This window comes from Lemur catta, chromosome 20 (assembly GCF_020740605.2).
Source record: "Lemur catta isolate mLemCat1 chromosome 20, mLemCat1.pri, whole genome shotgun sequence".
NCBI classification, from domain to species: Eukaryota; Metazoa; Chordata; class Mammalia; order Primates; family Lemuridae; genus Lemur; species Lemur catta.
Window position 1 is genome coordinate 10,131,318 of NC_059147.1, and position 144,179 is coordinate 10,275,496.

Here is a 144,179-nt window from a genome sequence, read left to right on the forward strand (position 1 = left end):
TCATTTCAGCTCCTTCCGTAAGCAGAACACCTTAGTTCCTGAACGTGAGGAAATGAAACCACCATCTCCGTTTATGCACAACAGAGTAGGCACAACCCGCAGTGCTGCCCACCTGCCACCAAGGGATGGGAAGTTTGCTTTCCTAGTGGGAGCTTCAGCCTTTCCCAACTTCACCCTACAAGCAAAGACTTGCCATGGAGCTCACAGCTTTTCAGAAGGAAGAACAAGAGCCTTCTTCAAGACGGATAGAAAACACTGCTCTGCACAAGTCTGGTTTTTGTTATCGCGATAAGCTACCATATTAGTTGCAGTGCCCCATCAACCGCACCCGTAGTCATTAAGAAGTTTCTGGAGTTAGATCGATGTTGGAAACATTGATCTCCTCCACCAGAAGCTTTCCGTCTTCCATCTATTAGATGCTTTGACCTTTTCTTAACATCATTAAGAGATAAAAAGTTAATCTACTGAAAAAAACACATGACCTTTCAGAAGAGAATGGATATCACTATGTAGCCTCCCATCACTGAAGAATTTTATGCCCAGGAGGCAGGCAGGACGTGTACCCGAGCAGGACAATTTTGGAGAATAACATCATGGCATCACCAGGAAAGTCTATATCTCATCTAAAGCAGCTGAGGATCAGGCACAATGGGCCTGGAGGGACAGGATCCAGCTACCTTGTGAGGCCACCATTCACATTCATGACCAAGCAGCTTCACCTTTGAATGCAGACATTGGTATAGAACATGGTATTTACTAACAAGAAACTGCTGACTAATGCCAGCAATCTTTAACTAGGATCTAACGGCCCAGAGTTCTCTCCATTCATTTATTTACTTATTTGACAATTTGCTCAGTGCCTGGTGTATACCAGACACTTGTCTAGGTAGTAGGAATATTGCAATGGAAAGAAAACAGTCAAAAGCTCCTGCCCTCTAGGAACTGGTATGGTATATTGTATATTGAGAGGATAGAAAATAAATAATATACAATAAACAGAGACAATAAATAAGTACCATATATGGTAAACAGGCCAGGCACAGGAGCTCACGCCTGTAATCCTAGCACTCTGGGAGGCTGAGGCGGGAGGATTGCTTGAGGTCAGGAATTTGAGACCAGCCTGAGCAACAGCAAGACCCATCTCTACAAAAAATAGAAAAATTAGCTGGGTGTTGTGGTGCACACCTGTAGTCCCAGCTACTCGGGAGGCTGAGGCAGGAGGATCACTTGAACCCAGGAGTGTGAGGTTGCAGTGAGCTATGTTGATACCACTTGACTCTAGCCCGGGAAACGGAGTGAGACTCTGTCTCAAAAAAAAAAAAAAAAAATATATATATATATATATATATATATATATATATATGGTAAATAAAATAGTGAAAAGTCCTAAAGAAAAAGTAATACTTCAGGACGTAGGGGGAGGAAGTATCTGAATAATGCAAGGTTGAAATTTTAAAAGGGGAGCAGGGGACAGAAAACGGGACTTGGAATTGTTTTTCTTATTCTCTCTTCTGAGAGAGCAGAAAAAAAACAAGCTGCTGGCCAGGACAACCTATGGCCAGTGGCAAATAGCTAGCCTCTCCTTTGCTCTGTGGCTGGAAGTCCTTATGATACAAATTCACGTCTGGGATGAAGAAGCTGCAAAGTCTGCCAAAATCCAGGAAACCTTTCTTTAGCAGGTGAACCAAGCAAATGGAAACAGATTGGAGAGAGATTTATAGCAACAGTTAAGTAAGGAGAGTCACAAGTAGCCTGAATGTATTTAAAAACAAATATGTTTTACAACCAATGGAATCTAAGCATCTCATACTCTCTGCAATCTGTGTTTTCCTTTGCTTGGTTCACTTGCTAAAGAACGATTGTGTCCTTGATCTTGGCTTCAATAGCTCTAGTGCTGAGCAGTAAGAGATCTATCTATAAAGTCTACGAGCCTCCTTGTAAACCGGGAAAAAATACACAAATTTGTCCAGGTCCTTCCTGTGAACATCAGGCTGTGGAGCCTCCTTTGCTAAAGACAGTCCACCCCTTGGCTTCTTGGTCCCACTCACTCGAGCCAATGCCATTGGGTCATGGTGCCATGTTTCGGGGTGCTCCTTTTCAGGTCCACGTTTGGGGACTGAGGGCTCCATTGCCACCAAATCCTCCTCCTTCTCTTGGTTGAAAGCCACCAGCTTCCTTATCAACATGAGCTTCCAGAGATTTGAGGCAGCTGTGTGGTGACATAAGAGACATAAGTGGCCAGATTTGGTTTTCTGGATGCTGGTTATGGCTTGTCCTCCCTTCTGACTGTTTTCTGAAAGGTGACAATTAGCTGAGACATAAACACGTTCTTTTCCACTAAAGAAACACTCAGATTTCTCCACGGAACCCTTTCTCAAGTCGTAGTCTGAGAACCAGTGAAATCTGAATATACCGAGCTTGTTAAAAATGAAGATTCCTGGGCCCTAAACAGACTTACCAAGCAAAACCCGCTGGGTTGGGAGCCGGAGAGTCCAGATCTTAACCAGCCCCCGGGGTCATCTTGTGCATAACCAAGGTTGAGACTCTGTATCTCCTGGTGTTTGAAAGCTCCCTCAGAGAGTCAGGAACACCTACTTATTTTGTGTTCCCTGTTATCCGTCTAGATCCTCCAGGAAACGCTTCCCTTACCACAGAGGGGAGTCATTTTGCTATGTGACCTTGCCACACTAATCATAGCTGCTTGGTCCAGAAGTGGGCACCTGACCAGGCTGGACCAATCAGAGTCTTTGCTTGGGATTTTTGCAGTGGAAGCAGGAAGGGAGGCCAAGTATCTCTGGTGAGGCCAGGAGAGGCCCAGATCTGTCAGTGGCCATTTTCCACCAAGTGGAGAAGGAGGCACAGCGAGAAAGAAAATGGACCCACCAAGCAAAAGGCAAGACAAGAGATGGTGTGAGAAAGTCCTGGGGGCCCAGATGTATTTCTGTCCCTCCTGTGGTTTGGTTGGTCAGTCCGGCCAGTCTTCACCAACTTCTTTGGATTCTGAGAGCCAGTAAAGCCCTCCTTTCACCTAAGCCCCTTAGAGTGGAGTGGAAATTGCAACAGACTTTCCGCCATTTTCCACAAGTCCAAATGGGTGATCTCAAACCCTTATTCTCCCCTTTACTTCTCACCTCTTCAAATCAGAGCTGGAAGCAAATTCGGAAGTCATTTATTCCCGGAGTTGTCATGCAGTGCTCCATGAAGTTCTAAGCTTCCCTGAGGATTCTTAGGAATGAGCGAGCTCTCAAGTGTTGGATTCCTAGCTCCCTCCTACCAGCTGTACCTTCTAATCTGTTAAGACACTGAGTTTCCAGATACAATTTTGTTTGGGGAAAAAAAAAGATTTCTCCTTCAAGGTCAAAAACAACAACATTGACTTAGCCCTTCTCCCATTATACAGTTGGGAAAACTGATGGACAACCACTTGCGAAAGGTCAAATAGCCAATTCTAAGATTAAAAACCTTATGGAAACCCATTATACTTCCTAGACTTGGTCAACAGAAGCCTTTTCCTTTCATATACTTTGAAAGGTATGAATTAAGAAAAAAAAAATCAGCGTGAGTTTTTTTAACCTAGGAACCTGTTATCTGGCAGAGCAGCTATTTTTAACTAGGGTGGTCCCCTGTCCCAGTCATACCTGTCACTGTGTTACCATCCAGGCCACCCAGACTTTCTGCCACCCCAAACTGCTGCCATTCGACACATAGTAGGCCCTCCAGAAACATGTGTTGAATCAAGGAATATAAGTCTCCCTTTATTCCATAAGTGAGTTAAAGCACACTTTTCTGTGTGTCCCTCCAATAACAACACCAAAATGCAGCTTCGTAGTTAGGGTGAAGGGGCGGGAGTTGTGGGGGAGGCTGAGTTCGGGTTCCAGCTGCCGCTCCAAGGGCAAGGTCGGCTGCCTTCCCTGCCCATCTCGAGAGTGAGAGCAGGTGTGAAAAGCAAACACAGGATTTCAGAACTATAAACTGTTTATTTGTGTGCCGAGAAAACCTATTCATCGCCGAAGCAGCCGCTCAGTCCCACGGTTCCTTCCTTCCGAACGGGTGTTGGGAAGTTGTATTTTTTCCTCGGTGGCGGTGTGAGTCCCGTGTGGGTGGTGGGGTTCAGGCTGGGCTGTGCGGCGACAGTTCAGGAGAAGAGACCGGCCAGGGCGGGGCGACTGCCTGCTGCCATTAACCTTTAGTGAGTGAGCACTGGGATTTTACCTAGTTTATGCCTGACAGCCACCCCCTGGGGCCAGAACGAGGCTTGCATGGCAAGAAACACCACATCAGGAGAATCTAAAGTGGGGGTGTCTGCTGGAAGCGGGGTGGTTGCCCTGCTGAGACTGCAGCCGGTGCCACTGAAATCCCAAAAGAATCATCCTGGAATTCGCCTCCTGTCGGGTGCCGGGAAGGAAAGAAGGAAGAACAGGGACTGTATGCATTTGGGGCCACCGGAGCCCCAACTTCTGGGAAAGGGCAGCACAGAACAATCATATGGTGCAAGGCCAAGAATGGACCTTGACTCACAGACTCCACCACTCACTTATTGTCTGACTATGGGCAAGTCGTTTGCCGCCTCTGGGCTTCTGGGTTCTCATCTGTAAAATGGGACAATAGCAGTACTGACCTCTTAGAAGTGCTTGTGAGCATGAAATGAGAGTATTCACGCAGGGTTCTCGGAAGAGCTCCTAGCACATGGCGAATGCCCGACAGACGGAAGCTATCGTTGGTCTAATCATAATTATGATGTAGGTTCGGGCTCTGGAGCAGCTGCCTGCCCGTCAAGGGCTGAGCGGGGCTCCCCAAACCCTCCACAATCCTTCCTCCTCCTCGCCCCATCTGTCAGGGCGGCTCAGCTCACCTGACGCTCTTACACGGCAGGAGCAGATGCTGCCTGGGAGGGGTAACGTATCTGGTATGTTCTACGACTTCCTAGCCTGGGCAAGTCTCTCCACCTTGCCGAAGCTCCATTTTCCACCATAAAACAGGGACAATAATCCCCACCTTTCAGGACTCCTGTGAGCATTACTAGAGATAGTGAATATAAGGTCACACTAAGCAGGTCTCTAACCCTAATAGGACAGGTTACTCCGGCTTTTCATATTCAAAATCTCATTCTGTCCTCGGAGAAGTCTCAGTAAGGAGGGAAGATTACTAATAGTGATGCCCACTTCCCCAGTGAGCTAAGGGAGGCTCGTTCAGGTCACTGTTGCGGGATCCCGCAGCCTGGCGAGGTCAGGCTCCAGACCTGTCTCAATTCTTGAAGCCCAGGGGTCCTCCTGCTACCCCTGTGGGTCTCAACCAGGAGTGATTTTGCCCCCAGGAAACATCTGGCAATGCTCGGAGACTGTTTTCGGTTATCACACTGAGGCAGGAGTGCCACTGGTCGTCGAGTGGGTAGGGGCCAGGGATCCTGCTGAACATCCTGCAATGCACAGGACAGCCTCTGCCACAGAGACTCCTCCACCGAGAAATGTCAGTGGTGTCACGGGTGAGAAAGTCTGACCTTCCCTGTGGCTGCTCAGGTGAGGTGTCCTGACCAACAGAGAGCACTAGGAGCCAGACAGGGACATTGGGTGGAGGGGTGGTACCAGTGCACATTTTACCTTCCCGAGCTGAGCTCAGAGACTGGCGTCTGATTGACCAGCTCTATTTTGAACAGTGTTTTTAAAAAAATGTGTTAGTTGTTGCCATAGTTGTTAGTTCTTCTTATGAAAAATTTCCAGTTCTTGTTGGCATGTGGCAAGGCTGCCGTTCCCTGACCCCACAAAGTTAGGGGTGGCCACATCATGTGCTTTGGCCAATGAAATGTGAGCAAAAGGAGGATGCCTTAAGACCCAGAGAATGAGTCACCATGTTCCCATTGCTCTGGCTTGGACAACAGAGGGAAATGGAGGGAGAGAGAGAGAGAAAAACACTATCCTCACCCTGGGTCCCTGAGTGATGATGAACCCCAGCAGAGCCCCCAGCATACCCCTGATGACATGTGCTGTCAACAAAAAACAAACTTTCATTGTTTCAAGCCACTAGTACTGGGGCCTTCCTTGTTGCCAAAGCACAGTAGCCGGATAGTTCACCTATCCTGAACAATACTGTTGCCAACCTTTGAAACTAAGGAGGTTTCGTATAAAAACCTGGATTTCCCAATTCTCTGCTTAAATGAGAAACTGTGAAAACTCTGAGTTTTTGGTCCGCACGGCAGGAGGAGGGACACCTGCTTTTCAGTTGGTCGCAGTGGCCACAGGGTCTACTTCACATGTCTATATGATTTGCTTGGCTGTTGGGGTATCTGGGACTATGATGCCTGCAAATTACGTTGTCATGAGTCAGATCTGACAAATTAGGGAACTAGAAACCTACTGAGCCTACTAGATTGGAGCAGGGAGCCCATGCCCTCCCCTTATCTGGGCTGGGAGAATGGAACCAGCGAGGAGAATTGGAGGAGGTCTCGCCACCTGGGATGACTGCTCCTGGTTTCTAGGGGAGAGATCACACCTCATATTTCCCACAAGTGGGGGACGGCTTGCCACCCCCATTTGAGAGGCACTTCTTCACACCATTTGTTTCCTCATTCATTGATTTGTTCAACCGTTCTACTCACTCATCAACTTATCTATTCACTCATTCACTTAGCTGTGTATTCATCTATTCATTTATTTGTGCATCTCATTTATTCATTCACATACTCGCTTATTAACTCATTCGTTTATTCATCTAAGGATATCCACTAAAGGCCTGTCATGTGCCAGGTCTTTGCTCAGTCTCCTCCGTGTGTGCAGGGTGTAGCTACTCAGCACTGCAATCTGCCTGCTTACCAGGGCATGGCCGCTGCCCCCAAAGATGGCTCCAGCAGGTGCTCCCATTTCTGTAATCACGTGCTGCTCCCCCCAACAAGAGGTGGAGTCTGTTTTCTTTCCCCTTGAATCTGGTGCATCTGAGCTGGCCTTTGGACTTGCTTTGACCAATGGGGTGCAGCAGAGGTGATGCTGTGCCCATCTGGGCATTTTCCATTTTTGCTTTCTTGAAATAAGCCAGTTTGACTTACCTGAGGCTGGATTCTCCAGCTCCATATGACCTTCCCTAGATGACACCATGTGGGGTGGGAATGAGCTATTTAGCTGAATCCAGCAAGACTGCAGAATCCTGAGAGAGTAAATGGTTGTCATCGTTTTAAGTGATTCTGTTTCAGAATGGTTTGTTACCTACAAAAAGATAACTGAAACAGTGTGAATCTAACTAATGAGGTCTCTAGGAAAATTGTTAAAAAGTGCCAATGCCTTCTTAGAGCTGTTTATGATGAAGTACAGAAAAAGATACCTAAAGAAAGGAGCTAATAAGTTTTTGAGCAGAATTTAGAGAAAATAGAGCAGGAGAAGAGATTCTCCAGCTGAAAAAAATATTCTCAAGGTATGAAATAGCTTTATGGTACAAATCATATCAAGGCATAGCTATAAGACCTTTGTTAAGAACTCAGAAAGATTTAAAGCTATTTAAACCTAGTAAACCCTCTGAACCAGGGAAAACTAAAAATTGTAAGGACATTGTCCTAACGCATGTCTCAGAAAAAATGAAGGACATAGATTTTGGGGCATGAAATAAAGACCATCAAGATTCATAAGTAACCCACAAAATTTTTAAGAGAATTATATTGGCGAAGGGACCACCTGCTTGGATTCTAAAGGAACAAGAATGATTCAAAATGAAAAGTGGCCTCTGGGTCCCCAACTTTCAGTAAGCAGAGTTACTGAGCTACAAATATGAACCAAGTCTTATGAAAAAGGAAGGACCTCTCAGAGGACAAAGCCAAGAGCTCAGGGAGCTGATGTGAAAGCTGGGAAGAAAATGGAATTAGGAAGCCTCTTCTAGGGAGAAGAACTGGGTCCTGATCAAGTAATATTCCATGGCTCCAGAGGGCGGGGCTCTGGAGACACGTGGCCAGCTGGGTTTCAGAATCTCTATGGACCAGTGAGTGCTACGTGCCTTGCATTCTCTTCCTTTTTGAAAGGAAGCATCTGTTACAGTTGCTCTGTCTGTGTTTTGCCACTGTCTGCCGGGTGTCGGGGTGCAGACAACCTGTCCTTTCACTTTATAGCTCTCTGAGGAGCTTCTCCTGAAGAGCCTCATCTGAATCCGGCCCTGAGTTATGTGACCATGTATTGGGCTCCTAACTGATGTTACAATGGCACATGACTTGTACATGAGAAGGGGCTGTATCTTGCCTGCAGGATGGGTGTGACTGTGGTGACTGTCAGAAGGACTGTGGTAGACGGTTTTGAAGACGGTTGCAAAAACCCCTCTGACCCTCAATGCCCTTTTGTAACATGAGTTAGTCACCTTTGCCATCGAGAGATGGAGGCTATTTCACCCTCCCTTGAATCTGGGTGGTCTTGTGACTTCCTTTGACCGTTAGCCTATGGCAGAAGTGACGTTGTTCAACTTCTGAGGTCAGGCCCTCAGGGACATTGCACCTTATGCTTCTCCTTCTGGATCACTCTTGCCGCCATGAAAGGAAGCTCAGTCTAGATTATTGGATGTCAGGAGGCCACATGCAGACAGAAGTCACATGTAGGAGAACCAAGGTGCCCTATGTGACAGCTGGCACCAAGGTCCCATGAATGAGGCCATCTTGGATCCTCCAGCCCCAGTCAAGCCACCCCGGCCAACGCCACATGAAGCAGAGATGAGCTCTCCCTGCTGAGCTGAGACTTGCCCAAATTGCCAACCCCCAGAATCACAAGTAAGAAAAGGTTGTTGTTTTAAACCCCTAAGTTTTTGGGTGATTTGTTACACAGCAAGAGATAACCCAAACAGGGGGTTTGTTAGGCACTTTCTTGGCTTGAACTGATGCAATTGCTTCCAGTTCACTCCAAATCAAAGCTGAGCTGTCAGAAAGGACGTCTCAGAGCCCCACACCTCATCTGTAGCCTCACTTCCCGACAGGCCTTGAAACAGCTCCCAACATGTGCGCTAGGAAGCTCACCAGGGAGCCAGATGCTGCTACTGAGAACACTTTCTTTGCCAAGTTGACATCTTATTTCTTTAACTTCCCAGGAAAAATGAGGAGTGAAGAATGAGAAAGGAAGAAATGACACTGGCACTCTCCTAGTTCCCAAGTCCAAGGGGGACTTCTTGTATTGTGCTAATTTTTCTTTTTAGCTACCATTTACTGACCAACTGTTATGTTCCAGACATATTATTCATGTATCTGTTCAGGGAAAGTTCTCTTGAAATCCCCGGTTTGCAGATGACAAATGGAGACTCACAGAAATTATGTGACTTCGTTGAAGTCACTCAAGTAGGAATTGGGAGACCTGGGACAAGAATCCAATGTTTCTGGCTCCAGAAGCATTAGCCTCTGTGTTGTGTCCTGCCACCCTTCAGAATGTGGAATCTGTGCTTGTCCTCATCACACTAAGCTTTGAAAACAGAAATATGATTTGCATGTGGGGTACCTCCATATTTGAAAAGCCAAATAACAGCACAACATGGCTTGGCGTAGGGCTGGGGTGACGTGCAGTGAGGCACCGTGATGGCAGGAAGTAAGAGCAATGTTTTTCAACGGAGAAGGAAGGGCAAGATTTATTAGGGACTTAATTTGTGCTTGGCACTGTGCTAGGAAGTAGGTGTGTTGGTTCTATTTTACAGATGAGGAATCTGAGGCTTGAAGAAGCTTAGTAACTCACTCAAGGTGACTTTTGAAGCTTAGGATTCACCCAATGTCAGCCCTGTGCCAGTGAATGGCAGAGAAGAGGCCCAGCCCAGGTTTTCCAGGGCTAAAGTCCATTCCTTTTCCATGGAGCGAGGCTGGTTATTGGAGGAATGGTGCCACAGAACACTCCTTCAATGACCAATTGGACTTGGCTGGCCATACTCATGGGCAAAAATACTTTTCCTTTGTCCCCATTCCCATAAGGTTGATCCTCAATGCTCTGAGCAGCTGTGTGTGACCCACCAGCATTTTGAATTAGCAGATGAAGTTGCTAAGGATACATAAACTAGCTCAGAGAAAATGAAAGGCCTACAATCTTAGAGAATCAAATCACCTGGGAGAGTGTGCTAGACAGGATACCCAGTAACCTGTCTTTATCTATTTCAATTCCTTTATTTATTCATTCCTTTGACAGTATTTACTAAACACATACCTCATTTTAGTGCTACTCTAGTTATTGAAAATGCATTAGGGAGTAATGCAAAATCCCTACCCTCAAGAGGTCTACATTCTAGTAGAGGAGACAGACCATATGAAGTTTTCTTCTAAACAAATCTCTTTTTCTGCAAATTGCAAACAAGATCAAGATTGTTTGGAAAAGCAGGAAAATAGCAAATTCCCCATCAGCCTCCATTCTCCATTTATTAAAATCTAAATAAATTAATCTGGGATGAATGCAATCTTGATGTACAATGATTTTTATCCACCCCCCCCCATCAGGAGGTCAGGGGTAGCTAAAGAGTGTTTGGAATGACCTAACTAAGAAGCCGTCTGCCCCCACCTTCCCACTGCCTAACGGACCACAGGAATCCTCACTCAGAGCTTCCCTCTACAGCTGAGCTTCAAAGTGTCTCTTAAAAACGAGCCAGGAAAGCTCTGAGACATACTTTTCCCCTTACTGATAGCAATTAATGTGCCACAAGTCATTGCCAAAATAAGTTGCTTATTTTAAAGCGACTCAAAGGGGCTATTTCATTTTCTAGGCCCATTCATTAAGATGTTGATTCACCCTTTGCAGAAGCAATTGGAACCCTGTTTAGGAGGATGAGCACTGTTCCAACTTTAGCTTAGTTCCTTGGACTTTGAGGTTATTCACTGCTTCGTCATTCGCCATCTGAGGAGAGTGAGAGAATGTCTTATTTTGATATTTAATTCCGAGGCAGGGGTTGTGGGGGAGGGAAGGTAATAAAATTACTAGTTAGAATTGGTGTCATTAGCAAGAGTTTTCAAGAGGTCATTGAAGTGTCATCAACCCTCACAGAAGACAATTCCAAAAAGAAAAAAAAAATTGGAGTTATAAAAGGGAAAATACCAATTGTTGTCTTGTCAAACAAAAAACTAACCATTGTGTTTTGCATGAACACCCAGTGGCTTCCACCAATTTTGCAAAGCATATTTCCCTTTGGGCGGGGATTGTCAAGTCTTCCCTTCTTTTACATCCTTCCATTGACATACTGGCGGCCCCAGGGGAGGAGAAATCCACCCAGATATTTGTAGCTCTAAAAGTTCATTTGCGTCATTTGCGTCCAAGATGGGTCATTATTCTAGGCTCAAACCACATCCTGCAAAATGAAAACAACAAGGAGACCTTTGACCAAAAACTGGGGAGGAGGTGGGAGAAGGAACAAGGGCTGGAAAACTGTTAAGGTGTTAAAAGACACAGCCAGTGTTTCAGGAGTTCTGAGAAACAAACTCTCCCTGCAGTGTAATGTAATTACAACCTTCTCTTGGCTAAGTGTAGTACCCTAGAGATTACTATAAGTAACTTATAATAGAATTTTTATTAGCGGCAGTAATTTTTTATGATAATTAGAGTAATCTGCAGCCCATAAAACCGGAAGATATATAGTTATATCTTTTGTACAGGAAAAGTGTTTCTTCCAACTATGGAAACACCGTAAATGGTCAATGTAGCTTTATGGCCAACGTTGGCTTTTATGCTGAGCTGTTTGGCGTGTCCCTTTCCTTATTAACGCTCTTCATTACGTTGGCAGTAAACATTTGATGACAAATTCAAACTGTGCTCAACGGGATGAAAAGGCAGCAGAAATACCTCCAAATGCCTGCTAGCCCAAAGTCCTCCCCCTCCTCCTTTTCTCTCCTTTGTCCAGAAGTTTCTCAAAGGCAAGGTCATTTATTAACAACCCCCCAAGCCCACCCCAAGCTCAGCCCTCTCAGCACCTGTGTTCTGGGTCTGTCCCAGAACTGCTACAGAATGATCCATCTAGGCCATAATTTCAAAGAACTAATTCAAAGAGATGAGTCTGCCCAGAGGAGTACTGAGAAAGACCTGGAAAGAATACTCATGTCTGCACCGACTGCACATAGTAAATGGATGTTGTGCGAGCCACTGTAACAAATAAACCCCGCATTTTAATGGCTTAACACAACAGATGTTTATTTTTTGCTTACCTATTAGTCAAGTGCAGGCGAACCTGGTCAGAGTGTATCTTTCTTCCAAGTGAGGATTTGGAGACCCAGGATCCTTCTGTCTTATAACTCTGCCATCCCCTGGGGCTTCATAACAATCTGTGTCCATTTGCCAAACACAAGAAGAGAGAAGGGAGAAGGTACCCATTTATTTGAACCCCCATCATCCCAGAGTGATGCATTTAATGGGTGAAACCCAGCTGCAAGGGGGCCTAGGAAACTGCATCCTGGACATGGCAGCCACCCTACTTCATTAACTCCACTCCATGGAAGAGGGAGCAAGAATATGGTTGGGAAGCCAGCCCGTCCCTCCCTCCCTGGACGAGACGCAATCTATATTTATAGTCTGCTTGGAAAGAGACATGAGGATGCCAAGCTCTTCACAGGAACAGTACAACATGAGTGTAAAGTTAAAGAACTAAGTTCTGAAGTCAGACCATCTATACCCAAAGCCAGCCTTCCCCATTACTACCACCACAATGTTCTTCAAGTTAGTTCGTCTCTCTGGGATCAGCTTACTCAGCTACAATATGTGAATGGAAATAGCTACTATGAATTGATGCATAGGATCTCCTACACACTGTTCTAAGTGCCATATAAATGCTATTTCTTTTAATCCTCACTGCAACTCTGTGAGGGAGGTGCTATTACTATCTGAGTTATGCAAGGGGTGAAGCTAAGGTGCAGAGAGGTGAAGTCCATTGCCTGTGATCCCACAAGTTATAGCAGAATCAGGGTTCAATCCTCCACCTCTCAGGCACCAGTCACATAGCACCCCACAGAGCTGTTGCGAAGATTAGATGAGACGGTAAATAGAAACAGGTCTGGACAACCAGTAAGCATTTAATATTCTTACCTAATTATTTATTTATGCCACCAAATATCTCCTCTACCAGCTTATTACAATGCCTGAAATATACACAGCTAGAATCATGGTTTTGGATTAAGGCAGCATTTTTCAAAGGTTGTTCTGCCCAAGTATATTCTCAAAGGATACTCTTCCAAAAAGGGGGCTTTATGTTCAAATAAATGTGAGAATATTGAACACCCTGTCTTGGAGATTCATAGCTGTATTAGCCTGTCAAAGGCTCTGGTGAGTTCTGCAATAAAGGCCTCTGCTTAACTTGGTTTAACCTGCAATCTTCAAATTTATTTGCTTTTGCAACCTGTCCTGAAGTTAAAGTAAGAAAAATCTTGATTGGTTAATTGACCAGAAGTCAACTAATTAGAATTCTCAATTAACCAGAAACGTGTCCCTTTACAACCATTCTGGAACCAAAAAGATAAATGACAAGTTAATACACCGATAACTGTAAGTTTAAAACAGTAGCAACAAATGGGAAAATATTTTCCATGAGAATGACAAAGATATTATCCTTAATGAATTAACAGGTCATAAAAATCAATTAAAAATACCGAGGGTTAATAGAAAATGTAGGCAAAGGATAGGAATAGGTTAGGTGCAGAAAACGCAGTGGCTAATAAGCATAAAAACTCTTACTAGTAATAAAAGAAATATAAACTAAATGATAAGACCCCGTTTTTCACGTGGCAAATGAATATAATTAAGTACCTTCCATGCTGGTCATGGTTCCAAACATAAAAATATTCATGCCCATTGACCTGGTCATGCCACTTCTAGGAGAGCATCCTAAAGATATTAAAGAAGCAAATAAAGATTTATGTACAAATGTATGTCTTGTAATGCTATTTATAATACTGGAAGGAAAAAGAAGATCACCCCAACTGCAGGATAAAAGCTGGGAATATGACAGTTGTTCATGATGGAATATTAGGATGAGTCTAAAATGGTATTTTCAAAGCAGTATTAACAACATAGTCAAATCCTTATGATATAATTAATAATAAGACAAACTGTGGATGTAAAACTATACTTACAGTATTGACTCAATTATATAAATATTCCAGTGGCATAGAGGAAGAAAGGGAGGAAGACAGCCAAAGTCAATGTAACGAAAAATGTCACCAGTGGCTGTTCTAGCTTGTAAAATGACAGTTTATTTTGCTCTGTAATTTTTGCTTTTCTGTGTTTTCCAGCATCTCTACAATGAATTATGAATGATTTTTGTAATCAGCCAAATAAAGTGAAAAAACAAACAATAAAAGTTAGGATAAAAAAAATCGAAGAGGACATTCTCCGATCACTGCTGATCCACGCAGCCTCCTCTCCCGTCTGCGCAGTCCAGCCTGCGTCCTGGAGACTCATGCTCATTCCGAATGGCAGCCCAGGAGCCCTGGGAGAGCCTCAGCCACTGGGAAACTATTCTGCTGACTTTACCACACTGAACCTCCCGAGGCAAGAACGTGCAAAACCGCATCTTGCAAAGATTTTCAGCAATGAGATTTGAAACCAAAACATTTCTTGGCTACCCCTCATTGACCCAAAATAGCACATTAACAGAGAAGTCTGGTCAGGTGAGGTTCTACTGTAAAAACAGTTCTTTTAATTATCTGCTGTTCCAGCTGACTCCTAAGTCAGCCTTTTTTTTTAAAATAACATGGATAACTAAGACCTGGCTACATAACTTCATTCTGGAACACTCCCCTTCATTCTCTCCTGCAGCAGAGGTTATCTTTTGTGTTTACCATACCCCATATTTCTTCCTCCCAGGCGCACGGTTAGACTACATTTCCCAGTCTCCTTCGTAGTTAGGGGCAGCCATGATGACTACTCCATGCTGGCCGGAAGAAGGGATCAGAAGTGAGGTCCACCACTTCCGGGCCTGGCTCACAAACACTCCCGGGTGCTTAGTTCCTCCACCTGCTGGATACATGAAGAGAATCCAGTAGAAGACTCCAAAGGCCTGAAGACTGGGAACCATTAGAAGGAAGGAGCCTGAATCCCTGAATGGCTGTATGGAGCAGAGTGAGTGTGCACACGTGTGTACGCACAGCCGGCCCTTTGGGGACCATCATGAATGAGAAATAATCTCTGGTTGTGTTATATCCCTCAAGTTGAGGGCATTGTTATAACAGTTAGCTTACCCTGACTAATATGTCACCTTACTACAAACCCACTCAATGCATTGACTCTTCTGTAGGATGATGGCAGAGAACCATTTAAGATTAAGCCGATGAGTTAGAGATTATCAAGTTTGGATTTAGATCCCGGTTTCACCAGTTTCTAGCTCCAGAGCCTGGAGCAAGTTCACTCTGTGTCTCTGAAGCTTAGTTACCTGTTCTGCAAACAGAGTATAAAAACAGTAACCATCCTGTGGCATTGCCATGAAGTTTAAATAAATGTATGTAACTGAGTGCTTAGTGTAGTTCCTGACATGGGTAGGCAATCGGCAAGGGGGCGTCTCTCTTTATTATATGAATAAGATCCAGCATAGTAACTGCTTCTCTCAAAGAAAAGCTCAACTTCACAGTCCAAAAGCAAAGAGATACATCCCTGAAGTCAACCTCCCAGATGCTATTTCATCATCTAGACATGGCCCTCAATCCCCCAGTCCCTAGAACCGTGCTCATCTCATCCTCTCTCACACATCCTAAACCCAAACGTGTCTAAAAAACTAAAAGTAAGAAAATCAAGTCGAGGAGGTAGCAGCAGAGGACCCTAAATGACCTCTCCTCTGTCTGCTTGTGGCTGATGCCAGTCTTGTACCATCAGAATGAAAATCATCAAGGATTAAGATCGTGAAACAAAGAGCCTTTATTCATTCCTCCCACTGAAACATTTCTCGAGCATCACCAGGCCACCCGGCACAGTGGCCCGTCCTAGGGTCATATCAATGACAGCGGAGGAAGTGCATAGCCCGGTGGTTGAGACACAAAGGTCAAGGGTCAAAAACTACCGAGATTGAGAGTCACAACTAAGTCAGTAATTCAACGGACACTAAGCAGGGGAGTGCCAGGCACTCTTCCAGGTGCTAAGGGTTCATCAGCGAGAAAAACAGGGGGGACAATGCCTGTACTTATGAGGCTTACATTCCAGATAATGTACAGATAATTTAGCAAATAATAATAAACTCTATTTCATGTTAGAAGGGGGTCAGATCTATCGAGAAATCTAAAGCCAGCAAGTGGAGCAGGGAGAGCTGGCGTGGGATGGGGGTTGGCAGTTCAGGGTGGTCGGGGAGGCCCTCGCTGAGGGGGTGACATTTACGCAGAGGACTGAAGGAGGTAGAGGAAAGTGCCGTATTGTTATCCATGGCAAGAGCGTTGCAAGCAGAGAGAACAACCAAGGCAAAGCTTCCACGGCCGGTGCCTGCTCTGTGTGCTCAAGAACAGCAAGAAGCCAGTGCGGCCGGAGTGGAGCGAGCACCCCAGTGTGGCTGTTCAGTGCTGCCCGTCATGCCACACTTGGTGCTGCCCCGAGGGTGTGCCTGCCTCTCTTGTCCAGCAAGAGAGCCACAGCTTCCGGCAAGAGGCCCCAGGGCGTGAACGGGCAGGAGGTAGAGGAGTGTGCTGAGTGTGGATATGAAGCCAAGGATTCTCAGGATGACACGCGCTATCTTTCCTATCAAATCCAGAGACAGGAGATTACAGCCCTGAAGCTCAGCGTCGGGGAGGGACTGAAGCTCTTGCAATGCAAGTCGTGGCCCAAGGGACATAGCAGAATAAAACAGGAGAGAGAAGGGTGACATGGGTGAAGTGGGTGAGCATTAAGAGGACACAGGGCAGGGGCCAGGTCCCCACAGCAGCCCCCAGAGGTTCTTCCTGCCTCTGCCAACACCGCTTGCCAACGACACATATCCTGGGAGAGGGTGGCTAGGGAGTCATTGCATGTGTATTCTGTTAATACTTTGCAGCCAGCAAGCTTCTGGGGACGGCGTCTGGTCCTTTCTGTTGCTTCACCGATTCACAGATGCTCATAGCGCTTGGGCAAGGAGAGCATCATTCCGGACGACTCCGGCAGACCCCTCAGGAGTCTGGAATCCTAGCAGCCTGGGACGCTTCACTTTTGCACACTCAGTTTTGCATACACGTTTCACTGTTCAAAGATGGTCGGGTATGAGCTTTTAAATAGGATTTTAAAAAATAGGGACTTTATTTGTTGAATAGGCAAAGCCTATACTGATTGTATGTATAAAAACCCGAAAGTCATACAGTGAAACCTCCCTGCTGTGCTGTCCCCCAGCCACCCAATCCCCCTGCTGGACCCAAGCAATGTCCTCAGTTTCTTGGGTGTCCACGGTCCAAAAAGATCACGTTGCTCTGTCTCCCTCTCCCTCCCCACCCTTTCGTACAAATGATCGCACCTTGCTTTCTTCGCTTAACAATAAATCATTACAGAAAGAGCCTCCTCATTCTTCCTTTATGGCTGCATAGTATTCCATTGTGTGGGGAGCCGTGATTGATTTAGCCAGTCTCCCGCTGATGGATGTTTGGGTTGGAGCCAATGTTCTGCTATTACAAACAATGCAGTAATGAATAGCCCTGTGTACACAGCATTGTGTCCGTGTTGGAATATATCTGTGGGATGGTTTCCTGAACGTGGAATTTCTCTGTCACAGGGTGTGTGCACTTGTCACTTAGACAGATGCTGTCAAAATGCACTCTTAGATGTCGTTCTTCGTCACCCTCCCACCGACGACCTACGAGGGCACCTCTTTCTTCACACGCCCTCACCCACACAGCTTGTTTTCGAACTTTTCCATCCCTGCCAACCTAATAGCAGAAAAATGGAATTTGTTTAGTTTGATTTTTTGTTATTTGATTTGCTCGATTATGAAGGAGGCTGTCTCCTTGGAGCAGACTGGGTCCCTTCACATCCACACTCTGCTTTTTTCTGCCCAGCTCTGGACCTGGAGGCCTCTGTGGCTAATGGCTTCACTCAGGCTCCCTGGCTGCCAGCTGGGCTTGGCCTGCGGGAGAGTGGGCGAAAAGCTGGGGGCGGGGGTGGGAGGGTGGGCACAGAACCTTGAAGGAGGCTATTCTTCAGTGGCCAACACTCCCATGCCTTGGTGGTCCCCTTAGCCCGGTCCACACCTCTGTAAATCACATCATCACCAAACTCTTCAAACAAGCCCTTTGAATGCGCCATCTGATTTCTGCCTGGTCTGTCACGGATGCAAAAATCTTTCCAAAAAATTTTAACATGCCAATCTTCTGGGGAGTTTGGTGCTAGAAATCAATTTATAAGTTGCACATCAAAGAAGAAAAAAAAAACCCAAGAGGAAAGGGGGCCTATAGAACTTTCCAGTCATTTTTCTGGGAACAAACGCCTTGTCCCTTCCCATTAGCCACCTGCTCTCCCTGCAGAAATGCCCATCTGAATTTTTCTCCTAGGAGGAGTCTAAATACCTGCATCTGTTTGCCGCTTTTACTTTTCCTATCAAGTCAGCATCTCTGGCCCCACCACCATTCGCAGGAACACCACCCTCACCCTCCAGCCCCCCACACCTGGAGGTGGTGTGTGTTCATGTCAGGTCATGTCAACCACTGCCACCTACATCAAAAGCCTCCAATGGCTCTGAACTTCCCTCAAAACCAAGTTTAAACTCTAACTAACAAGGTCGCGTGCAGGTTAATGCCACAGCTGCTTATTGAGCATCTATCACGTACTGGGATCTGCGGGAACAAAGATAAATAAGACACTTTGCTTCCTTCCAGGTACTTACAGGCTGGGGGTCTGTGGGAGATGATAACATGATCACTGATGCTAAACATCAGGGAATTAAAAGCCTACTGGATCTATGCAAGATAAGGACACGTAGTCACCCTGAATTAGAGAATCCCACAAACAGAACCAAAAAATATTCAAAGATACAACAGCATAGAATTTCCAGGAGACAAAGAAAGATCTGAATCTATAGTTTTCAAGGGCATGTTGTGTTCCAGGAAATGCTGATGAGGAGTGATTGACACTGAGACATTCCTGGTCAAGTTCTCAGACTTCAAGTGGAAAAGAAATATTTCTTCAGGCCCCTGGGAACCACACCAAGGCACTGGCAACGGAGAAGTTGTCCCCAATGGGGAATGTTCAAAGATAGAAGATGACTGAGGAGTGTCTACAGAGTTCTGAGGAAAAGAGCGTGTGACTTAAGCAAATTATATCTAGTCAAGTTGTCATGCAAGTATAAAAGCAATAGCGAAATGTTTTCTAACATAAAATATATTATGAAATATGGCAACCCAGTTCTTTTTGAAAATTTTTAAAAAAGTGTTCAGTGATGAAATGTAGCCAACCAAGAAGCGAAGGGTAAGGAATTAGCATGACATTCGGTGCCAAAAGACAGCAGAACAATGTCTATGGAGTTCTGAAGAAGAGGAAGAATTTTATACCCAGCCAAATGGTATTTCAGTTATAAAGGCAACAGTTGACCTCAAGCATGCAGGAAGTCGGGGCAAACAACCCAATAATCCCGTCTGGACAAAAGCACTGTTCTTGGTAAAATCTAGCCACGTCCTTGCTCATACTCTTACACCTTATAGTACTCCCTTGTACCCACTGCCCACCCAATCCTCATATACAGAAATTTTCAGAAATTACAGGCTCCCTTTCCAAGGACATGCCCCTTGTCCAGAACAAATGTTGTCTCTCCCAATGTGGGAGCTCCTCTTTCTTTGAGCCTCCCATGGGTACCAGCGTTCCCAGTGAGCGTCTCTATCTACACGACAGAATGTGTGTCCACACCGCTGTGACGCATTTGAAGAAGGCGGAGCTAAGCCAGAGAACCTAGTTTCCACCCTGGGACGCAGTGAAGGAAGAACTCCAGCCACACCTCCCATCACACCTCTAGGAGAGACACTGTCACTTGCAACATCCCCGCATCCCTGCCCTGACACTGCTGCTGTTGCAGGACCTTTGAGAGTCCCAGATTCTCACTCTGACAGTGATAGGAGTTTTTTTTGTTTTCTTTTTCCAACTTTTTGGGTTCTCCACGTGCCAAGAGTACTCGCCAGAGTGGCCAGTGCACAGGCTTGGGGACTTCTGTGCCATATCCCAACACAGGAGACTCATCTAGGTGGTAGTGGGCCCCGTATTTATGTGTTCTAAGGGTTTGCCAACTTTCTCCCTCCCTTCCTCCCCACCCCCCACCCCAGACAAACCACGTCCAGGTCATGGGGCCGACCAGCTTTCTTCCCAGCTCCCACTCAGAAAGTTCTCCCTGGCCTTGGCAGGCTTGGGAAAGAGGAGCCAATGGGAGGCTTTGGTGGGTATCATTCATTTGTTTATTTGAGACTTAAGCTCAGAAAACCAAGATCCAATCTTCAGAAGCTTATCTTTATGGTTTCCATTTTATTGAATCTCATTTTGCTAATTCCTCGTGATTCCACACTCGCTATTAGCCATAATGGGTTCTTTATTGGTTTACCCCTAATAATATGCTAATTGATAGCTCTTATTGCTTTCAAACCCAAGCTTTCTCACATTGAGAAGTCCGAACAATGGAGCCATTACTAATAAGGCTTGGATATTGGGGAGATTTGTGGGATGCCAAACCCAGCGGGGAGAGGGACGTGTATTTGACGCAGTGATATTCCACCCCTTGCGCTGTTTGCAAAGGCGCGTTGCTCAGGCCACCGGTGTTGGAGGGGGAACGCGGATGGGCCACCTTGGCACAAAGCACGTTGCTGGCTTGAAAAGCCCCTTCCTGACAGGTAATGCTGTGGGGACTCGCGGCTTCGGCTTGTTGCCGGCACCCTGAAGACGCACAACACCAGGACTACATCATGTTCGGCTATTTGTAAACCAAGCAGGAGCCGAGGAAACATCCCGCTCACAAGGAAAACATTGATTTGAAGAGGCTTGGAGTGGGCTCGAGCCTCAACGAGCGCGGAAGGGCCTTCTTCAACTGACACAATAAATTAGTTCAAAGCTGATGACAGCCCGGAAGATTACCCAGCGCCCCACAAAGGGGGGAACGCTCTGGTCCCCTTCACGAAAACATAGATAAAAATTGTGTTCTTCTCCTCTAATGAGGCAAGCTCAGATATAAGTCAATAGAGCAATTCATTAACAAATCTAATGAAATCCCCCGGGTTGCCAACGAGATGGCAATGAAAATCTCCTTGGGCGGAGAGTCCATATGTTGAGGGTCAGATTGCTGAGTGGTTTCCTCTGGTCTATTCACTGCCCACATATGGCAGTTAAGGTCACTGTTATCAGACACTTTCTCTGTACACAAAACAAAATTTCCATATGGCCCATGGAAATGGCCCGGCCTGGCTCCTGGGCAGCTTCCCACGGCTCCGTCTTTGTGCGGGGCTGGTTGGAAGTGTGAAAAAGGGTGTGAGAGGTTACCTCGGCACTCGGCCGCCTCCCCGCTTTGTGCGTCAGTCCAATTTAGGGAAAATCTGCATCACTTTTTCCCCTGTCTTTCAGACACAAACGCTCATGTCAGTCTATTAGAACGTGAGGGAAGTACTGATCGCAGCCTCCGCATTTAAATCCTTTTGAAACCGCGGTGACCTGCCGAAGGGGGTTCCGAGGGGAAGGACCGTCTCAAGGCTCTTTCAAATCCACATAAATAAAGGCCTTTCCTGGCTTAAAGTGGCCCCTCCGATCGAGCCCCACAGAGCCCCTAAAAAAAAAGCCCAACACGATTGTCATGGATATTACATGACAGCAACAAGAACAGGCCGGGAGAGACAAGGCTCCTCGCCGCACAAAACTGGACGGGGCTTTCTGCACGATTTGGGCCTCGGATTGTTGACAGCCCAGTAAATAGGCTGTTTAACCCTTTGAAAGTGAATAAAGAAGGTGTAGACAAATGCTTTCTGATGGGGTCTGTGCATGTTACGGGCAAGAGAGTACACACGCTCGCTGGCTCGCTGGAGGGCTTTGGGGACGTAGCGGGGGGAGGGGGCCGGTTGGGGACAGGAGAAGGCTGCATTCTCCTGCCAAGGCCGGAAGCCTCCGTAGAATTTCTTATGAAATTGACGGGATGAGCCAAGGGTCAGGGAGACCAGATCTGGATGTGCAGGGGACCAGGACATTCGGGAGAACAGCAGGAATGTCTTTAATAGCCAGCCTCCTGTGGCCCCCACAGCTTGTCAACATCTGGTGCTCAGGCAAGTTTGGAGAGAGGTCCCAGAGGCCCTTGTCCCCACCACCCCCCAATACCTTCACGGTTTCACTTACTGTCTTCCTGAGACGAGGGTGGTAGCAATAATATCAATAACAACGAAAGCTGACATGCAGACTTCTGACCGTGGCAGACACCTGGCTAAGCACTAAATGTGCATTATCTCACTTGGCTGTCCCTAACAGCTCGGCAAGGTCAAAACGTGTGACCCCATTTTACTGATGAGGAAACTGAGGCACAGAGTGGTTAAGACAGGTGCAAGAGATTCACAGCTGGTAGGTGGTGAAATGTGGCTTAGAACATTCTTACCCCTTCTGCTGCCCTGTATCTAGGCCTGGTCTTTCCATTGTCTCAAAATGGGAAAACCCTTGTTCAGTTATCGCATTATTTTAATAAATGCAAGAATGCAATCTCTCTCTCTGTCTCTCTCTCTCTCTCTGAGTCTGATTTTGGGCGAAAAATATATTTCTCTTGACTTAAGAAGCCAAAATAAACAAAAGAATGAAAACTGCCTCCCAGAAATGTAAAATTATGTATATTGCCTCCAATTTCATAAGCTGTTTAGGTTACCATTGAAATGACTCCCCCGTGACCCACAATTCCTAAGGCTTGGCAGCCACGGCGTTTCCATAAATCCAAATACTACTGTTTCTAACCTCGGACTGTACTTTTACGGGGAAGGGCCCTTTTAATTCATTTAACTCATTTTAATTGTCTTTGGGGGGCCGGGAGCTTTCTTTGGCCGGCTGTGCTGGCAGGGGAAGCTGATTGCCGAGCCGGGCCGCCATTCACCAAGGCCTCTCATGAAAATGCATGCCGGCCCCGGCACCCTCGGTAATTGTAATATTTCTTCCTCACTGTTTATGTCAGAGAGTCATTACTGGGAGAGGCTGACACATCTGACATGTGAGGCATCGACACACATTAGGTGGTCCTCAGATAATTTTTAGACAAAGTTTAGTCTGTATAGCAGGAGCCCAGCCCTGTTCTGAGCAGTGTTGGTTCCTGGCACATAATAATTAGCCCTATTTGTGTGGGTGTCTTTCTCCCTACTCAAGACTGTAAAGTTCTTGGGGTCTGGGGCTGGGTCATTGTCCTGTGTGTACTCTCTCCCTCACGCCTGGAGGGTGGCGTTTCTATTGTTAGCTATGAGGTCTCCAGCATTACACTGGATAATTGACTTAGGGTATCTCCTTTAATATTCGTTTCACACTTACGAGGTCTATTACTATTTCATAGAGAAAAAGGTCTGAAGCCCAGAGAGGTTAAGCAACTTGACCAGAATTAAACAGCTCCTGTGCCTGAATCCAAACCTCTAAGTGCTTTCCACCATGCTGCCTTGATTAGCGCAGGGCCCAAAGCAGTTGGAAATCAGCATGTACTTGTCCACATTTCGGTGGGAGGCTAAGGTTCAAGTTTACAGATCTTCTGGCATTGGTCTTACCCCATCTGGTGGACCCTGGACTCGCTGGTCCTCCTTCCCGTCACCTTTCCCTCTTCGCTGCCCCTTCGGTCGCTTCTGACAGTCTGGCTTCCGTTTAAAGCAAGATCAATCCACGTTAAGAAATGTCTCATAATTGCTTGTGTTTTACTACAGAGAGATAAATGAGCATTTTCCATCTCGCGATTTAATAGCGCTCACTCTGACTGCAAGGGGAAGTAAATCAATGGCTGGCCAAGGAAAAGGAGCATTTTTTTTAATAACCCACGGTTTAGATACGTGATCTCTAAGTTATTACAAATTATAAGGTTAAGACCTCTTAGACGAATCCTAGCTGCTTAAAAATTTAAAACTCCAGGGTAAAGCAGCAAAGTACTAATGAGCTTCAGGCTACTAAATACCAAGAGCCAGGGAAGGAGCTCGTTTCACGTGAGAGAGTAAGCGTGCCACAGCCAGCCGGGGACATGGTGAGGAGCTGGACTGGGGGGGACAGCGGGCGCGGGATGGGGGTTTGAAGAGATGAAAAAGGTGACGGTGTGGCTTAGAACATTCTGGATGAGACTGGTTGGTTCTCTGATTGAGAACTGTCAAAATGTGAGATTCCTCCGAATGCTCCATTATGCCAAGGCAGTGTTAGGTTTCCATCACACATCCCTTCAGCCTCTGAGAGGAAGAAAGAAAAGCATTTTATGAACTGTGGTGCCTTCACACCAGGGCTGGAGAGTGTGTGTGTGTGTGTGTGAACTTTCCTGAGGAATCGGGATTAAAATCTCTAAGAAAATACAGCAGGCAGAAGCGACATGCAGTATTTATTTTCCCAATGGAAATGTAAACAGTGGCAGGAGAAGATGAAAATATTTAGAGAACAAACTGACCCGACCCAATTAAATGCTCCAAGAAATGCCTTCCTCACAAAGAAGGGCAGAGCGGGCCGGCTCCGCTGCATCCCTAAGGTGCGTCTCACATGTGCCCAGCTGCCCCAGCCCCCCTGTGCTAAACACCCCTGCAGCCCAGCACCACCGTGCACCCTCGGAAGGGTCCCAGGGCGCACAGAGGCCAGGGAGGACTTGACAAAGTTCAGACACCCGTTCAAAGGTTTTGCTGGAATGTCAGGTGACAATTCTCAGGTTATTTCAGTTTCCTGATTTTTGTAGGTTGGAATCACTTTCTCACGGCCCAATCTATCATTCTCTGCTTCACGCCCACACTCTTGATTCAGGCACAGCCAAGAGTGACACCCCTCACCTAGCCCTGGGTTCCTCCTCTCATGGCCAAAGTCCCCACAAGACGTCCTTTCCATGAACGATGCCACAATGGGCTATTTGGAGGGAGCTCCTGTTTATTCAACACAAACCTCCCGCTACCGGACCGCTTGGGTCTGAGTTCCACATTGAAAATTAAATTACGCTTGGGATAATATTGTCTTGAGCTCACAGTAGCCGACATGGATATTGACAAAGACTTAGTCGGTATTTTAATAAGAAAACAAAATGCAGGAAAAGGTGCCAGAGTTTCCAGGCAGATCATTAAGAAACTGCCTCGGAGGCCAGAGGCTGGCAGTGACTGCGTCACAGTTCGTCATACGACTTAAACTTCTTTTGACATCTAGTTATGTCGAGATGTGACTGATCACCTAGGGGTTGGAGCTCCTGAGAGGGAAAAGTTCACTGACAGCCAGCAGCGCGCAAGCGGCTCTTAAATGAGAATCAAGAGAAAGTAGCATCCGGACTTGCTGACAGTCTGCAGCTGCTACCTGCTCCCTCTCACTAAGGCCGGCCCGTGCTGGCGAGGAGTTCCATTAGCATCTGCACGCTTCTGTCTCATTACCACACATCTGCCCACCTTTATTCTGGTGACGCTGCCTCTCATCTGACAGCTCAGGCGTTGTCAGGGACTGGATATTGTGGGAGCAGGGTACGGCGGGCGCACCGTCTTCGCTTTTATTTTCTAAAGACTGGTGTGCCGTTTGACAGTACCATGCCGGGGAGGTAAAGGAGGTAATTAACATATTGGGCAGTTCCTAAACAAAGCTGAGATGAGGATTCTGGGGGGAAACCGCCACTGTGTGAGCTGGGCTTGTTTGTGGGGCTGGGAGATCAAAGCTTTTGGAGACCTTAGTTCTTTGCTCAGTCCCATAACAGAGAGCCACCTGCCGAAGAGGGGCCTGACTTCTTGACATTTCAAATTAAAAAAAAAAAAAAAAATCAGGCTTCGATTTTGAACAATGTAACCATCAACATCCTGACTTTGGGATTTTCTGCAGAAACAGGCATCCTAGCTGTATCTGATGCTTCCAAACATACTTCATGCTAACAGAGGAGAGAGTGGGAGATCCTGTCTGCCCCCCATTTCTCCCCATTGGGATAACAGGGCTCCAGATGTAAAACAATGGTCTCCCATAGCTACCTTGAAACCAGTAATACAGCAGCAGCACCTGCCCCCCACTCCCCCACACCCAGCCAACCTCTGGGGTGACGCTGAACATGCCAAAATGCCAGGAGGGCTTGGGGATTCTTTGCTTAGTGGAGGAACTGGCTCTCCCCTCCAGCCTGCGGGCCTCCTCATTGGAGAAAAGGCAGGCCCCTCCGTGTTCAGAGAAGCTTGGCTTCTGAAAGGGCTTTGAGCATTCCTGCGTGGAGTTCTAGATGAAGACTGAGGTCCCTGGCATGGGAATGATACAGGAAAAAACTATTGTCCCTTGGAAGAGAGGGAAACCCAGCCCCCTGCTTCCCAGAAGCCCTTCCTTACCCTGCTAACACCGAGGAAACAATAGAATTTGACAGAGAGGATGAAAGGTGCCCACTGGGACTCAAACCCCAAGGGACCCCAAAGGGACCCTAAAACAGCATCCCTGATGAGCCCCCACCAGCCCGAGAACCTAGCGTGTGCAGTCACATTTAGAGCCATTTAGGAAACTCCTGGCTTCCCTCCCGGCTCTCACGGCTTTCATCCCTCTGATATTTCTTTGTTCTCCTGCTCACTGAGGGTTTGTATGGGTTAATGGAAAAATTACTGCTATTTTGCAACAATGCAATCAAAGTCAGTTCAGCAAACCCTGATAAAGTGAGAATAGCTTATTCAGATTGAGCTGGCAGGCCTGAACTCACAATTGCAAAGTTTGAATACAAAATAAGATATTCCCCTTTTTTTAAAAAAAAAGACAGAATCCGTTGTCATTCATGCTAAAAAGGCATTACAGACTGTCGACACTGTACAGAAAAATAGGAGATGTTGACCTTTTTATTATAGACTTTTCTCTACTGTTGCCCTTCTTTCAACTGCACATCGCTCCCCCCAGATCCGCCCGCCCCTCTCTGCACTCACACACACTCTCTTCAGCTGTATGTTATCTCAAATAATTACCCTCGCTTCTGGCTGTCCCTGGTGACTTCTGCCGCTAAAAAAGCTACTCATTGTCGGAGACTGAAGAGGGATTTCAAACCTGCTTCTTGTGGCCGGGCAACGGCTCTTAATTAACCACTCAGGTATTGTGGAAGCTCCCAGCCCAGCTCGCTTCCATATGGCTGGAACATGTCCGCAGTGATAATCACGGGAGGAAATATTGTATCAAAAAAGAGCTCACACAACCGAAAGCTTGTGCAAATTATTTTTAATGATTCTTCTCTGGTGAGTCGGCTTATTTGTTATTGCAAGCAGAGAGAGGACTGCATTTGTCCTTGACCTGTATCTCCCCAGCCCACGCCCCTGGCTCCCACCCCCCCCCAAATCTTATCCCGGGACTGTCATAAAAAGTATGCCCCAGGTAGCAAAGCCCCTCCAGATGCCCTAGAAACCTGTCCTCGCTATGATTTTCATAAGCTTTTGTTTCTATTGGGTGCCTCGCTGTTCTGAAACACACGTGTGCACACACAGATTTCACAGAATTTCCATCGAGCAAGTGATTTTAAATAACTCGAGGAGCGAGCTGTTTGGCAGTACCTCATCTATTCCGGCTTCTTGTATTTCTTACTTGAAATAATCTGGAAGGGGGGGGTCGAGTGGAGGGGGTGAAGTTTATAAATCTAATTAAAAATGAAGTTGCATTTACATTTTAAAACCTACCCATTCGCCAGCGTACTGTGTCACTAGACATTATGTACGATTTTACTTTGCGACAGAAACCATTACATTTAAAAATTCATTACAGCAAGGTTAGTTAGACACATGATGGATGCAGCTTTAATCCTGCCATATATTATTACAGTTAAAATGTAAATGATGAAAAATATTTTGTGCTTATCAGCATTTATGTGGAAATGTGTTTTACAGTGATATATGGTGTTATATTTCTATTATTGTGATGAAAAGAATGCAATACAAAAAGATGAAGTGTTTATTAAAACATGGTTACTTGTGATAACATATTCCTGTTGTACATGACTTTAAACATATTCACTGAGGGCATTTGTCCAAAACAACTGTGAAATGTGTTTGCTGTGCGAATCAGGCTAAGTTTTTTCTTCTGATTACAGCTCTTTTTTAATAGAGTAATATTAATTCAAAATCATGTAGAACGCTGTGAAGTTGGCAGCCCTGTTTCCTTTCTGACGTGGTTAAAAATGCACGTGTATGTGTGTGTGTGTGTGTGTGTGTGTGTGTGTGTGTGTTTAGAGACACAGTGTGCAGCTATGAATAGAAGGCTTGCATGTTTATTTTGAAATCACCCAGAGGAAAGCAGGCCACCCAATTGAATGATGTTTCCAAAGTGATGTCGTCGAGGACACAACAAAATCCTATTAGAGTTGTAATTAACATAATGGAAAAGTAAGATCAAACTTCACTTTCCAATCAGGTGAGCATTTAAAAAAAACAAAATGAAAAGGCCAGGTTGGGGACATGCACGAGGGCACAGGAATATTTTAGATAGGACCATGGAAGAACTGATTCCCCAGCCACACTGCAAACCTCAGATACTGTTCCTCCCGGACAAGTCACCTCCTAACTCTCCTTTTGCCAAGTTCACTCACAATGTGGTTCCTGCCTCCCGCTCCCCTCTCCTTTTTTTATTGCCAGCCCAGAACAATGGTCCATCCAACTACAAAATGAAATAGAACACAAAAAGAAAAATAAACCCTCATCAGCAACCAAAAAAAACAAAAAAAAAAAGGAAAAGAAAATTTATTACTAAACCCCATTTAAAGACAAAGGAACAAAAGACAAAAGGCCTTCCTACGTCCAGTGGTGTATCTCTCATCATTTTGGACAAGGTGCTTAGTATTAGTATTTCTCCCATGTGTCTCTTCCCCCATAACCTTTAGAGGCAGAGTGTTGTAACAATGTTTACCTGGGTACCCAGGAAGTATTTCTGTTAGGGCAGGTTCCTGTTACCTGATTCCCTGTATAAATTGTAACTCTTCCCTGCAGCCCCCTCGGTTGATGACAGATCTTGTAATAGATTTGGAATTGACCAGACTTGAAAATCAGTTCCACCTTCCCTTCCTTTCATTCAATGTCCACGGTGTCTCCCGGGGTAAGGGCAAGGCAGGCTTAATGCAAATTTCTACTGGGGTTTTTCTCCGGGCTTCTTTTTCTTCATCTTCTAACATCTGCTTGTAGGAGGATGTTGTTGTGTACATTAGCACTGTAAAGTTTAGCACCCTTCGGGGCTACCTTTGGCACAGGAAACAAGGAAATGGCGAGCCAACGACAATACGGGCGGTATTTCCTATCTCAGCACTCTCCCTAACTCTGCTTCTCGGCTGCCTGGAGTTGTTATCTTTAGGAAGTGCAAGGTGGAGGAGAGGGAAAGCTTATCTGGCTCCCATCCTAGTTATAAGACATGAAGCTCCTCCCTATACACCTTGGGAACATTGTCACGCAGGGGTCACATCCGCTCCGACTCCACGCCTGCGACTGAACTTGGGCCTGTGACCTACGCTGTCCTCCACCTCCCTTTGTTTGTGGCATAAAACCTACTCAGCTGATTTCCTTCAAAGCACAGGTTATAGGACTCTTGCAACGCACAGCCCCAGCACACTCTCTGCCGCGTGGTCTTTCTCTTGCATGTCTCTTCCTTTAAAAAAAAAAATTATTTTAAAGAAATACACACAAGCTTTCTCCAGAAAACGAGCTCTCAAAAACAACTCGGGCAAAGCACACGCACACCCCTTCAGTCCATTTTCCTGTTCAAAGAATTTCCCCAAGCCAGGATCCGTGAAGCTGCGGACTGACCTGGGGTTGCCCTATTAAAATGTATTTATTTCTTGGAGCTGAAGAATATTTGCTGAAAGCTGGATTATCACTTGGTAGACCACCAGCAGCTGTTGAAAACCAGGGCATAAAAGCTTGTTTATGTCTTTAATGGCCCACTTAATGATGGAGCAAGTATGTTATTCATAATAAAATGCCAAGGAATAATCTTAATACCCCAATGCATGGCGCTAGTGAATTAAGAAACATCTGCTATGTCATAAAAGAACATTTTATTTGGGGTCTACATTAAAAACATGATTCCATGGAGTTCTACTGATTTATATTGTACACAACAAATTATGATGTCTTGAAGTAATTATACTTTACAATTAAACCTACAAGGGCCACTCTTGGAAGAGCAAAAAATTCTGTCCAGCCTTCATCATTCAAGATCATTTAAGCACAGATTGTGGCCCTGCCTCAATATATTTCACCAAAAGCAATGTTGAAAATCTCTCTTGGTATTTGTGCCTCTCTAGGAAGATATCCAAGCTGAACGGTGCTCCTGAAATCACCATTGCAGAATAAAAGGGCTATTTGGATTCACAGGGAAAAATATAAAAATAATTCCTTTCTGCCTGTCTTTTGTCTAGCTGTGAACCAGGAGCCTATTTTAATGTTACTCAGGGAGGAAAATTGAGAACTTGGGCTTAGTTGGGGACGAAGAGGATGGCCCCACCCCTGCAGGCTTAGTCTGTGTTTTGGGTGGGGGAGTGTTCCCCCCAGAAAGAGATATTTGAGGAGGCTGGGACAGAGCGGCCCTAGAAATGTCCCTGAAAGGGGGGTAGGTGCTGAAGGGACCGGGTGTGGCTAGCCCGATCTCAGCCCTCATCCCCTCTACTCCAGATGGCGTCTGTCTCTGACACGCCAGCTATCACACCAGGAAGCCATGTGTCACCACCTCCATGCCCAACACCCCTCATGAGCACAGGGACACGTCTCTTGCTTCCTGGAGCTGGGTGCTGAGAAAAGTCCTCTTGCCACACAAAAGACAAGACAAATTATTTTAAAAGCTTGCTGCAGGGCAAGCAGGTTGTTCAAGGGCAGCGTCTCTTGACCCTGGCTGCTTTGGGGACCGATGTGGGACAATGAAAAGAATACCTGCGCCAGACCCCACCCCCAGGGATTTTCCGATGTCATTGGCCTGAGGTGCCCCTCCCTGCCCCGATGTCGGTGTTTTTTAAAAAGCTCCCCAGAGGTTTCTCATATGCAGCCAGGGTCAAAAACTACTGTTCTAGGGAGATTAGGTTTTTTTTTTTCTTTAAAGACGGGTAGCCCTTTTGTCAGGCAAACACCTCCATGAGCCTTTTTGGTTTTAAAAAGGGCAGCTGCCATTCGTGGGAATGTTCAAGAGTGTGATCCCTATGGAAAACTGTGTGGCACTTCCTTAAAAAATTAAAAATAGAATTACCATATGATCCCGCAGTTCCACTTCTGGGTATGGACCCAAAAAAAATTGAAAGCAGGGTCCTAAAGAGATCTTTGTACACTCGTGTTCACACCGGCATTATTCACAAAAGCCAAAAGGTGGAAGAAACCAAGTGGCTGTCAACAGATGAATGGATAAACAAAGTGTGTTGTGGTCCTATAAAGGGATACTGTTCAGCCTTAGGAAGGAAGCAATTCTGATACATGTTACAATATAAATGAAACTGGAGGACTCTTTGCTAAGTGAAATACAGCAGTCACAAAAAGACAAATACCGTATGATTCCACGTGGCTGATGTACTTAGAATACTCAAATTCACAGAGACAGAAAGTAGAATGCTGCTTGGCAGGAACTGGGAGAAACAGAGAAGGGGAGTTATGGTTCAATGGGGACAGAATTTCAGTTTGGAGGGATGAAAGAGCTATGGAGGTGGATGGTGGTGAAAGTTGCACAACAATGTGAATGTACTTAATGCTGCTAAACGTTTGCTTAAAAATGATTAAAATGATATATTTTATATTATGTGCACTTTACCAGGATTTTAAAACATTTTTTTTTTTAATTTCAAGCAAGGCTCTCTGGGCTGCTCTAACGAGAGGCCAGCGAGAAGAAGAGCGAACTAATGACTCTGCATGATAAGTAACATGAACTTTGGGTTCCTTGTGTCCCTTGCTGGCTCTGGTGACCCGAGAGAGGGCTTGGAGCAGTGGCTGGGAGATGGGAGGAGGACTTGCAGGAGGAAGGGAGTGGGCAGGTGGGGAGAAAACTATTTAGGTTGGGATCCCAATCAGTGAGTTTTCTGTGTGGCAAGGAGTGGCCTGTGAATTTCTAGAAAGAGCAATGTCTGTCACTCTAATTGAAGATGATTATTTTCTGTGATGGGACTCTCTCCCACCAGCCTTGTACCCTTAGACCCTGGCAAGGGGGACCCCTGCCCTGAGTGCTGCATTTTAGAGGGCCCCACTCTTGTCCTTCTTGGGCTGTGGCCCCTCGCCTGAGGCGAGAGGTCGTGGTGCCCGCCTGAGCCTCCAACCTCTCCTTCGCGGCCTCTCCTTCTCAGTAAAAGGCCAGATAGTAACTATTTCAGGCTTTGCCAACCATTCGGTCTCTTTGCAAATGCTCCATTCCAGCACGAATGCAGCTAACGGTGATGTGTTAACATGTAAATGAATGTGCCTAGTTGGATTCCAATAAGACTTTATTTATGGACACTGAAATTTGAATTCCACGTTATTTTTATGTGTCACAAAATGTTTTGCTTTTATGATTTTTTTTTTGAATCGCTTAAAAATGCATCTGAGGTTGGCAGGCCATACAGAAACAGATGGTGGGCTAGATTTGCCCATTGGCTGTAGTTTACCAACCACAAGTCTAGACTCTCCCCAGGACCCTAGAATTGCCCCAAGCCCGTTTCTGGGGCTGCTCAGACTCGCTTTCCAAGAGTTAACTGTGCCACGGTTTGCACATCCCCGGGTCCGAGGGCCGCCAGGGGGTGGCCGTGTGGGGAGTGTGAACAGAGACTGCACGTGGGGTCCACACCTGTGAGCCAGAGGTCCCTCCCTGTGTGCCAGGGAGCTGGGGGCTGGAGAGAAGGGAGGTGAGCGTCAGGTTTAACTTTGAAAAGTCACAAATCCTAAATTCAAGTAAAAGGTTTAAGTGCTTACACTGTGATTGGGCGTCCTTTTGCATTTCAGGGTATACAAATGTTAAGAGTGGCCCATTTTTCTGAAACTTTCAACAGGGTCTGTGTCTCGCAGCAGACGGCTACTTTGCAGGATGACAGTACAGTGCTGAGCGGGGCGGTGCGGGGACATGGTGGCAGGTGGCCGATGGAGGCTCCAAGGTGGCACAGGACTTCAGAGTGAGAGGAGATAGGCCCTGAGCTCCAGAGTCCTTGGGCTTCTTGGCAAGAGGCTGTCTTCCCTTCAGTGGGCGGGTGCTCAAGCCTTTTTATATTGATATTAAAGAAAAGCAGAGCCTTGAAGGATCAGGGCACACTGAAGGTCACATGAAGATTCCTCGCTTCTCAGACTGTCCCAATCTGAGGTTCCCCTGCCTGCAGTGGGGTGTTGACAAAATCAAAGATTTGACTTCCCCACCCCACCGCCATCATCGATCTCTCTCTGGGTCAGTTCCACCCTTTTCTGCCTAGCTCATCTCTTAATTTTCTAAGTGCAGTTAAAACCTCCATCCAACCGCCAGCCTTTGCCCAGAGGGAAGCTGGCAACCAAGAGAGAGGACACTTCCTTCCCCCAGACAGCTCCGAGGTCGGGTCCCAGCTGCGTGGAGTAAGGTGCCGTGTGGACCAGACCCGCCCTTCCCCTCCGTCGGGGCAGTTTCCCCTGCCTGGAAGAAGACAGGTGTGAAACTTTTTTGACAAGAAAGTGATAAACTCACAAAAACATTTTTATTATACACATATATCTATGTATATATATGAGTTTGATGAGCATCACCATCTGAACATTAATCTGTCGGGAAATATTTCCTACAGGAAATGGCGTCTCTAAGGCAGGAGCGTGGAAACATTCCAGGGCCCCCTCAGTCACCCTGCGACCAGAGCCAGCCTGAACAGCGAAGACCAAGGTGAGAGCGGGACCGAGCAGGCCACGGGAAAGGCAGCCTTCACGCATGCCCACGGGGGAGCACGTGATCTCCATGGAAATACATCGCAGGCATCTGATGGATTTAATAAAAGCAAAAGCAAGAAGCACACCAGCCAGCCTTCCACACGCTCATGCCTGCAGAACCCGTGTGCCTGCAGCCTGCACCCTTTCCCACCCCGGCATTCCCAGCCTCAGCCCCCACGATTCCTCCACTCTCTCCTCTAGCTCATCCACTCACCGGGGATGTTTTCCAGCCGCCATCCCTTTGTTCACACTGTTCCAGCCACTTAGAAGGCATCCTATTTTCCATTACCCCGTCCGGAATCTTCAGGGCCCGGCTCAACTACTTACGTCTCCACTGGGCTAGGATTTCACCTCTTCTTCCTTTGATTAAACCTCCGATTCAGCACTTTATCATCTGCCCTGGGTCTTGGGGTTAAGCCAGACAGTAATGCCACCCGTATGACCTTGGGGACTTGCAGGACATCCTGGAATCTCAGTTTCCTCCTCTATAGAATGGGAATGTTAACAGATGTGCCTACATCACATGGCTGATCATCAAAGGGTTTGGTGACATGGCCACCATGGTTAGTGGAGCTATATGTGTGTCTGGAATCTACAAGGTTCCCACTGGAGTGCAGGCAACCTGAGGACAGGGACTGAACCTAATGTACCCTGTAGGTGAGTCATGTTGACAGCCTCTCACTAAGCAGCTGCTCCCTTGAATTCCACCTTATGTTCTGGAGCGGGACTCACCAGATCACAAAGCATGGGCCCTTCCACCTATGTGACTCCTCTTGCTCCTCAAAAAGGGCTCTTTTCTGCTGCCTTCTCTCCCTGTCCTCCATCCTCACTCCTCCCTCTCAGTCAGCATTGCCCAAATCTAGCTACTCGCATGCTTCTGCCATGATGCTTGACACATCCAAGTGCATTTGCTGGACTTAAATTCACCTGCATTTAACAGCCCCCAAATAACAGTGGTTTTCTAAAAGATAGAGCGAACGTCTCCCTCATTTTCAGAAGTCTGGAAATAGTCAATCCAGGGCAGGACATGGTAATGGAAACCCAGGCCCTCTCTATCTTGTTGCTCTGCCGTATGTGGCCACTGTCCCCAAATCCTCATGGTTCCTGGAGCTCCAGCAGGAAGGAGGAAGGGACAAAAACCAGGGACACTCCCTTTAAAGACACAGCTCAGAAATTGTATATACTACTGTTGTTTGTAACTGGTTGGCCAGAACCTAATCACATGGCCATATTTAGCTGCAAGGGAGCCTGGATAACCTAGTCTTTATTCTAGGTGAACAAATGTCCAGTGAAGAATTGGGGTTCTATTTCAGGGGATGAAAGCATGGAAGGGTGACTGGGGATAATAAGAAGCTTTTGCCCTGCAGTTAGACACTTACATAACTTTTTGGGTTTTTTTAGAGATGAAATCTTTGTCGCACCATCATAACTCACTACAGCCTGAAACTCCTAGGCTTAAGCCATCCTCCTGCCTCAGCCTTCTGAGTAGCTGGGACAACAGGCATGCACCACCACACCCAACTAATTTTTTATTTTTTTTAGAGACTGGGTCTCACTATGTTGCCCATGCTGGTCTCCAACTCTTGGCCTTAAGCAATCCTCCAACCCCAGCCTCAGGAGTAGCTGGGATCACAGGTGTGAGCCACCTCGCCTGGATATTTCCTTCACTTTAAGTGTATTTTAAGTTTATCAAAGTAATACAGGCCCATAATTGAAATAGCCACATAATGCTAAAAGGCCTATGATGGAAAAATAACACTTTTCATTATTCACTCCAAACCCCCTCTCCAGAAGCATCAATTTTAGTTCTTTTAGTGTTTTCTTCAGGCATTTACCTCCACATTTCTAACAAATACTATGATTATGCAGCTCACTTTTGATTCATTAATTTTAGGCTTTTTCCATTGGTTTTGCACTTTGGTAAACAAGGACTGGGCTTTCCTTCTCTCAAATGTACACACCGGCCCTCTTCCTTACCACCAGATATTCCCACTAGGATCTTCTAACATTTTACAGTTAAAGCAGTATTCAGTGCTTTCCTTATTATGACCATGCAAATATTGTTCACTCTTGAACCTAGTGTGGTGCCCTAATAATGTTTCTGTTTTAGAAAATGCTATCATTCCTTGGAATGACTAATTGTCTCATTTTTTTTCATTTTCTTAGTTTTTAAAAATATCTACTTAAAATTCTTTTCATTTCCTCCAATAGCTTCTTAATATCTATGTATTTAACATACCACATCATCCATTGGTTTAATTTTTTTCCCCTGAAGACCCTCTTCCTGGAGACTTCTGTCCTCCTACTCCAATCTGAACTGGTTGCCCATTAGGACTAGGGTATGGCTGTTAACATTACTTCAAGTTGGAATTTTCTTTGCTTCTTTCATGTGATAGATTTGTTTCCTGGGTCCCAAACTCTCTTCTTTGGTGAAATACATCTTCTAGTCACTTCCTGGGAAGGGGCCCATGGGAGGTAAATTTTCCATCTCTAAGAAGCCTTGATAGTTTGGCTGGATATAGAATTCTAGGTTGAAAACTCATTTTCATTTAGTATGTTCATTTAGTATTTCCGCTCTCCTAGTGTTGTTAACAATCTGATTGCATTATTCTTTCCAGCCCTTTGTGTGTGGCATAATTTCTTTTTTTCTCTCCGCAAGTTTTTAGGGTCTTTATTTTGGGTGTTCTAAAATACCATGCTGATGTGCCTAAGGTGAGCCTTTTAAAATTCATTGTGCTGAACTTGTGTTGGGTTCTTTCAATTCACGTGAGAAAACTCATGTTCTTCAGTTCTGAAAATTTTCCTAATGTTATTTCCTTGGTAAGTTCCACTCTTCTATTTTATGTCCTCTCTATTCTTTCTTTCTAGAATGCCCAGTAGTCATATGTCAGACTTCCTGGTTAGATATTACAGTGTTTTAAAGATTTCATTTCCATTTTTTAGTCTTTTTGTTTCATTTACCAAGAGAGCTCTTCAACTGAACCTCCCGATCCTTAAATTGCACTTATTATTTCTGCAACCCTGATTTGAATTTGTAGAGTTATTTCTTGTCTGTTCTTTCATTGGACTTTGAAAACAGTGGTATCCTGTTCTTGTTTTATGGATGCAATACATTTTCTCTCTCTGCAAATATTAATTGTAATATTGTGATGTTTTCTTCTATTCCTTGCATTATTTCCGTAACCTCAAAATTTCTTTACTTGTGATTTCTTGTTTGGGCTCTGTCTTTCTTGTTGAGGGTTTTCTTTTTAATATCTGTGAATCCTTTGCAGCCAGTTTATATTTAAGAATACAGCACTAAAAGAGAAATAATAATTGGAGGTTTCACGTGCCTGAGAGAGCTTGTTGACTGGTGGGTAATTAGGTGGCAAACCAGTTTTTTAGTGTGTTCTTACGTATTTTCTCTGGTTCTGGTTTCTCCAGAGAGGAGTTCTCAACCCCTTCACCTCTGACTTATGGGTTATATGCCTGAAGCTGCATTCTGGAAACGAGGCAGAGAAAGTGCTCTGACGGTCTCAGTGTACAGGTACACAGCCTTTCACTTATTCCACCTGTTTGTATTGCAGCATCTCACGCTCACTCTACTAACTTAGTCACCTCTTCTCTATAAGCCTTTCATTTCAATATATTATGCTTAAGCGTCACTGATGGCTTCTAGTTTCCATAGCAATGGAGACTGTATTTTGGTTTCTCATTCTTCTGGACATTTGAAACTGATGTCCAACAAAAGAAAGATGCAGAAAAGCACCCTGTTATCTTAATTCTGGAAAGTCCTATGCTATGGTTTAATGAATCTTTATATTTGATTCATTCTTTTTGCTTAACTCTGTTTATTCAAAAGGAAATTTTATATCACAATGGCAAGTGGAAAATTGGAAAGATAAGATGGAAATAAATAAAGAACAAGTGAAATGATATTATGAATGCTATCTAGCTACTGCTGCTTGCTGAACATTCTGGGCTTGAGGTCTGCTCTCTCTTTGTTAATACAGGCCAGCAAGTGTCAGAAAGATATTGCTAATAGAGAAGTGTGCTAATTAGAAAGACATACTAACACTAAATGGAGACATTTTCCCTTTGTTTAACCAAACACACTAGAAAAATAATCTGAAATGGGAATAACTGGCTTCGTCTGTAATTCAAGCCTGTTTAGCTATATATCCCTCACCACTTTCCGGTATACCTTTGTGTAGGTAGCTTCTTGTCATTATTTAGGTTCCAGTTCAAATTTCTTCTTTTCAAAGAGGACGCCCCCTGACCCTTCCAACTAATGTAATCGTGCAGTCATATCCTCCTGCCCTGCCATATTGAATTCATTAGCACTTATTGCCATTTCAGACAATCCTACTGTTACTTGTTCATGTTCTGTCCATTCCATATCCCTGCTAGAATGTAAGTTTCATGAAAGGAGGGACTTTGCCCCATACACCCAAATACCCCACACCTAAAACAGAGATTGGTACATAGTAGATGCTTAATAAATACGCATGAAGGACTGGTTTCCACCTTTTGCATGCAAACTGTCCTCCAGGAATCCTACTTTCTCTACTTTTTTCTCCTCCTCTCATCCTTCCTCTCTGCCATCAGGTTTCACCCACTAGATTCACACCCATGTGATAGGAAGCAAAGTCTCAAATGGTGGCTGAAACCATGTTGAAATGCATTGACAGCCCTCACGTCACCTCTCAACTGCTCTCACAACGGCAGGCGCTGGCCAATTAGGCAGAAATACTTTTGTCTTTAAAAAGTGAGAAAAAAAAGGATTTAAAGACCCAAAGGTATGTAGGGCTGACAGAAGTGTAAGCAATGTCTTCACAAGACTAAATGGACAAAACATAAATGCCATTAAGCGTCAAGTTTCCATGCTGCCAACCCTGCCCCCCAAAAAATTGATTCAGAGAAAACAGCCAACTAGCATGTTTTATTTTTTCCCTTGTAGTTTTTATTTTATTTAAGGGAATGACTTAACATTGGGAATGAAAAAGGTTTACATAAAATTTGATTGCCAATTATCCTTCTAAAAGGAAATGATCTAGCTCCAGTGGGCCAACATTCCCAGATGGAAATCATTATGGGAGCCAAGGAGCGTCCACCCCTTGAGGTCAGGTGTGGGATCTCCAGTTTGCCACAGTCCTCACCTGGCCTCCATCACTCCTTTATGCTGGCCTTCGGAAGCATTTGGGTTTGTGAGCCCTGAAGGTGGAACCACTTCTGGGCAAGTGCTAAGTACTAAGTCTTACTCTTCTCCAGACCCCCTGCAAGACTAAGCTCATACCAGGTGTACAGTAGGTGCCCAATAAATAATTATAGAATAATTGGATCAAGTTCCTCATATTTGCCCACTTTGTAACCAATCTGTTGACTCTCATGTGTTGTACTTTCATGGAAATTGCAAATTTCTCAGCCTAGGGGATTCCCCTTAATCAATAAGATATCTCCCTAAACTTGTTTACAAGTAAGATCGTCTTCCAGAAATGAAATAGACTATTTTTTTTTTAAAGAAAAAGGCTTAAACAATTACTCTGGGTTTCCAAAACCAGACTGACAAATACTTTAATACACAAGAAGCCTTTTCCCACAGCAGAAAGTACTTTATTTCCTTTCTTATTGACAAATACAGGAATTTCCTTTAAATGAGGTGAGTGTGCTCACCTGTAAACCAAATCGTGCGCTCACTCTACATCCTGTGGCAACAGGCTCTCCCAGGCAACAAAAGGGGCCAAAGGATGGCATTTCCATGGTGACTACAGGTGGCTCTGGGCTTTTTGTGTGTGCACCATAAAAGCCAACGCCTCTCTACATGAATAAACAGAAGGTCACATGCAACTGAAGAAGTGGGTGAGTAGGAATAACTGCAGGTGATTACAGGGCTTTTAAAAAATATTAGCCAGAGAGAAAGTAAGCCACCATCCTTTTCCTGTAAAATAAGTCCCAGCTATTAAGATAGTGTACACATTTATTTCAGGTAAGTTTAAAGAACAGTTACTTGACAATTCAGGAAATTTGCTCATCATTCTTCGGAATATTGAGCTGGAATCAGGGAGGCCTGTCTCTACTTTGTGACTGTAGTGTGTGGAATCAGGCATAAAAATTAAGCCAATGAGGTTTTTCAAGTGACTGACTCTTTTACATATAAATAAGAGCCAGTCCAAAGTGATCCACAGGACAGGCTCACTCGCACTCACTTGCCTTTTTGAGTGGGAGAGAAAAGGATGTGGTTATGATACATAAGGAATTGCACACAACCCAAAGCCCAGCTTATCTCTGCCAAAAAAATGTACTAAGTAATTTTCCCATGTACTATTATTAGTCCTGATTGGTTCCATTACCATAGAGATTAGCTTCTCTGCCAAATTTTTTAAGGTTAGTCAAAGCCTGGGTTTCTGACACTCGCAGATATCCTAACAGAAAGCAAAATGTTAAAACCCAACACTCTTTGTCATAGTGGTGGATCCTTTGCCAGTTTTCCTTTTTCACATTATACGTTCACATTATGTCTCTTATATAAGAATCCCTGCAATAAATTCCTCCAAGTATTTAGCACCAGCAAAAATGTTTCTCTCCAGATAAACTTAGGTGCCTCCTATTGATCAGATCATGAGATGAACCACGAAATTCATCTTCTTGCTCTTTTTACTCCATCTGCCAGTAAGCTCAAAGCTAATATTCTTGTACAGTTGAATGTAGTGAAATGAATGCTCAATTGGGAGCTAATGATCTGGCTTCTAGACCTGATTCTGTCCCTTATAAGCTTCACGTGTCTTGAAAAATTTACTCAATCTGTCTGAGCCTCAGTTTCCATGTCTGTCAGATGATAATAATAGTATCTGCCTTCATTGGATTGGGCAGAAGTTCCCAAATGCTCACCTACCAGTTCTCCTTCCCTTTTTCTCTTGACAGCAGAGGTCCTATATTGTCCGGTTTCCCAATGGCAATGTGCTTGGAAAGGTAGACCCAAGTCTAGTGAATGTGTCATTCTTGGTCAAAGCCAAATGTGATAATCCCAGTCTCCTTTCTCCCGTGACTGCTTTAGAGATAAACATGTGACCCAGTTATGGTGAATGAGCCCTAATGAGAAGTCTGCTGGGGATCCTGGGAAAAGATTTCCTCCACAAGGGATGAGCAAGGAGAAAATCAACCCTGTCCTCTGCCCCAAGCCATCCTCCTTTTGGATGAGGTTTTGTGGGGATGTGAGAGCTGGAGCTGTGGCAGCCATCTTGGGGCCATAAGGAGAAGCCACGAGATTTCCAAAGAAGCCAACCCTGAAATCAAGGAACTGCTGAATATCCCCTGAAAACCTCTGGGTGTCTTGCTGTGTAGGACAAGAAGCATCTTCAACTTTTAAGCCGTTGATAATCGAGCATTTTACTTCTTGTAGTCAAAAGAAGATCAACTGTTAGTTACTTTGAATAATGTACATTAAAATCCTTTGAAAAACTATAAAATGCTATAATAATACAGTTGTCTCCCCTTATCTATGGTTCCCTTCCCACAGTTTCAGTTACCCTTGGTCAACCCCCATCAGAAAATATAACAGTATTTTGAGAGACAGAGAGAGAGAAATCACATTCACATAACTTTTATTACAGTATATTGTTATAATTGTTCTATTTGATTATTAGTTATTGTTATTAATCTCTTACTATGCCTAACTTATAAGTTAAACTTTATTATAAGAATAATAAAAAGCATAAGTATATATAGGCCTTGGTGCTATTTGCAGTTTCAGGCATCCACTGGGGGTCTTGGAATGTATCCCCCAAGGATAAGGGGGGAGCTACTTTATTCCAAGGATATGTATTTCTCCTTTTCTTTAAAAGCTTCTTGACCCCTGGTTTTTAATCTCTGTCTTTCCTGTGATGTTTTAAGTGATTGTATTGAAAACCAACGCTAGCAAGCATTTTTGCTGCAGTCATTGTTATATAGTATGGCTACTACTCATTGACTACTTACTATGAGCTTAGTATTATGCTAAGTGTTTTGTGTACTATCTCATTTAACCAACACAAGAACCCTAGGAGGGAGACGCCATAACTATCCCCACGTATAGCTGAGACAACTGAAGCCCAGAGAGGTGAGGAAAATCGCCCAAGTTCACACAACTCACAAATGGCAAAGCTGAAACTCGAGGTCCAGTGTAAATGGCACAAGAGGCTGTAGGTTCAACTGAATCCTCAAATGTCACTCATTTGGGAGAAGTAAATGACCAATGAATCAATAAGGAACATACTTATTAGGCGCCAAACCTTTTTAAGATACCCAAACATAAGTGTGACCTGTCCAACAACTTCAAGAAGGCTCAGTGTGTTCAACTTTGTACCTTTTCCACGCCAGACACCAGAAATCCTCACCACCGCGCTTCTACTGTGGACACTTCGCTGCCAGATGAGAGGCTCAGGCAGAACCTATGACACAGGAAGGGAGAAACCCAGACTTCTTCAATGGGAGAAAGGAAAAAGAGAAGGTAAATCAATTTCCCCATTTTCTCACCAGCCCCAAACAACACAATACAAATCTCAGAACTGGTTAAGGGCGGCCGGCAGGGAACAAAATTACCATGATGCTGGCATCACACCGATGCTTCTTGTGCCTGGCTGATGAGCCCTCCTTGTAGATAGGGCTGTCGAGAATGTATCAATTAGCTCAGATACCTACTGACTTGACAAGAAACCCTTCCCATAATCAGGATGACATGGGCATGTTCAAGAAGGTGCTGAGAGAGAAATTTTCCATCAGGCTCATCTGAATGAGAAATACCTCCCCGAAGAAATGCTTGCTTTTCAGCATGTCAGCCTCCGTTTCAACAGATGAAAAGGCAAAAGCGGGAATCATACCGAGGGGATCTGAAATTGTCTACTGTACCAAGATCGCGTTCTCCTCGTAAAGGACGCTGTCGTTCAGTTTGTCATCAGCTTTCCTCCAGCAGAATCACCAGCCTCAAAGAAACGGGGAAGTAAAGACCAGGGGGACGTGGAGATTCAGAAGCTCCAAGCAAAGGCAGTGGGCAGGATCTAGGCTCCTGCCTGTAGAGAGAATGTCGGGGTGTGAGCTCAGGGGGCTGAGCTCCTCGCGGATGCACGGTCCCATGCCCAGAGTGCTGAAAAACAAGAAAAGGGACCAGTGGCCTTTTGGAATGGGGCTAGGGACAATGTGGCCTAGAGCTTGTGCTGACAACGTAGCCGAGGCTTCAGAGACTATAAGGGAGAAAAGCTGGCTGCTCCCTGGGGAGAGGTTTCTGGAAGCAACCCTTGTCCCAGGCAATAGTGCTGGCATGAGGCTGTGCTCCTAGAACAATCTGGTGTGATCCAGAATGTGGGTGGAACTTAGCATTGGTGACTGGGAAGGTAACAAGATTCTGGATAGCTTGTAGGGAAACACCCTTAAATGAGTCAAAAAAAATAGATCTTTTCACCCATTTCTTATTACCCAGGGTCTGTTTGTCCAGCCATCATCATTCTGTGAGAAGGCCCTTCTCACTCCGAGGTGATGAGCGCCCACCCTCGCCTCGGCCCCCACCTATCCTTTGCACCATGCCCACCTCTAAGAGCCGGAAAAGAATGCGCTGGCTGGGCCACCTTCCACCCCAGGTTGGCTATTTACTGCCCCGGGCGTAAGCTTTATGGGTCACCGTGGGCTGCCAGGACCAAGTGTGTTCAAAGCTGTTTCTGTTATCCTCTGTTTAGGTCAAGCAAAGGAGCTCTTGTGAGTAATTCATAAAGTGCCTATACTCAGAGGCATTGCACAATCTCATTACCATTAATTTTTGCATATTTAACTACAGTTTTTAATTAGATGGTATTTTATTATTCATGCACATAATTTGAGTCCAAGTCGGGCTGCTCTCTTGGAGGAAAGGAAAAAAAAAAAGGGAAGGGGGGGAGATTCCTCTGAATTGAAAGTTGGTGTTGGCGTTCCTCCTTGACTGGTGAGCATGGCCGCCTCTAAGTCTGTAATGGTTCTCTTTTAATTTTGCTAATAGCTATCATGTTATGTACCTTTATAAATTTGTTCAATTCCGAGTGCTGGGAGTTGTCTCTGTATGCGGTAACTGTAAATAGTTTGTTCTGTTTGGTTTGCACAGACAAACTGTTTGCTCAGGCTCCTTGATGTATTATTAAAATGGGTAATGGACCCTTGGGAAACCATCTAGTTATATGCCTTCATTTGCAGAATAAACCATGCGTTGTTTTCATCTTTACTCATGATTGTTAATGGCACTGATGATGAGATGGGTGGGTTTTTTTTTTCTCCGCTGCCTTTATCAACACTGTTTTATTATGCAGGCAAAATGGCCAGGCTGCTGATTTCGTCTAAGGTTTTCAATTAGTCATTTGACTGAACACATCTGTGCTGGCATCCACCCAGAGCCGGACTGCAGCTATTACCGGTTTACACCTGCTGAACCGTGGCCATAAATGCGGATGGGAATAAACCTAAATTGGCCTTTTAGATATGGTTGAAAAGTTGTAATGTTGCAGTGTTTTATAGCGGTGGCAGGAAGGTGTGCACTTTTCTGCCTTGAGGCCTAAGAACCTGCCATGATATTCCAACTCCACTCAAATGACTCACTTATAGGTTGGTTATTAATATCTGTTTACTGTTTTGCAGCCCCGATGACTTAATCGGCCGACGTTAAGTAGATAAGATTATTTTTGTACTGCAGCGGGGAATGGTGCGGGTTTAATTGTGTTGGTAAACAGAGCACAGTGGCGGCTGTGGAATCTCTGCAGATGTCTCCGAATTATTCAGCAGCACTTTGGAATGTGACTCCTACATCTTCCACTGAAATGCAAATTGCTTCATGGCGGGGGCAGGGCCTTGGCTCTGGAAGTGGAGGTGTGGCATTACTTTAATCCTCCAAAGAACCTGTCACTTACCATGGAGGGGGAAGACTGGGTAGATTCCTGCAAGATAAACTGCAATCCTCTTAATGCTGGGTGCTCCTGTGTTTTCTGAGGGACACTGCTAATTAATTGCTCGCTATCAAGACATCCCCTTTGCTGGTCCTCAGGTGGCCCTAGGGGTGGTAGACGAGGCTGCAGAAAGCAGCGGCCAGGTCACTGAGAAAGAGCTAACATTTGGATGGTGAAGGTCAGGGACGTTTACGGAAGCAGCAACATTTCTGTTGGATCCAATGGATTCACTGGGGATTGGAATAAAAACATCCTTCTCAAGGTGGGAAAATCTAGAACGTTTCAGACTCTCAGGATGACAAAAGATACTGGCATTGCTGCCCGAATGGAGGTGCTTGCCACGACACCATCTCTGCCTCCAAGGCACTGAGCTTTTGTTATTCACGACCACGTGAATACACAGCCACCACACTGAGCCCCGATAAACACCAGCGCCTCCATGTTGAACACTGAAAACCCAGCTTCTGTAGTAGGTCCCGATTTCTGTGTCACTCCTCCCCGTTCAGTGCCACCACCCATCATTTTCTAACCATTTTCCTGACTGCAAGATGAGCTTATACTAATTTGGGAGAAAGAATCCAATCTTTGACTGGGTTAACACCAGCCAAGTTCATTTCTCTGAATTTTATTCTTTGTTGTTGCTGTTTGCTTGTTTTAAGTCCTTCACTTACTATCTGAGATGCATCCAAGCCATAGGTAATCATCATAATCACCAACCCATCATCCCAGCTCACATGGACTGAGGCTTTGTAGCACTGTTGTGCAGCAAACACTATGCCACATAAACCATTCTAGGAGATTTGCTTGCATTAACGCCTTTAACTTTTGTAACAATTGTTATAGTACGTACCCATGAGCAAGGTACAATTATTATCACTCTCGTGTTATAGATGAGGAAACTAAGGCACAAAGAGTCCAAGAAAATTGCCCAAGATCAGACCATCAGTAAAGGAAGGAGCCAAGATTCACGGCAAGCAATCCGGGCCAGAACTCGCTTTTCTAAAAAGTATGCTACCCAGCCTCTTAGAGTTAGAGTTTCTCAAGTCATAAGTTTGAAACAGCAAGCTGGCATCTGGCTAGAGGATCCTTGCATTGAAACCTTCTTTTATTCACTCATTCCTCTTATTGGAGGATATTTAGTTTGTTTACAGTTTTCCCTATGTTTTAATAAGCATGCTTTTACTCATCTCCGTGGGCACACATGGACAGGTTAAAAGTGATTTTGCATAATCATAGGGCATGCACACCCGACATCTTGCTAGATATTGCCGAATCACCCTCCAAGGTGGTTGAACCAATTCGTGTGGTGGATGGGAATGGCTGTTTTCCCACACCCTCGCCAACATTTTGATATCAGCAAACTCATTAAGCTTCACCAATCCAAATGCATTTTTCAAAGCTGTTTGTGAAATTAAATCTTTGAACTTGCTATTTGTGAAATTAAGCGTTCTCTCTCTCAGCCCCACCCTCACTCCCACCTTAACACCCAAGAAAATAAAGATGCCCTCTGTCCTTTGAAACACAAGTCAAAACAGCAGTTCTCTTCTCCTCTAGTTGTGTAGATACACTTCCAGAATAACTAGTTTTACCACAGCATTTTGCAGGCTCAAAACTACAGCAATAACATATTGAGTTGGGAAGTGGTATAATAGTTAAGTGTACAGGCTCTGGAGTTAAACTGCCTGGGATCAAAACCAGGCTAACCTTCCTAGCTGCAAGGCCTTGGTAAATGATCCTTCCTATGCCTCAATTTTCTCCTCTGTAAAATGGGAATATTTATGTAACACCAGTCTCATAAGGTTGTCCCCCAAACTAATGATGAAATAAAGTAGGCACAGCACTTATAAAAGTGTCTGGCTCACAGATAGTGTCCTCTACATTTTGTCCACCAGCAACTTTACAAAAACTGGATCTATAGGCTAGTGGACAGAAAATGTGTGTCTGCCTCTTGTTTTAGATTTTTTTTTTTTTAAGTACCTTTTAAAGGCTATAGTATCTGAAATGGCAGGAACTATTACAGTTGTTGGGCCCAACCCTTTCCAATAACCATGAGTGACTTGAGGGCCAGGGCCTTGCCTTCTCCCAATCCCCAGCGCCTAACTCAGTGCTTAGTGCATAGTGAGTGCTCACTAAATGATAGCTAGATAGATGGACAGACATGTCATGGCTCATTGACCTCAGTAGGTCAAATCTGCACTAGTGCAAATGCAAATGCCCAGGCCCCAGGCTCAACTCACTGGATCAGAATGTTTTCTTTGTTGGGGCCCTGGAATCTGCATTTGGAACAACTTCCCAGGTGATTTTTGGCCATGGCTGTGAGATTATAGATAATTCTGGCTCTAGAGAAAATTCTTTCCAGCACTTGGCATAGTTCCTTACACGTAGTTGGTATTCCATAAATATTGCTGAGTGAATAAATTAGTCATCTCAGGTAGTAGTTACAGCATTTTCACACTGACATGGCCCCAAGAGATGGAGGCGCATCAGACCCTTTCAGCCACAGTTCCCGGGGTGTGGATCCCAGAGGCTCCCAAGAGGAGGAGGCGGGGTCCCCTGTGGCGATCTCACTTCTCCTGCTGCTCCTCCAGCCACCCTCAGGGCATCTGCCATCACCCAACACTCTAAGCCGACATCCTGCAACCACCTGGGACCTCCATATTTCACAGACACCTCCAAATTTTACAGATGCTGTTAAGCGTGCTGGAGGGTAAATCATTTGGAGCCCAAGGTCAAGCTCACCTCAGCGACTGCCCATCACCCAAACTAACCACATCAGACCTCTTAGGATTGCAGACTGTGGCCTGCCTGGAGTCCCTAATCTGGTGGCTCCTCCTGCCTTTCCCAAGCCCCCCAACCCCACTCCTCACTGTCTCCCTGGACCCAACGACTCCCAGTCCCTGGCCTCGCTGCCGTCAATCCTGTCTGCACCTACCCCCACCTCCCTCCAGACCCTGCCTTATCTGGGGAATTCTGAGCTCCCAGGAACTGAGTCCCAGCGTAGGTCATCCAATAAAAGGAGCACATTACTCAAAACCAAGCAGCGCTCAGTACACAATTTGGGGATGGATGGGAACGTGGCTAAGCTGTATTCTTTTATTTTTTTTTTTTTTTTGAAATCACGGTTTTGCTTTATAAACATTATTTCGACTATTAGAAAAAGCACTCATCTCTTGACGCTGCTTTTAAAATATTGAGGCTTCCTGGACAGTGTTCAGATGAATATCAAATGCATGTTTTCAATGATGGCTGATGTGTGCGGAGCTCTTCCTAGTGCCAGGCAGAGCAGGGAGCCTTGTGTGCCTATTAACTCCACTGGATCTTCACAACAACCCCACAGGCTGGTCCTAATCCCACAGCCATTTTGCAGATGAGGAAACTAAGCAAGAGAACTAGGGACTGAATTGCACCGGGTTAAATCGCTAATAAGCGGGTGTTTGGCTCCATGCACTGCAGGTTATGGTGGAAGGAGCTGAGGTTGACACCCTTGCACTCCCTTGATTCCCTTCTTTACAAGGTAAACATGCCTAGAGCAGCAGAGACACAGACAGGGCTGCCCTTGTTGGAAGAGAGGTCAGACCAGTCAGACTAGCCAGGGTTGAAAAATTCCCCCAGCAGTCCCCACGGTGGGGACTTCGGGGACATGGTGGAGAGGTCATTTCAGGCTTCCTCCAGGCCTGGTCTGTGCCTCAGCTCCCCACAAGACTCCAACTCGGAGGTGGTCCCCGGCTCCCCGCTCGGGCCCCGACGTGGCTGCGCACGCCCGGGTCCCGCCAGCCTCCTTGTCTCGGTGTGGTAGTGGGAATGTACATCCCCAGCAGATGAAAGCAGGGGGCCCGACAAAGGGAAAATGAAATTTCCCTTGAGCTATTTGCCCTGGCTGACTAACCCAAACCTTCCTTCTCAGGATGAAGAACAGCTCTGATGTTCTGATGTTGAAAGCATCAAAGGCTGATCCCCTCAGCTGAGCAGTGACACTCAGTCGCCTGGCAGCCAGGCCTCGGGAGCGCCCACCCCCACCATTGCCAAAGCCCGGACCCTCGGAATCGACCCTGCCTGATTAGCAGCCCATATTCCACTAGCCAGACGGCGGCTACGCAGGCTACTCCTAGGCTTGCGTTTGTCCCTCCTCCTCCTCCTCCTCCTCCTCCTCCTCCTCTGTCTGTGACGCCACCTCTGACCCCTACCCCTCTGACAGGGACACAAACTTGTCCTTTCCTAACCAGCCCCCTTCCCCCCTGCACCAGCTGCAGAGTTCAAAGCCTGTGGAAGGAGAGCCTCGAGAAATACAAATCAGCTTCCAGAAGGCTGGAAAACACGGTTTCTAGAAAATATCATTCTCAACAGCTTCATCTCTTTTTTTTTTTTTTTCCTATTGCAAAAGTGATCCGTGTTCGCTGTTGACATTTCAACAATTCAGAAGAATATAAAGAAGAAAGCAAAGATCGCTGGTGAGCCACCGAGGGGAGGTCCCCACGGTTAATATTCTGCCAACTAGCCTGTGCCTAAACAGCCAAGTAGCCTAACAACACGCTGCCCGGCTCGGACCCCATGCTGAACGTGGCCCTGCCACCTTGCCACCTGCCCTCCTCTCTCCGCAGGATCGTGGTCACCTTTCCCTCTTGGAGACTTTTTAAAAGCATCTCTCTGAATTAAACATCAATTCTGAGGCTCTTCCAATGCTTCCCTTAAAACACAAGAGCTGCTCGCTGGGCAGCGGGCAGAGCCCTGTTCAAACTCTGCTTTTAAGCTACGTCGAACACTAAAAAGACGGCCGGGAACCAACTCCGGACAGCCACGGGCAGCTTTGTGAGAGGAGGAGCTCTCTGTGCAATTGGGTAAAGCAAAAGTGTGATCTTGCCCTCCTTTGTTTTAAAAATTAATAGAGCTTTTCTGACACACGGTGAACAGTCACATCCCGGTTTTTATTCCCAGCTCACTACGTCAAGTAAATAGAAGCTTACAGGGGAGACCGGGGAACGATAAGCAATTCTCACTGCAGCGAATTCTTAATATATAAATTCATCCAGCGGCGGCTCAGTATCAACTGGCAAAACCAGAAACAATGGGGAGCCGCCAGGCCTGGCTCTGACGAGGTCAACCATCAAGGTTATCTATATTCAATTACTGGTATCTACAAACTTGCATAGCTGTCAGCTGGTCAGGGCCCAGATGAAAACTCACCATGCACTCGGAAAGCAAATATAGTTTCCGAGGAGAGCCTCAAATTAGCTCCGCGAATGACTTGGCTTCGAAAGCACACCAGCCACCAGCCTTTGGGGACGTCTCTGCCGGCAGCGCCTCAATGTCTAAATTTGGGCATCATATTATAAATCTCTGTTCCTGAAGTAGGAAAAGGACTGGAATTGCTCCTTAACCCTGGGTGACGATAAATTATATCACTTAACAATAGATAAACTTAAGACACTCTTCCTGTACGGCGGCCCTATTGTGAGGTAACCCCTAATCTCCGCCATCTCTCCTCTCCGGTCGGGCACCACTAAAGACCTGTCGGGGGTGAGAAGACACAATAATTTGTTTTCTGACTCCTCCTCCGGAACCATATATCATGTGTGGAAACAAAGCTCTCCAACAACAGATATGGATCTGTTTCCTTTATCTGACTTTCTCTTCCCGGCAGGGGCGCTGCAAAGAGGGACAGAGGGACGTGTGTTTTCAGCGTGGTGGTCCACAGTGTGGAAAAGGCCAACAGCCCCTTCCCGGGCCCGGCTAGAAGTGGGGGACAGTTTGGTTCTCCAGGGGGAGAGAGGGTGTGCCTGCTAGAGAGGAGGGCTTTCTCTCCACTGCCACATCCTCCGTCCGTCCCCTTAAGTCACACCTCGGCTGTTCCTGGCAGGTGCCTTTCGACCTGGGCCCCTTGGAGGGGCCCCGGGGAGATTTAGCAACAGTGCAAGTCAGGGTTAATCAATGCCGAGGTAATTTCTAGATTAGCTTGGGGAGGCCATAAATTGAGGGCCTGTTAGGAGCTAGATGTCTTTGATTTTCTCCTTGGGCTGGAAGTATCTGAGTTGTCTCACTCTCCCCCCCGACCCCCGTCCATGCCACCCTTCCTCCACTGTCTGTCACCTTCATAATCTTGAATATCCCCCTCTCAGAACTTCTAGCCCCCGCTCCAGGCTGGTGTGCACGGGCCATCCGCGCTGCAGAATTAAGGGCTGTATGTTCATACGTGCAATCTGTCTGGATTAGTCAGAGCAGACTGTGGGACAGAGGGAAAACCATGATCATCTCTCTGAGAAACTATTTCACATGAGTTCATGTAGGGAGGGAGAGGCCAGATGCAGCCAGGCCAGTGTCAACTTTCAATCAGGCCAGGACATGCTCCCACCTCCAACCCGGGCCCTGGGCCCTCCTAGACGGAGCTGCCATCTGTCCAGCTGTGCAGGTTACAGACAGTACATGAGGCCGTATCTAAGGGGGTGCCAGTCATATCATAGCTTTTGTAGATTTCTATGTTTATTATGATAATTTCTGGTCAATGACAATAATGTGCTTCAACAAGATCAGTACAGACCCTCTTCTGACACATGGAAGTAAAGTATCGAGAGAGGGAACCCTCCTTTAACAGGTGCAAAGGCACCATGTAGGCGAGGACATTCTTGCACCAAGGAACACACTCCTCCCTGCAGCCCACATGGCCGCTTATTTAGTGGATCCCCTCGTACATGTCAGGGAGGAGGGTTATTATAATGAGATGGTCTGTTCACTCGTCTGTCCCCTCCCATTGGGATCTCTGTGTCCATTTCTGTGTCCCCAGCACAGAGCCCAGTGTCTGGCTCATGAAGGTCCCCAATAAATGTTTGCTGAATGAATGAATGACATTCTGTATCCTTCAACCCCTAGGGGTCTACCACATAGCAGGTTAAAAATGAATGCTTTGATGAACCAAACTGGTTCAGTCTGTAGATGGGAAATCTCTCCATTTGCCCAATAGAACACAGGGACTATTGAAACGTTAAAATGTGGGATCGTTAAAATTTTTCTCTTACAACTTGATGCTAAGAGCTTGTCCGAACAACAGCATGTTTCTTTCCACGTTCCAGGGGTCCATGGGGAAGGAGGAGATGGCCACAGCCAGGGTGACACAGAGACCTCTCTGCAGGGACGGTGGTGGTAGGCGAGGGGACAAGCTGGTAGAGGGAGACTATGCAAAAACATTTCCTGTTCTCATCTTAGGATACTGGCAAGTGTTTTCTTAAAGTGTCGAAAGTGCTAGAAGGAGCTTAAATGACATACTTTACAAGTGGCAAACTCAGCGACCCTGCTGGAACTCCGTGTTGGGGACGCTAAGTTCAACCCCCCTCAGTCAGTCAGCAAGGGCTTCCTATCAAGGATGAGCAATTCTGACGCCTCCTATTCCTCCTGCCTGGGAAGTCCCAAGTCCTGTGACCTCCTGGTACTTTCTTTCCCTTTGAATTTCCTTGGAAACCCTCGGAACCCTCAGCTGTATTTCCCCCGGGGTTGGGAACATGTGTGATCCTGGCAAAGTCACCAGACCTGGAATCTGAGTGAAGGGGCAACGTGCCAACATTAAAACCTAATTACTATGGTATTTGTTCTTTATTTGGTGCTTATGAAACTAATGATTGTTCATTATTAAAATGAATCCAAAAGAGAACAGGAAAATGTAAAAGGGAAAATTACTTACAAGCCCACCTTGCCTCTAACAAAGATTAGCGTCCTGACGAATTGGTCTTTGTCCCTCCAGACTGTGTTTGTAGCATTTGTCTACAGAAGTCTCTGTTCACTTACGCATTACCCATCAAAATAGTAAAAAAAAAAAATTCATACCATGTTGCTTTTGTAACCACCTTTTAAATTTAATAATATTGTAAACATTTTTCTTCTCAATAAAAATATTTTTACCTTACCTCGTAAAATACCTGAATAGTATTTCGTTAAATGGATGAACAGTGATGCCTTTAACCAATTCCTGATTTGGTGGGCATTTAGGTTATTTCCCTTTTTTTAAATTTTCTTGGTTATTATACACAATGCTGTGATAAAATTCTTCATATGCCTATCTTTGAGCATTTGTCACTTGTGGAATTAACTTTTACTAGGAAAAAATAAGATCTGCCTTAAGGCCCAGTATATATAAAAGTCTCATTTACACACACACACACACACACACACACACACACACACACACACACACACACACGACTGTTTAATCAAAGCACATGCATTAAGGCCCTACCAGGTACCAGGCACCATGTTGAGGATACGGCGGTAGCATAGACAAGAATCTTGCCTCTGAGAACTCACTATCTAGATAGGATAATGGTATTTCTGACGAATAACAGGTTTTTACAAACAATTTAGCCATAGAACTAAAGAATCTGAGAAAGACAGAAGGAAGGAAGGGGGGATGGAAGGGAGGGAGGGAGACAGGAAAGGAGGGAGGACCCAAGTTCATAGTCTCCTTTAAGAGAGAAAAAGGGCATCAGGAACAAAAAAGCTAAAAATTCATAATATCTTGTAAAGACATGACACAATACTTCGCATTTACTGAATGCCTGCCACGTGCCAAGCATTTTATGGTTTTACCTGGTTTAAAACTCACCATGACCCTCTGAATAAGGTGGTCATACCCACGAGGAAGCCACGTGGCAGAGCAAGAGCTCACACCCACGGCTGCAAAACTCCAACTCCAAAGGCTGCTACTTCCCCGTGTGTAGCGAGGTGGTGGAGGTGGTGTGAACGCTGTCGGTATTAGCGGCGGTGATGTTGGTAATGATAGTAATAATGGTAGTGGCCACGGTGGTGGCTGTAGTTGTGACAGTGACAGTGGTGGTGTTGGAAGCAATGGTGTGGTATTGGTATTGGTGATGGTGTTGGTAGTTGCTGATACTTGTGTTGGTGTTGGCAGTGTTGGTAACGGTTGGTGACAGTGATAGCCATGGTAGTGGTGGCAGTGGCAATGGTGGAATTGTGACAGCAGTGATGATGGTGATGCTATTTGAGGTGGTGGCAGTGGTCATGTCAATGCTGCTGGAGTTACTGGTGTGGGTGATGGTGGTGATGGTGACGGTGGCGGTGACAGTAATGGAAGTAGTGGGGGAGGGTGGGGTTAAGGATTGAATAAAATGCAAGGTTCAGCCCTACCACAAGACGTACTAGGAAACTGCCAGAAAACACAAGCATTTGGACCCCGTAAGCCACTGGGAAACTTCCAGCATAAGCTGCATTTCTAAATAATGATTAGGACCAGGGCAAGGCCAGAGTAAAGCCTGAGAAAATCACACTAGCTCTGGGGCTCTCGCCGACAACATCTTTGTTGATTGCTCTCTTTCCACTCTAAAGAAGAACCACCTCACCTTCTGCCCCACCCAATAAAACGGCTCGGTAAATATAATTACTTGCACCATCTAATCAATAACGGATTGCTCCTGGCCCCTGCTTGTTCAATATCAGTGTCTGGGATCACAGAATCCTGGTACTCCCCTCAAGATGTCAATTTCTGCTTAATGTTAGATAAACCACATCTATCAACCCCATCCGTTAATGAGATTTTATTGTGTCATTAATAATACACATCCTTAAAAAAATGTTTTCGACTAATATAACATGAAATATGAGGCTGAAAATATTCTCCACTTCCCAGTCATATAACTCCCAATTGCCAATTGAACAACCCAAATCAATGTTGTATTAAGCAATCTCAGAAAGTGATTATGGAATTTGAGAGACAACCAACGAGTAGGCGAAGAGAAACTATTTTCCCATTGATTTTTCTAAGAGAGAAAGGGAGAGAGAATTAAAAAGCAGCCTCCATCCATATTAAGAGGCCAGTTAGTGGAACTTAACTTGTAGCATTTGTCACCGGCAATGTAGGGTAGTCTTTGCTCTGAGTTTGGGTCACAGGCTCCAAAGGAACTCAAAGGTCTCTCGGACCGTGTAACATATGAACGCCAGAGCCCAGAAATGCCCTCATGAGAAACACATTGCCAATACCACGTGCCGGACGCCTGCTGGTGAAGTTCATTTGTGTACACAATAAACACCGGGTAAGCAGCCCAGCCCCGAGAGGAGCTGTCTCCACATCAAATCCCAGGACAGAAAACCCCAGGGTGCCAAACTGCATCACAAAACAAAAACAGCTGCAAGAAAACGCAGGAGACAAGCAGAGGTGCCAGAGTAATTGACAGGCCCAAAGTTTTCTTGATCTGGAAAATCCTGTTTATTTTAACTGCCTCACTGTTCTGTTCACCCTAGAAAGAATTTGGCTCACTTGCTTCTATTTCCTGATTAGAAATACTCTTTCATTTTGAACAAGATGATCATTAGCTCCATCGTCCCAGGGTTTGGGGCTCTTAAAGGAATGGCAGGCAGAGTTTGCACGAAGAGAGGTTGTCTGTAAATATTTTGTCAGTAATTTACCCTAATTTTCTACTACACAGTTCACCAATTATTTCATTAGTAACATGATAAATAGCAAGTTCCTTCAGCAAAGGAGAGCTGTAATTTGGGGTGCCGCACATACTAAAAGGGAAGAAACAAAATATTTTCTGAGTTTGCGTGAAGATGTTTGGGGTTCTCAGCCCTGGGCCACGTGGACCCTGGCCAGCCACGGCTGTATGTTCTGATCTTTGGGGCTGAGTGTCCAGCCCTGTGAATACCTGTATGCAGCTAAAGGTTTAGGGGAGTGTATGCATATGCGTATACACATGGAACATTCTAGAATCTTGGATCCATAAGCTTTATCCATACCACTTTTTACACAGTTGTGGATAGACGTGTGGCTTTGCATGTCAAGGACTGCAACTAGGTGTGACACGTGACTGTGTGTTTCACGGTTCCTTTATTCAGTCTCTGGTAGAAACTGGTTATTTCTACATAGAAATGTCAGAGAGATCAAATAGCTGCTCAGACTATGTGGGCAAAGCCTGGATATTTCTCTCTCTCCTGCCCCCTTCTCTCGCTTTATCTCTTTCCTCCCTCTCCCTCCCTCTTCTGTCTCTCTAAAAAACAAATCAATGGGAAAATATTTTATCCTTACCTACCCATTGGTTTTCTCTCAAATTTCATAATCACTCTCTGAGACTGCTTAATATAACATTGATTTGGGTCACAGGGTCCTTCTGAGTTTAGATTGCAACGATTCTAGAATTTTCCTTTCTTTCTTTCCTTTTTTTTTTTTTGACAAATAAATATTCCTCTTAAAAAATTTCCCAAACAAAGGGTAGAGCCATCCTCTACCTTCCTCTCCTGAATGTGTGTGTCTTCCTTGATCATTTTTCAAAATCTTTTTCTACTATTTCAGTGGACCCTAGAAATAACGGTGCCAGACTGGTAGATACAATTTCCAACAAGAGTTGCTCTTCCAAAGCAGTGGCAAAAAGGTGACTAGATGCGTGAGCTGCTACCTTTGTGTGGCAAAGGGAAGACACAAGACCGTATGTATGTGTTTATATTTGCATAAAGGACCCCTTTGGGGTGGAGTGATAGTCGTTCAGGGGTTTGGAACAAGATTTCCCACTGAATATATTTTAGATTGTAGAGCTATGTGGATACAGTATCTGTTCAAAAAATTAAAGACAGTACATTGAAAAACAAAACCAGGAAACCATTGACTGGATTGTTCAATTGGCCTTTGGGAGTTGTATGACTGTGACATATGGAATATTTTGTGTCAAAAATTGGCAAAATTTGAAAAAAATGGGTCAGTGTATTTGGCATGGTCTGCTGAACCCACAGATTAGCTGGGGGCCTCCTGCACTTCACAGTGACAATCGACTTAGAGCTGTGTAGACATGGCCTGAAAGAAACCCTCCGAGGCCACCTGCAACAGTGTGTTTCCAAGTATGGAAACAAGTCGGAGGAGGAAGGGCGAGAGCTAAGGAAACCATAGGATGCCCGGGTCTAAAAATAGTACGTAGGACTGAAAATTCGGGAAACCAAGGCAAGGCACCTGGGGAGACATTTCCAAGTGGTATCCATTTTCTTGTTACCCTCCATTATGCTAAACTGTTTGAGAAGCTGGTATGATTAATAATAATAATGAATGTTCTCTTCCAATGAGAAGTCAAAGGAGGTCATTTTGCAGACCGCTGTTGCAGGTCTCTGGGACGGGTGCTCGCCCAGGGCGAGGGCGTGATTTTGTCACAGTTAAGGACGAGCTGAGCCCCAGCTGTAGACCAAACAGCCATTCGCAAACCACAGCTCTCCCCTCCACTGCTCCCTCTGCTCTTTGGTTTTCCTTGTTTTTTTCCACCCTCATCCAAAACACCACCTTCTACTCTCTTGCTTTCTCTTCGCAAATCCCAGTGGACAAGACAACAGATTACTGAAGGCACACAACAAGCATTGTTTTCTCTCTTTCTTTCTTTCTTGTCTTAAAGCAAAATTTCAAACCTGTGTCTCGGTTTGTTTGAAAGCAGCATTCTGATCGATCCGCTTTATTTTGATGGCTGCAACAAACACCTGTGCCAGGAAGTCAAAACAGAACGGCGGATTCATCGGCTGGAGACGGTATTTATGTGTAAGTGATACTAAGACTAAGCTGGTAACTCAATAGTAAAATGGGCTGGTTTTAAGGCTGTGGCCATTAAGAAAATAGCACTAATACAAGACACATGTGGGTGCTGGCCAGGAGGCGTCCCCAGAGCTCCCGGGCAGCCCAGGCTGGGGATCAAGGCTGGGAGCTCAACCCTAGCTCACAACCTTTGCTGTGATCCCAGGTCAGAATCTGGTAATGTGATTTTCTGCCGAAGTGGGGGCACCCGTGTGTTCCCAGTGCCACATCACAAGGTTTTGTTTTGATCTATTAGATCACAGAATCATTGACCTTTAAAGTTTGAGATCTTTAAGTTTTGCCTGGTTGGTTTTTAGAGGAGTAGCCCAGAGAGGTTAAGTGACTTGCCTGAGGTCACGTAGCCAAACCAAGACCAGCACCTGGATATTAATAGTTGTTTTGCAGTCAGTGTTGCCAAAGAAATAAAGTGAGCCATACACCTCTATTTAAGCACCATGTTTGGTTTGGGTTCCACCGTAATTCTGAAAGATTATTACGATCGTGTATTCTCATACATCAAAGCACTGCACAAATAAACCAAAAGCACATATAAAAATGATAAAAAAATATTATCTGGGATTCCTCAACTTGTGATTGCTGCCTCCTTTTTGAAGCCTTTTCTCTACTGTTTTGCTTACGTTTTGGGTGTTGTCCTAAAGGTCCTCAGTGAGAGACACTCTCTAAGGACCCAATCCAAAGTTGGCTTTTCTCCCGCACTTCCTATCATCTTCCTTGTTTCCTTTGCTGTCTGACAGTGTCGTGTTTGCTCACCTGTTTACTTATTTATTGTCTTTTTCTCCTTTTAGAATGTGAGATCTGTGAGGGCAATGATCCCTGACCACCTTGTTCAGGGCTGTATTCCCAGTACTAGGCACATAGTAGGTGCTTTCTCTATATATTAATATTTATTTGCATGCATGAATGAATACAACTATGGATACGACTCTTCCTTCCCTAAAACCTCCGTGCACCCTCATGCACCCTCTTCCACCTTATGGCACTTGTATTCTGCCTGAAACACCCACCCCATCCCACCTCACCTAGCCCCCTCTAGCACGGTGGAAGGCCTTTGAAGGCAGATATATTTGAATCTGCGGCAGTGCTTAGAGCCATATCCTGCTCATGTTGGTTCTGAAATGCAATTGAGACAGGCACATAGATCAAGAGGTTTTGGAGCCTGTCCAAAAATAAAAGTCAGCTCACTGTTTCCAGACCACTGAGCTAAAGGCAGGCATGCATTTAAAGGGAAAGCTACCATCACAACTAATTAATAATATGTTTTGGTATCTCCCTTTCTTCTGGACTTGAAGCTGGGCACATCCAAAACATGGCGTTAAATAAAGATATCTTGCACCAAATTTTTGTTTGTGTCCCCTAAACAGCTACTTCCAGCTGGCTTCATTTGAGTGATCATAGGATAAAATTTCATCACAATCTCCAGTGAACATGACAAAAGACTGCTTCATCTGTCATCTCCGGGGCTGGTGCTCAGAGGTCCCTCAGCCCCAAAAGGGACATAAGACACTGAAGGAGCCATCACTCCAGTAGAGAGCCACACCCTCGGCAGCCAGAATACAATGCTGGCCGCTACTGCCAGTATAGAGTGGTGAGCGATGTCTTTGGAATCAGATCTGAGTTCTAATCACAGCTTTCTTATTTATGGGCCAGGTGAGTTTGGGCCATTAGATATCAGTTTTCTCATCTGGCAAATGGGAATAATACATCACGTACATGGTTGATCAAAAGGCTAAATGTCTGTGGAATGCCTGAAACAAAGTAGCCACTTAATGAAGGGTAGTTATTGCTACTCTTACTGCTTCCCCACCCTGTTCCTTGTATTTAAAATCCAAACGCGTTTCTATGCTTCCAGGCCCTATATAGCCAGAACTCGATCCCACCTCAGGACTTTGGCACTTGCTGGCTGGTTCTCATTTCATTGCGTGGATGTCAGCTCACATGGCATTTCTCAAAGAGGCCTTCTCCAACGGCCTTATCCGAGGGAACCTCACACTAAGCCCCTTCCACTGCATTCTTCTGCTTCTCAGCCTCTTCGTGCACTCCTGCATGCACACTCAGCAGCCCCTGACATCGTCCCATGTGCTCAGCCGGGTGCTAATTCTCTTCCCCTTGTGCACCTGCAGCCTAAGAGCTCCCTAAGAGGCAGGACCATGCTTGCTCTTCTCATTGCAGCATCTCAAGCACCCGACACATAGTACGTGCACAATAAAACTGTGTTGAATGAAGGCGTATGCAAACAAATCCCTCTACATGAAAACAACCCCCCAAAAGGCTGTCAAGAACCGAGGATAGGACCAGCTCTGTAATTGACAGAACCCAGTGCAAATGAAAATACAAGGCCAAGTCTTCAAAAGTATCCAAAATTTCCAGACAGTGACAGCAAAACATTAAACCAAATGCGAGACCCTTCTGAGCAACTGCACAGGTTGCCCGCCCATGAAGCCAGCCCTGCCTGGAAGGTCATGGTAGACGGAGGGAGGAGTTACTTAGATGTGGGCGTGGCCTGGGGAGGGTCTCGGATCACACCACGCAGCCACCCCAGCAGACACAGTTCAGGCCCCACTTTCTCCTGCACCTCCCGCTTGCCCCTCACCTGCAGACACTCCGGAAGGAAGACTGCTTCCAAGCGGGTCCCGTGCCTGCTCCCACCACTCTGAGGGACTCTTCCTGTCCCCAGGCCCCCCTTTCATGGCATTGCTTCGGGGCACAGTCACATTATAAGGAGCTTGCGGAAGGGTAAGGAGTGAGAAAACCCTCACACCAGAGAGGACAACAGCTTCGAAACCACCGGGACGGCAGAGGATGGGAGAGGTCCAGTAACAGTGCTGCCAGGGACGGATGTGTGGGTTACACACTGCAAGAGGCCCCTCTGAGGGGTAAGTGAAGATGGAAACACAGCCTGTGCCACAGTTATTGGCACCAAGCAGGGTACCCACTGGAGGGCTGCACCTGCCGGGCAAGCGGGCACCACCGTCCACTTGAGAAGCTGCGTGCCCGCCTGGAGAGAGAATCTTTTCTCATTTGCACAAAAGCACCGTATAGTTGAGCAAATTCCCTGCCCAAGACCAGACAGAGGAAGCTTTCCAAGCAGCTGAGAGAACTTAAGAGTGTAACCAAAAGCAAAAACAAAGAAAGGAAGGAAGGAAGGAAGGAAGGAAAGAAAAGAAAGAGAGAGAGGAAGGAAGGAAGGAAGGAAGGAAGGAAGGAAGGAAGGAAGGAAGGAAGGAAGGAAGGAAGGAAGGAAAGAAAAGAAAGAGAGAGAGGAAGGAAGGAAGGAAGGAAGGAAGGAAGGAAGGAAGGAAGGAAGGAAGGAAGGAAGGAAGGAAGGAAGGAAGGAAAGGAAAGGAAAGGAAGGAAGGAAGGAAGGAAGGAAGGAAGGAAGAAAGAAAGAAAAGAAAGAAAACAAAAAACTGAACACTCTCTCACTTCTGCTTAGACTGGCGTGCTCACCGCCCAGAGGCAAGTGGAGACACAAACATGAGAGCAGTCGCAGTCCCCACACGGTGGCCATCAGCACACGACGGGTGACTAGAAACGGGCAGCTCCTTTCCCCCTGCTGGGCCACAGGACACGGTACATATTCCTGCCAACCTTGGCAGAGAGCCCAGTGGTGGCAATTTTCTGGGTTATATTAATATTTGGAGGTGGAGTTAGGAGCAAGAAGGAGAGAACATTGGTGCAGGTTGAGATCAAAATGAGACTTTCTGGACCGTTTGCGGGGTGGGAGCCAATACCCGGCTTTCACTGACACTTGCTTTTGTGTGACTTCCGAGGAGTCTCTAAGCCCCAGTGCGCTTACTGGATGGGCTCTGTCCTCTCTTCTTGGCTGGGACCCCCCCAGGACAACGAGCAAAGGGGAGCAGGTCCTCACTCTGTTCCCCTCGGAAGCACGACCTGGGCGCTCTGTAGACAATATGGCAGCCGGCACCTAATGGCAATTTCCCAGGAACTCGCAGGATTCCCAGCACCCAAAGGGCACCTCCAACAGGAGCCTCAGGGACTCGTCTCCAATGTTCCTGATGAAATGTTACATCCGCCCTTTTTTTTTTGTGCGGAGATCCTTAAACTGGAGATGTGATGCCTGCGTCTCTCTTCAAGAAAGAACTGGCCGCCCTTTCTTTAACTACCTTTAGAAAGTCCCTGGTTTTAAGGTGGGACTTTTACCCAGACGGCTAGAACTGGAGAAGAAGCAGTGTGGATCTTTGTCCTTTATTTCAGTGGTTCAGGAACTGTGGGGTCCCTAGTTCCACGGGTTTACAGCAGGACAGAGGGCTGATGAGGGAACTAGGTGGTCACTAGTGTTCGAGCCAGGTGCTTTGTGCACGTGGCGTCACTGAGTTCTCCCGGCAGCACTGGCAGGTGGAAAGTGGGCTCCACTTTTTTACAGATGTGGAAACTGAGGCCAAGAAAGGAAACATCTCCCAAGCATCAACTCTCCCCTGGGCAACATAACAAGTTGCTCATCTCCTGTGTTAACCACTCTGGGAAATGGATATTATTATTAATTCCCATTTTGCAGATGGGGAAAATGGAGTTCTGAGCAGCCAAGGAAGAGACTCAAGGTTGGTATAGCCAAGAAGTGGTCCTCCTGGGATTTCAACTCAAGGACCCGATTCTTTCCATTCCACTTCCCTCCCAAAGTGAGGGTATCGGGAAGCATATGTTCTGGGTTAATCCATCGTGGCCCAGATTGCATGTCAGAGGCCAGGGACCCTTTCCCCCACTCCGGATGGGGGTGTAAGTAGAGGGGAAGATCTCTGTTAGCATGTTTCAAAAGTCAAGTGGTGAAACCTCCCGGCCACCATCTGGGTGGGAAGAGCTGCGTCCGGCAGTGTCATCCATGGCAACCGGAACTGAGCGAAGCCAGCATGTCGATGGCAAACATGTCCTCACTCCCGTCTCACCCCACACACGCCCTGAACCGTGAGATTTACAACTGCCAAGGGCCTCGCCTTGGACGGAAACCAGCCCAGCATCACGATGCAGGCCTCGGAGGCTAAACCTCGGGTGGGGAAACATCCCGGCCTTTGCAAGTCCGCTCCTCTCTCGGTTTTATTAACCAGAAGGCAGAGAGCTGAGGACGGGTTTGCAATACCAGTTCCCAGCTGGTGGCATCACAGAGCAAAGCCCTTTCTCCTGGAGCCAGCCTGAAGACCACGCCAAGCCACCAGATGGGCAGTAAAATCTTTTAAACAGCTGCTGTCTATGGCTATGCTACTGCTGGAGTTGTACGTTTATTTTATAGGGATCACGGGCAAGCAGCGTCCTGCAGGTTGAAAATTTAAAAAGAACATGTTACAAAGGTCGGTTCGTCTTCCCAGCATCTTCGGATCATAGCTGCTCCCTGGAGTTTAGTTGGGAGAAGCCTAAGGTTTTCTACATTCCGGGGACAGAATGAAGAACCGTCGGTTACTGGTAAGAGAGAATTACATAGCAACCACTACGTCCACGAACTGAACGCTTGACGTGTGTTTAGCAGGTGTTGTCTCGCTTAATCCTCATGACAGCCCCATAAGTGGTTACTACTATTTGGTCCATTCAATAGATTGGCATTTGGAGGCTTACAGATGTTAAGGATTTGCCCAGAATTACACAACTGGAAATTGGTAGCGATGGAATGTGAGGTTTTCCCAACGATAAAGCTTCGGCCTTTGCCTTTGCAGATACTTTCTCTGCTCACAGTGACTCACATCTGCCTGTGGACAACATCTGCCCTTGGCACAAATAGTCATAAAAGAAGGTAACTCCAGCAGGAAAAAGGGTCTGGGGCTCAGTGCTCACTAACACATGGCTCCCCTGCCTCCTGGGTCTTCTAACTCCACGTTTGATGTGCTGCCTCAGTTTCCCCAACTCTAAAGCGAGGATGGCAAGAATATCCCTTCACACGGTTGTGTTAGGAAGCGATAAGACAATGAATGCAAAATGCTTAGCACATTGCTTGATCTATAGTAAGGAACCAGTAATTGTTGGCTATAATTATTATTATTTGTCTTATTACGATTATGCATGAAAGAGTACATGGCGGCCCTTTGTTCTGTTCCCTTAAGATCATTTCAGTACGTGGGTCCTGTCTGTCCTTGGAAGAAAACTGTCTGGGAATTCTGCCTTGCTTTGTTTAAGGAGCCAGACTAGTCCCCTTTTCTTTCGCCATATTTGTAGAAAGTTCTTAACATTCAAACCAGATCGCGTTTAACCTTTTGCCCAGCAGAGCTTTACCTACTTCAAACCCCTTTGGCTCTCCGAGGCCTGGCTTCCTTCAGGCTCAGGCTGTAAATGTTTGACTTTGATTTGAGATACATGACAATAAATTAGGGGACATTTATCAAAGCTGCTTTTTGCATAAATTACCGCATTATACAAATACACTTAGCAGGATCCTGCTTCTTTGATGTTGGGAGCAAAGATTTATGTGCGATGGAGTTTTTATTTATCTGCCCTGTTCACCTCTACAAGAGGTGGACATATTCCTCAATTAGTTCCATACTTCTCGGAATGACATGTATCTCTCGCAACTCGAGTAGAGGGAACAAAGACACTTAAACCCCATCCAAGTGGCCTTTTTAAGGAGAAGAGAAGCTTTATCTGACCCAGGGTGTCTCTGAACTCTTTCTTCTGAGAACAGCTTGAAAGAAATTTAAATCTATTGCTCTGGAACCTTCCCCCAGCATTTAAAAAAAAAAACAGAGGAAACTGTTTGCCCATGATGATGATGATGATGGTGTTTAAGGGAGTCACAGAAACATAAGTATCTATCTTCCAAATTTAAGTAGCTGAAGGGAGACAGGTAACTCCTTGCCCTGGCCTTCTGACTTCTGAATTTAGCTCTACTGAACATATTCTGTGGAGTAAAGGTATGTGTGACCTGGGGACTGGGCCAAGATTTTTAGATTCATTGGCCATTAAAAAATATTCACACATTTACTGAAGTGATTACTCTAAAGTTACCATTTTTTTTCCTTTTTGAAGCAAGAATATTTTAAAAAGGAAAATTACCAACTCCTGTCACATTATTTCATAACAGCTGATGCAGTTGTCAGAACACACGGAGGTGCCATTCACGTCGTGGCTCAGATGAGCAGCAATGTCTGAACAGAGCAGGAAACCGGGCTCCGGGGCTGCTGCTGGTGGAATTCTCAGAATACAGCATAGGTCACCCTCTGCCCCCTAGACAGCAGCGGCCACTGTGAGGACAGGGAAGATGGACAGAGACGTGGGGCAGGGCGGCTGTGCGTGTCACCCCATGCAGGCAGGAGGGAGTCACTCAGGCTCTGAGCCGCAGGGCAGGGGGCACACTGGTGGCCTGCAATGGGAACTCCAGCACCAACCCGGACAGCCACGTCTCATGGCCAAGGCAGCCCCCTCTGGAGAGCACCCTGGAAATCGGGGGAAGGCAGCTCTCTCTCCCCCTTAGCAGCAAAAATTCCACCTTCCTCTTCCCTCAAGCCCCTGGGAAAAATGCCCCCATCACCATGGTTACACCACAGCATCTTATCCTCATTCTCAGTGTCGTCGGTCATAGGACCTGAGCCCCTACTGTGTGCAGGTAAAGCAGGGAGCACAAGTAAGAAAAAGGCACAACTTCAGGAAGGATTTGGTTGAGTGAAGGTGAGAGGAAATGGCACTTGAAAATGGGGTGAGAGTGAGATAAAGAAGGCAGAGATATTTACGAATAATTATGCTAACACAGTAATATTCGCATTTATTGAGCATCTGTTCTGGCCAAGCGCTAATACACTATATCATTGAACCCTCCCTCGACCTATTAGATAGGGACTGTTGTTGGCCCCATTTTATAGATGGGCAAACTGAGGTTCAGAGAAGTTACATGGCTTGCCCTATGTCACCCAGCTTGTAAATTGCAGAGCTGGAACATGAACCCAGTCTGACTGCAGACATTCCTAGACGGGGCTAGCGTGAGTGTTTGGGAACTGAGATTAGCAACGGTGAATGTCTGTAACTAGGCAGCAGGCTAGACATGCAGAGGCATAATTCCAGTCCCCACTCTCTATAGGATAACTACACCGAGTGGGAAATGACAGCCAAGGATAGAATTTGGATGTCCAATCAGGAAGGCCCTGATCACCTTATTAAAGAATTTGTGAAAGTTCATGAGCAACAGAGGACAGAGCAAGCGGGGCCCAAGACCTTCAGGCCACACCTATCTGCAGGCAGTGCTAGAATGTTCTCCCCACAAGGGGCTCCACTTATGTGTGCAGAACGAGAAAGGCCTTTCCAGTGTGTCCCAGAATCACCCCAACCTTGCCTATTCCCATTAAGCCAGGGCTCACAGCGCCGTGTGTCCAGCCACAAGGCCACCATGTCGAGCGTGTTCAGTTGAAGGTCATGGCTAACACTTCCAGACACGGGGCAGAAACACCCTCCAGTCCCAGCCCACGGCACAGTTGGTGCAGGGGGTGGCGGCCAGAGAGTCCATAATAACTTCTTGTGTATTTTTGCTGGAAAGCAAAAAATATCTAGGCTTTGTGGCATTATACTCTTCCCCACAGTAGCTATCTGACCTTGGGCCATTTCCCTACCTTCCTATCCCTTTCCACATCTGAAAAATTTGGATTATATTACATTTCCCACAAGGCTATTTTAAAGATTCAAAGAGCTCTGTTGCTCAGGGCACAAGGAGTCTAGCACAGTATTTGACACATAGTAGGTTGCTCAAGTTAAACTAACTTCATCATCCTTCCCAAACCTATTCCAGCTGGTAAATGTTGTTTGTTTATGAGGAAATAAACTTTTAATTTTTAAATAAACTTTTAATTTTAGATTTGTTGAGTTATTGTGAAGGTAGTAAGAGAATTCCTGTATACCGCATACTGAGTTTCCCTATTATCTTAACATTAATATGATACATGCATCACAATTAATGAGCCAATATTGATGCATTATTATTAACTGAAGTTCATACTTTATTCAGATCCTCTCAGTTTTCCTCTAATGTCCTTTTTCTACTCCAGGATCCAATCCAGGACAGCACAGTACATTTAATTGTCACATCTCCTTATGCTCCTCTTGGCTGGGACAGTTTCTCAGACTTTCCTTGATTTTGATGACCTTGATGGTTTTGAGCTGTATTGGTCAGGTTTTTGCAGAACATCCTCAAATGGGATTTGTCTGATGTTTTTCTCATGATTAGACTGGGGTGATGTGTTTTGGGGAGAAGATCACAGAGGTGAAGTGACATTCTCATCACATCATGTCAGTGGTACGTACTGTCAACATGACTTATCACTGTTGGTGACCCTGGTAGCCTGGCCTGGGGTAGTGTTTGTCAGGTTTCTCCACTGTGTACATATTCCCTCTATTCTCCCGGGTCATCCCGTGCTCTTTGGAAGAAAGTTACTATGTATAACCCCAACTTAAGGAATGGGGAGTCATACTCTACTTCTTTAAGGATAGGGGATCTACATAAATTGGTTTGAATTCTTCGGCATGGAAGATTGGTCTATTCTCTCCCATGTATTTATTTATTCAATCATTTGTTTATATCAGCATAGAAGTGGATTTTTTTTTCTTTTCTCTTTTCCTTTTTTTTTTTTTTTTTTTTGAGACAGAATCTCACTCTGTTGCCCAGGCTAGAGTGCCGTGGCATCAGCCTAGCTCACAGCAACTTCAAACTCCTGGGGTTAAGTGATCCTACTGCCTCAGCCTCCCGAGTAGCTGGGACTACAGGCATGCGCCACCATGCCCAGCTAATTTTTTTTTTCTATATAGATTTTTAGCTGTCCAGATACATTTCTTTCTATTTTTAGTAGAGACGGGGTCTCACTCTTGCTCAGGTTGGTCTCAAACTCCTGACCTCGAGTGATCCTCCCACCTCGGCTCCCAGAGTGCTAGGATTACAGGCATGAGCCACCACGCCTGGCCTGAATATTTATTTTATTCTTTAAATGCTACTTTATTTTGTTGCTCAAATTATTCTAGCTTTGGCCACTGGAAGCTCTTTCAGTTGGCCCCTGTATCCCTTTGACACAGCTCCATCCTTGTGGGTTGGGTTTGATGGCTTGGATTGGGTTTGGTTTAGTTTGGTTTGGTTTTTAGCACTTTCCTACTTCCTGGTGCCATAAGGTGCTTTAGCCTTATGGTATGTTCTTCCAGCCTCAGGCCTAGAGTCCTAGAATCAGCCATTTCTCCAGGCCCTGGCTCCATTTATTAGAGAATGATATTAGACACCAAGATCTGGGCACTAGATATGGGCATCACAGCTAGATATGGGTGTCATTACTTCTAAGCCTTTTTAGCTGATAGAGCAAGGAGATATATGTGTAAGAACTAACCCATGAACACATGTACAAAAATGTCTACATGTAGCCGTATGTATCTGTATTAAGCTAAATGTGAGTTCATTCTGACACCTCCAACTCTAATCCATTACCATAAAGCTTACTCTCGCCTCAGCCCGTCGTTGGTGGGTAACCTGCCACTCCAACTGTGAAAAAGCTGTTCCTGCCCTCTGCCATCGTTTACTTAATTGTTCAGTTCCCGTACACATGTATAGTGGCTTCTGATTATCAACCCTGCTTTTGCAGGAAACAACTTTATCAACTAGAGTACAGTGCTTCTGTGCACGTCCTTTGCCTTTAGTCTGACAGAGTCTGCTCATTTTTAAAGTTACTTAGGTCAGCACTTTATTCTCTCTTCAACTTCAGGGAGGTGGTTTCATCCATTTGCAATACAGTTAGATTCCTTTGTCACATTCAGCATTCCGTATTTCCCGACTTCTAATTTAGTTTTAATTTGTATACATTAAGGTTTATTCTTTGTGCCATAAAGTTCTATGGGTTTTGATAAGTGCACAATATCTTATATTTATCATTACAATTTCATACAGAATAGTTTCCCTGACCTGAAAAATCTACATATTTCATCTATTCAACCCTCCCCTCACCTCACCTTGAATCCCTGGAAACCACTGATCTTCTTATTGTCTGTATAGTTTTTTTTTTCCTTTTCCAGAATATAATGTAATTGAAATCACACAATATATGTAGCTTTTTCAGATTGGCATCTTTTATTTAACATAGTCTTTTTGAAGTTTGATAGCTCATTTCTTTTCACTGCTGAATAATATTTCATTGTATGAATGTACCACAGTTTGTTTATTCATTCACCTGTTGAAGGACATATTGGTTGCTCTCAGTTTTTAGTGAATTATGAATAAAGCTACCATAAACATTCATGTGCAGGTTTTTGTGCAGATGTGTCTTCAAATCAGTTGGGTAAATACCTAAGGGTTCGGTTGCTGAATTTTATGGTAAGACTATGTTTAGCTTTGTAAGAAACTACCAAATTGTCTCCCAAAGTGGCTGTACCATTTTGCATTCCCACCAGCAATGAAAGAAAGTTCCTATTGCTGCCCATCCAGCCGTTGGTATTGTCAGTTTTCTGGATTTTAGTCATTCTAATGGATGTGTATTGGTATCTCAGTGTTCTTTTAATTTGTAATTCCTTCATGAGAAATAATGCTGAGTATCTTTGCATATGCTTATTTGCCATCTGTGTATGTTTTTGGTGAGGTATCTGTGCAAATCTTTTTGCCCATTTTTAAACTGGGTGGTTTATGTTTTCATATTGTTGAATTTTAAGAGTCCTTTGCATATTTTTATAAATTATTTTTTCTCAACTTTGCCATACTTTTTGGGCCAGCTCCATTTGTGTTGCCCCTGCCTCCCTAAGTCTCTATCATCCCAAGTTCAGAAGGCAGGAAATGTCCCATCACCCCAACCTTGCACACCCAGCCTCAGAGAAATAGAAAGAGGCAGCTGCCCAGCTGTGATGACCGGACACTTAGCAGCCTCCCTGAGGTCCCTGAATGATAGAGTCTGAAAGAGCTCAGCCAGGCTGAGCCCACCCTCTGCCTGACATTCCTAGGGCTCCCAGGGAACTTCAGAAATTGCCTATTTCCCTCATGAGATCATGTGTCTTGGGGAGCTCCCCTCACTCCTATCCCAGAGCTGACACAGCAACTATTTCAGAGCAACTCATCAGAAGGCTACAAAGCTTTCAGCTGCAAGTGTCCTTAAAGAACATTTAGTCCATTTCATAGATGAATAAACTGAGGCTCAGCTCATAGATGTTGCTAGACGTTGCACCAGGAAAAGGCAATATATATTTAAATTATACATTTAAGATCAAACACAGTTAAACTCTTTAATTCCTTGCTACTCAAAATGCAACCACATCGGTATCATGTGGAACATACTAGAAAGCAAACTCTCAGGCCCCGCTTCACACCAACTGAATCAGTACCTGCATTTTAAAGAGCCCCCCAACCCCCACCAGTTGATTGGAATGTTCATTCAAGTTTAGGAACACTGTCTTAGTTCTGTAGTTTCTCCGGTCGTTACTGAACATCTACTACATGGCTGGCATTGTGCCAAACATTGGGGGTTCATCACAAGACAGATCGCACCTGTCCTCATGGACCTAGTCTTGAGGGGACACTGACATCATCAAATTACTTGACAAGTAACTGGCTCTTGGTTACATTTGTGATTTACACCATAAAGAAAGAGTATGTTTGAGAATCAGAGACCTGAAGGATGGAAGGATAGGATTGGGTGAGGCTAAAGACAACATGGAAAATGAATCTGTGCATGGTGGATCATGAAGAGACTGTGGCTGCAAAGACGCCCACACTTTTTTGATCCTTGCATCCCACAGATCATTTTGCATGACTGATGTTCTGCAAAGCAATACTCTTTAGAAAGTGCTGCCTTGGACATTACGTGACCTACCGAAGACCCAATAGTATGGTGGAGTGGGAGCCCAGACCCAGCTCTTCTGTCTCCCCAAATTAAGCCTTTTCCATCACACCATGCTGCCCTGTCCCGGTCACTGGGAATACCCAAGGATGACAAGCAGAACTGCGGCCCTGGGCACCAGGCTGGCTGCCAGCCCGACTGGACACACATGCGAGTTATTTTCATGGGGCAGCAAATTCTGGAAAATATGTGGTTTAGAAGCAACATAATTATCATCCTCTAAAATTAGGCTCATAGTCTAAACAACCCCAAGTCTTCCTTCTGCAAAAAAACAAACAATCGCAGGCAGGAAGCCTGCAGTGATGCGTGTCATGTTGGCCAACAGGCCTGCTCGTCTCCCCGCTGAGCGAAAAAGGCAAACAGCCTGCAAAAAATGTAAATATTATATTATTTTTCAAATACCACCTATTCCACTCTCGCCCCAGCTGGCTCTGGCTGTCCACCTCGGCGCCTTCTGTATACCTCACCCCACCTCCCCCAAGCTTTGGCCGCGAAATACATAGATGCAGTTTTTCAGAAGCCATTATCTAAACTGCTGATGTAATAAGGCCCTGGTATATGAAATTCACTTAATAACTCACGCGTCGTTATTTATTGTGAACCTGGGTGCCTTCTCCATCATCCCATTTCCCGGTGAAATATAAGTGCAGCTTTCATCATGAGCGCCTGAATTTATGGCAAACAGACCGAGTGACATTAAGAAAGCCGCACAATCCCTTCATTCAGTCTTTAATAAGGAAGCCAAGGAAAAATTATCCTAGCTGGTTTGCGGGTGACAGCACAAGAACTTTCTGGAGTCAGAAAGTTAGCACTGTGCCTCCTTGTCAGCCCATTAAAAAGCAAAGCTGGCATGGCATGATATTAGAACCATGTGTGAGAAGGAATTTCTCCTCTGGTAAGACATTCCAAATACTGTCTCCGAGCCAAAGACTTTGGTGTTAGACTAATTTAAGCAGCATGTTGAAATCAGCGCTCAGGACTTTGATCATACGGAGATCGTTTGTTACAAATTGAACTAACCCAGTCTCTATTTCTGGCGGATCAGAACTTTGGATTTGTTGAATTAAATGCCTCATTTAGTGCCGTTTGCACATGAAAAGGAACGCTGCACTCAGGAATCTGATAGTGAATTTTTCACCTAACCAACAGGTCTACTTTTTTATTACTTTTAAACCTAATCCATACTCGGTCCACACTGTTCCTAATAACCCCAAGGCTGTTCAGAGTGAAGTTTTAAATCAACTCCCATGTTATTGGGGGTTGGGGGGCTTGGGGGGTGGTGGCAGGGCAGTGGGGGTTGCTGAACCATCCTTGAATTATCAAACCATGTAATAAAGAACATATTGGAAACCTGGTACCAAAATAACAGGAAAAAAAAAAAGACAAAGCAAAATAAATTAGTCCTCAGTTGTTATTTACTGTCTAAATAACCCAGTTTCCTTTCATGACAACCATGGGCTAAAATAGCAAAATGATTTTGCAGACCTATGATTTTTGTACTGTTGCCTGTCTGGTCCAGTTGAAACCATGAGGGAAGAGGGTTAAAAGGGCACAAAATAGAGCATTTCCACATATGGCTGCACTTTCTTTTCATTTTTGAAGTTATAATATCTTTAACTGTAGATAATGATATTATAAACTGTCATTTAGTGCATTTTAAGTATATTACATACATGAAACAAAGATCTAGAAGGCGCTGCAGCTGAAGCCTTAACAAAAACATTGTGACTCAAATCTGCCAAACGGGAGACAGGTATTGGGTTTGCTGAAAGCCTTGCGTAACAGACAATCACAAACACAAATTGTGAACTGACTCCTGGGCGTAAATTGTAGTCTTAGCCAAGACTGGGCAATGATGATTTAATAGTAATTAACTGTTAATTATTATATTAACACTCGGGGGTCAACAAGCTACTTTTGGGCAAGGTTTTACTTTTGCATTGTTTGGTTCATCTATATATTTGTTTCCCATAATTTAACTCCTGGTGGGGGCGTTGGGGGAGAGCGTTTGAGAACCCTCTCTGCTACAGCTGTTAAAAAAAAATGGGTGACATCTCCTCAACTAGAAAAAAAAAAAACCTGTATTCAGGAAGATGATTCTTTCTAAAGCCCTGTATGCAGTTAATTCATAAATATTCACTTGTAGGTTTAAACATCCTGTTGGATGAGGGTTGCCTTCATAACAAAGGAAACTAATTAATTAATTATTATTTTTAAAACATTACTGCTGTTGCATGCAGAAAAATCAACAGATGATTCCTTAGTTTTACTGGCACGAAGATGAGGTTGATTCCCCCCCACCTTGGAGAAAGAAAATGGTTACAAAACAGATAACGATAATAAATGTTTTATTGGTGAAAAAAGAAAGATCAAATCTTTAATGAAATCAGGATGGGCTTAGAGATGAACTCCGTCTGAACTCGCCAGGATTCATGGAACTTCAATTAAAACAATTTCAGAAGGGCAGCTGACAGCAAGGCTCTTGGAATTGTAATTAAAATTGAGCAACATTTTCACACCAGGTTTTCCAGCAGGATCCAGAGAGTATGGCGGCCCCCGGGAGTAGGGCAGCGTGGGTGAGGGTCTGCGAGGAGGGGTGAGGATCCCAGACAACACAGGTAAGGAATCCCACAATGCCATTGAGAAGCCCCAGGCGCCAGCTAGCAATATGTATGTTTTTTAATCTACTATTTTCACCTCCATCCATATGAATGTAGAAAACTGGCTTCTTGGCCCAGAGACTGGCATTTTTAACCTGAAAATTCTTTTATAAAAACAGCTGTTTTTGTAAAGTCACACACAAGAACTCCAGGTAGAAGATCATTACGACCACATCATGTCACAGTTAAAAGTGTGGACTCCAGAGCTGGAATACCTGAGTTCCAATCTTGCTTTTCCACGTCCTAGCTGTGCGACCTTGGGCAAGTGACTGGACCTCTTCGAACCTCATTTTCCCAGCTGCAAAATGGGATGGTGATGGCACCTAACTCTTCGAGTTGTCGAGTCTTTAACAAGATACTCTGTGTAAAGCGCTTAACACGGTGCCTGGCACCTAGTTAGCACCCAATAACTGTGGGCAAATATTGTTATTTATTAGGGCTGAAAATTAGGAAAGTTAACTCCAGAAGTGCAGCCTCTCCTTTTAAGAGGCAAAGCCTTATACCAGATGTGGTAGCATCTGGTATAAGGGATGAGGAAGGGAGGGAGGAAGAGAGGAAGGAAGGAAGGAAGGAAGGGAGGGAGGGAGGGAGGGAGGGAGGGAGGGAAGGGGGAGAGGAAGGAAGGAGCAACCTTTGGTTGAAGACATTCAGGCCCCATCGCTGCTCTGCAGCCTTAGATCCCACGAGAGCTGTATCCCTGTGACAAACCTTTCTCTGACTTCAGTTAGCATGGGTAGGTTTCCATTCCCTGGCCACCAGAAGAGCTCTCTCCACATCCCTGAGCAGTTGTGCTAAACCTCAGGGAGCTGTTTTTCACAGCATGGCCCAGGCCAAGAAGCCATGTTCACAGATATCCAGCTCCATGGAGCACAGGGGAAACAGGGTTTGCACGTGGCACCCCCACGGTTCCTGAGAATCACCTAGAACAAATGAACACTCGTGAACCGGCAAAACCCACCGGGCAGCACCTGGCCTTTTTCTCTGCCCAGATTCTGACTTATAGGCTCCCTGGGTACCACCAGCCTCCTGGAGGGTAATCTGTCCTCCTGACCCCCTGCCACAGAGTGCTGGGGGCTGACTCCACAGTTTCCCGAAGTTTTAGAGTCCCTTGGGTAGGAGCTCCACATTGGCTTTTGGGAACTAGCTCACCATTTTAAGTTATGTCAACTTTCTAACGGTATAAAGAATCCCAACCTGTGAATGACAGAAAAAAAAATTAATTACACATCCTTGGGACTGCCTTCTGTGATTTTTTCTTTTATAGCTGCAGCAGCAGAATTACCTTCCAAATTATACTGGGTCCAGGTTATTAAAATGGCTTTCGATTCCCTGAGTACACAGCAACAGCCAGCCAGGCAGGGGAGCTGAAACACTGGGATTCTTTCCTTTCCTTTTCTTTTTTTTTTTAAAAACTGATTGCAGATAAGCCACATGCAGATAACTGAGAATTGACTGTTTCCATTTCCAATTAATCCATTTCCTCTGCTGTCTGGTATTTACTCCTAGACTTCCCCCGGTTTACAGTGCAAACCAACACTCTTTTAATACTTCAAATCCATTGGACACTTTTCTTTTCCCTCGTGAACAAAGGAGAAATGTTTTCGTGCAACTTTATGGAAGCCATCAATCTCCCTGAGTGGCTTGCCACGCTCAACAGAATCTACAGTATAACTTATGCAAAACAGAGGACGGCAGGCGTGGGGGGGACCCCGCTTTCTCTGAGCAGTAGCAATGCATTAAAGAAAACATGCATTTCTGCTGAAATTCATATTGGTAAATGGATTTCCCATCTGAAACATTGTTTTTCACTAAGAGAAGCTTTTAATCCCCTTAAGTTCCTTTCTAATCTGCCTTGGAAGTGCTTGTCTCAGGAATGTAACAGTGATGATATAACAGATTTAATTTATTAGAACGAGACAGCAGCCAGCCAGCGGAGCACACGAGAGTGCATGCCCGCCGGCAGTGTGGGGCTGTCATTTCGGGTGGAGAGCTTGTCCCATCTCCTCCTGAGTCCGGCCACTGTACCGCCACACACCCAAGTTCGGATGGCAGCTCCCCGGCTGTCTCTGAAGCAAACGGCCTGGCTCCACGAGGGAAAGCCTTTTATTCCCTAACGGCCAGGAGAGAGCTGAGGCAAGCAGGCCCTCAAATGACCATCACTGTCCCCTGCCTGCCCCCAGGTCCCAAGGCTCTGGAGAAGAGGCTGCCGGGTGGGAGCAGAGACCATCTGGCCCATGGGGGCCACTGCTGTAAAGCTTGGCGACAGGCCTCAGTGGGACATTCCTCTCCCACTGCCGGGTCCAATGGGCCACCTTGCATAGCAAATGGCACAGTGGGCCAAGAGTCAGAAGGACAGGAGATGCAAAAACCACCCTGACCGTACTGGATCCCACGCCCAACCAAGATGAAGAAAAAACAATACAAAATGTAACAAGCCCTATTGAATCCAAATCTGCTTGATTCAGAGAGACAAGAAGGAATTAATTCTTGTGGCTTAACTTGCTTCAGTCTCTAATCCAACTGGCTCGGTGTCCTGGTTGAACTGGGACAGTTCCAGACACTGGGTGGCTGAGCCTACCTGGCTGGCATGCGTCCAAACCAACATGATGACCCCAGGTGTGTCCACATCTAATTCCTTCTCCTCATCCTCTGAACAGAAAGCTGTTCATTTATTCATTCAGCCCCTGCTTGGGAACGATCTCACCACCCAGCCTTTCACGCATGTGGAGAACACGCTTCCAGCCCCACGAGGATGCACGTGATTCCAGCACAGGGTGTCTGCTGTCATGCGCAGTATATACCATAGTGGTCATGAACACGGCTTTGGAACCAGGTGGGGCTAGGTTCAAATCCCGGTTCCAGCACTTACATGGTAACAGACGTTGAGTAAATGATTCATCCTCACTAAGCTGCTGTTTTCTCATCTGTAACAGGGAACAGGGCCATTCACTACCAGTGAGGAATAAATGACATCATTTCATAAAATACTGAGCAGAGTGCCAAGCACATAGTAAGTGCTGACTAATCACAGCTATTATTACACATGTAGGTTTACCCTTTCTGTTCATTCATTAATTCCCCGAACATTTATTGAACATCTCTGATGTGCCCGGCTCTGTGTTAGACACTCTGTGTTTACGATGGGGAGATGGCAAGAGTGGAGAGATGACTAAGAAAAATAATCCTGGATGGAAGTGCAATTTTGTATTCATTCTTTTATTTGAATTTCATCCACCCCCCCCCAAAAAAACCCCAAAACATGGCAGATATTTAAGGCACGTATAATCATTCCTGCTTTACAGAGGAGCAGGCAGATGCGGTAAGACTAGGGGACTTTGTCAAACGACGATGCTGAGGACAGCCAGGGAGGTGGAGTCAGAGACAAGCCTCCCCCCATACTTTTCCTTGAGTGAGATTTGTCAGAAAATGAGGATCCTGAATGTAGATCATGTAGAACACAGGACCGCAAAACCCATGTGTGCATGACCCTGTGGCCTGGGGACATACCCCGTCCCGTGGCGAGTGTGTGCTTAGCTGGGAAACCATATCCCACACTCAGTGGGTGCCGGAGGTCAGCAGTCCTGAGACGCTGAGGAGGCCAGGAAAGAAAAGGAGGCTCTGGAACTTGATGCTTATTAAAAGCACTTGGTCCCAAGCTGTGTTCAGGCCCACGTGGTGCCCAAGCCCGGGAGCCTCAGCCACAGCAGGGGTCAATGCCCCGTCCTGACAGGCGTGAGCTAGCAAGTCTGGGCTGAAGATGGATGAGGGCGCAAAACACGCCCGTGACAGCGGTAATCCACACGACCCAGCAAGGCAAGCTGGTATTTTGGCCACTTCCCCAACATTTTTTATGGGGGGGGGGGCAGGGAATTTTCATTTTCGGACATAAATAACTCCAGAGAACAGTGTCTACATCAGACACCTCAAAATTAACCACTCCCTGCAACAATAGCCTTTGACCAGGCCAGATTTATTTCTCAGTCGCAGGGCTGCCTGAGACAGGGGCTGCAGTGGCATTAAAACTCGCCTGGCACTTCCATCGGGGGTCCCTGCTGAAGTCCCCGTCCTGCTCAGAGAGGTGTCCCTGTCACGCCTTCTCTTTGCGCCACGGATGTTGCGGAACCGCCTCTCTCCTGCCCTGGCTGACATCCCTGCCTCATTCTTCGTGGACCAGAGGGAAGTGATCAGAAACACACTCTCTCACTTCCCGCAACCCGACCCACAGCCCTGCCCACACTTGCACCCACTCTGCCTCATCCTTCTGGACACAGTGGAAGACACGTCCTTCTTCCCACAGGGGCCACCCGCACTTGTGTCTGGAGCCCTCTCCCCTTCCACGAGCCTCCACCCCTCGGGTTACTGCACTGACGTGTCAGCCGCGCCCCCTCTCCTGGATCCTTCTCACGTGCAACCACCACACTTCCCATCTCAAGCACCTCCCATCTCAAGAAATCAACGCAAACCAAACCAAACCAAAAAATCGCCCTTGATCTCTCATTTTTCTCCAACTCCCTTCTGTTTTTCTAATTCGCATCTTGGCAAAATGTCTTGCAGATGTCTTCTCCAAGCCCTGTCTCCATTTCTTCAACCACGTCCAACCTGACCGCACCACCACCCTGCAGAACTGATTCTCATCAAGCTCATCGGTGGGCTCCAGGTGGTCCTGGGTGAAGGAATCTCTCTCTTTCTTTTCATTCTGTCCACCCCTCATTCCTTTTGGGGGCATCTCTTCTCCTTGCTCCTGCATTCCCACTTTCTCCCCTCCCTGGCTGCTGCTCCTCAGTCTCTCGGTGACCTTCGTCCCCCAACTTCTAATGTTGGGGTACCCTAGATTCAGTCCTCAGCCCCCTTCTCTGTGCTTTGTTGCTTCTCTCTCTAGGGGAGCTCCTTCATTCCCATGGTTTTAAATACCATCTACGTACTGCTGACTTTCAAATTACAGCTCCAGCCCAGAAAGTTCCCCAGAGCCCCACCTTGTATATCTGGATGCCTTTTTGACACCTCCACCTGGACATCTAATCGGCCTCTGAACTTGACATTTCCATGACTAGGCAGTTTACAGAACAAGAAATACAACAAGCTTTTTAGACGCATTAACTCATTGAGAGTTAATAAAATGCAAATGAAAACACAAGTGAGATATTTTTCGCCAATCGGTTTGGCCAAGAGAGATCAAACCATTTAAAAACACACTGCTAATAAGCATTGGAGGGAAAAGGTGCCTTTGTAAATTAGCGGGAAATATAAATATGTATCGTCCCCTCGTAGGGCAAATTGTCAATATTTATGAAAGTGAAAAACACACATCCCCTTTGACTCAGCAATTCTACTTCTAGGAATTTATCCAACAGACATATTCAATTCATATATTTAATAAATACATTTTTTCCATTAATATTTGCCTGACAGATACAGTCATACATCTGCAAATGGATGTTGAAAGCATTCCAGAAGGCCCTAATACCAGCAGTAAGAGCCTGGTGGCATAAGTGAAAACACAGTTTCATAGAGGAATACCGTTGAGCTGTTAAAAGAATGGGAGAAATCTTTACCAGGTAGTACAGAAAAGTTTCCAAAGTACAATGTTAAATGAAAAAAAAAAGGAAAGTGCAGAAAGTTGCATAAAAGCTATTACTGGTATTTAAAAGGGATAAGAGAGACAAAGATACTCCCACATAAATGCTTATGCGCATACAAAATATTACCGGAAGGAGACACATAAAACTGGCAATGGGGAGGGCAAGGAAACTAGGCGACCGGTGTCCTAGGACAGCGGTCCCCAGCCTTTTTGGCACCAGGGACAGGTTTCATGGAAGACAACTTTTCCACGGGACGAGGGGTGCAGCAGAGCTCTCTGACCTGGTCCCTAACAGGCTCGGACCAGTACTGGTCCTTAGACCAGAGGCTGGGGACTGAAGTCCTAAGGGATTAGGATACTTTCCCTGCATACTTTTTTGTATTACTTGAATTTTTTTTTTACCTTAATTTTTAAAATAAAGATTTTTTTTTTTTATATCCCAGCTTCTCACCTTTCAGCACTCAGCAGAAATGCCCTCATTACGGTCACTTTCTAACCCTTTCTCCTGATTCTTTCTTTTCAATGCAATTATCGCCACCTGACACATCATGCATTTTTTGGTTTGTTTATCATCTGTTTATCATTGGCTTCCCCCATAAGAACATAAGTGTCAGAAGAGCAGGAATCTTGCCCGTCCTGTTCACAGCTCTGTCCCCTGTGGCTAGAACAGTGCTTGGCACATTGCAGATGCTCATTCAATATTTGTTGAATTAATGAATGGTTCTATCGCTAAGGGAAAAAAAAATCAGATCCATAAATCAAAAGACATTTAAAAGATGTGGCTCCAGAAAAGAAAATATCCAAGGCCACCCGTTTAGTGCTGGGTCTAAAATCCGTCTTTGGGTCCTCACCAGCTCCCCTGTGCAGTTCGTGTGACATCAGTTTGCTAAGCAAAGGGCCTGGGGCCGCACGGCATAAAACAACACTACAGAAAACAGAGGCCAGAAAGTCCTTAGCAGACTTCCTGGAGGAAGCGCCATTTCTGGTCAGCACCCCCCACTTCAGGGAGAGTCAGGGCTGGAGAGAGGAGAGAAAGAAAAACAAAGGGAGTCCTCCAGCCCTTATGTCACCCTGCTTGAGCCAAGTCCCAGCTTCTGATGGATGATGCACAAGGTGTCAGAGCAAACAACTGCCAAGGGAGGGAGGGAATGAATCATTAAATTACTTAAAACCCCAGCGATCTGGCTCAAGGCAGGAAGGCAATGAGTCAGCACGTTCCTGGATCAGCGATTTAAGTGCACTGGCTTGAGCAGTGGAGCACCCTGGGGAGTGCGTGCCGGGGACCCCAGCCTCCAGGTACCCCTGCGTACCGCCCTGCCTGGACACCCAGCTCCTCCCGAAGGAAAGGCCCCCTGACCCTCTTCGCTGGGGAAGGGTTGGGGTCAACACGACGGCGGGAGCCTCCCAGCGACTTCAGAGAACTGTGTTCTCCGCCCGGGAGCTCCCGCGCCAGCATCGAGCCTGCCGGGGCCTCCTGGAACCTCAGGAAACCTCATGTTTTCTAAATTGTACTTTCATGCTCAGCAAGCCCTCGGGCTACCTGGTTAAAAGTTTACATTAAAAAATCCTTCCTAATTGGTTCGTTTGAATGGTGCCCTCTGCAGAGTCATCAAGGCAGGCCGCGTTCGTTAGCAGCAGCTCACATAAAATCCAGGCAGTGAAACGTCAATCATTCCAGAGCTTCAAAAACTTCTCCGGGTTTCCTCGAGCCCAACCAAACGCCAACACGAACAAATCGAGGCGAGATGAGCTTGGTGCGGCATTGCCTAAGCTAAGGTTTCTCCACCTTGGCACTGCTGCCATTTGGTACTAGAAAATTCTTTGGGGGGCGGAGGGGGAAAGAAGGAAGTTAATTATCCTGTGCCCTGTAGGATGTTTAGCATCACTCCTGCTCTCTACCCTCTAGATGCCAGTAGCATCTCCGACACCAAAAAATGTCCCCAAACATTGCCAATTGTCCCCTGGGGGGCAAAATTCCCCTGGGTTGAGGACCACTCTTCTAAGCTTCTATCCATTTGGACAGCTGAAATTTGGGAGAGAAAAATTCAGAAAAGACATTTCTTAAGTGTCTGCTATATGCTAGGCATTGGACGTGGTCAAAATAAGGGGTGCATGTGGTCCCAAGCTGCTCTCTTAAAAGAAGGGGGGACCAAGGGCTAAGTTTATTCTCAATGGCCTAGTTTCAAGTGCCAGGTTTCCAGCAGGCGGCGAGGGCAGGGTGAGGTCAAGCTGTTTCGTTAGGGAGAGAACGGGTGGGTGAGCACTTGGAAACTCCTCCAAGGGAAGGCAATACTTGTTTTTAGCTCCTCATGTAAATGGATGTCGCAGGGCCTTGAAGAGAGCACAATGGGCATACGGCAGTGAATCATCTAAGTTAATTACAGAGATCACCGCGGAGCCCTGCAAAGCCCGGCCGAGCTTAGCTTGCAACACCAGGCAGCAGCAACAGCCACCGATGATGATGATGTTCACGTTAATAATTGGCACTGACACAGCCACAAAGCACTGCCTGCTCCAGGCCTATGCCAGGAAAAATAGAGAAGCAGTCAAGAAAAACACAGTAGCATTTATCACACTCTCCAGAGAAAGGCAGCCACCATTTTCCCCCACTGTGGTCTTTGAGACGGGCTGGTGGGCCCAGTGGGGTGTTGCTGACACCGGCACATGGATTTGTGGTGGGGTCAGGTGGGTGGGGAGGGGAGGTGGCCGAGAAAGAAGAGATGGAGGCACAGGTACATGTCGTTTCATTGCATGAAGGGTTCATTCAAGCATCAGCCAACGATCCCAAGAACTTGGCACTGACCAAGGCGAGGTCCCCCAGAGACCCGGGTGAGTAAAACCCACAGGCAGCAGGTATGCAGGGCTCTCTGCGGTGCAACGCAAGACTGGCAGCGAGCAGTGGGGCAGGAGAATTTGGTAGCCTGGGAGTCACGTCAAGCGCATGGACCCAGGAAGGGACTGAAACGTAGTGAGTGGAGAGTTAAGAAGGGGAACGGCAGCTTAAAAGCATATTTCCTAAAACATGGCACAGCTGTCCCAGGTGGTACAGAGTCGGTTTAGGATGGTTTAAGTTTGCAGCTTTTCTACCACTGAATCCCCTGGGGAAGCCTTTGAAGTGTCCGTGGGTCCATCTGATGAGGACAAGGAGAAAGTCTTGATTTAGTGCTGGGAGATCTTAATTTTAATTTATTTTATTTATTTATTTTTTTGAGACAGAGTCTTGCTCTGTCACCCAGGCTAGAGGGCAATGGCATCATCATAGCTCACTGCACCCTCAAATTCCTGGGCTCAAGTGATCCTCCTGCCTCAGCCTCCCCAGTAACTGTGACTACAGGCACATGCCACTGCAGCTGGCTAATTTGTCTGTTTGTAGTGGAGACAGGATCTCGCTCTTGCTCAAAGCTGGTCTCGAACTCCTGAGCTCAAGCAATCCTCCTGTCTCGGTTTCCCACAGTGCTGGGATTACAGGCATGAGCCACCATGCCCGAGTCTAGGAGATCTTTTTAATACAGCTTCAGTGTATGCCCATCATCTCCCTCTTTGGCAAAGAGAGAACAGCTTTGGTCTCAAACCTTGAGCAAGCAAGAATATCTGGCCAGAATGTAATGACCTTGGTTTTTATTTTTCCTTGTTAAGTCAAATTTATCAAGGTAAAGTTTATATCCAGTAAAATTCACCCCTTTTATTTGACGGTTCTATGAGTTTTGACAAATGCAGTTGAAAAACCGCAATTACAATCAAGCTATAGATTCCCATCAAGGAATAAGGTCTTTGTTCCTTGAGGTCAACTCTCCTCCCATCTCCAGTCCCTGGAAATCTGTCTTCTGTGTCTATAGTTTTACCTTTTCCAGAATGTCATAGAAATGGAGTCATACAATATGTACCCATTTTGGTTTTTACCTGGTATTTATCTTGAACTTAGATTTATGAGGTAGCAACTGTTTTTTTATTTCAGGTGCAGTGGTCCTGCCTTACCTATGAGGGATAAGTTCCAAGACCCCCAGTGGATGCTTGAAACCATGGATAGTACCAACCCTACATATACGATGTTTTTTTCCTATACAGGCAAACCTATGATAAAGTTTAATTTATAAATTAGGCACAGTAAGAGATTAACAAGAATACTCAATAACAAAATAGGACAATTATGACAATATATTGTAATAAAAATTATGTAAATGTGGTCTCCCTCTCTCTCTCTCTCAATATCTTAATTGTACTGTATTCACTTATTTTTGGACCACAGTTGACTACAGGCAGCTGAAACCTCACATAGCAAAACAAAGAATAAGAATAAATCAATAAATTGTTCTATACAGTTTTCTTTATATTTTTTAAATTATTTATTTATTTATTTATTTATTTTTGAGTCAGAGTCTCATTCTGTTGCCCAAGCTAAAGTGCAGTGGTGTCATCATAGCTCCCTGCAACCTCAAACCCCTTGGCTCAAGCTATTCTCTGCCTCAGCCTGCTGAGTAGCTGGGACTAAAGGTGGGTATCATGATGCCCGGCTAATTTTTCTAGTTTTTGTAGAGATGGGGTCTTACTCTTGCTCAGGCTGGTCTTGAACTCCTGACCTCCAGCAATCCTCCCACCTCGACCTCCCAAAGTGCTAGGATTACAGGCATGAGCCACCATGCCCAGCCAGTTTTCTTTTTAAACAAATCAATAGTTTAAAAGAGGGATCTGGTTTATAAACAAATATTAAGTATGTTATTGCACAGGTATTCTGCAGATATGGCAAAAGTCAGGAAGACTGGATAGGAATTGTCAAGAACTTGGAAGGATCTGAAATTTTGTCCTACTTGCACGTCAGCTTACTAGTTTCATGGGTGCTGGTAGAAGACCTAAGACTCTTGGGTCAGAGACAGAGAACTTGATTACTCATGGCTCAGCAAGCAGTCTGAGGATCAGCATATTTGCAAAAGTTCCCTTTGTCCCTCCACCCACTGGAGTGAGGCAGACAGGCCAGGGGGATGCCTGCACATGCGGGGGGTTGCATTATGGGACAGAAAACCCACTCTTAGGGAACCAGAATCTTTCATAATGGGCCACAGGCTTGCCTGCCCTTTGTTCTGGAGGGAGACACTCTCCATCTTCCAAAGGTGTTTGCTATACAAACATATTTGCAAAGATAACGAGGCCGGTTATACCTCCCTTGAAAGACATACAGAAATATGAGAAGCTCATAGAAAGTTATCTCCCAACAGAAATGACTGAAATCTGGGCCACACAGGCTTAGAAGACACAAGTGTGCATCAGAATTGTTCTAGAAATGGAGATCATCACATCCCACTTCAGACCTACTGAAAAAGACTTTTCAGGAGTGAAACCTAGGAATCTCCCCAAAGCCACCTTTGACACATCCTCTACCACCCCATATGCCAGGCTCACATCACCCCACAGAGGATGTATTTCAATTACCCTCCTCATCAGTTCAATTGCCACTAATCTTTTTTTTTTCCAATCTAGCCCTCACACCATTGTCTGTTTAGCATCTCTGAAACACAGTTTTGCATGTTACATGCATGTTCCAAAACCTTCGATGGATCTCCATTGCCCATAAAAAGTATCTGAAGCCTTTAGCCTGGCATTCTACCTGCAGCTTCCTTCCAAACTTCCCTGGTGCCCACTGTTCATATTCCTGATCCTTGCAGGAACCCTGGATTATCTATCCCTTTCATGTGGCATCTAGTTAATAATGTCTTGGATTGATATGAACATTATTAGTATGATCCCTGCCTCCTCTTTCATTCACTCACTCATGCACTCATTCAGTTCATTCATTCATTCTTTACTGAGCATGCATTTTGTGCAAAGCAACCCACAACTGGATTACAACCTCCTTGGAAGTGGAAAGTTATGTATTCACAAGAGCATAGTGCTGTCCCAGAACTGAGAGGTTTAAGTACAGAGTCAACTGCTAGCTGACAATGACATGTTGAGAGAGAGTGGGAAAGGGTTCACCACATAGAAAGGACTAAGAGAAAGGAAGTAGGATGTATCAAAGGAAAATTCTAGAGCTGGATGAAGGAAGTTTGGCCAGAAAGAAATGGGAGAAGTAGGCTGAGACCACTCTGAAGAGCCTCCCTACTGCAGAGTGTGGCATCTGTAACGAGTGATGTGTTTTAGTCAGAACTCTGAGTTGAAAGAAACCCACAGTCTCAACTCAGACTGACTTAAGCAAAAAGGAGAATCTATGTGTTCGTGTCGATATAAAGTCTTCAGGTATGGCTGGATCCAGACGCTCAACGATACCAGGCCTCAACCTTGCCCTTTCTCCATCTGCCTGTTTTCCTCTGTCTTAGCCATCTCAAGCAGGCTTTCCCTCATGGTGACAAGCTGGTCTCCAAACTTCAAGGTGGCATTCTCTCCTCCAGGATCCTCCATGGAAAGAGTGTATCTCTTTCCTAGTTGCTCCCACAGAGAGTTCTGGAATTGAATCTCTTTGGAGCGCCACTGAATTATGTGTCTATCTCTAAAACAGTGACTCTGGCTAAGGGATTAAATATTCTGATTTGCCAGAGCTGGCTCATAGGCCCACCCCTTAACCAATCACAGACTGGGTGGCAACTACACCTGAACCAATGGCTATGGGCGGCAGCCTCGAACACTCTGATTGGCTAGTCCTGGGCCACGCTGCCATACCTGGAAGTAGGAACCGCAGAATCAGCCCCTTGGACCCCCGTGGAGCGTGCGTGTGAGATGGAGAGGTGGGTCTCTCCAGGCGGAGCGGGCAGGATACCAAGCAAGCAAACCAGCAGACATCTCTTACACAATGGGCAGCCATGGAAAGAAGATTCTGGAGCAGTGCTGACACGCTGAGGATAGCATTTTAGGAGGAGTCGTTGGACGCATCCGTGTGCCTCCCGGTTCTCTAGAGAGAGGAAGCCCCTTCTGCCCCACTTGGAGCATTTGCCACCTAAGCAGGCCACTGCCAGCTCCAGCCACTCCTCAGGCCCAGGCAAAGTGGCCCCACACTCTGCACACGTGGGAGCGCTCGGGGCTGAAACCACCCCGTGCCACCCCAGGGCCCTGACACCCCCAGCGAAAGCCTGCCCACAGCCCAGGAGCACCCAGCACCCACTGCAGCTTCCGAGGCTGACCCCTGCCCCTTCCCTCCGGCCCCACGGCCTCTCCAGCGCAGCCTAATCTCTGCAACAGGTGGGAGGCCTGAGCCCCTGCTCTCAGCTTTCACGGCCAGGAGCACAGCAAGGGGAAACTCATTACATGGGTTTAACGGGGTTTAAAGGGCGTTAAGGAGTCCTGTGGGCCAAATTAAGAGGCCTCGACTTACAAGCTGAGTTATGAAGAGATCTAAGGCACGTTTAGGCAGAGAGCAGGAACCCAAAACTTGGTCCATTGCAGTGGCAGTGAGCAAACTGTGCACCCCAGGGAGCTACCAAACAGAGCAGAAATAACAGGTGCTAGAGGCCAGGGGGCCAGCCTGAGGTCTAGGGGGTAGAGAATGCCTAAGGGCACGGATTTCCCTTTCTTCTCCAAACATGTCACAAGAAACCAGGTACTACTCACCAAGAGTGAAATAAATTAAGGTATACCTTCATACTGGCATACTTCACTGACTCTTAAAGAATGAGAAATATCTTTAAGAATTGACACAGAATGTTCTCCAAAAGATATTATTAGTTTTAAAAATAAACAAGATGTAGAATGATGTATATAGTAGGCCGTTGTTGTTTATACACACACACACACACACACACACACAGAGACACACACCCCATTTAGGTCGAACCATGTGAAATTCCCATTTTTACAGATCAAAAATGGACATATACATATTTTTATATATATAATTTTTGCATTACTACATGGAGACTATCTTTGGCAGTTTACACATGACACTGATAACTATGGTTTCCTCTGGAGACACTCTCTGTGACTAAAGGATCAAGGGTAAGAGAGAATTACCACTTAGCGCATAACCTTTATACCACTAGAATCTTTTAAGTCTTATGCCAATTTTACATTTGGGGAAAAAATACATTCAGGAATACACTGAATATTTCCACTATGCAAAGTGTTTATAGGTACATCATTAACCCACTCAGTCCTACGAGGAAAGTACTATCAACAATCCCATTTTACAGATGAGAAAACTGAGGAAGAGACAGAGACTTGCTTGACTGGTTGAGTGGGATACATAGTCAGGTGGGTGTGGCTCCATAGGCCAAGTGCTTGACCATGAGGAATGCCACATTTCCTCCTGCATGGACGATCAACTCAGACCAGACTCTCCCGGGGTTTGCTCCAACTCCTCTCCCAGAAACAGCCTCTCCGAGCCCCACAATCAGCCACGGTCCCCTTTCTCTTTCTCTTTCTCTGTGGTCACTCTGCCTTTGGAAGGCAGGTCAGATTAAAGGCCCCTGCCGTCCTCTGATGGAGAGTCATCCTGAAGACAGAGCATCAGGGGTCTGCCCAGGTCAGGGGAGTGACAATTTGTGGTTCTCTGGGACTGCAAAGGCTCCAGATGTATCCCCCAGGTGACAGGCCAGGTCCCCACCACATCTTCAGACCACCATTGCCTGTCCCTTCTGTGGAGAGACCAACAAACAGAGCTGTTGACCACAAGGATGGGCTCTGCCAATCCCCAAAGACTTCCAATAATAAGTATAGGAAAACTAATGCTGTATACAGGAACTGTCCTAAGTATTAATATTTCACAAATATTGTCTCATTTCAGCCCCACAATGGGCTCATGACATTGATACTATTTACAACCCCATTTCACACACAGAGAAATGGCCTAGAGAGGCTAAGTCACCTGCCCGTGCTGTTAGCCACCGCATGGCACTGTCTGCCTAGGCCATTGCTTCGGAAGGGGCCACATTTCACCACGTGAAGACAGCTTGATTTGGGGTCAGGATGCAGGTTCAGGAATCAGTCCCCAACTATTATCCATAAGATGGGAAAAATGACAAGAAGAAGACAGATCGGGGTCAAACCCTAATCTCTGCCGGGTTCCAGAAGCATGCGTTTTCTAACACCTCCAGCTCTTCTTAAGGAAGTTAATGGCTGGTGGGGAGAGAGGCCAGGGAGCCTTCTGGTGGGTGTGAGGCTGGATTTCCCCGTGGATCCTATGGAAGCTCAGGAGAGTGCTTGTAACGCAGGTCTGAGAGATCAGCGCTGTCTCTGCCCTTAATTCTCAGACCCATCTTCATTGACAATGGCGCCTGTAGGAGGCAGAGGCAGCTTCCTGAACTTCTGAAGAAACAGCGATGCCCTTGGACATTCATCAAGCCATTCCACCGCTTTCCTCAAGGCTCTTGGATGCACCACGTGTTCATACACCAGCCTGGTAGACAAACCCTTTCCAGATAAAACAGCCTGTGGGATCACCTAGGAGGCAGAATAAGCCTGTGATCACATCAAAATGACTAAGCCTTTGCTAGTTGATATTTTTAAATGAGAGTAACTATCAAAGGGAAAAGCAAAATTTTGTTGAACCCGTTTAATACTTATTTCCCGTATGGCAGGAGAGTAGCAGAGAATACTAACACTTGCTAGTGCCTACGGCTTCCGTATTAGGGTCATATCGGCTGCCATAACAAACAAACCTCAAAATGTATGAGGTTTCAAACACAATAGAAAATTTTTTCTTATTAGTGAAGTTGAAAGTGGGTGTCCCTGGTCTGTGTGCCACTTTCCTCCAAGCAGTGATTCCGGGTCCTAGACGTCTCGTATTTAATATGTGGACACATGGTGGCATTGAGCCACAGAAGAGGGAGACACAGAGGACTGCAAGTAGAAGGTGCTGTGGGCTGGGCTGGAGGTGGTCCATATCTGCTCCAATCCCACTGGCTAAGACTCAGTCACGTGGCACACCACATTGCAAAGGAGGCTGGGGAGGACAGGCTAGGTAGAGGACAAAGGTTTGGAACCTCCAAAGATCTTCATCTGACCCTAAAGGAGAAGCTGGTTCATCTCAACTCTAGGCAAGATGGCAGAGAAATAGAAAGGGGCCATGTCCCCAGGCTCCCCAAAGTACCTGGATACAGGAGGTCTTCAGTAAAGAATGAGCCTCCTTTAAATAAAACCATTTAAATGTAATATATTAACATACAAAGAGAGCTAATTATCACAGTATAAACTTGTGTGAGACAGAAAGGGATTTTCTACTTCGAAATCCTTTCATTTAGTAGGTATTTACTTGGCATCTGCTATGAGTTGGGCGTGTGTAGCTCGTCCTTAGGAACATGACGTCAGACTCTTACGGGGCTCGTGGTTTTATGAGGGAGACAGACGTCAGTCAAATGATCACACAGAGGTGCAATCCTTTGTCTGGGTTTGGGTTCCTCCAGAAGTAGCTCAGGAGGCAAAGGTCTAAGCGAAGGTGATATCAGGAGGGTAATGCCAGGAAAAACACCAGGAGAGCAGTAAGGACGTGAGGCAAAGAAGAGAAGAAAGTCACTAAAGCGTGCACTTTCAAGCAAGTCACCGCTGCAGGCACCTGGAGTTCAACAGCACGGGGGACCCCTGGGAAGCAGAGCAGAACACCCACCTTAGAGATTTCCCACCAGCTGGACAAGGGAGCCGTGGCATTTACACACCATCTGTCATCGGTCTCGGGTGGGGGGTGTTAATTTCCTGGTGCTGCTGGCCTGTTGGAGAAGTGGGCAGAGCAGATGCCCATGGCAAAAGAAAGCCCTAAAGCAAAGAGATGCACATCCTGGTAGCTGGAAGTTGGGCCCCAGTTGACCCTGACACGGTAAGAGCCAAGAGCTTCTGCAACATCACCCAGGGGCCAAGAATAAGGAATGCAGGGAAAGAGAAAATGAGAATTAGATCAGGCACAGACAACAGAGGTATGGGACCTGGGACCAGACCGCCCAGCTTTAAATCCTGGCTTCTCCAACTGCCAGCCATGTTACCTTGGGCAGGTCTACCGCTTTCTGCCTCGGTTTCCTCATCTGTAAAAGGGGCAAATGATAGTACCTGCCTCATCAGGTGGCTGGGAAGATGAAATGGGACGAGCCACTGGAGGGGATCCCAATAGGGCCTGTCCTGTCCCTGGCACTTGGGTTCTCCTCTCTGTCTCTCACGAGCAGGTGGCTTCCTCCCTGAGTCTGTCCCCACACCACCGCAAACCGGGTCGCACTTTCCTCCCCTCCTCTGGAAACCAAACTTCCCATGACCCAGGCACCGGCAGAACCTCGGCCTGGCCGCCCTCTGTGCTCGGTTGATCCCACCGGACACTCGATAGCCCATTTGTACGTGATGGCATTTACTTCTTCGCCATTTGTTGGATTCCAGTTTCAGGCCAGTTCTGAGCACCCGGCCACAGGGAGAACAATGCCCCCTCTGTTTCCCCCAGCCATTCATGTCGACTTTTGTTTCAGCCTAAAATAACAGCGTGCTAGAGGGTATTTTCTTAACACCGCCAAACCCTGTGGAAAATGTGGTGGGCTGTGGCCGCTTGGGGTCCCCGGCTGATAACGATGTCATGATGTATAGGTGAACTCCTGCTCCTCCAGGGCGGGGGTGACCCTGGAATTAGGGGCTGCACTTATCTCCCAAGACATCTTGGAGCGTCTGGGATTCCATTTCACGACGGAGGGCCCGGGGGCTGCAGTTATGTTATGTGCTTACGAACAAAGTGGACTATTCCCAGGCAGGGCTGGAGTGGATTACGGCCGGTCACTGAGGACATCTGAGAATGTTGAAGAAAGGAAAGGGATTGCACAAACCCAAACAAACACGGACTTCAAGCGAGGGCTCGGGCACTCAACATTGTAAAAGGCCTGCCCGGGAGAACACAGGTTCCGTGCAGAGTGGGCTCCCAGAGTCGAAAGCCTCTTCAAAGCCTTTCCCCAACCTGCCGGGACCGGCTCTCAGCACAGCCTCCTCACAGCTCCATAAATCACACCCAGCAGCTTTGTGCCAAAAGGTGCTATTAAAAAAAATTAAAAATTGACTTGTCCAAAGGGCCTTAAAAAAAAAAAGTCCCAAACCCACCACTTTCTTTATTAAAGTTCACAGAAAATAAATATCAGATTTCTTTCAGCCTGAGTTTTCTCTCCAACTATAATCATAGAAACTGGAGATGAGAGAGAGAAAAAAAAAAAAGTAGGTTGGGGGGGTGGACCCTATTGGGTAACTTTTTCCATCATTTGTGCAGTAGAATTTGTTGCTGCAGTCTTTGCAGATCCACTTTCCCATCTGCTCCCAAGAAATCCAACAGAACCTCACAAACGGACTGTTGAGTGCAATCCCAATTCTAGAAATTTCTAAAAATGTTGCAGGGGGGAAAAAAAATTAAAGAAAAGCTTCCCTTTAATTACAGACGAGCTTTCCCCTTTGATTTAGCTCAGCCCAGTCATGAAATAGAACTGAACTTCCTTTCTGATTCATTCTTCAAAACCTCAATGTCGATTTTATCAGAAACAGATCTGACACTCTCACGGTGCTGCCTGGGTCAGCTTCAATCCCAGATCGGCGTCTTCATTAAAGCTCCCTCTGTTTGGTTTGCTTAAGGAGAAATCATAACAGATCAGGTTCGATTTCTTCTCCCTGTTCGTGAAAAAAAAAAATGTACTGACCTTTCCCTTGCCTTGTTAGGGTAACCGGAGGCGACAAAAGTCACAAAACACGATATTTTTCAAAGAGGGCCCCAAACCTTCAGTGGAAACTCACAGCTCTGAGTGTCTGGACTGCACCATCCTGACCACTGTGAGGTGTGGGAGAGGTGCTGGCTGCCACCAAAGCTCGCTCCTTGCCCCTAGAAGACACTCAAATGACCGCAGATGTCCCTGTGAGCCGGTGGAAACAATTCCCGTCCTCTCCCCCAACCCGCGGACCTTGTCACCGATGCCTCCTCTTCTCACGAACCTTAACTAAGCCACTTAAAAAGAAAGCGGAGGGGAGAATGGGGGAAATCTTTATAGATCGCCATCAAAACCCGACCACAAATGGTTCCAATTTGCTGCAGTGATTAAATCTATGTGAGTTTAAGGGTTTTCCTTCGGGTCATTTGCTACTTTGGAATTCTGCTGCATGCCTTGCTAAGAAAACGAACTTATGAGTCACCGGCGAGCATGAAGAAGGAAGAAGGTTACTAAACAAACTCCAAGCAGAGCTTAAGTGGATATAGAAAATAAAGACTCCGAATTCTAAGTATGGATCGGAGAGGAGTGTAGAAGGGATTAGAGCCGCCTTTTGTGCCCGGTGGGGCAGCCCGAAGCGGGCTGGCCTTTTCAGAGCCGGCAGCCTGGGATCAAAGTAACAGCCACCAGTTTGTCAATATGCTAAGCTGGGTGTTTACACAAAAGTGTCAGCGTGCGCTCTCCACCACAAAGGGGCTCGTACATTCGAAGATTAATTACTTCCAAAACAGAGATTGTGGGTAAATACTGGTCCCCCCAACCCCAGCCCAGCCTCCCCGGGGGGTATTTGCCTGGCCCCAGGCTGAGATGTGCTGCAAAGGCAGACACTTGGGGGCCAGGACTGAGAAGGTGACCAAGGCTCATCGTGACCCCAGGACTTTCTTCTCAGCACGTGCGGTTTCTTGCTATTTCGCCTTCTCTGGGATACACAGGTTGGACTTCCCATAGGTGACATCTCTCTTCTCTCCACCTCTCTCTCTCTCTCTCCCCCGGCCCCATACCTCCATCATGGGGCAGACGTTCCGGGTGGCTTCCTTCCTGCTCCTTCCTCTGCCACCAGCGTGTCATTACCTTGTCTACCATGTGTATAGGGGAAACTGAGGGACTACAGAGTCCGTGCTGAAATGACCTTGAGGAAGCCACTCAACTTCAGAGCTCAGTGTCCTCTGTAGGATGGGGACTAGAAGCCGGCTTGCCCCATCTACGCTGCAGCCTTATTGCAAAATTTAAGGGACAATAAAGCCATCATAATTGCAAGCAATAGGGTAAGGGTGCCGAGGGCAGATTTCTAGGCCAGTGTTCTGATAGGACCTCGTTTTATCGGACATTGAAAACCTGCCTGGATCTGGTGTGTGCACATGTACACACACACACCCCTCTTCACACCAAAAACCAAGCCTGGAGTCCGGGATTGAGTCCTCAGAGTATGGTCCTCAGACCACGTGCATTACAGTCACTGGGAACCTTGTTCTAAAGACGGATTGCCAGGCCCCCTCCCCAATTTAGAACGAAATTTCCAGTTTATATGCTTGACTCTGGGATCTCCCACCCTGTAGGTAAGAGAATCTGAATTTCTCAAAGCTCCCCAGGTGGAAAGCACAGCCTTGATGTCAGCTTCAGGCTCTCTAAACAATTGGTTTCCTGTTCATTAATGCATTTGTTGAAAGAGAAAATGACTCAGCGAGGGGAACCAGACCCCCTGGTGTGGCTGATAACACTGGGCCCTCAAGGGCTGCCCCTGGGGTTCTGGAAGCCCCAGGCACTGGGGAGAACTTGTATAAAAGGTATTTTTGAAGAGGAAATATGGGGCAGGTGCAAGAGAAATCTTTCCCCAAACCCTCCCTGGGATGCCCACGGCTCTGCTCTTGTCAATATGCAGGGGGGACATTCGGCCTAAACCTCCCCTTGGGAAGCCTGAAGGCTCATGAGAAAACCCACAAGGTCAAAAGATTGAGGAGAGGAAGAATACGTTCTCCGGAGTCCCTCTCAAACAAAGATCACTCACTGATTCATTCATTCATTCATTCATTTTCAGCAAACGTTTACTGAAGAGCCACTATGCGCCAGGCACTAACCCAGGCACAGGGAAACCTATGAGGAACAAGACTGATGAGGTTCCAGCCTTCAGGAAGCTCACAGCAGAGCAGGGTGACATGAGATAACTAGGCAGGCAAATACATAAACCCAGGTAAAGGGAGGTGACAATGTCCAGTGTGGAGGAGCTGAAGAGGAGGCTGTGGCAGACTGAGAGTACTTCTTTGGAGGAGGAGTCAGAAGAGGCCATTCCGAGGAGTGACAGCAAGTATTCCAGGCAATGGGAACAGCAGAGGCAAAAGCCAGGAGGTGGGAAGAGCCGGGCTGCAAGCCTGACAGCAGTGCAGGGAGGGAAGAAGCCATGGAGGCAGGTGACAGCAGAGAGGCAAGAGGGTGGAACAGATTGTGCCCTGCCAAGTAGGCCTGGCCAGGTGGGAGCGTGGACTGTATTCCAAGTACAGTGAGAAGCCTTTAGAGGCTTCTAGCTGGGCAAGGATGGGATCCAGTCGACATTTCAGAACATCCTCTGGCTGCCGAGTGGAGAACGGCGCCAAGTACACTCTGCACACGCTGGTCTCCTCGCTTCTCCCCAAACACCCCAAACATGTTCCTGCTCAAAGACTTTGCCCTTTCCTCCTCCGGAAACACTCTCGTCCCAGCAAGCCACGTGACTCAATAGATACAGCTGGCCTTCCGTACCCAGGGGTTCCACACTCATGGATTCAACAGACCTCGGATCCAACATGTTCAGAAAAAATTTCATCTGTACTAAACAGGTACAGACCTTTTTGCTTTTTCTTGTCATTATTCCCTAAACAATACAGTATAGTAACTGTTTATATAGAATTTACATTGTATTAGGTGTTGTAAGTAATCTAGAGATGGTTTAAGGTATACAGGAGGATGTGAGTAAGTTATATGCAAATACTACTCCATTTTATGTCAAGGACTTGAGCAGCTGTGGATTTGGATACCCTCAGGAGGTCCTAGAAGAACTAACTCCCCCACAGGTACAAAGAGACCACTGTGTTTAAGGAATGAACTGAGTGATCAAGTAGACTTGGGCTGGTCAATCAACCTCTCGGAAATCAAAATTTTTATCTTGTCAAACATGTTTCATATAATAGTACCCACTCTAAAGGTAACTGATATCCATTCATTAACATACTTATGTATCAATTTATTCATTCACTCATTATTTAAGAAATATTTACTAAGCATCTTCTATACTCTGGGTACCTACTGGAATTAAATGAAAGGGTACACCAGAGTAGCTCATTAACAGTCAATGTGTTAGATTTACTAGATGATGGGTTGAAGGAACTAATACAGTACCTTCTGTGTACAAGTAGCATCTCCCAGATGGCGGTCCACGTACGAGGACAGCCAGCAGCAGCACTCACACAGCCAAGGGAGCTTCAGGTCCAGGGCGAGGCGATAGCGTCATTGTCTCTGCCGCAGCCCCATCCATTCTCTTCCCGTCTTTTTCCCTGCTCTGTGCTCCATGATGCTGACCGCGGACAACACACCCAGGCGTCCATGCTGTCTGGCTCCCAGTTGGCCAGTGGGAGGCCCTGAGCCAAGATGGGGGAGAGAAGAGCACAGGGCTGCTTCTCCGCTCTCTCGTCTCGCTTCGGGCTGCGTTTCCAGGCTGCAGCCAGTTTCCTCCAGGCCTCCAGCTCCTGGTGGCCAGCGCTTCCCTGTGGTCTCCCCCCTTGCCGAGCTCTAATGTCCCCTTTCTCCCCTGCCCTTCCAGGCCTAGAGATAGTGACAACACCCTGCTAGTTTCTGGGGTTCTGGGCATCCCCTGAGCATGCTCTCACTGTCCCCGAAAGCAGGCCCTTCCGTAAAGACCTTTGAGCCATCTGAGCTGGAATCTATTTCCTGTGGGATCTCTGACCTGCAGCCCAACCACATCAAGTAATAGTTCAGAAAATGGCATGTGTATTAAAGAAATAATTTATACAGGCATATATGAATACATACCGTCACACGTATGTATTGTTTTATATCTGCACCTCTCCCTCCTAGTATTTGGAAAATACCACACTGGCTGAGCTCATGAGACTCCTTCCGCACAGCCCACCCTTTCAGCCCCCCGCCCCTCCCACCAACGCCGCAGCACCTCTGAGTTTCCTTAACACATTGACTGCCACACTAGGAAAAAAAAATGTTTCCTTGGGGTCACTGTGTTTTATTACAAAAATAGAATAAAAACTTTGAAAACAAAACGGCCCTTTCTAATTTAATGAAAAGTTTATTATTTTTTAATTGTGTTCTATGCGTGAGTTATAGGCAACTTGAAAAATAGTTCACGCGGCTCCCAAGGTAGAGACGTGTGAGTTACATATGCTTCATGAGGCCCCGGGCTCAAAACTAGTGTGAGTTCAATACAACTCACATGGTAGTTAATGTGTTAAGGACATTTATGCACAGTGCCCTACAGAACTTTCTGGAGGTGTCGACAGCCACCAGCCCTTATTGCCTCATGTCCCTCAGCCACAGCAACAGCTGTGCTCCAGCCTTTAGGACCAGACTGGTCAGTTTCCTTCCAGCTTGTAGATTGCAGCTTGTCCTTAGGCTTGCACAGGAGGCGGGAGTGGGTCGATGCAAAGGAGACTTGGGAAATGAATGTGAGGGGGCGCTGGGGTGTGTTTATTCCCCAGAATTCATCCATTCAACAATTGTTACAGGCTATGAATATGCTGGGCCCAATGCCAGGTTCTGGGGACCGGAGATGGACTAGCCCGACACAGACTGAGGCTCTGCTGGGGGTTGGGAGGTGGGGAGTGGAGAGAGAAAGATACGTGCAAATGCAAAGCAGTTTGCCGAACCCACATTTCCTGGCAGGAGGAGGGATTGCTCGAAGGGGAACAGCAGGTTCCCTTTACTCGGAATGGGCAAGAGACCCAAGTGAAGTTCTGCAGAATCAGGACAGCCCTGGGATGGTATGTGACATCTGAGGACCGTCACCATCCAGCCAGGAGATCTCAGGGGGCCCGGGAGAGCACAGAGCACTCGCTGCAGAGAATGCTATTAGCATGGTTAATTACAGGATTGGCAAGACGGCTAATGGAGATACAACATGTTGTTCAACAAGAAAAATGGGTTGTACGGCCTCCCTGGCTTGGGGAGCTGGTTCAAGGTTGCCCCACGCCTCTCCCTGCCTTGTCTCCCATCTCGATTGTGTCCACGATTGCAAAACGGAGAAGGCGTTATCACGCTCATCTGCCCACGGTATCTGATCCTAGATGTGACTGAACAGAATCAGTTTGCTGAGTGCAGCCCAGTGCCTGGAAGCTCACTTCTGGGTACAGGGTGCTCAGCGGCAGGGAGGAGCCCAGGAGCCTTGCCCGGGCAGCGACGGGGTGAGCAGATAAGGTTAGTTCCTGCAGTCACTGTGTGTTGTTCAGAAATTCCTCGGTGGTTAACATTTTTAGAGAAAATTCCCACCCTCGCACGTTGGTTGGGGCAATGCTTCAGGTCATAGCTGGGGAGGAAAACGTTGAAAAAAATTTTAAATTGTGAGAGAGGTGCAGCAGGAGTTCCCCTAAAACACCAGGAGCTGAGGCTTTTCAAGGCTCAGTGTTAGGCAGAAGCAAACACGTCAGCCCAGACAATGGCTCTCTGCTAGAGCTTCTTGACTCCTGTAATTTGATTCCCGGTGCAGGTAAAATTTAAAAGGCCACGGTGTGAATAAAGAGACACGGTCAGGGAGATTTCTTGAAGCCGCTTGCTTTTTGAACCAAGGGGCAGAAGGAGAGAAGGAAAACTGACACTGACTCCACGACTGGAGGTTACATGTAAACACAAGATAAACAACGAGGCTTTAAAGAGGGCATTTCACACCGTTTCCTCGGCACCCATGGGAGCTGGGAAGGGGCAATCAGAATGAGCATAAATTGCTGAAGGCGCCTCTCCCCTTCTCTGTTCCATCGTTAGGATTTCTTAGCCTGGCACTTAGAAGACAACGGGTAGAGTAGCTTACCCCCGACTTGTCTGCAAAGACGAGATACCCTGGTTCGTTTGCAAATCTTGCGTACCCTGTACGTATGTGCACTTGTCTGATTTTCTCAGGGGTTTGTGACCTTCCCCCTAAGGTCTAGAAGAGCCCCGTCTTTAAGAGACATCAAAATGAGCGATACAGAATCAGGGAAAAAGGCGATTTGGTCCATGAGGACTAGAACCGCATCTATCTCAGTTGCCACCGAATTCCACGAAACGTAGAGCCTGGTCCCGAGGAGCTGCCCATAAATGTAGGAGTGGAAACAAATAAGTCAACAAACAGGCGCCACACTGGTCTAGCTGCTCCGTAACAGCACCAGCCACCGTTCCCCGAGCAGCTTCAAGGGGCCACACACTGTTCATGTATGAACTCAGCCCACTCTCCCGGCAGCGCTGCGAAGTAGGCTCCACCGTGCTCATTTTACAGACGAGCAAACCAGCCTGTGTCAGGGCTTTAAATGACCTGCCTGGGCCGCCCAGCTGCTTAGGAGCAACAGCAGAATTTGAACCAGAGCCACCTGCTCAAAAGGCTATTGTTATCCCAGCTTAAGGCAGAGGACAGGACCGGATTGTTCTTTAGAAGTGATACCACGAATCCAGGCATTCCAGATCTCAGGCCCGGCTGCCCAGCCTCTCAGGGCAGGCGGCTGGCCACAGGCCACGGCTTGCAGCAAAAGCCCACTCCCCCTGTACTTGACCTACGTTTTCAGGAGAAGACAGAACTCTTCTGAAACCGCACTGCAGCGTGGGCTGAAGATAAGGGGATTGGAATGTGCCCCAGGGCTTCCCAGAGAGCTGCCTGGCTCTCCCAAAAAATGTCCCAAGGTGATCGTGACCCCATAAACGATGCTGTAATTGCTCATTAAAAACAACAAACAGGCTGTAGGTGGCTGTGCCTGGTGCAGAGGGTCACCCTCTCCCGGCCACGTGGGCGGCCCTGAGCTGGTCCTTGAACTTGCTATTTGCTGACGTTGTGGGGAGCCCCTAGGGAGCAAGTAAGGCAAGGTGCCTGATTTATAATCAGACAGCAGGTAGGTGACCGTGACCGAATTTGACAACTGAACATCCTGAACCATGGGGAGTGACTCACTGGGATCTGCAGGATTACGTGTGGCTTTTCTCTCCTCCCACTCTCCGGCCCAGCACGCTCGCACCAAACCCTGCAGTGGCTTGGAGGTGGCAACTGGGTGTGAGTTACTTACTAAGCTGATGGGGCCGAGCTGCGTGGGTCAGGAGGAGGGTGGTCTTGCTGGTCAACCACCTGGGGTGAGGAAGTTGTTGCACTCCAGTATGCACTGGGCGCATACCTTCTAACCTCCTGAGCACAGCAGTGCCTAAGGCCTGCCTGCTCGCTACCTGGGGTTTGCAGAAAGAACCAGGTGGTACACAGATGAGCAGTTTTTTTTTTTTTACTTTAACATATATATATATATAATACTTGTGATTTGTTAATGTGACTTGGGAAAAAAAATCTCAACCTAACCCATATTTGACCCATTCCTTGAGAGGTGGCCTATGTCCAGGCCTGGAGCCCCCCAGCCTGGGTTTGAATCACTATGACTCTGGGCAGGTGACTTTTACTTCTCTGTGCCTCGGTTGCCTTATGTGTTAAATGGGAGGGAATAACGGTGTAGAACCACCCTCAGGGAGTTGATATTGACCAGGTGAATATTTTTCATTACCAACAACAGTGCCTGGCAGATCCTAATTGTTCTCTGACACTTCTTAGTACCACATTGCAAATGTTATTGCTTATATTAATAAAAATGCCAAAATTATGTTGAAAAGTGGTGTGAATATATATGCATATGAATGTTGCGTGAGTGTGCATGTATCCATTCATATGTATATATACATATATATGAAATGTACAGGTCAGTGCAGAAGGGTGGAGGCCAAGGAAACCTGGGAAGGTCGTGTACCAATGACTGTAACTTGGGCAACACTGAACCATCGTATAACTGGTTTTGTCAGTCTGTCTGCCTGCTGACTCCCTGCCTGCTGTGCCCACAATCCCAGCGCGCTTGTCCTGGAGGGGCATGTCCCCATGTGACGTATTGTGCCCAAGGGCCTTCACCATATGCAGGCTTGCAGGGCTGGGGGAAGAGGGTGCCCATTGTTCTCCAGCAAGTGTTATCTCTGCTCCATCTTGACCCCACTAATCTCTCCCACCTCCTACCAGAAACCTAGAGGGATCCAGCTGATGAGCATGACCTGACTCATCTGACATAGGACGGCAAGAGATCTGTGGAAACTTCAGCCCCTCCCCACTCTCTGCCCACACCTCTGGCCCTGAGAAAACAGTCTCAAGTGCCCAGACCCTGTGGCATACTAGGCCAAGGGCTTGGCACAGTCTTGCAGATAGTCTTGGAAAACCTGTGGGCGCATGAATCTCCTAGCCAGCCCTGCCCAGATGGGCCTCTGCTACCCTGCTTCAGTGCCGGGTTACAGCCTTAGAGAGGTGGTCCCAGCAACACCCTACATATTCTTTGTAGAAATACGAGAAGACACTCTATTACTGCCTCCAGGGTCCCCTGCTGGAATGAACTTCGAAGGGATCCTGTTTTGCACATCAGTACCAAATGTCCTTGGAGAGGAACCAAGATTAACTTGCCTTATCTTGAACTCTGCTCACATTCAACCGGGTCCTGGCATAGCTCCACTGCAGGCAGAGAAAGTCAAACCGTCCCAGGGCACCTGAGCTCCCACCACTTCCTCCTAAACCAGGGGAAGCCCACTGACCTGCTACTGGCCCATCCCGGCAGCCTGGGCTGCAGGGTGCCCAGCACTGCCCGGTTCTGTGCGATCTGACAAGCATGGCCCGGGCCTTCCTCGCCCACCTCCAAACTGGGACCCCTGCACACTAAGCTCCCTTGGAAAGGGAGAGATGGGAGAGTTCTAGAGAGTTCAGAAAGCATCTCATACATACCCTTGGGAACGCTGAAAAGCCGACAAGGAGAAACAAAGCCTAAGCAGGGCCCTCCACTGGAGCTAGGCGAGGTCTTAGCTAAAGGAGCTAGCGCGGTGCAGAACTGGCACAGGAATCAACAAACACATCAAGGCAACAGAAAGGAAGGCCCCAAACAACAAGCATTACGCACGGAATGCAGCTTATGGGGCTGGTGGCTCCAGATGATTATGGAAAAAATGGTCTCTTCAATAAACAATACTGGGAAAATTGGTTAATAGTTTGTTGGATGAATAAAATTAAATCATTACCTATACCACACACACAAAAAATGAGTGTTAGATGAATTAAATATCTAATGGTTTTTAAAATTATATGAACATTGTGTTCAATGAAATAAGCCGGTCACTAAAGGGCAAATACTGTACAATTTTGCTCATATGCGGTACCTAGAGAAGTCAAATTGCTAAAGACAAAAAGTGGGAAGATGGGTGCCAGGGGCTGGGGGAAGGGGAAAAGGGGAAGTTGTTGTTCAATGTGGACAGAGTTTCGGTTTTGCAAAAAGAATTCTGGGCTCGATCATTACACATTTGCATACGTGTATAGAAACACCACATTGTACTCCGTAAATACCTATAAGTATCATGTGTCAATTAAAAAATATATTTTTAAAAAAAGAGTTCCAGAGATGGATGGTGTTGATGGCTGCATAACTATGCGAATGTACTTAAGACCATTGAACTGTGCACTTAGAAATGGGAAAGATCGTAAATTTTATGTCATAGGTATTTTACCATGATTAAAAATAATAATTTTTAAAAGTCATATTTTTAAAAATTTTATGAGCATCAGGGAATAATATGAGATAATAGTTTTCATAATCATAGGGCAGGGAAGGGATTTTTGTTGTCTTAAGCAATACATGAAATGCAGAATCCATAAAAGAAAAGGTTGACAGAGTTACAGTCACAATTGCATTAAGATTGACGGAGATTGCTAAGGAATTTTTTAATGGTAGTCAGGAGAAGAACAAGAGAATAAGGATGGATCCCCTGCACAGGGCAGAGGAACTCCAGTCCTGGGCTTCCTACACCTTGGCCATTCCTTTACCACCTTTACAAGTTTTGCCTCGTCGTTCAATATCTGTTTTATTATTTGCCTATTTTTCTTTTAAACTCTTATTTTAATCCATTTAATTAAAGGTAGACTTTTCATGCAATAAAATACACCCATTTCAAGTGTACAATTCCATGAGTTTTAACAAACTTACATACCCATGTGACCATCTCTACCATTAAGATACAGATCTCCATCATTCCCAAAAAGTGCTTTCTGGTCCTTTACATCCACCTTCTCTCCTCATCCCAGGGGTCTGGCAACCAATTTATTGTTGGTACAAACTGCCTTTTCTAAGAAGATGAGGTAAGTGGAATTACAGAGTGTGCAGTCTTTTGTTTTGGATTTCTCTCACTTGACAGGTGCTTTTGAAATTCATCCATGTTGCTGTGGGCCTTGCTAGCTTGTTATTGTTTATTACTCGGTACTTCTCCATGGTATGGATACACCACAACTTCTTTATCTTCCACCTGTCGATGGACACTGAAGGGATTTCCAGTTTGGGGCTATCGTGAATAATATCGCTGTGAATATTTGCATAGAAGTCTTTGCGTGGACATGCGGTTTCACTGCTCTTGGGCAAATACCTAGGAGGAGAGCAAATGTCAGGTGCGGCTGCTATAACGATAGCACAGATGCTAGTACACAGGGCGCTCCGTGGGCAAAGGCGGTTATGAGTCAGCCCGTCCGCAGGTGGCTATTGTTGAGTAGCCAACCATGCTCCTGGCGTTGTCGGGCTTTCCATCTTCAGTGGTGGAAAAGGGAAGACGGGCCTGGTCCTTCCCTTCACGAAGCTCGCACTCAGTGGGAAAAAGCACATAAGCGATGGAAACAATAGATCGGATAATTTCAGGTCCACATAGAGCTATAAAGATGATAAACAAGAATAATGTGCTACGTGGAAATTAGGCAGACCAGCTCGATCAGCAAAGGCCTCCTCGAGGACCCATGAAGTTGAGATCTCCACGACAATGAAGAATCAGAGGGGTCTTGAAAAGATGGGGCAACAAGGGGTGGGACGGGGAGCTTTCCAAGCCGAGGATTAGCATGTGCAAAGGCCCCGGGTTACTGGATTTGAGAGGCAGAACAGGCCACAGGTGAGGGGTAAGTGAAGGCCAGATTAAGCAGTGCCTAGAAAGCTCTCCGAGAAGTTTATATTTTATTCTAATTGGAATCAAAATCTTTTTCTCAGGGCCAGGGAAGGATGTGATTGGATTTGAGTTTCAGAAAGATCACTCTGCCTGCCGGGCAGAAGACACACCATGCTTGGAGATGAGCCCAGTTTGGAGGCTGTTGCAGGAATCCGGGCAAGAGATGTTCGTGGCTTGGACGTGGCCGGACACGGTGCAGATGGCAAGAAGTGGTCGTACTCAGGATGCGCTTGGAAGGTGGAGATGACAGACTTGCCGCTGGATTAGACATAGGGAGGGAAGGAATGAAGGAGTAGAGTGAGTCCCAGGTTGTCGGCCCCAGCAACTGGTGAGCAGTGTTGCCACTTCCTGAGATGGACAATGACAGGAGAGGAGCAGGTACAATTGGAGCTGTTAAGTGTGAGGTGTCTATTAGACAGTTGTAGAGCAAAGGGAGGGTAGTGTCTGGAGCTCTGTGGAGAGATCTGAGCTGTGAATTAAAATTCCAGATCAAAATTTGAGGTATTCTTAAGCTGCGGTAGCAGACAACATTACCCAAGGAGAGGGAATCGTTAGAGAAGAAGGCTCAGGGTCTTTAACTCTCAGTGGCCCAGTAGAGAAACACATTTGAGAAATGCTGCGTACCACATGCCCCTCTTGGAGATTCCCAATGCACACTAGAACATTAAATCCTCCTGATAAGTCCTGCAGTCAGTAAACAAGCTTGCTTAAGTTTGTTTCATTTAGGATTTCCAAAATTTGTTTGCTCATGGAAACCTTTTTACATATAAAACCGACTAACATGCTGTGGAGCACTAAGCAGATCAAGAACTCAAGTGGGGTGTTCAAGAATGGGTGGAATCCATGCGATGCATGTGTAGGAGCACACCTAGAATAGGGGCCAGCACACTTCTTCTGCAGAGGGTCGGAGAGTACACATTTTAGGCTTTGCGGGCCACGTGGTCTCTACTGCAATTGTCCACCTCTGTCACTGTAGCCGTCCTAGGTGAGTACATGACTGGCACGGCTGTGTTCTAGTTAGACGGTATTTCCAAAAAGCAGTTTGCTCACATCGTAGGAGGATATAAAGACGGCAGAAGGCAGAGAGAGGTGTGACCCAGAGAAGAGAAAGAGCAGCGAGTGTCTTGGGGAGAGTGAGGCGCAGGTCTGGCTGGAGCTGGCCACTTCCCTCGAGCGTGGCTCATCTCAACAACGCAGGACGAAGGAAGCTTCCAGCACCCTGTCCTGCAGATGGAGAAGCAGAGACTCAGGGGTTAAGCAACTTACCCAGCTGGGCCCCCAGCCCGCGTCACCTATTTCTGAGCTCAGTGTTGTCTCCGCCACTCTGGGACACAACCTCCCCCTGGGCCAGGCTCTGAACTTCATGCAACGGCCACCTCCACCCCTTGCCACCGGCCCGGACTGGGAGCTGGGTTAGATGGCTGTCCCGGCCCGGGCCAGGCTGCCAGCCCGCGCCCCCACCTCCCCCAGCCCCGTGACATGAAAGGAAAGGGGCCCCGCCAAACAGCAGATACGTGAATTAACAAATGCCAGCGCCTCCGGTGCCCACGATAGCAAAAAGAGATCCAAGAAAACACTGATATTTATTTATCTTGTGTTTTCTTTCAGATCTAGCAATGTGACAATAACACATGTCACTGTCAGCCCAGGCCCTGCTGGCAACACCTTGAAAACTACGCGGAGGTTCAGAAAATAAACAGCAGTCGCTCTGATTCCAGCGATAAAATACCAGTGTAAGGAGAGCCTCCTGGGATCCATAATCTGGAATTGTCAGGGGATAAGAATTGTCTGTCTTTTTGATAAAAGATGTCAGCTACCCTTCTGGGTTTTAAACAGAAAGAAATACTTCTGATTATGAGACCGGCTGTGTATCACGAAGTCTGTTGAAAGAATCCGTGTGTGCAATAACTGTGCTCGCCGGGCCCATCACTGTCCTTAAAATTTCCTTATCAGAAGGAAATTCAGCCAAATCAGAGACACAAAAAGTACACAGCTCGAGAGTGGCTTGTTTTTCTCTGAGAGCTTGCTTCGTGGAGCCTGTAGTTTCCTGATTACTATTCAGTTCAAAAAGCCTTCAAAGACGGCTCCAGAATCCGCAATTATTATTATTATTTTTTTTAAGGCTTAGGACTAATTAGCCTCATGAAAGATTGTTTTGTTGTTTGTGGTCTGTGGTTGTTATATGGCTTGTTTTGCCTTGAAAAATGCTGCAATTGCTTTTTTCTTTCTCAATTGAAATTCAACAGGGGAAAAAATAGCCCAATTAGGAATCATCAGCGGACTGCCTCACACATCATAAGCCCCAAATAAATAAATATTTATTGAATAAGTGAATGAGTGACTGAATATTAAACAGCCTCACAGACTGGGGCAGACAAAGGCTCCCAAATAAGAATTTAAATAGCCATCAATACCCGTTGATCAAGGCAAGCTACAGAACTGGTCTTATTAATACTCATCAAAGTCAACTGACCTTCAGGACATTGTGAAAGGTCGTTTATTCATTCAACAAACATCCATGGAGTGTCCATTCTGTTCCAGGCTCCCTGCTAGGTGCTGGGGGTGCAGCAGGCAGCAGGAAGCCATAATCCCTGACCACCTACGGCCCATATTCTAGTAAGGGGAAGGCAGACAAAATACAAGTACTCAAACTAAAGAAAGAATGTAGGTTTAACTAAGTGCTGCAACGAGGTTAACAGGAGTTAACCTCCTCTGGCTAGGGGAGTCTGGGAGGCCACCCTGAGGAGGTGTGTCATTTACTCTGAGCCCTGATGCACGAGAATGCACCAACTACATGAAATCGCGGGTGTTTGTGGAGTAAGAAGTAAATGCTGCTCAGAATGGATTCGTGTCCTGTGGCTACTGGAAACTACCACAAACTCAGTGGGTTAAAAACCACAGAAATTTATTCTCTCTCAGTTTTGGAGACAGAAGTCTACAACTACTATCACTAGACTGAGACTGAGGTGTCACCAGGGCCACGCTCCCCTGGGAGGCTCTCGGGGAGGGTCCTTTCCTTGCCTCTTCCAGCCCCGGGGTGGGGTGGGGGCTGCCCGCTTTCCTTGGCTTGTGGCTGCATCACTCCAGCCTCCATCTTCACGTCACCCTGTCCCCTGCATGTCTTCTCCTCTTCTGAGCGCTCACCCGAAGCACCTTGAATGCCCACTATTTCGGCCAACCATCTAAGACAATCTAGGCTTCTTCTTTCATGTGCTTTGAAATTCTTCCAGGTTCTACTCATTCTTCACTTCCCAAGCCACTGCCACATGTTTATGTCTTTGTCACAGGAGCACCCCACTGTCTGTTGCCACCGGGAATCTCTCGAGTAAATCAAGACTTCTGTGGCATAGTCGGGCCTGGCTAACTGGCATACTCCAGAGCCACGTCACTGTGGAACGTTTCAGAGGCCATGTGATGTATCCTCTTTGCACCAATTTCTTTTTTATTTTAACCATCCTGTTTGAGAATACACCTGCAATGTATCATGCTGTTCAGTATTGTGTTTTCTAAAATAAATAATACTTAATATAATTTTCTCTTTTCTGGCTGGCCCTGGGGACATTAGGATAAACTTCTGTTGGTGAAGGACAGCAAAACCCAGCCCGAAGGCTCTGAGTGCTGGGGACCCCCACACTAAATGTTCCCCATCTGCTAGATTCTGTGCCTAAAAGTTGAGATCTCCCAAAATTGCTTAGATCGTTGGTATTTTTCCACTTGGGTTTTCTCCAAGGCCCCACACCGGGTCAGAGCACCCAGAGCCTCACTCCCATGAGTCTCTGTGTTGGAAACATCCAACCCTCGCTCGAAGTTCTGTCGTGAAGAGAAGAGGTTGGGCCAAACGCAAATGACTAGGTCACTGTCCTCCCCCACCTCCCCTTCTCCCCCATCTGCATCCTTACAATCATTGAACAGTTTCTCACGTTTGTGTGTGATAAAGACCAACCGCTTACCATGGCCTTGGCATGGCCAACACACCCCTGCAGGCCTCTCCAGACCCATCCCCACACTGCCCCGTCCAGTTGCCCTCAGATCTTCAGGCCTCTTCAGTCCCTCCCATCTGCCCTGCTCGCTGCTGCCACTGGGCCTTTGCAGCTGCTGCTGCCTCTGCCAGGAGCACTCTTCCCTCCCTTGTCTGGTGAGCTCTTCTCGTGCCTTAGGTCTCTGCCCCGGTGTCTCTTCCTTGGGGAAGCCTTCCCTGGCTTTGCTGATCAGGTATTTCCCCCCTACGGGCTCCCAAAGCACCGGGTTGCTTTCTGCGGTAGCTGTCATACAGATGAGCAAATGTAGCATGTGTTCATGTGGTTTTACGACTGTCTGTCTCCCCCAGCCTAGACCATTCGCTCCCGGGGGACTGCGCCTGTTCTGCTCATTGCTGTGCTGGCCGTGCATTGCAGTTCCCGCCGCACGCCTGCTGAACGAGCGAATGAGCAAATGAATGAATGACCTGGCAAAGTCCCAGATCGCCAGTGGAAACGACGACCTGGTCCAGAGCGTAGCCTTTATCTACTGTGAGTGAAGATGGGCCACCTTTCTTTCAGAAGTCTCTCTGTTTTAAGGGGAAATTGGGCCCTCCCTCCACTCCAAGCCAGTCTTCTACAGCTCACACGTCTGCCCCAGCCCGGGCAGGCCTAGGCCTGTTGTTCTGCAAGAAAATTATCTGACTTTTGCCATCCCATAATACCCATCAGGACAGACTCACAGCTTGTGACCAAGGAGCCAGCCCCATGCTATCCTGGGAACACCCCGGTTCCCTGAAGCCGAGTCCCCAGCCCCAGTGGGGAAGCACAGCTCTGTGTGTCCCCACTGCCCTCGTGCTCCCAACCAGGTGGCCTCGTCTTCCTGGGGTCTCCCATCTCCATATGCTCTCTGACAAGAACGGGACCACCTCCAGCTGTGCTTGTGAAGGGGCGCAAGCCAAGAGCCACGGCATCCTCCAGCACAGCAGAGCAGGAAGAAACACACAGGGGGAAGGACGGGGTCCCCAGCCCATCTCCGGCTCTCTGGAAGCAGATCCCCCGGGTGTCAAGTGGAATAAGCCACCTTCCCGGAGTACTGGGCACTGCAGGACCATTTCCCAAAGTGAAAGGCTCAACTCTGTGCCCAGGACAGTCCCTGTCTGGAGGACACAGGACTTGCACGGCTCCACCCACATCCACAGTTGTCAAGATGTGGACCCCACACCATGGCTAGCAGGGTCCCAATGCGACCTTCAGCACTTATGTAACCTCTGGTGCCTTAGTTTCCTCATCTGAAAAATGAGGCTTTTTTTTAATAATCTCATAGAGTTGATCGTAAGATTAAGTGAATTGATAAGGCAAACTACCAAAAACAGGGCCAGACACATAGCGTCTTACAGGCCTATAAGATTCGCTGTCACTGTTGTTGGTGGAGTTGACATGCTGTAAATACCACCTCCCCTTAAGCATCAGAGTGGTCAAGGCAGAAGATGAATTGATTAATCCGATTTTCTGTGTTGGGGGGACAATCCCTGTACACACCAATTTGCAAAAAGTGTGCTATTATAAAACAGCATGTGAGCTGGAGGCAATGGAGCATCAAACCTCTGTGGTGTGTCAAAAGGATGTTTCAGACCCCACAGGGCCAGGGGTCCCTTTGAACGGCCTGGGAGACCCTGTGGCCCTGACGCAGGCTGCACCATGTGAGCATAACATTACAGGCTCTGCACGCAGGCCCACCTGGGTTCAAATCCTGGCGCTGCCATTTGCTGGCCCCGGGGCACACTTCCATGATCGCTTCTCTGTCCCCATCTGGAAAATGGGAATAAAACCAGCCTTTTTGTCGTAGGGCCACTGTGAGGATTTAATACGATCATTGACTTAAAAGCATTCAGTCTATGTCCCAGCCCAGAGCAAGGACTTGATAAATGTTTGCTTCTGTTTGTTGGGATTGGACAGAATTCAACACTGCGAGGCACAAGGGCCACCCCGGGTAGCTCTTCAGTGGCTGGAGATGTACGAGATGCAGGGGGATCTCACAGGGTTTTCAAGTAAAACCCTGGTGCCCTCTTGTTTTAGGCCAGTCACCTTGCTCTTGAAAACCACCGACCAGAAAACACGGCGTGACGGGGAGTCGCTTGCTGCCTGGGGTCTGTGTTAACAGGACTTAACAACGTTGGAGCAAGTGAACGCCACCGGCTTTGGACAAAGCAGCAGCCCTGCCTTGCCACCGTAAGGGGACTTGTCGTTTTGTTTGGAGTGGAGGGCTAGCTTCCCCTCTCCTTCTGGACTTGCATCTGACTCTGGCTGGAGCGGGTACCAGCTGCCCACCCCCGACGGGCCCCGCAGCCATCTATCTTGATGAGAAGCAATTTCATAAATTCAAACAGGGCACGTTTCCTACGCAATTTATTTAGCTTAACAAGTTAATCAGAGTGCACAAGCCCAATTTGTCACTGTGCTGTTTTCTTTCGCTAGCTGCTCTAATTGTATAAATATGCCCAGAGGTTTGATGAAACTTCTAACACATCAAACAATAAATGGCCCACTTACAGAGTGTGCTGTGGCTATTCCGAAGCAGGGCGTTCCTCTCGCCCTCGAAGGCTGGCGGCTCTGTCCCCCAGCAGCCTGGCACAACTGGGCTGCCGGTCCTCTGCCCCCAGGGCCTGGACGTCTGCAGACAGGAGTGGGCTGCAAGGAGGAAGGATGCTGCAGAACACAGCTGTCTCCAACTCCTGGTCTAATTCCAGAAAACACCCAATCGGATCCTCTGCCAGGTCTTCTCTGTCTTTGGGATTATGCAAAAGGGGCAAACGGCTAAACTCGAGAGAGCTCGCTCCCTCTGAAGTGTGGGCCTCTTCTGGCATCTTCTCATCAGAACCGCTTTCAGCGCCTGATTTATAACGAGGCGGGTGCTGAGGTTATTGGGCTGGTCCCTGGACACCGATGATAAATCTGAGGCGGGAATCACAGGTGGCGAGGCTCTCTGAGCTGGATGGCCGAGGAAAGCATAGTAAACCAAAACAAATGTGTCTGCATTAGGTCCTGCAAGTGTGCATTTGCAAGATTTCCTTTTCATTTATTTTGAATTCCCTCCTCTTGGATTTAAACCTTCCGTCTCCTCTGTGTTCATGTTAACATTTCCACCTATAAATTTCATTTTAATAAAGGAGGTGCTTAGCAAGGAGATAAAACATTTTTTAAGACAGAAGGAGTCTGTCCCCACCCCACCCCCAACCTTTCACACATTTGGTCTCAAGTCCCAGATGGTTCCTCTGCCCTATCTGTGTGCGGAGAAGAAATGCAATCCGCCAGGCTTTCAAATTTGCCGCCACAGAAACAAAAGACGAGAGGAGGGTAGAGGGGTCTTGCTTAACTTGGAGCTGGGATGGGCTAAGAGGGAAGTGGAAAAAGGCCAGTGCCCGGGGAGCGGAACTGGGGGAGCTGACGCCCAGAGTCCTGTTTCCTGGGCTCACCCCGAGTGCCCCCGGCTGAAATACAGTCAAGTAATAAATGCTCCACCCACCTGTCCGACGACGCTGCAGATACAGCCCTGATGTCATGTTCCTGACGATCTTCCCGGGCTCTGGTTACAGACTGTGCTGGGATCGTGCACATGGCCCGTGGACAGCCGCCTTCCCGGCCTGCTCTCTGTGGCCCTGCTGCACTCGCTGGAAATTTCCATTTCCCGACAACATGAACTGCATGCTTCCTCGCCCGGGGACCAAGCTCCTAAGCCATGGCCCTTCCTAGCACGTCCAGGCTTTCAGGGACAAGTCCTTGCTCCAGGCCACCTCGCTATCTCAGGTGTAACCTGACCCTCAAAGCACTCATCTAGGATTTTAACTTCAATGCAAACAGTAGAACCTCCTGTGATGATCACTGCCTGTCCCCAGGCGTGACCCATGTCACTGATCACACAAGCCTCGGGCCTGTCCAAAGAGGCCCTCAGCACATTCCAGCCAGTCCTTATATCCTGTGGCCAAAACCTCCCAGACAGGTCTCCAGAGTGTCCCCTGTTCATCTAGCAGGTGCCGCTGTCTTAGTTCATTCACACCTTAGACTCCAGTGTGGGCGAATGCTTTCTTTTATTAGTTAGTTTTTTTATTTTAATGAGTAATAGAAAATAAGTTGCTTTTTCGTTTATAATAATGATGGAAAGCTGTCTTTTTAAATGAATGTATCTAAACACAGGAGCAAGTTCCTTTACATTTTGAAGAGGCAAATCAGAGCACAGCCGGCATGGTGCTGTTGGGGCATAACAGGGACCACGGGGCGGCTGGGAACACATGCCTGAGTCTGAAACCCAGCTCTGCAATTTGCTAGCTGTGTGACCTTGAGCATGTTCCTAAACCTCTCTGTTCTTCCCATGGTTGCAGTGAGGATTAAGTGAGTCACGTGCCATACAGTGTGGCTGCGTGCGTCACCGTTGGGGAACTCCGGACTATTGGTCCAGCCTCCCCCACACCTCCTGGAGGATCATGTTTCTAAAAGCTAAATCTGATCTTGTCATTCCCCTGCTGAAAACTCTCCCCGTTGCCTACAGGGTGAAATCTGAACCTCTCACAATGGCCCCCAAGGGCTTTGGCCATGTGTCTCCAGTTGGTTTCTACAACTTCTTCTCCACCATTTGTCTTCCGTACCCAGTGCTGCTGCAATGTCAGACTTACAGCTGCCCCTCCTGCCTTCGTGCCTCTGTGCCTTTGCCATGTGTGTCCTCTGCCAGACGTGCCTCTCCCTCCTCTTGTCCATGGACTGGACAAACTTGAACTTACGTTTCTTTTTTTTTTTTCTGAGACAGGGGCTACAGTGCAGTGGCATCATCATAGCTCACAGCAACCTCGAACTCCTGGGCTCAAGCGATCCTCCTGCCTCAGCCTCCCCAGTAGCTAGGACTACAGGCATGCCCCACCACGCATAGCTAATTTTTCTATTTTTAATAGAGGTGGGGCCTCACTCTTGCTCAGGCTGGTCTTGAACTCCTGAGCTCAAGTGACCTTCCTGCCTTGGCCTCCCAGAGTGCTAGGATTACAGGCGTGAGCCACCACTCCTGGCCTGTCCTCATGTCTCAAGGCTTGTTCAAATGTCAGTTCCTCAAGAGACCTTCCTCCATACTTCCTCCACGGACAGGGTTAGGCACTCTGAAACAGCAGAAATTAGCTAAATAGAACTCCATTTAAAATCACTAAGACAACTAAAACTATTTAAAATACAAGTTTTTTAAAAAATTGTGAGCAAAATCTCATGTTAATAGTGCAAATGGGATTGACCTAGATTTCTTCTTGAAAAATGAAAGAAACATTATTTCAAATACATCTATCTGATGTTTAACAACATTTAAGCTGCCATTACAACTATGCACTAGTTTTGAGAGCTAACAAAGAATAACCACTTTTTCTGAAAGTTCCTATAAAATTGTATGGTAATCAGTACAACAGTTTTCACCCCATGTTCAACTTCAGCAGCAAGATTATTTAGAAAGGCCATTTTGTGAACATATCAGAGAGTTTCACTCATTTTCTCAAGAAACTCTTTCTTGATAACCTTGATATTCAACCCACCCCCTTGTGACACAGTTACTGTGCCATTATCCCTGTTCATTTTCTTCTTTTTTGTCTACCAAGCCCTCTACCTTGGCCAGGTTCTCTCTGAATACCAGCTTTGCGAACTGTTCCAAGTTCTCCAACATCACTTTTATCAGCTTCATGAAACCTTCATCTGTTGCAAGACCAGCAATTGTAGTTTGCAGTTGATTTGAGTTGCATGACCCATGTGTGTTAAGATATTTACATGTGACAATGGCAAAGAGGCTGAAGACAAAGAGATTTTTGCAGAGCACCCTGGAGGGGTGTTCTGAGGACATTCACTTTCCTCCACAACCGGTGATTTCAGGGACCCCGAGAGTGGATACTCAGATAGTAAGGACCCCTGTCTCTCTCATAGCCCCGACCACCTACTGCATTATTCTTGGACATTTGTATCTTGGGGTGCACCCAAAATGTGCCTTCAGTGCCCTGCATTCCCCTTCCTGCATCTGTTCCCCCTACTCCTCTCGCCTTCCCTCCACCACCCCGACACACTCGGGCAACCACGCATGCCCTCCCCTTCTTCCTCCCTTTCCATTTTCAAACCCTGGATGTTGAGAAAGGCGCTTCTCATTGATAACAACAGGCAGTGATGGCAAGTGTATTTTAATTATCACGATAAACTTTATAAGCTAATATAACTGCCCAGAGTCTGAGACCAGCTAATGCCTCCATGGGAAAGACCAACATTGCGGATGATTTACTCTGCCCTGAGCCCAGGTGGATTGGAGAGTGGCAGGGAAGGGGTGATGTGATTCCACACCTGCTCCAGGCTGGATTTTACATACGTGGGTCCCTTCCAGGAGCTCGTCATGGCAAGTCCCTTGTCTTACCCTGTAAAGTTGTCTAGAAACTATCCACGGAACCTTAGCCTGGAGTCCTGATGAAAGAACAGTTGGGCTCCTATCAAGGAATCTCCCGTTGCAGACGGGGGTGGGAGCGGAGGTTTCAAAATTTCTTCTCTATCAGAAATACCTACCGCCCAAGGTTCCCACCTCTCCAGCCCCGAGGAGGAGTGTGAGCCACATTTCTTGCTGAGCCCAAATCGGTCACAGCACCTCTGGAGCTTCCAGAAATACCCAAAATGGGTCATTAAAGGACAAGACCCTGCTCCCTTTCAGTGGAACAGTCTAGCTAACTATACATTGATTGATTGATTGATTCGGTGACTCAGGACATCGGTCAACACTGCCGGTGACACAGAAGGGCCAAGGTCAGCCCAGTCCACCTGGGGGCAGAGCTGGGCATGTCAAATGCACCTCCTAGAAGCAGCAGTATCTCTGTGAGGTAATCACTCTTAAAATGTCAAATTGAGTTTGTAATTCTTGAATTTTTATTATAGAGTGTTCCAGCAAATACACAAGTCGACAGAATATAACTCACTTCCACGTGTTCTTCACCCAATCTCGTCAATAAATACACTTTTAATTTCACGAATAGCAGATGGATACATTCATTTGTAAACCTTATTTTCAAACAGTTCATATAAAAAGCTCAAGATCCTCTTAAGCACCTGCCTGAATGTCACACGCTGTGCCAGAGGTGACAACTAGTATTAGTTGGGTGGGCTCCTTTCCAGGCCTTTTTCTATAGATTTTTGTGCATCTGTGTACCCATAAAAATACATCCTATTGCTTCAGGGTGTGTTCTGTAGTTTTGGCTGATGGTTGTATGTTGCTTTTATATATTAGTATTAGAGTTTATTTCATGCGGAGTCTCCCTGCACGTTGCTTTTTTCACCAACAGTAGGTCTTAGAGAGTTTTCCGAGTCTGCAAGTCGAGTTCTATTCCTTATCAGCACTGAGGGCTCCTGCTGACCGGAGGGCCCTGGGGACAGGGGGGACAGCCCTGAGGAGGTGAAGGCTATCACAGGACTGCGCCTTACTGAACTATTTCTCATTAGATTGTCTGCAATTGCCTGCTAAACAATGCTGCCCTGAACATCTCCGTGCAAGTTGTCGTTGGCTTCTGTGCAAGCGCTTTCCTGGAGTAGATACCCAGAGGCGGAATTGCCTGGTTAAGGGACACACCCATGCACATTTTAAATTTTAGTAAATCCTGCCAAATTTTCTCAACCAAGTTATACTTCCACTGGAATTAAAAAAAAAAAAAGTTCATTTTCCCATATGACACTACATTGAAATTATTAATGATTTGCAATCTGAGGGACGACCAAAGGTATGTCATTTTTCTTTTAATTTGCATTTCCCTGATAACCGGTGAGTCTGAGTTATCTATTCTTTCTTCTCTTCTTTCTTTTGGCCACTTGAATTGTCTGATGTTAGTCAGTGAAGATAAGGTCATTTGAGGCAACAACACATGGCCTGTGGTAGTCACCACTTCCTCAGGGTGCATTTCATGCTTCCTGTCCCCTCTGGTCACTGTAAACCCTCGGCGATGCTGAGTGGTCCCCCTGGCTGAGACGTACCCGCTCTGCGGTTGAGGCTTATAATAGCAACACCAGGCATGGCCCTGCCTTCCAGGATCCGGGGTGATTCCAGGAAAATTAAGATATCACCAACATTTTTAATCAGGGAAGGCTTCTTCGGGGAGAAACTGGCCTGGCTGGGACAAGCGGGTAGGACCCTTCTGAGAAGATCAAGTTGGGAGGTCTTGGCACCCAAGGGTGGGTTCCCAGCCCCGCCCCTCGCCACCTCTCCAAGGCTGTATGCTGAGCTCTCAGGGCCGTGGACAGCCTGCCCCGTGAGGGCTGGGCCTCCTGGGACCCAGTGATCCCGGAAGAACTGGCACTTGCCCCAGGAGAGGGCACAGCTGTGAAAGAGAAGAACATTACAGGTAATTCTGGCAATTTAAGTAAGACTCGTGTTCAATGAAACAGATTTGTATCCTGTTATTAATACTTGGGAGGCCCAGCAGTCTGGGTGGGTCCTGAGCTGAATTAACACAGAGAACTCCAAGTTCTAAGCCCAACCCTTCCGCAATCGTTCCCGTCCAAAAAACGTCTTACCCACTCCCTGCCCGAGAGCTCGCGGTGAGAAACACCTGAGTGGGGGCTCCCTGCCCCACCGCGGCATGACTCTACACAGAGCTTGGCACAGTGTGCACGTGTGCATTGTTACCTTCTGTGAATCTTTACAACAATCCTCCCCATTCTACAGATGAGGAAACTGAGTCCAAGAGCTGAAGAAGCCCACCCAAGGCCATATGGCTCCTAAAACAACTCAAACCTGAAGATTCCGATTGAAGATCTACAGCTCTCTCTCTCTCTCTCTCTCTCTCTCATACACCAGTATTTAAAAGTTGGTTTCACTCGTTCTTTTCTTTTGTTTCTTGTTTTACCCAGATGTCTGCTATGCCATTATTTTCACATTTTTCTTTAAATCAACTCACTTGGGAAAATGTTTATACCTTACTCTAGCAGGAATCCTTAGGAAATTTGGTATGTAAACTGTAATATGTTTGCTGGTGTGACTAAATATGGAATAAAAAGCCAAAGTTTATTTTGTGCACCACCCAGAAGTCCCCAGCTGGCATCCAGCCAGGATACTTTGTTTGGGCCTCAGGGTGTTCTGTGGCTTCTGGGAAGGAGAGGAAGCGGGGTGCTGCCCGGTTCCTGCCTGCAAGAGGTCAGGACGGGGTTCAAGTGCCCGACAGGCTGGAAGGGCTGATGTTCACAGGGGAAGAACATCCCTGCAGGTTAAGAATGCAGGGTCTTTGGGCGACGCTGGGCTGCTGCCTGGGGCTGAACTTTGACCTCACTCCAAGCAGGTAGAGTAACGACCCCAGGTCGGCAGACCAGTCCCCACCCCACACCGCCCCCACCAGAGCATTGCAGGACATGGCACACCCCACAGGCCCCCTAAGCAATCCAGGTCCCATCTGCTTGCTCCTGTGGCGGGCTCCACCTGGGGTTTCCAGGAGCCGACACCCTCATCTGTATCTAGGAGTAGGGGGGTGTAGACAGGGCCACGTCACAACATTGTGGGTCTCAAGCGCTGTTGCCCTGCAAGCCCCTTCCTCCATAAAAAATAAATTCAAACATATTTTCCAACTGTGTCGGTGTAAAGACAAATGGAATCCAGGCCGGATTCATTATGATATATTTGTGATTATTATAGTATTTTCTTGCTTCTGATTTTAAAAGCAATTAAGACGTTTTCATGGGCCCCTGGATGTGCTGTGGGCCTAGACGCTGTGCTTGCCACACCCACAGGCTAAGTTGTCCCAGGGTGCAGAGGGCCAGGCTAGCAGCACCCGGGATAGAGCCTGGAGGGGAAACGTCCATGGAGAAGCGGCTCCCACACTGACTGCGAGTCACTCCAGGATGAGCCTGGGTTTCCAAAACAGCTTGGAAGGGGCTTTCATCACCTGGACAGTGGAACCAGACCAGAGGCTGTGGGCTGGGGCACAGACCCCAGATTCCTGCTCTACCCTGAATGTCCAATGTAGAAGGAGAAGCTCCGTGCATCCTCCACACCCAGGAGCAAATTTCCCCACCCAAAGCCCGTGTGACCCTCAACAGACTCCCATCCAAGAAGTTTACATTTCTCAAAAAAACAATACACCAAATACAACTTAATAATAATAGGACCAGGCTTGCCCCAGCCAGCTCCGTGCAGAGCACTCCCTCATTGTTTGAGGCAGACCATCCAGTCCAGACTGCTTAAGTTAAAAGGAGGAATTTATCACGAGGCTCCAGAGCGTCTCAGAGACGCCAAAGACAGGAAAATGCTGCTCCTCTGGGAGGGTCTGGAACCAGGAACCAGAGAGCCTTTGCAAGTAGCTCTCTCTTCCTCTTGCATCTGGTCCATGTGGCAAAATATGGCTCCCAAGTCTATGAGTTGTTGTTCTGGCCACCCACGTACACAGTCATTTCGTCTCTTCATCCTGAATCCCCCGTCTCCAGGAGAGAGAAGGGGATTGGCCCAGCTTTGGTCAGGGATCCTACCAGGGGACAGGAGCACCCAATGCAAACAACACTTCTGGGTGCTTTGCCCTGTGGACTGAAGGGTAGTTTCCACGGGAAGTTGTGGGGGGTAGTGACAATGAGCTGGGAGGCTGCCTTGATAGGCATGTACCCGAATGGCTTAGTCCATCAGAGGCAGAAGGAATTGAATTTAAGTGGGTGGCACAAATACGTCCAGCGTGCTGGTTGAGTCCACCCTTGGGAGGGTCTTGGGCAGAACATCACAGCATGGCTGCCATCACTGATGTCACTTACAATCCCTCAACCAGAGTGTGACATTTACCCAACAACTGTCTCTAGGGTCTTGGTTGCAAATACACACTCAGGACGGGCCCACACAGAGCCCTGGGGCTGCAGGACTCCCAGTTGTGCCTGGACTCGACACACTTTCCAAGCTTCTCGGCTGACAAACACCCCTTGTCCAGGGCCCCCTCGGCAGGAGGCAGCAAGAGGGAAGCAGACCCAGAGGGAGTGGGTCAGACGCAGGCAGGAGATGGCCATTGCCATCCAACGGCTCAGCGCTGGGCAGTGGCCGAGCCTTCAAGCCAGGAAAAGTTGCAGCCAAAATGCCAGCATCCCAGACGCCGAACAGATGACGCTGCTCCTCTGCCATCTCTCCCAGGGAGCCTGCCAAGTCCCCAGGCCCGGCCAGTGCTGACATTTAAAGCAAAGTGTGTGTCAACTATATTAAACAATATACCAAGCTGTGGGTTATTAAGTGCAGGGTAAATTGACCACAGCAATTAAACTGAGATTAGGGAGTGATAAAGCCAGGGTCCCGGGCTGCGAGCGCTGTAGCATACGGATGCCTGACTGCTACAAAGTGAGAAAGCCACATCAGAAACTCGGTGGCACAGCATGCAAAGCAAACTCCCCGAGGCCCCCCAGCCCCCCAGCTCTCCACCTTTCTCTGACTTTTCTTTTTTGGACAATTGGACATTCTCAAGCAGTCACAGCTTACACCAGCATCTAGGAATTTTTGGAGACTGCCCAGTAGGGCCAGGGGGACATGTCCTCAAAAAAGAACCTGACCTGCTGCAGCTGGATGCTGTCTGCCTCCTCCCAGCCCCTTCCCCGGGTGGATGATTCGCAGCCCTGGGGGGCTGCCCAGAGCTCAGGGGCACAGAGAGCAGCCGTTCTCCGCCCACCAATGCCACGGACCCTGCAGACACCAGGCAGCCTCAGAGCAACAGCTGGAGGTCCCACAGGGAGGCCAGCCAGGACGATCTCAGGTAGGGCCAACTCCATATGACCCACCTGGGCGACCAACCACACACCTTGAAACCAGCACACACTGCCCTGTCAGTCACTGGCCCTTGCCCTCCAGGAACCAGGGCCAAGGTCTTGCCAATAGCCTGTTGGCCCATTCCCCAGGCCTTTGGCCGGCCCAGATGTTCAGACACTACTTGGTGTGTGTGGCAGGGGGAACGGGTGTCCAGAGGAGGCTCTTATTCTAGGTCTGATCCCTGAGTCCTGCGAGCGCTGCCTTTTCCTCCCAAGGATTACCCACGCCCAGGAGCTGGCTTAGCTCGAGAGCTTATTGTCCAAGGAAACTTGGAAGTTCGGGGCTCAGTGGTTGAGGACACAGGACTGGACATCAGACAGACTGTAATTCAAATTCTGCTCCGGCTTCTTGTTCACTCTATGACCTTGGACAAGTGAACTACCTTTTTTCAACCTCAGCTTCCTCATCTATAAAATGGCCCCATGACAGCAATTATGTCTTTGAGTAAGTGTGAACACATACATACACATGCATAGTCACAGCTGAGAAAGGATTCGACAAACAACATTCTATGGCAGTGGTTGTTGCTGTCATTATTATTATTTTATTATTAAATGATAATAATAATAGCACCGATGTTGCTATTCCCCCTGACCATTAACGTGAGTTTGTATTCTGGGCTGTCACATAAAATTTTGTCCAGGGCTTCCTTCCATGGCCAGTGGCCTGCTGCACAAACAGATCTATTGTTCATCCTCCTGCTCTGCCCCGTAGTGGGGAAGAAGAGGGGCAGACTCTGCAGACTGTCTGTGTATCTCAGACCCCTTTAAGAGCTGGATTCCAAGCAGAGTTGGCTGTTACGAGGCCGTGGTGGGCTCCGGGAGGGTGAAGAAGGGAAAAGACAAGGTATTTTTCCCAGTGTTTTCTCAGCCTCGGGTGGTTTTCAGGACAAATTGTATCTCTTCTGTGGCTCAGGCCTCCTCCAGACAGCCTGGCATGGCTGCAGCTTTGACTGGTGACCCTGGTCCCTGAGCCCAAGAGACACAGTCTCAACCGTTTATCCCCTGGAGGGATGGGAGTGGTGGCTGCATCCAGCCGCTATTATACTAATCTCTGAGTGACTTCACTGCTCCCTGCTTGGCATCTCAGCTCTTCCTCTACCTGTGAGCAATCCCCTGTATTCAATTCCCTCTGCTAAAAATACCTGAAGCCTTTTATGTGGCCCTGCCGGGCCCCTGACTGAAGGAGTCTCTCTCCAAAGCACCTCTGTTGCACTCACAGAGGCTGAGGTCTTGCAGAACTTCTTGGCATTTAACTTTTAACAGAGACTGTGCAAATACACACAATAGAGGGTGAGCTCTACATGGGGAGGACCTGGGACTGCTTTGTTAACCCTCACATGCCCAAAGCCCAGACGAGTGCAGACACATAGCAGGCATCTATCGATATGCACAGAATGAATAAACCAATGTTCTGAAGACAGAGCCCCCTGGGAGGAAGCCTTCTTTTAGGGGGAAGAAATTTCCATGATCGTGGTGCAGTTGATCGAGGGAACAACTATAACCCTCTATCTCAGCTGTCTCTTCATCAGTAGTGATAGCACTGATGGTGTTTGGAGGATTGATTGAAGAAGCAGGTTCCGCCCACACTTCCAGAAAGGCAGAAATTGCCTTGGGGATCAAGTCAGTTGTAGCCCACTGTTAGACAAGCTGCATGAATCCATGGGCTATGCTTTTCAGCCTCGGTCCTATTGAACTTTCTACCCCACCCTCATTTTTTCCCTTCCTTTGCTCCTTAAGGTGAAGATGAAGAGGATGGTAGAGAGACCATCTTGTTTTATTTAACTTATCCTCATAAATTGTCCAAAGTCCTTTCTGGTTGGAGGCAAGTCTGAACAAATGAATGCTATAATAATGTAACCCAGAGATGCTGTGGGTTGAGGAAATGGTTTAACCCAGTGCAATAGGCCTATTTGCAAATGGGGCTCTGAGGTTAACGCGTCACTGGCCAAAATTTTTGAGCATTTTTCAGTTCTGAATGATCAGGAAGGATGAGAAATCTCTGCCCAATACTGAACAGGTTCCAAACTATAAAAGTCTTGGCTAAACTGTAAGGAGGCATGTATTTGGTGTCCCTGGGGAACGGGAGGGGTCCTCAGCCTGCCCTCTGGCTTCTCAGCTGCCCTACCCCCAACCACACTGGAGCTGATTGAGACGGGCTCCAGGCTCCACCTGACCCTGTGTCACAATGTATCTGCCCCTTGACCTACCCAGCAGGACCCTGCTCTCAGCTAGCTCGCACACTGGAAATCTTCTGATAAACTAATTCATACTAAAGTGTGAATAGTCCTACATGGGCTTAATGTGTTTATATATGAATATGAGAGGTGCCTTAATCCGGGTCCTTTGGGAAGGATTCTAGATGCCAATAATACGGCTATAATCTAGGAGATTCTTGCAAGGAAGGCTTCCCACTGATGGTCTGCTGCCCCTTCTTGGTTACAGATCAGCCACCTTGAGCAAGCTACATTCTCTGCCTGAGACCCTGGTTTTCCATCTGATACTTGGGTTGGATGAAATGGCCCCAGGTCTCTTTAACTTAAAAGTCAATTCTTTCACTCTAAATTTCTTAGCTTGACCTTTAAATCTTTCCATAATATGAACCTAAATTCAACTTTATTATTTATTACTCCCCTCCAGAAACCAGACGGGCCATATTAACAATGCCAACAGTAATAATAATGTAAAATTACTGGTGTTTCTTGGGCACTTATTATGTGCCAGGCATTATTTTAAGCACTCTTTCCATTTGACCCTCACAACAACTTTAATAATATCATTTCCATTTTATAGACAAGGACACAGGGCTTATTTTACCTGGCCAAACATCAAGTAAAGGCTAGAGCCAGGGTTCAAAGCTGGGTTGTCCAGGATCTAAACCATGACATTGAGCTGGGTAGACTTGTTCCCTGGACAAGCCACAGGTACCCCTCTCATTGTACGGATGTGAAAACTAGGCTCAGAGAGGTTAAGTAACTTGGCCAAGGTCATGCAAGCAGTAAGTGGGCTCTAAACACTCCCCTTGGGCACCATTCTGTTCCCACTAGGTCCCAAGACCCTAGAGCTGCCTCACAAGTCTGCCAATCTCTCTCTCTGTCTCTCTCTCTCTCTCTCTCCTTTCCTAACTATCTCCCCTGTTACTCTTAGCCCAAGACCTACCTGCCCATCATTTGGCTAGAAAATCAGCCAAAGGTCTGGATGAGAACAAGAGAAGGAATCTTGGAGATTCAGCAAAAGCAGCCTCTTCCATGAAAATAAAAATCAAGAAAGCCAAAGTCTTTTAATCTGACCCAGAAAATAAACTTCCTTTCTTCTGGACTGGGACTATAGATGCCAACTTCCACCTCAGGCCTTTAAAAAACAAAACCAAACCAAACACTATTAAGCCTTAAACTCCTCCATGATTCCGTTTATAATAAAAACATTGACTTCCCCTCTCCCCTGGTGGGGCAAATTGCTGTGGTTAAAGAAGCTGTTTTCATAGTCAGCTAATTACCCCCTTAAAAGATGGCTGATGATCTAACTTCCCGCCTTTGGCGTGGCCTGAGAGTTCCCGACTTGGCTCCGGAGGGCTGAATGGAGGAGAACCAGTGCCGGAGGGGTGAGAAGGGACAGAGGGGGAAGCCCTCAGGACCCGGACCTCTCAGAGCCTGGAACAAGAGCACTTGGAGTCAGAAGAGCCGCTTCCACACCTGCCTCTGCCAGCTCCTGGCTGCACCAGTGATTTTCCCTTCCTGAGGCTACTTCCTCGTCCGCAAAACGGGGTCAGCGACGGTGCCAGGAGAAAGTACATGGAACACACAAGGTCTGGCTCCATAAATGCTCAGTTATTCATCCCCACGTTCCCTGTCCTTCCTACACTAGCCAACACCGAAGAGCCTGTTTCCAGCATGTTCTTCCCCAATAGTAGTTCTAATAATCACAATAAACATTTAGCAAGCTCTACCAACCAGCATGTGCATTAAGTGGTTTATAGCTGTTATCTCATTTAATCCTAAGAACAACCCAAGGAGGCAAGTCCGATTATTTTGTCCATTTTACAGAAGAAACGACTGAGGCTCAAAAAGGTCACTCAACTAGGAAGTGCTGGGGCAGAATTAAAACTCAGCGGTCAGATTCCGAAGGCCGTCAGCCCCATCCAGGGGGCCTCCATAGAATCTAGAAGAGTTTAACTCGTCTCACCTCCCTGGCGGATGGCAGGCTGGGGTCTTACAGAGAGAAACCAAGGCTTCCTGTGCCCAGTGCTCTGGGCTGACCATGAATACCGGACCAGAAGGCGGAGGCTGGTCTCCATGGACATGCTGGCGGGGCTGGAAAGAGATGGCGCCGTGGCCCGGCTAAGATATAATCTGATCCCGCTGGAAAGGGCAGGTGCCTGCAATTTGTCAAGGTGCTCAGGTGAAGAAAGAGGGAAGGGTAAGGAAGAGGTTTTTCCTTTATAAATACCCTACAATTATTCATTAGGATGAGAGTTATGAAAGAATTCAGCAAGAGAGGGAGCTAGAGAAATATGGCGTCAGGAGCCTCCTCTGAGGAGGTGACATTCAAGGTGACGCCTAAAGGCAGAGAGAGAATTAGCAGTGGGAGAAAGTAGGAATACATATTCCAGAGAAAGGGAACAGCAGCCAGGGTCACAAGAGCTCAGTGTTTTGTGAGGAACTGATGGAGACCTGTGTGGCCAGAGGTGGCTGAATGAGGAAGACAGAATAGCCCAAGTCACCAAGGGTGTTGGGAGTCATGGAGGAGTCTGGATTCTACTCTAAGGGCAATAAAATGCTGTAGAGAGATGTTGGGCAGAGGAGTGGTATGATCTGAGGCATGCTATAATCTTTTATTAAGATTATTCACATTATTTTAAATTATGAAATTATTTTTCCATGAAGAGCTAAGTCATGTTCTATGATTTAGTATCCTTTCCTGTACATTTTTTTTTTTTTTTTTTTGGCCTGGAATAAGTCATCATCACAGTTTTCATTTACTTAGTTTTCTATATCCAGTGCTAAATATTCCTTCTTTCCTACACTGTACCTCTACCTGGTACTAACAGCCTCTCAGTACAGATTGTCATTCTCAAACACAGATTTTCTTGGATGCCTTCCTCCTGGGGCCTCCATTCTTAGGGCCTAGGCCAGGCCGGGTGCTCTCCAGACCTGCTGCAAAGCTGTGTCCCCGAGGCTTCCCTTTGGCTCTTTCTCTGGTTTCCTGGATTTCTTCTCTTTCTCTTTTTTGGTCCACACTCTTGTTATAGAATGCATTGTTCTGATCTCCCCAAAATTAATATGTTGAAGCCCTAACCCCCAACATGACCGTATTTGGAGATAAGGCTTGTGATGAGATGAGAAAGATGAAATTAGGTCATCGGGGTGGGGCCCTAATCCGACATTACTGGTGTCCTTATAAGAAAAAGAAGAGACACTAAAACCTACTCCCTCCACCATATGAGGACATAGCAAGAAAGTGGCCTTCTGCAAGCCAGAGAGACAGCCCTCACCAGAAACCATCCCTGCCAGACTTTGATTTAGGACTTCTATGCTCCAGACTTGTGAGAAAATAAATTTCTGTTGTTGAAGCCATCCAGTCTATGCTATTTTGTTATGGAAGCCCAAGCTGACTAATACAACCCTCCTTTTGCTAAAATAAATCTTTCAGTAGGTGCTTGGAAGTTAATTTTATCTAACTTTTCACTTTAGTTGGTTTTTTTTTTTTAACTTGAATAAAAATTTTGCTGGTTATACAATTCTAAGATTAGAAAAATCTTTTCTCAGGGTTTGCTCAGTATTCTCCATTGTCTTCTAATTTCCACTATTGCAGTTGAGAAGTCTCATATAATTCTTACCCCTAGTCTTCAAGTATGACATTTTTTTCTCTCTGAAAGCTTTTAAGATCTTGTCTTTACCTTTCCCCTTCTGAAATTTCATCATTATGAGCCTTGTATCAAATAATTTTTTTTCATATATTGCACTGAAAAGCCAGTGAGTCATTTAATTTGAAAACCTCTGGATAGTTTTTTGTATTTTTCTTGGATAATTTCTTTGTGTCTATTTTCTGTGTTCATTCTTGCTCAGCTTCCTGATAGTAAGATAAAGGACACATAGATTTGGCCTCTCTTTTTAAATGCTCTTTTCCTCCCAATAGCCACCTTTTTGTTCTTTTTCTTTTTACTTGATCTTTTGAAAGATTTCTCAACTTTATCTTCCAACTCTTCTATTTTTTTTTACTTTTGCTATCATATTTGCAGTTTCCAAGAACCTTTTCTTGTTACACATTTGTTAATTTTTATATTCTTTTTTCATAGATATAATATAGTCCCTTATCACTCTGAAGATATTATAGATTTTTAAAAATTTATTCTGGTTCCTGTATTGTCTTTATTTACATGCCTTCATTTTTTTTGGTGAGGAAGAGTTGTCTTTGTTTATTTATGTTGAACTCTTCTCAAATATCTGAGGATGCTTGGCTGCCTGTTTATATTTAATAGAGAGGTTCCAAAAAGCAAATGGGAAGTCCTGTGTGTTATGACGATTAGTCAGATGCCATATTTCTCTTTGTGGATTCCCCATAAGTAAACATCTATTAATCTTTCCTTGGAGGACATTCCTATTCTCCAGAGAAGAATCCTCTGATCTCTTGAAGGGTGAGAGTGGGAAAAAATGGAGGGATGATCAGATGGCAAGCAGCTGGAATTTAAGAAGCAGGAGAGAAGATCAACAATTCAATATTCTGAACATTCTGTCTTGGTCAGTTCAGGCTGCTATAACAAAATACCGTAGACTGGGTGGTTTAAACAACAAACATTTATTTTTCACAGTTCTGGAGGCTGGGAAGTCCAAGATCAAGGCACCAGCAGATTTGGTGTCTGGTGAGGGCTCACTGCCTTGTTCATAGAAGGCTGTCTCTGTGCTGTGTCTTCACATGGCAGAAGGAGGGAGGAAACTCTCTGGAGCCTCTTTTATGAGGACACTAATCTCATTCAACCCCCAAAGACCCCCACTCCAAATATCATCACATTGAGGGTTAGGAGCTCAACATATAAATTTTGGGGGGACACATTTGGTCTATAGCAGACTGGCTATTGTGATTTTCTTGGAAGTCATTGGGAAAAGGAAGAAGGAAAGAATGGATGAGCAGAGGAGAGGCATCTCATTGGTATCTTGGTTAAAATTCATTCTTGTCTGAAAACCTCAACACTTTTATCTACACATTCTGTGTTGTGATTTCCATCTCAGATGGCCTCTAGTAGGTTGTTAGATTTCTGTTACACGCTCCCTTTGAAACTTTTCAGAGAGGTATGGATATTGGAAATAAATATTGCTAAATGTTTGAGGGTTATTTCTTCACATTTTCATCTTTAACAAGGGAGTTTTGATATTTAAGCTGCGTAGTTTATTGTTTTCTGTTTTAGTGTTAAGCTTTTCTATTATATAAGTAAAGGTGTTCATTGTATATAATCTAAACCAGAAGTCAGCAAATTTTTTCTATAAAGAACCAGATAGCAAATATTTTCGGTTTTGTGGGCCATATGGTCTCTGTCACACCTACTCAATTCTGCTGGTGTTGTGTAAAAGTAGCCATAGACAATACATAAACGAACAGGCCTGGCTGTGTTCTAATAAAACTTTATTTATAAAAACAGATGGTAGTCCAGATTTGGCTTCCAATCCATAGTTTGCTGACCTCTCATCTGGAGAATATGGACGAACAAAATGAAGAAAACAAAATTACTTGGAATCCTACCACTCAAAGATAACCAATGTTAATAGTTGGGTGTGCATCTTCCCAATCTTTTTTCCATGGGTATATATTTTATTTTCAAAACAGAATCATTATCTATATACAGTTTTAACCTGGTTTTCACACTTAACATTGCAAGAATATTTATGCTATTGAATAGTCTTCAATAATATTACTTTTAATGGAAATATTCCATTATGTAGATGTATCACAATTTATATATAACTATTCCCCATCATGGGAATTTTTTTCAATTCTCATCTTTGCTATAAAGAATCAGGACTAAAACTTCGTTGCTGTGCATGAGCCCAACCACACCAACACCCTATAGGAGGCATCTGTTCTGATTAGTTGGTGCCCTTGCCATACCACTCATTAAATATTTTGAATATCAACCCTATAAACAGTACTGGAATAAATATCATCAAAATTCAATCTCAGTGCAATTTAATAATTATTGACTTAGGATAAATTCTTAGAAAAGGAATTGCTATTTACTATTAACATCTTTTACATTTTTCACAAGCACTGTGAAAGCAACTTCCAGAAAGGCTATACCAATATTTAATCCTACTAGTAGAGTATAAGAGTATCTCTTTTCTACAAAGGATCTTTTTAATAAGTAAATTTCACAAGTTATCATGAATTCTTAAACTCATAAGATAGAGAACTATTGTAATCTCCCTCTTGAATATTGCATCAAGTAAACTCTTAGGCATGTGGCCCTTGACTTAGCCTTTTCCCCAAAATGTACTCTGTGGACCCTGGTCGCAGGAGGTATGCTGAGAAAAGAGGACTCTATGGTCAAATAAATAAATGCAGGAGATGCTAAGTACTGCCACCCCCTTCTCTGAGAGTCCCAGAGCTCACTGGCACGTTAAAAGCGTTAAAAAGACCTGCATTCCATTTAGAGCCACTTAGCTCTTTAACCTAGAATTTCCCAAACAAAAATCCTTTCTTCAAGAAATGTCTATGAGAACCTTAACCAACTAGTTCTTCAAACAGGGTTGCGGAATCTGGCCTAATGAGTGACCAGAAAGTATAATCTTACTGTTGTACATTGCAAGGTTCTCACCAGATAATCCTGCTGCTAAACAACATGGTAAACTAAAAAAAAATTTAAAAAAAAAAAATAAGGTTATTAGCAAGTAATAGAATCATTTTCTATGAGAACAAGCTTTCATAATGAAGACTACTAATTCTGGAAAGAGGGAGGATGAGGGGACATAGCCGAGTGGGAGGGGTGATGGCCACATCCCGAAATACTAAGCAGACAGCCCATGGAGCTCGAGGGACATCATTTAACCTTCACAAGGGCACCAGAAAGTTGAAGAACTCATTACCCCATAAAGTTCAAGGAACATTTAGGCCAATTTGTGGATGTCAGATTCAGAATGGATTATTTGAAGAAAGCTAAGGATTTGGGAGAAAAAAAAAAACATCCCTGACCTTTTGGAAGCTGACATCACAGAAGGAAATTACCTTGTTCATTCTTTCTAAGTGACTCATCACTTAGTCCTTTTCTTAAAGGTCTCCAAAGGGAGAGTTCCTCACGTCCCTTAATAACTCACTCATGTTAGTCCATCGTTAATTGCTAAGAAAGAGTCTTCTCCTGCCCATCAAAACCCTTTCATATCCCTTTCCTACCTGGAGCTGAGAGATAACAGTTTAGAACTCTTCATTTCTTTTAGTGATAAATGTGAAAGGAGGGGAGGACAACTCAACTGGAGTGTGGGGGGGGAGGCTGTCCACTCACTCTCACCATTGATTTTCAATAATCTTCCAGAACAACACTGAATTTTGGAACTCTTAGCAAAACGTGCTTAGCATTCACACTTAAAAAACGAACAGCTGTCCAAGATGCCCTTCTGCTTTCAGTGATTTCTGAGTAATATAAATGCTGTTAAAACAGCGTCATTCGAGTGTATATGTGTCTTCTCTCCGGAGGCCTCTTTCGTAACAGGGCATCCCACGAGATCACCAACATCAAACAGCCTTAAGTGTCTGGGCACCACAGCCACACAATGGGTAAAGCCAGAGATTTCCCTCAAGGTCGGCATCCCAAGGCCGTCTACTGAACTTGTTAACTTTCTCAGCCTTGACAGAGAAGAGGGAGAAGGTGGGAACGCCTATCATTCTATCCAGAGGAAGACAACATCTTGTCCAACCCATTACATTTCATATGTACAAGAAATGAGGCAGAGATAGGGAGGAATTTGCCCAGCATTGCAAAGTTACTGAGTTGCATGGTTAGGATTAGAATCCTGGGTCTCCTTGTTCAGCAGAGAGCTCTACCCATTTCCTCTTGTTCCTCACAATATTGAATACTTTTTCTCAACTCTATAAAGGGCATTTGATGGGCCGGAAGGGTCTAGGGAGATTTCCTCTTGTGAAGATGGAACTCCTGGACTTTGAGTCAGCAGAAATGATGTATATTCCTTTCTGAGGCTTAAGGTCTTTGTCTTGTTTATGTTAAGAGTTAAACCTCTGGCCAGACGTGAACCCTTGCAAAATACATTCTCCAAATGCCTAGCAAGACCCTTCCAAAAATGCTCTTCTTAATTATGCAGAAAGCATCCTTCTTGCTAGGTTGCCAAATAATATTACAGGAACTAAAGCAAAACTGGGACTTGTTTTCCTCTTTCCTCTGACTGTACGTTCTTGGTTTGGTTTTAAATTTCTCCGTTCTCCATGGGTATTGGCATTGCTGGATTAGTAATGCTAAAAAATTTATCTTTACAACCTATTGTCTTCGGTAAGATGGTATCAACAGCTCCAGATGGACCAATCTCTAAGAATAATTTCACTTCCTCTTATCATTGACAGGAATCACATTTACATATTCTACTGGTGGGAGAGATAATGCAGAAATGATTAATGTCCCTCGATGTACAGATACCTGTAGACTGTTTGATCAATGTCTCCCCAAGAAAGTGTCTTTCATTCCGGATGCTCAAAGTCCGCAAACGCTCTGTGATTAATGTAACTAAATGTTTGGGGTCGGCTGAAGCTGCGGGCCCCATTCCCGTATCCCCGTCACACTAAAGAGAGGTCACAGGAGACTGGATTAGTCATGTGGAGAAAAAGTCTATGGGATGCATGTGTGCGTGGGATTTCAGATGTCCCTTTAAAGAAAGAAGCAGAACCCCCCAGGAATCTCTCCTCCAGTGACTCTGTAGAGAGAACAACACACTTGGTTGTTTAATGCAAATAGAATTTCCATTTAGACAACCAAGCGGGGCTGATTCTGTGTGTTGTCCTGGAGTTAGGATATATTCTGATTTATGCCACACGATGTGTTAACCAGAAAGAACTGGCTTCCTCAAGCTGTCCCCGAGAGAGGCACTGAAGCCAGCTGCAATAATGGAACAAAAGGTATGAAGAAGAGTTAGGTATTGTATATTGTCTTCTTAATCTTCCAGAATTGCTTAAATGTTTTCTCTGAGATGCCTTAGAAGATGACTGAAAGTGCCTGAAGCCAGGATAGCAGAGGTTAAAGAGGGAACCCAGCAGGGGGGGGTCCAACACTGTATCAGCTGCCTGCTCTGCCTCAAGCTGGGTAACCTTGGGGCACGTTCCAAACCACCTCCGTGCCTCAGTTTACTTATCTGTAACCTGGGCGTGATCGTTGCAAGTACTCTAGGGTTATTGGGAAGCTTCAATGAGGAAACATTTTTAATGTGATGAGTTTAGTCCCTGGCACCCAGCATGTATTCAATAAATTCTAGCTATTTTGTTATTATCATCATTAATTCTGAAAACAGCTTGTTGAAATGTCTCATGCATGCTTCCTGCAAACAATGAGGCTTTCTTCAGGTGCTGCCTGGCCAGGTTCCTCCTGCAAGGAGATCTATTTTCCATTGGAAAATATTTTTGAGGAAATTATATTCAATTCAAGTACATTTACATAATAACATGCATATCTAAAACCTAAGCCAGGCTGCCCCTAGCTGTGGGAGCCGAGGAGGCCATATTTAGGAATACAAATGACTTCAGGAATATGTTTCTGTGCCTTGGACTTCTCCCAAGGAAGACTTGGTCATGATTTAATGGCAGAGCTGGAAGATACTAGATGAATTGAGAAATAAACCCATACAGAACCCCACAGAGTGGTCAGATCCAAAAGATGGAGTTTGGGAAGGATGAACCTTAGATAAGAGTAGTGGGAATCTCTCAAAGGAGAGTGTAAGTCCTGGGAAAAATCATTAGACCCCCTCATTTCTACATTCATTCATTCATTCATTCAACAAACATTTACTGCATGCCAGGTACAGTCCTAGGTGCAGGTACAATGCAGTAGACAGGTGTGACCAAGCGCCTGCTCTCACGAGGTCAGCATCCCAGCAGGCAGAACAGGCGGGACAAGCACACGTGGTGTCACCTCCAAGCGTGTCCTTCCGACAGCTACATGGCCATTCCATGGACACCCTCGCCCACCAGTGGCAGTACAGGGACACTCAGGGACTTCCAACGCCAGACACCGTGGCCCAGCCCCTTCCTCAGTGCCACACAAACACCTCTCTCTGACCTTTCCTCTCAGAGGGAGCATTGCACGGGCTTTGGAGTTAGACCAACCTGAGTTGAAATCCTGACTCTGTGACCTTGACCCTCTCTAAGCCTTAGTTTCATCGTCTGTAAAATGGCGAGCATTCAGTGAGCTAATACGTGAAAGCCTAGCACAGAACTCTCAATAAATGGTACGCATTATGATCATTCTGATCATTGGTGGCCATTTGAATAAGGATAATATCATACCACCTCCCTTGGAGATGAGATGTGGAAACCACAAATGTGGCTGGTGCAGAGTAGATGCTCAGTAAATGTTATTCTTTTCTTTCTGCTGCCCCCTCCAGTTCCAGGTAGGTGAGCGGGTGAGGGAGGGTGTGCTCAGTTTAAGAAAACTGGAGAAAGAAGAAAGGGCACAGTCAATTCTTTGCGGTAGATCCACGAAAAAAGAACCTGGTCCTACCTCCCAAGTTTAAATGCTCCCATGCAAAAGGGTGCATCTCACATTCCACCAGTGACGGTTTCCTGTGAGTGCGTTTCTTTGCCATGGAATCCATCAGCTGCAAGAGAGCTTCAGCTGGTGCCGCCACTGGGACGAACGTGCCTATTGCCTGCTAAATAATGCAAAGCACTTGCCCTTTCAGACGGAGGTTTAGAAGAAGGTTTATGCAATTTTGCATTTTTCCTCCAACAGAAAGAGAGGGCCAGGAGGGAGGGTATAGCAGGAGGACTTGTCTCTAGCAAAAAAAAAAAAAAAGAAAGAAAGAAAGAAAAAGAAGAAAAAATACACATTCAATAAACGGGAAAAATTATTTAAATAACCAATCCCCAGGAAAAAAAATATGGAAGCCAATTTTATTCATAAAACAACTGATTTACAGCATTCTAGCTAAGAGCAGCTTTTAACTCAAGCCTCTGAGAATCTATTTATTATTCAGCAAAATATTCAAGATTAATAAAGGTATCTTTAATACTAATATTGCAGCAAGAGCTAATATATGTAAAATAATTATTATGAAAAGTATTATCAATATTTGGGGGAAATAATGTACATGCATAATGAATGAATTTTGCCCCTGGGTTTACGCTTATATCTTGGCCTGATTTTGCATGGAGAAATTTTGCATTATAATGAAAGGCAAAACGATCACACATTATAACTGCGAGTTTTTTATCACTGCTTCGAAGGATCCTAAAACTGTCACCTAAACAGGAAAAAATATATATATTCCATAAAAGTGTGCATATGGTGAGATTTGTCATTCCTTGAGTAGTGGAAAACACCCAAACACCCAATTGTTTTGAAAATGACAATTATTGTCCCTAGAGAAGAAAAAAATTTTAATAGCCAAATATCACAAAAATATTAATACTACCAAATTTTAGGCAAAGGAAGGGTTGCACAGACTTATTTTAAAGTGTAAACAGTCCTGAGGCTGAAGTCTTCAGGTAGTCCTCGAATGGCATACACACACTAAATCAAATAACTGTTTTTATTTTCATGAGCCAATGAGGAACCTTCAAAGTTTAAAAGAAGCTCCTTCCCCACCTCAATCCCTACCCCAAACTTTCATAGCAAAACTTAAAATTCTGTTTAACAAACATATTGGCATTGTTCCTTGTACCAAACCCTGTGGAAATAGAGAAATTGGGGCATGTTCCTTCCCTCCTAGGGCAAAGAATCGTAGAATAGGATACAAAAGGAAATCTCAGCAATCGTCTTCTATTCCCTTATTTTATAGGTAAGGAAACTGAGTCTTAAAGAGGACAAACTCATTCAAAGCTACATTTCCTTACTTCTAAAGCAGGGAACTTTCTAGTACCTCCCACTCCTGCCCACCAACTTTGCCACGGCAACCAAAGAAGGTCCGATGTCTTCTGATGATGTCAACTATTTCCAGATAAAATCTGCACCTCCTCCATTGAGACAGGGCTGAGGGATCTTGGAGGCCAAACTGAAGTTACCCTTTACCGCTCTCAGCTCAGAACCCAGTTTGAACAACAAATCAACTGGCCATTGCTTGGCACCATCTCTGCACGAAGCGTGATGCTGGTTACCCGCAACATCCTCCATTCGTCTCGACTGAAATGTCAGGAGTGAAGGCTCTCACCTTGAACGGTCCCTACTATAAGACAAGCGTGTTCAGCATCACCTAGGGGAAAAAAAGTTTCCAAACATTTGCTAGCTCTGGAATTTATGTGTAAGAACTCATGTTTGAGAGGTTTTATTTTTTATGTTAAGTGACTACACTATAAATCTCATAAAGTACATAAATCAGACTGGACTCCAGCCCCACGAGTAAGGCTGGAACCGATTTATGGCGAGGCAGGGGAGGAGAATGGTGTGTTTTATTTGTTTTACCACCTGGCATTTACACATAGAGGAGCCTTGGGGGAGCTGGCCTGGAAGGGCCGGGGCACAAACCACAAGGCTACAATAAATTCACCTGTGAAAGGCAACCCACCTAGGGTTAGGAACTTGGTCGCAAATAACCACAAAGACACGCTATCTGGTGGAAGATTCTTAATCCTGATCAGGGATGACGTTGAATTGAAAGTCCAGTGTGACAACTGCCATGTCTAGCTTGGCTTCCAACACTGCTCATTCTATTATTACTGGAGGGGGTCTTTTGCGGGCTTTGCCCATCACTGTGGTTGGTATTTGAAAGTTTGAGATCAGTATGAAATGTTTTAAGGGTCACCTTATGAATTTTGGAATTATGAAAATTTGTCTTCAAGAGTCCCAAGTTATTAAAGGGCTCCCAGTGAATCTTGTCATTTATTAAACAAATATTTAATGAGCATCTACTATGTGACAGATATTTCCCTTCATGGTGTTTACAATCTAGTGGTGGAGCTCTGAAAATAAACAAATCATAGATCAGAAGACAATAAAGGATATAGAATAAAATTAAGTAGAGTGTTGGGGGTGCTTTATTAGACACAGTGGCCAGGGAAAGCTCTTAAGGTGGCATTTAATTAGAGACCTGAAAGAAGTGCAGGAAAGGGTCGTGCAGACAACAGAGGAGGAACATCGAAGGCAGGGGAGCACCCAGCGTGGAGGCTGGAGGTGGGAACAGGGCTGATATCCTTCGGGAACACCAGGGAGACCAGGGTGGCTGGGGTGGAATGAGAGAGAGAAATTCGGAGTGAGATCAGAACGGCAACTTGGGTTCGGATCCTGTCAATCCTTGTGAGCCCTGGGGAGGATTTGGGAAGCATAAGCAGGTCTGAACAGAGGAGTCACACGATGTGACCTATGCTTCGAAGGCATCACTCTCTTCGGGGAGGACAGAGTGCTAGGGGGCAAGGACAGAAGCTGGGAGACCAGTTAGCATACTATTGCAATAGTCCAAGCCAGGGCAATAGCAATGGGTGACGAGTTCCCCCTCTACTCACGCTGTGCACCCCACGTACATTTCTCACTATGCATCGGACCTATTTTAAGAAAGACAAAAATCACGGTTAAACCCAGAGCCTGCGGGCTCTGGATAATTTGGAAGAAGGGCAGTTTCTGAAAAGTCCTAAGTCCAGACGACATAAGCAAGTCCTTTTCCTTTCGAGACACGTCAAGGATACTGCAGTTCCGTGCATCACAGGATCCACTCGCTAGGATGGGGACGCGTCCTGCGATGACAGCAGTCTTTCCCGTGATTTACGTAAGGCCAAGCTGGTGCCCAGGAGTTCCAGCTCCTGGGGAAAGTCTGCCCTAAGCTTGTTTATCGATGTGTCCAGCAAATAGTACAGAGACCTCACTGGACTTAATTAAAGCCAAGCTGGACTTCATAGAAAGAAGGGGAGAGGGAGCAGAGCGAGAAAGAGAGAGGGCGGGGCTGCTGTGCCGTGTCCTCTCCCGGCAAATTGGGTTCTGGCCCCGTGAGCGTATTGGGAAGAACACTTAGGGGTGATTACTAAGAGAGGAAGGCCGTGGGGGGTGCACCGGCAAGACAGTGAAGAATGGGGCCAAGTGGGAGGGAATGGACAAATTAATGATTAAGGAAGATTTTTTTTTTCTTCTAGGAGTCGTGTCCGGCCTGGCCTCCCAGATTTGAGCAATCTTTCACTGTCAAGAGAGGCTGGGAGATTGATTCAATTAAGATTAGCAGAGTCGGAAAAATGGCATGGGTTAGTTTTGATTAGTATTGTCTTCCCTCTCAGCCCTCGGTGGCAGTGGCCCGGACTCAGGTGGAAGTTTAGCCCTGTCTGGTCACGGGAAAGGCAAGGCAGGCTTCCAGAGTGGGGTGCGTGGACCAGCCACGGGCCCGGAGAGGTGGCATTTCCCTGTTATTTTCTTCTGAGGTCTCTTCCATTTGTCCTTCCTGGGTATGATTCTCTTATAATTAGCTCCTTCCTCTGAAGATACACCAAGGAGGTGAGGAAAGCCTGCTCTGTGGGGTCAGTGCTCAGTATAATTCCTTGAAGCAAATAAATGTAATTGGAGGTCTCATTAATTCCGAGGCCGTGCCCAGGTGCCCTGTCTGATCCGTGGGGAGGGCGGGAGAGCTCTCCCAGCGACGTGAGCGCGTCTGAGACACAGAGGGGCGGGCGGAGCCCGCATCTGCTGGCGAAGAATCTCGCAAGGCTTGAGGTCCTCGGGTGACGAAACGGGAGGGAATAAATCACTCCTGCCTCGTCTCACTGCGGCACCAGGAAACCCAGACGCGCCGGAGCTGTTGATTTCTGCCTGCTGGGTCTTTGCAGAGAAGAGCAACCAGCAGGTGCTTCAGATAAATGTGCTCTGCAATTTAGCACCACCTCGAAATTCATATTCAGACCCTGTTGCTGGATAAGTTTAATGAAAAGTGGTACTTTCCGAGAGGTCCCTGGTGGCGTTAGTTCACATTACGAAATCATTATACATAATTTGACACTATTGTGCACCGTTAGCTTAGAAAAAGAGCTTGTTTTACAGCTCTGGGGACAGAGGTCCCTCCAGATAAGGTTGGGCTTATGAGAGAGCGAGAGAGGAGAGAAGTGCCTCCCTCCGGTTGGTAATGAGGACTTTGATGTTCGATGCAGCTACTCCCTTCACGCTCATCAAGACAGATATTTAGTCCAAGGGGAAAAAATTGCCAAGTTACTCTCTTAAAAGGCAACCGTGAACCATGCACTGAGTCCTAATACTCTTAAAAGCAACTATTGAATCTGCATGTTAAGAGCCTCTCCCAACACCACCGCCTCCCAATTGATTTTGCTGCTGCTATTGTGAAACTTCCTGCTCCTGGTGCCTTGGCACAACTTGCGTGTTCCATGACGCTGTTCCATGCAGCCCACACGGGGCTGGCATTCATGGGGTCTGCACAACTGAGGCCTTACCAGGTTGTCAGAAATTAAAATACTTCCATGCCGATTGGTAAAGAGACTTGACCGTTCAGTGCCCAGGCCCACTGCCTGGACCCCATGGCCCTTCCCCAAGATCCCCAGATGTCCCCGTGACCCAGCAACTAAAAGGTCAATGCCTGGCACTCCAGGGGCAGGCAGGCTGTTATGGACAGAACTGTGTCCCCCCCAAAATGCATATGTTGAATCCCTAACCCCCAAAGTGACTGTATGTGTATTACTTTAGGGAAGTAATTAAGGTTAATGAGGTCATAAGTGTGGGGCCATAAATGAGTCCTACTGGGACGCTAGTATGACTGGTGTCCTTATAACATGAGGAAGGGACACCAGAGATATCTCCCTCCCTCTCTCTCTCTGCATCCACACACAGAGAAAAGGCCACACAAGGACACAGCAAGAAGGTGCCATCTGCAAGCCGAGGAGAAAGACCTCACCAGACACCAACCCTGCCAGCACCTGATCTCTGACTTCCAGCCTCCAGACCTGTAAGCAAATAAATTCCTGTCATTTAAGCCCCCTTATCTGTAGTATTTTGTGACAGCAGCCAGAGCTGTTCTGGTGGTTTTGTTCCCATGCCTCATTCCAGTTGGTAAATACTTTTATTATCACCTGCTAGCACCCTAGCCTATAGAAAGAACTCACCTACTTCCCTCTCACTACCTTCCAAAGGTGACTGTTTTGAAATCAAAATCAGTTCACAATGATCTACCCATGTGAACTTATGGTCCCAGGTGTCACCCTTGTCCTCTGTCTCCCTAAAATTCCTTGGCCAATCAGTTGGTCACCCAGCCCCCTGGAGCCCGCCTCCTCTTGGAGTCTAGCCCCTGGCCCTTCTCTCCACCCACACAGATGCTCCCTTGGCTCAGAAGGCCTCAACCAGACTACTCCAGCAGCCTCTGAGACTGGCCTTCCTGCACCAGGCTCTCTCCTTCCCACCTACTCACCTCTCTGCAGCTGATATGACTTTCCTAGAACTCTTATCTTTTCACTGCCACTCCTCAGTGGATCTTCATCACCCTTGGGATGAAACCTGACCCTGTGCAGGGGGGCCCTGCATGGTGGACCTTTGGTCTTCCAGCTTTTGCACATGCTGTTCCTTATGCCTAAAACCACACTTCCTAGCCCTTCCCCTGGCCAGCTCTTACACAGCCTCCCAGTGATGGAATTACTTGCACAAGTCTAGCTGGTTGTCATTCTGATGTCCTTGAGCACTTTCAGTGACAGGGAACTCAGTTCCTCATGTGGAATCTTGTCTTTCTGGGACAGCTCTTTCTGTGGGCAAGTCCATCTCATGACTGATCTGAAATCTGCCTCCCTGTAAACTCTCCTCACTAATCTTCCTCCCTCCTTCTCCTCCTTGTCCCCCAACTCTCCCTCCAGCCTTTCCAATTTCCTTAGCTCCATGGCAGCTGAGACAACGTTATTCTTACCCACCGCTAAATTCAGTGCCTGCACTGCCTGACATACAGTAGGTGCCAAGTAAATATGTGTTGAGTAAATGAATGAAGGAATATTTGAAATAGAATATTAAATCTAAAAGAGGCCTTAGAGAGTTCAACTTCCTCATTTCACAGAGGAACCAACTAGGGTTAAGCCAAGGAAAGGATGGCCCAAGGTCACACCACAAGAAGGTGGCCAGGCCAGAATCTATAGATCTTCATCAAGCCTAAGAAACTAAGAGCAAACTGGCAAATTTAGTCCATTTTCAGATTGTCCTGAGTTGGATCCCAAAGGTGTCACTGGGATATTGCAAACTTAAGCATATATCCATGCCAGGTCCCACTTCCATTTATTTGAGGGAGTAGGATGCAAGATTGATGAGATTTTAAACGGTGTCATGTTCTGGGCATTCATAACTTGGACCAGAGTGCAGGAAATCCTGTTTGTCTCACAAAGGGAGACAAATGTGCTTTGGAAAATTCCCGGAGAGAAGGAGGGCATCGTGGGGAATCTCCATCTATACAGGCAAGTGTGGCCTAAAGCAGACAGGAGGAAGGGGCTCCGGGGTGGTTCCTTGATGCTCCAGAAGTTTCCTGGGTACAAGTCCGTGTGGGGTGGAACAGGCATTTCAAATGGCAAGGGGGCCCCAGCTCTTCCCCACCAGAGGATGGCTTCACCCCCAAAAGCCTCTCCCCTCCCCATACGTGAGCCCCCACCCCGTCTGATGAAGAGGAGGAAAGGCAGTTTCCAGAGACTCAAAGGACATCGCTCACAGTCCCCAAGCAAGAGAGAGGGAGAAGGGAGATTCCCAGAGACTCAGAGAGGGAAAGGTAGAGTCTGAGAGACAGATGGACAGAAAGGATCTAGATAACTCAGTGCAAAGGAACAGAAAGTGAGACAGAGTCTCAATGACTTTAAACATACAAATACGGAGGAGAAATTCATTCCAAGAGAATCTTGGACGAGGGAAAGACAACATAAGTGTACACATGCGTTCTCTTTCTTTCGTCCTCTTTTGCTTTCTTATTCTCTCTTTTTTCTTTCTAAGTTAGAGACCAGAGTCCATAAGGACCACAGCTGAGCTGCTCGGCTCTTTAAAGGAACGATTTTAGCCCCAGAAGCAGAGCACCACGGCGATAACAGTCCTGACGCCTGATGTTCACCGAGAGTTTACGACAGAAGCTCTGGTCTGAGGGTCTCGCATGGATTTTCTCATTTAATCCTCACCACCCTAGGCAGTGAGCACCCCGATTAGTCCCCTCTTGCAGGTGAGGACACAGAGGCTTAGAGAAATTGTCATCTGCTCAGGGTCCCACAGTTAGTCCTGTGTGGAGCCAAAATCTGACCGGATGGATGTCCCTGTCCCCAGGGCCCCTCCTTCTGGCCCTGGATAAACTTGGAACCAGAGCCTTGGGAATCCCCAGCCATCTCGCCTCCCACTGCACCTACATTTACAGCTTACAGCGCATTTTCTCATACATCTGCCCAAGAGGGCTTGAGGGCTCCATCTTGCAGACCAGGAGGACCCTCTTACCAAGTAGCCCGCTAGTTGGGGCTCAGAACTAGTCCAGGCTCTGAACTAGTCCAGGCTCCCATCCATCCTTACCATTTTTCAGCTGAGAAGATGGAGGCACAGAGATGTGAAGTGATTTGCCCAAGGCTGCACAGCAGAGCAGTGTCTAGGACCTACCTACGTCTGCTGAAGCCTAACCCAGGATCCCCACACCACCTCGGACACAATGGTTGAAAGCACAGGCAGTCGAGCTGGCGTGAGCCCCGGCAGGGCCAGAGCTGCCCAACTGCAGGGGGCATCACTCACAAGGTAATCAACCCCTCCAGGGTTGGGCAGTGCCGGTGTGCCATCCATATCCGCCTGCTTTGCACTTCAGTTTCCATACTGTTAACTCTCATAAAACAAGAACAGTAATAGTATCAACTCCATGGACATGGGGATTAAGTGGGATACTGCATGTGCCTACTGTACATAGTAGAGACTCAATAAAACGTAACTTTGAATGCCACCGTCAGCTTTACTTAAGAAAAAGGACACCCCTTTTCTTTCCCTGATTCCTTTCCAAGGCAGGCCATGCTGGGGAAGCCTTACAAGAATGCCTTTATAGCTGCAGTACTGTAAGGTTAACCTGTCTCCACGGCTTGGTGTGAGGCTTAACTAAGTTCACACCTTCAAAGCACCTAGAACAAGGCCTGGTATGAGCTGCCTCTTTCCTTACAGAGAGCTGTGTGTTGGGATAAATGCATGATGACTCTTTAATCCCACAAACATTTCTATCTTTACAGATAAGTGTACCTCCTCATGTAAAGTCTCATCCCCGCAGCTTCGTGTCATGAAGCACGAGTCGGGTTGCTGCTCCAAGTGCATCGTGTTCAACAGTGGAGGGATGAACACTAGGAAGATGACTTTGGGAGATCAGTTTCTTCTGGTGTCACAGGGGAGAAACTTCTTAATCCAGACCGAGCTGACTTTTCCCCCCGGATCAGCTCAAACCCCCTCTCCTTGAAGGCGGCAAAGGCTCCCAGAGCCCTCTGGCTCCATTCAAAATCCCCTTTTCAGAGCTTTGGCAGTTTTATGGCCTTTAATGACCCCCTATTGTACCCTGATTGCCAATCAGGGCACACGTAATGACCAAGCAGCATCACTTAGCCCTTATTCCGATGACAATGGCCAGAGCGGCCAGCTTGCTGTTTTGACATGAGCGAGGTCACAGGGAAAGTTTTCGGGCGGGTGACTTAAAGAGCCCGGACCAGCCAGCACCCTCAACTCCTCAGTCGCTGGGGCTTGGACAAAAGAATGAACTCTGAACCTTTCCTTTGACGGATGGAGGTCATTAAAACCGTGGTGGGGGCCCCTTCAAAGGCAGGTGTAGACCAGGCTGTCCCTCAAAGCGCCTAATAAAGAGAGAACAGGCGATTGTGTGGGATTCGGAGGAGGGGAACTTCTGAGAGATTCACTCAAGTGGTTCAAAGAAATCAATGGGCTGCTCTGGCCGATTGACAGGGGCCAGAAGTGCCATGGCCATCCCTCTGCCACCCAGTGAATGGGTGGCTGCCCCGATTGTTCCCAAACAGGGGCCACCACAATAAATGCTTTGGGTCCTTTCATAGATACCCTGGGCTCCGGGGCCTCAGACAGGCAAGAGAATCGCGAGGAAGCTTCACCACCGACTCCCATTTTAAATTCCATCCATTTTAATAAAGTGCCAAGAGACCTCCAAGCAGCTTAAAATATTAAAGGTTTCTTTTAAACATCTGGAAGATAACATCTAATTACGAGATAGTGCTCTAGGTTATTAATATGTAATCAGAGCTAATCCCACCCAACGCAAACAAACAGCAAACAAAAGCACTTCCCTGGGAGGATCATCTTTGCAGGGTACGAGGCTGGTGCAAGGGAAGAGCCCCCAACGCAGCTTCCAGACAGCACAGCGCCCCGCCCACTCCCACCACGGCACAGCCAGCTGGGGCCACATGCTGCCCCTGGGGGGGGGCGATGCAGAAACGCTGACCTCCGGCGGTCGGCAGGACGAGTCAGCTAAACAGATCGACTGCAAATGACTTGAGTCATCGAAGTTCAACCATGAAGGGAAATGAAAGCTTGGGGAATTTCACCTCCCTCTTCTGTTTTTTTTCAAAAGGTGCTTTTGCTTTTCACAAAAGGGTCAGGAATTTTGATCCCAAAGGTCTGAGCGCGAATATAAATGGCTCTGGATAAGCTGGAAGCCGGGTCTTGGGGGAGTGGTGCGCGGCATGAGTCATTAGGATCCCTTCCTCGGCCCATCACACACACACATGCACGCAGGGTACGGAATCCAGCGCCCCTCTCCTGCCAGGGCGATGGTTATTAAGGGTAACGTGATCGGATGAGAAGGCGGCGAACGGGCAACCGCAAAGCCCAGAGGAAGCAGCTGTGGAGACAAATAAATGAAGGTCCCACCTCCCTAAAATGCACCCACGAGGCAGAGCCACATCCTTCTCATTGTCCAAGGACAAATCATTGTGGGTTCTTGAGCAGTGGAAGGAAAAAGTGATGACTCGCAGACCCCCGGAAGGGACACCACCAGCACAGATCTGGTGGCCGTCCACGTTAACCCTTGCACACCTCCTTCTCCAACAAGGACACTGAGGAAAGGGGCAGTGTTATCACCCCTGAGTCAAGTCACGGAAGGAAGGAAGAGGCACAAGGACTCACCCTCTCTCCCGATCCCCGAGGAAGACAGTGTGGCTCAATCTAGTGACTCACTGGAGTGTCACAAACATCTTTTGAGCGTGTACATCCTAGGTTGGGGTTATGTGGTACACAAGACAGACACCACCCCATCTTCATTGGGAAGATAGAAATTAAACAGATAATTACTCAGATCTTGAGTATTTTGAGAGATGCTACAGAGGAAAAAAAGAATGTTCTGAGAATCTAAAAGAGAGAGATCTGCCGCAGTCTGGGAGATCAGGAAGGGCCAGTGGGGGTAGCCTGGTCTGGGCTGCGGGCAGGATGCCAGTCTGAGCGGAGGCCCCGTAACAAGAGGGCTACGGCTTGCCCTTGCCCAATGAGGACAAAGTGACTGGGACAGAAAAGCAGGGAACTTCCACCCCCGCTGCATCAGTTTCTCTGCAAAGTTTAAACTTCGGGGTCTGAACAGGATTGGGGGTCACCCAAGGCTAGTGACGGGGACAGGCTGCTATGGGCTGGTGGATTCCGGACTTTGCTGCAAGGCCAAGTTACAAGAAGTACAACAACAGTGACTCCAGAAGCAAATCAGGTTGTTTGGCAGATTCATTCCTGTCAGGGGTTGGGACAGAAGTATCTAGAACTATCTGGAAGGTGGAGATCTATCCAATTCCTGGGCCTGCAGCAGTGTCTGCAATGAGCACATTGGACACCACAGACGCCACACGCACGGTTCTGGAAAGGAGGAGAGCATGGCGATACCACCTTGCCGTCACATCATGCAGTTTAGGGATAACTTATAACTATTCCCTGTAACCGTCTACTCTTAAGCAATTCTGTTTATTGAAAGGTAAAAGTAAAATCGGCTAGCTTGTCCATTACTAATAACTGACATTTTCTCAGCATCTACCACGGGTCAGGCAGTGTCACAAACGTAAGCCTCATCTAATCCTCATGGCGACAGGAGGTGCTCATTGTTATTATACCTATTTTACAGCTGAATAAACTGAGGTTCAAAGACGCTACCTGTCCAAAGTCACCCAGGGCGGAAAGGCGGATCTAGAAGTTGTATCCGGGTAACGTGGCTCTAGAATCTTCCTTTTAACCGCTGTACCATTCTACCTTTTCTCTACAAGGTAGGAAGTAAGAGACGTTCTGCTCTCGCCGCATCACGCTGCACTCTGACATCCGTTCCGATCGAGTCGGAGGAGTGTGGTTTGTCGAGAGAGACGTTTGCAGACCTGGGGCCGGTTTCTGAGCCACCGGGGCTGGGCGGCTTCCGGGTCACACAGGACGCCACTGTTGGCATCTGGAAGGGCCACTCTGCGCCGCCACCGAACGTGCTCAGGGTGGCCTTGGTTTTTTGCAGGAAACACGGCAGTTCCATATGCAAGCGTGTTTAATTGCAGGGGCTCAGGCAACTTGTTTATCTGCCTTAAACACTGCCAGGGTGGCTCGGGTTTGTTATCTGGGGTGTGAAATGGAGGTTGACAACAATTAATACCTCCTCCCAGGCAGCTCTGACGGGAAGCTGTGTACTTCCGAGCAGCCCGCCGTCACTCAGCGTCGGAGGGGGGAAGAGTGACAGTGGCAGCTGACCGCCCCTCCCGCCGCCTCCGGAGAGGCCCCCGTGATAAAGCGCCCTGCTTTGTGGCGTAATCAACGTGCTATACATGCGTTACCTCCTAATGAGCGCCGTGTTTAAACAAGTGTATAGAACACATCTGTCCAGGCCTTGGGACTCGAGGCTGTGTGACCAATTTCAGCATCTGAAAGTTAAATTAATGGTAAAAGGTTTAATTGTGAGTAAACAATACCGCATTAAGGAGCGGTAAACACAGCAGCGGGGACCCACGACCTGCTCCGGCATCACAGATGCGGCTGCCTCCACGTGACCGTTAATAGTCTCGCCGCCTGGACTTTCTGACAGTGTCTTGAAGCCCATTTGTCATCCAAATGGTCCGTCCCCATCTCAAACATCATTTTGGCCCACGGTCTGTTCAAGGGGCCTGCAGGGTCTGTGTTCCTCTGAAGATGGGCCGAAAATCCCAAGGCAAGTAGGAATAGTCTGGAAAAGGTCCAGCTTCTACGTGGAGGCGTGGAGTCAGGTGGGGAGGGGCACAGACGTCCCCTCATATCCAGGCAACCAGAATCGGTCCACAGGAGCGAGTCTGCCTCCGACGCCAGGCTTCGATGGTAATGATTCCAAACCCTGGTTTTAAAACACCCTAGGGTGTCGCCAACGAACAAAGGATGCCTCAAAACCAAATTAAGTTCCCTTTAATTAAAGATCATAACATACGCCACAGAACACTCTGTCGCAGTAGGGGGAAGGAAGAGATTGTCACATAAAATAAATAGAGTTCCACAACTCAAAAAATTAAGAATTGCACAGCGAGGCCTCTGCACCTCCCCGGTTTGTTGACAGCTACCCGCACGGCCACCGTGGAGACTGAGCTTGGCCAGCAACGTACGAGGCAGAGTGGGGTTAGGAGGGAGGGCCGGTTTCTCCCCAAAAGAGATGGGCACAGGTCCTCTTCCTCACCACCCAGGTTGTAGGACATCTCAGGAGTCCAGGACCTCAGAGGGGGCAGTTCCTGGTGCGTGACAAGAGCAGAGACTAGGCTCTCCTGAGAGGGATCGCTGTCTCCCTGTGCACCTTTAGCAGTTTCCACCTGGGACGGCCCGTAGCAGGCATCTCAGCCACCGAAAACTCACCTCTCATTGGCCTTCCCTGTAACCCAGGCAAAAGCAGTGTGCCATGAGGTCCAGCCCATCCCAGCAAGGCACTGCATTGGGGTCCACTGGGGCTGAGGCCTCTGCTCAGAATACTGCAGCCCTGTGCCTGTGCTCAGGGTACGGTTCTCAAAGACCCCATGGAAATGGGAACTGATAATGGCCAAGATGAAGTATCGAAGGCTCCAGGCTTCTCTCTCTCTCTTCCTTTAAATGCAGATGGATGTGGGTTTCAAAGACAAAACAGTGTCTTGGTTAACAAACACACCCAGACTCCAGAGTCAGAGTCAAATCCTGGCTCTACAGCCATTACCTCTTTGAGCCTCAATGTGCTCATCTGTGAAATGGGGTTAA